Raw genomic sequence first — 131,419 nt, 5'->3', positions numbered from 1 at the left:
CAAAAAAAAGTCAGCACCTGGCTTGCTATGTTGGCCTTTATTTATTTTTAGATATTTATTTTTCTTATTTATTACTCTTGAGTTATGTTGTCTTTGGTTTACGAGGATAAGGGATGTTTCAATGTGAAATTTTACGCTGGATTGGGGATCTACTAGTCAAAGACAAAACATGTGACTTGAATACAGTTTACTGCCAAACTTACCACAATGTCCTTGCTGAAACAAATTGGGGTCGTTCAGGGCTAATACTTTAGCTTTTGTGTGAAAACATGTCAAAGGTTTATCAAAGCAGCCATATTGCCATATCGATAAAAAAAATTGAGTTTGATGAAACAAAGGGACTCTTTTCAACAGTAGTTATTACAGTTAGTTATTTTCTACAGAACAACTTAACAACTCTAGAATTTGTAAAGAAAGAAATAATATATTCTAAGGATTAGAGATATTTTGAAATACCTATTCAGATAGCCAAGTATTCATCATTTGATTGATTGTCCATTAGTTGTATGGCTGCCCCTGTTTTTTTATTTCGTTTTTTTTGTGTTATTCATTCAGGCACGGTACTATGCATCTTTTTCTATGCTTATGTTGGTCAGTATTTTATTTTATTCTGTCATGGTACTGTATGTACCAGTAAGTGTTGATTAGTTACAAAACAGAGCACTTTTATTTCTGATCAGATCACTGTGATTGGTGTTAGAGGTCATTTCAATGTGAAATTTGAGAAAGTAATAAAATCATTTATTGAGTATGGTGGGTTTCACGGCTGCTTCTGTTGTACTTGCAAAATCATGCGCTTTTCTTAAGAACGATTGAATAGTGCTTGTCCTTGACATTTTATCAAAGTACTTTTTGATTGTTTCATATTGGAGTACTGACAGGGCTTATCATTTCACAAACCCACACCAGAGTGTCCCTATGTCTCAATCCACACACTTGTGTCAGTCATTGCACAGTGCACAGAGGTCTTCAGTGCATAGTGTCGTGGGAAAATTTCAGCACTATGCACTGTGCCCTGGCTGGAAGCGACGGATGAGCATGGCATTAGCTCGCCAAAATATCGGTTGGCTACTGTTTACAATGCACAGCGTCTGGTGCTTGTATTTACACTTCATTCACTCCAAAGGACAACAATCACACAAACAATACTTGGGTTGGCATGAAAAGGTTGGTGTGCCATCAACATTACTTACAGAATTAGGAGACTGTTGACCAAACTCTTCTACTGAACTGAACGCCACGTTTCCTTCATTTCATTGTCAACATGGCTGCCGTTTAGTGCATGCAGCGTCCATCATTCAAGCACCCCCTTGTTAGGGGATCATCCTGGCACTTTTAGTGCACTGGCTCTACCGAAATTTTCAGCGTGAGCGCCCTAGGCACTGAAACACAGTGCCCGAAGTGCACAAATGCGTGGATTGAGACACAGGGTATGTCTTGCTATGTGTACTACCAAAACAGACAGTGTGAGTGCAACCATGGTACACTTTAGAGTAAATACCTCTTAGTACAGTAACAGGTGGAGCAACTTGCTTTATGGATTGAAGAGTCATTATTTATTTCAATGTTGCATGGAATAAATAGAATTGGATAACATGGCATTATACTAAATTACAATGTACATGTACCTGTATCCATGTTTTTGCAGCTGTTCACATCCACGTTTAGCAAAAGTAAAGAGGATAAAGACAAAGGCACAGCCATCAATGATTTCAAAACACTTTACTGTAATGAAATATTCACAAATGTTACTGCATATAATTAGTGCATGGTGTCAGAACAATGACACATACACACACGCACGCATACACAAACAAACTCTCATTCCCTCTCTCTCTCTCTCTCTCTCATTCTCTCTCTCTCCCACACACAGGCACTCACACAAATTAGTTTGGAGTGTTTACATGGATGCTGCATTGGCATTCCAACTGTTTCATTTGCCCAATGAGGCAAAAAAAAAATGCGTAGGTACGGAGAAATCATGCTTCCTGAATGGATGACTCTTGGTTACTATAATTCCTGCCATGCATTTGCAGAGAAACTCCCAACTGCATGTTAATCAGCAGAGTTTACATAACATGACATCACAACAGAAGAGTATCCTCTTTGGCTGTATAAAGAAGCACAAAGTCTCTGCCGCACAAACACACACATAACTAATAATTACTTCATTAACTGAACTTCAAATAAATAGCAAGTCATGTGGTGACTGGATACGGGGCACGTCAAAAAGATTCATGCCCAAATGATATGTGGGTTGTATTTACACCCAGTCTGTTTGTATCTCCCCTGCCTTTTAAACAGCCAGACTTCCTGTGGCTGCTCTAGCTGACGGTGGAGTATGATTCACTGGACAATGTCTGTCTTCTGGGAATGTTCAGAGGCCTTATAATAAAACACTATTGACAAGAACTATGCATCATCCCTCCTTCCCATCCCATCCCTTCCCTCCCTCCCTCTCTCTCTCTCTCTCTCTCTCTCTCTCTCTCTCTCTCTTCCATCCCTTTGACTCACTTGTTCCCTTTGTCTAAATATATACAGTATTACGTTGTGCACCCTTGAAATGATTCACGCTTTTCGTTTGCTACATTAACAATGTAAACGGATCGTCTGCACCACAGCATGGTCGCTGTGGTAAAGTGAGAGTGCAAAACAAGTCCCCACAACGATGCATTCACCACACTGATACTTTGACATCCACATCATCACACTGTCTGCGTGATGATTTCTGGACGGCCTTTGAAAATCTAACCATGACCTGGGAAATACAGTAATATTATCGAGCTTTAAGATTTTTTTCCTCATTTCAGAAACTTCTAATGTTTCAATGACTCATCACAAATCAGAGACTATAAGTATAGAACGATTGGGTTCATCCACTGTGGCCTTGTGTCAGTTGGGATTCTTGATAGCAAGCGACCAAAAGTGCCACAAAAATCTGGCAGTTGCAGCATCCAGGGAGTGCTGGAAAAATTGTTCTCTTGTTAAAGTTCCAGAACTCGGGAATGATTCCAAAATGATCTTCACCATCATCATCATTCACAATGACAATGAAAACATCAACAAACAACAAGAATAAAACTTTGGATTAAAAAAAAAATCAGTAGTGGTTGGTACACTTTGTGGAGATGATCACGATATCAGTCCCCAGTTTGACTCAAGAAGCACTTCTCAGCAGTGCATTTTCCAAACACAATTGGGAAAAAATAAGTCTTTTCTGAGAAGACATGGCTCTTCTTTTTCGTCCTCCTCTGGGCCATCATGATTCGTTGGGAGGTGCGTTGTAGAAGAGCTCTCGACAGAGCCTCGCCGTGTCCTCGGGGGAGTAGACGGTGAAACCGATGGTGCGCGGGTCTTCAAAGATCTCGTAGTCGTTTCCACCCTGAGGACAAACAGAACAGACTTGACAAGTCACTCACTGCACACAGCTGACGGCTGCAGCACTACAGCTAGCAAGTGGCGACACCAGGGCTTGACACTAACTTTTTCGCTTGCCTGCCATGTGGCTAGTGGTTTTCCTGAGCCACTAGCCATTCAGCTATTGGACTAGCCACATATTTGAAATGACGTTTTTTCTTTATCATGATGCTGTTCATCTAACCAAATAAGATGAGGTGTTAAAGCAATCAGATGAGTGCATATCTTTCTACATGGAAATAAATCAAACAAATAGAAACTGAGTAACTGAGCTTTTTCTTGAACTTAAATAGAAACAATTGATACACAAGGCGTAAAATGCAGAATATATGCTATTCTGATATGTCATACCATTGAATAAGCTACCTGCCAAATTGGCTAGTGGCACTATAATTGTTACAAGCCATAGCCAAGTTTTACCAGCATTTGGCAGGTGCCAGTGTCAAGCCCTGGGTGATACCTGATCTTTATATCATAACATACAGTGACACACAATACAAAAAAGACAATGTAGCCTCTTTGTGCATATGGCCCCGCCAGTGGGACTTTACACCCTTTACAGAAAAAACTCAACACAACAGTGCTAAGACATTGCAGAGAGCCGTAACCTCTTAGTACAGATAAGGTCGCAGGTGGGCCTATTCCCTATTTGCTGAAAATACTTTACTACATCATAGCAACATTGCTATGACATTAGCAAGAGCCTTAAGTAACAGATTGAGACATAGGCATTACAATTTTGGTGTCAGTAAGGTAATAACATAGGCTCTGCGCTCAGGGGTTAAGTATCAGATTAAGACTCGGTCATTACAATGTTCGTGACAGGAAGGTTACAACATAGGCTCTGCGCAAAGGGGTTACAGTACTACAGCTATACACAGCTATTTTAAATGACTAAGGAATACTGTGTTACATAACACAGCAGACACAGCACAGTTGCAGCAGTGCTGGAAGTTTGGACTCTGAAGAGCTGTTACCACAGGATATAGAAGTGTCCGGCAAGCAAACTCACATTACATAAACTCATCCTGCAGGAGCTGATTCTTGCTCTGCCGTGCATTATTTAGTAAGTGTTAATACAGCTTTGAAATAACTGTTAATATAATGTTTTACCTGCTGGCCTTTATGCCCCAAACTATGACATAAAGTATCTACTTGATAAACCCTTATATAGGCATACATGTTGCAGACATTGTGGAAAACAAACACACATTATCTCAACCCCCCCACGCACCCCACATCCACACAGAAATGTCCTTTTTTGGCCACAACTCTCCTGCCTTTGTGCAATGCTTTAATCTACCCCTGTTCCACAATCACTCACTCACCAGGTCTGTCTCGTTGCCAAAAAAGTAGATGGCATCCAGGCCCTCGTCCTCCAGAACCTGCAGACACAGCCGCTTGTCCCAGCCCTCAGGGAACACGTCGAAGCTGATAAGACCACCTGCAAGCACACACAGCCACAGCATGGGGGCGCTGTTTCATCAACTTCAACACGAGCTGACCTCACTTGTCTTGAACGAAGCAGCCGCAGCAGTTCAACAGTTTGCCACAACCACAAGCACCTTCATTCCTCGCTGTTGAATTACATAACATTCTAATTCACATGACATTGATCAAGAATACAGTTATTTTTTTAGTTATGCTTCATTATTATTATTTGTTGATTTTGTGTTTTAATTGTTATTTCTGGGCTTTCATTTCATCATGCATATTTAGTTCATGTTTGTACTGTACACATTTTAAAAAAAGGTTTGTAAGTAAGTGACGTGTTGGGACATGTATGTACGTATATCAGGTATGTGTCTTCTTACAGGAAAAGTCAGCCCAGCTGATGATTTTAGAGCACTGTACATTCTGGTAATTTTGTTTGACTCTTTTACATAGGGTACTCTGTAACTCAGAAGTAGAGTAGAGTAGAGTAATTTATTGATCCACGGGGGGAAATTAAGGTGTAAAGGTGTTGAGTGTATTATCTGACAACTTCTCTTGAATATTGTTGACATGAAAGCCCACCAGTGACTTCACATTCTTTAGAAGGAAGACAAAAAATAATGGCAAAATACCCAGCCCAGTCCACAGCAAAAAGAAAACCACACTGAAGCTGCTAACTAACTACCAAGTAAGCAAGCAAACAGACAAAAGAACAGGTGATTTGAGAATCCCCAGAAATAAATGACCTCTGGCCACCAACAGGTTTAAAATCGTCTCTGTTTTGCAACTGTTCAAACTATACCACAACTTAGAAAACAGATCGATTGTCCTGTTCTGCAGCAGGACAGACGCTGCAGCGACTTCTCCACTTGGCGAAGGCATTTGAGCAGAGTGGTGTGACTATCAGCCTGACAACACAGGCCTTTGATAAGCTCCATGGATGCTTTTGCACAAACAATGCACTCTCTTCGCAATGCCCAACACAGGGCAGCCTCAGTCTCCGGTAGGAAGTAAATCTATGTGCATTAGCAGTTGTGCAGAAACAACATGTGTGCATGTCATACAGCTACTGTTACTAGGGTCCCCACCTCTGACAAAAAAAACTGGACATTTCTACAATAATCATCATTTGTGTTTGTTAGCAATGGCTCCCGTAATTCAGTGTCCAGGAAAAACAATTTTTTTCCCCAAGGACAGACCGGGACAAAGAGGTTAAGAAGGGATAGGCGGCAATACTAACTACGACATCCTGCTGTTTGTTTTCATGCAGTCCTTGAGAGCCATCCACAATGACCACAATGACCAGTTGGAGTCACAAGTTGCAACACAGTTTCGTTTACCACAAAGTACAAGGCTGAGAGATTGAAGAGCAATTAAATCTGGTTAGGGTGGGACAGCGTTGTTTACTTCCATGAAGCCACCAGGGTCACCACCATGATTTAATTGCTGTCAATGGTCAATTTGCACGCTTCTTGGGAAGCATTGTTATACACGCCTCGCCCCTCCTCCTCTCTTCTCTTTACTCAACTACACTGCAGAAAGAAGGGCAAAAAAACAAAAGGAGCAAACTGCTTGACAAAGGCTGTAACTGATTGGCTGTTTGGAAGCCAATCAGATCGTCTCTGTACTTCACACGCCTCCTTGGCCCAGCCCTCTCCTTGCACGTGCTCCGACCACACCTCCTCCATCACAAAGCGCAAGGCGAAACGGCTAGGTCAATACGTGCAGCCCGGCATGTAATGCACACGCAGTCCTAGTATACAGCTTTGGGAAAAACATACCACTCTGCGGCATTCCACAAGCTGATATGAAGATGGAAAGGACAGGAGGTATAAAATGTGGTATCGATTCTGGCATCATGACAGCACACAGCACTGAAGTACACATCATAATAACACGCCGTGCTGTAAGGTTGATGATGTAAACACAGCATGGCATTACTTTTACAGCTTTGTGCATGCTTGTTGAACCATGTCATGCCTCTTTTCCACTGCTGGTTTTCTGGTAGGTTTACAGCTCTACACAGCACGACTCGGCCTCCACTTTTGCTGTTCAATTGAGCTGTGTCATGCCTATTCGAAAAGCAAAAAGTGGCGGCCGGGCCCGAGTCACACTTTGTCAGCAGTGGAAAAGAGGCATTGGTCGGAGTTTGGCAAATGTGACAATGACAGTCACCGCTGAGTTGATAAAAAAAGAAGAATATTAGTGGGCTATTTCTTGTTTTTCCCTCTCACCACTCTGCTGCATGTATCATTTGTATTATCTATGCCAAACAAAGTTGTTTATAAAGTACAAACCTTCTCTCAAGAAAATCACAGTTCTGCAATTGCTACCCTGACTGAAAACTGACTATGCAAACTGAAACCAGAAGCAGCATCAACTTGTCAACATGTCACTGCGTATCAGTCAACAGGGGCATCAGCGGTCATCGAATGTATTGGCCCATTACGTGGCTTCCTTATCATGAACAAACATTTCCTGCCCTACTGTTTACGTCTGACGGCTAATTGTGTCGTCACAGACACGAGATAAGGACACTCACTCCGGCAGGAAAAAACCACAGCATCCACCCCACTCCCACCGGGCTAATGTGTTGCTAGTCTCTATGGCGTACGTTTATAGATCATTAACTAAGCAAAACAAGTGTCTTCACATTGAGCAAACACCATGGCTCTCACGTACTCAAGAAAAACAAGCTTACTGCCTACTAGACAGACAGGTGAGAACAGCAGAGCAACGGCTGATGATGGCGTGTGTGTGAATGGCAATGATGAGTGATGTAACTGTCCCTAAGTGACACAGTGGGTAAGACATTCTAATAAAAGATTACTAACAGGCCTATAGCCTCACTCCTCCTCGTTGAGGAAACTGGACTGGCCCATTGGTTGAGGGGGAACAAAATAAAGTTATTGCAAGCAAGGTAGAGGTAAGCTTTGTTGGCGTCTTTGTGTTGATGGGCCTGTTCAGTCTTTACCGAAAAGACTCAACTACATCATAACAAAACTGCTATTACTGAGAGCCTTAAGTAACCGATTAAAACTTGGTTGTTACAATTTCGGTGATAATAATGTTATAAAACAGGCTCTACTCAAGGGGGGTAAAGTAGATGTGTGGTTGTGCTCAGAAGATGTGCCTAAACATGACCAGGCACTGAGTGTGAGCCAAACCACACTGGTGGTTCTTCTATTCTGAGAGAGAATTATTTCATCCATGGCTTTTCACATCATCAACTGAGCTTGCTCACCTCTGGTGAACCGTAGTCCTTTCCCGGCAAACTCCTGCTGAAGGGCCTGTACAAACTTCTCTCGAATCTTCTCCCTCTGTGCAGTAGGGAGTAAAATGGAAACAGCTTCAGTCAGTCAGATTTCTCGCACCCCAACATCCCTTTCATTTAATACTACGGCCCCTAGAGTATATTACACCCGAGATGCAGTCGAGAGTCTGCTAAGTGCTAAGTAGCCTCATAATATGCACTGTTCCACCCATGAAATGCAGTACTAGTCACAGAAAAGACTTAATTATCATAGCACTACACTAATAAGGTATTACACCGAATCTTTAGTTATATATTATGACTTGGTCATTGCCATTCTGGCAAATGTAGAGCAGGAAATTTGTCTTAAAAGTGTAATGGTTTTACTGTGATTGTTCCTGCGACACAACACATTCAGTTCAAATCAATGAGCCTGGGATATATTATTGTTTTTACCATGATTGATTTCCACTAAGGCCCCTGGGGGAAAATACTGTATCTGTGCAAAACATGATCGATTGTTACCTTGTCGATTTCTGAAAACTCGAGACGCTCCTCTGGAGTACAACTTCTTCCGATGGGTGAAATATTCAGCATTCCATTGCGGAATTCAATAAAAGTCCCCCTTTAAATACAACAAAAAATGTGGAAATGTCATGATTTTCTCTATAATGCCTCTGATGAGCACTTACTTCACAAACAGGGAGAGATATGTAAAGTTGCCTTACCTTACCTTACCTTAGAATATCATATTATCCAAATATTTATTTAATTTCTCAATATTTTACAGAATGCTATTGTCAACAGAAAATAAAGGATAGGTCCGCAACACAGATCAGTGCTGCCAAAAGTGTAGCGTCTTACTGCAGCTGGGGTCACCGGCGACCCTATTCACTTGCTGAAAATGCTTAACTATATCATAACAACGTTGCCATGACATTACAGGGAGCCATAGTGCTGTGCTAAGGGGTTAATGGCATGATGTGGGAGTGAAGAGACGGTGCACTGTACACACATTCTCTGTCTTTACTTTCTTTTTTAAATGTCTGCACCACCAACCTTTTCTTTGGAAGCTTGATGAGTCCCATGTAGCGGAGACAGAAATTGATGAGGTCCTGCAACAGCTCCTCTCCCAGCTGGTTCTGAATGGCCTGGAAGTGGAAGAGGGAGTAGAGAGAGAGAAGCAGCTTGAAATGGAGGCATAAAGCTGAGTAAACATCAGTAGGTTTAGTACTGGGGGGCAGGGAGAGTTAGTTACCACCAGCTGTGGCCCATTTGGCTAGGCCTAGGGACATTTCTTTAGACATGCAGACAGACTATGTCCTTATCTTGAAGTGATGATGTGACGTTAAAGTGCTTGTGTGTGTGTGTGTGTGTGTGTGTGTGTGTGTGTGTGTGTGTGTGTGTGTGTGTGTGTGTGTGTGTGTGTGTGTGTGTGTGTGTGTGTGTGTGTGTGTGTGTGTGTGTGAGAGAGAGAGAGATAATGTGCTATATATGTTTTGATTGATTGATTGATTGATTGAGTGTGTGTGTGTGTGTGTGTGTGTGTGTGTGTGTGTGTGTGTGTGTGTGTGTGTGTGTGTGTGTGTGTGTGTGCACGTGTGCGTGTGTGTGTGCTTGTACGTGTGCTTGTGAGTGTTATGCCAGGGCCATTAAGCTATTTTAGTTCACTGAGATGAGTTGGTCAAACTTGGCAAACTTGGCACGGATGGCTGTTACTCATAGACCTGAATAACCTTTGCCAAGCTGTGTACGGTCGGCTTCATTGAGGGAACACATTCGGGCGACCTTTCACCCAGTAACAGGATACGGGAGGCATGGTACAGACACACAGTACTGTACAGCATCACACCTAACTTTACTGACTGGTCATTGAATTACCTGTTTGGAGAGGAGCTTGCCGTCTTTGTATTGCACTGTCCCGTTCTCAGCAAACACGTAGTCGTACTTGTGGATTACTGCAAGACAAGAAAAAGAAAAAGGTCACAGTTTGTGAAAGTGAAACAAACATGTCATCAAATGTATGGATTCCTCCTGCAAGGAAGGTCACAGATTGTAAATGTGGAAAAAAACATGCAATCAAATGTATGGATTCCTGCAAGATCAAATATAAAAGGTCACAGATTGTGAAAGTGAAGCAAACAAGTAATCAAATGTATAGATTCTTGCAAGATAAAATAATAATAGATCACAAATTATAAAAGTGAGACAAACATATATGGATTATTGCATGGTGGAATAATCACTGCATGTCAGAATGAAACTTTGAGCCTCATCAGGCTTAACCCCTTAGCGCTGCGCAGAGCCTATGTTATAACCTTACTGTCACCAAAATTGTAATGGATATGTCTTAATATGTTACTTAAGGCTCCCAGTACTGTCATAGCAATGTTATTATGATGTAGATGAGTATTGTCAGCAAATAGTGAATAGGAACGCCGGCGACCCCATCTGCAGTCAGAGGCTACGCAGGGAAGCTTGACATAGACTTTTCCCCCTAGCTAGTGGTTTTCCTGAGTTACTAGCCATTTAGCCTTTCTACTGGACACGGCACTGCAGAGTGTCTGTCAGAGTGAAACTTCAGACCTTATCTGACCTAAGACTTTGACCGCTTCACCAGACCCAGAAATAACCTCCCTCACTTCGGGGACAGATCATTCTTGGACACGGTGACTGTTGGATTACATCAGGGTAGATTAGTCCAAGTGTAATAACACCTCCCTGACCCAGAATCCCTGTGAAGAAGACTCTCTCCTCTCTTCGCCTAGGTTTGCTAAGGATGACATGAGATACACAGTATAAAGACGGGATGTCAATATTTCAGAGTACCGTATTTCAGATGAACTCAAATGACTAACAGTGGAGTCCCAAGACAATCTAGAATTCTGCAGGTGGAAAGTGTGGTTTCATCTCTATAGCTCTGGATATGTACACACTATTAAGTGCAATTAACGCTGATTGACCAGAGTAAAATTAACACTATTTATGAGCGGGACCAAATGTTATCTGAAATGGAGTTTATTTTCGCTCTATTAAACTACTAAACACTGGTATTTCTACTGTGTAAGTGTTTGCATTCAAAATGGCCATCAGCGACAGCCAGTCCTGTCTCCACTGCCTGTTCCGCTGCATTCCACAGGTCTTTGTTGACTTGGTCAGACATGCTCCGCTTGTCTTTTCAAGGTCACTAGGTCACTAGCTCACACGACAGACGTGTGTTGGGGAATGCAGCAGGTACCTCAGAAAAGTTGTCCCATCAGCAAGTGATCTCAGTCAACGTGCCTCTGGGGCCAACAGACGTAAATAGACAACGCATGTTACCAGTCAGCAGAAGGTGCAGAGCTGGAGTCTGGTGGTTGTTAGCCATTTTGGCTGTCAAGTAAAGTTGTTATTGTGTCAAATGGCCCTTTTTTCCCTCTCAATCAGTGTGCAAACACTGAGGCTGGACCTGAGGCCACGCCTGTACCAAAATGTCTCCATTTCTGATATGACTTGCATTCTCCTGTAATGTATGCACTTTATTGCAAGACGAGGTTTATGAAGAGGCAATGTTATAAACTCATTGTCACCAAAATAGTAATCCTCATGTCTTCATCTGCAAGACTCTTGGCAGTATCATATCAATGTTGTTATGATGTAGTGAAGCTCTTTCAGCAAACTGTGAACAGGACTGCCGGCGATCCCATATGCATCAAAGGGCTACAGATTATGTAGTAACACCATTCTACGCCTCAAAGTTTCCTTGTGACCATGCAACAGGTGAAATATTGAAACCAATGGACTTATGGAAGTCGGCCTGGTGAGGGGAAGGACAGTGAATGCAGTTGAATGTAGAGACATGACACACGCACCTTCATCTCCGTCTCCCAGCTGCTCAGCAATCTTGCAGTAGTCTGACCCTCCCACCACGCCAATCTTCACCTTTTTCCGCAGAGACTGGAAAAAGTCATCCAGTTGCGGGTCGATCTTCTGCATGATGAAAACAAACAATGAAGATTAGAGTAGCAGAGTAGAATTCCTCTTAATCCTGAAGGAAATTGAGGTGCCTAGCATCCAACAAAAGCTTTTTGGAGCTTATTGGCAGTGTGCAGACCTACTGTGTGATACTTTTATCTGGCACCTGCAAAAAGTGTTTTTGGATGTGCTAACCTACCCAAAAAACTACCAGCTCAGGCATATTGCACACAGCTCTATACATGCAGACATTAACCACATGTAACACATTATAAACAATTTAAAAAAGCATAATGAATGGGATAATTGTAGGCCTAAGTTATTATCGGTCCTCAAACAAATTTCTTGCGTCATTGTGGTATAACCAGATAATAGCCTAAATGACACAAATCATAGCGCATGATTTATAATGACCCAGGGACATTGTTTCCTCCCTATAGGAACTGTGTTTTGCTTCCTGCGGACTGTTACTTAATTGTCACAAGTCCAATATGTCTCACTTCCGAATCTCCAGTCTAGTAATTTAATTATATCCGGACTTATGCAACTGCCTCTGGAAGTCTACGTTGAACACACCTGATGACTGATAAGCTACACTTTAAATTGCAGGTAACCTTTTGCAACACGTGGCTAGCTGCAGGGTGATTTGAGTTCGGAGAGATTTGACATTGGCAGTTTCATCTTGGTAATGATTCATACTTATTGGGAAACTCGGGTTCAAACGCAATTACTCTGCGACGTGTGGCTTTCAAGTAATCAAGGATAAGTTTGCGCAAACGTGAAATGGATTGAAAGGTGCAACAAGGAGCATGGCCACATGCATGTAGGCTTGTATTCACATAAAAGTATGATTAAATGTCACACGCCCCCTGCAATGTTCCTCCTTTCTGGAGTTCAGTGGAACTTAAGCAGTCGTTAACACATTATTTGGGTAGCCTACTTGCCTTTCAGCAAAAAGACACTCCAAGGGTGTGTCCAGACATGCTAAACTTTAGAAAACTGTAGACTACAAGGAAAGGCAATTTCAACTGCATTTGTAGACCCCAGCCCTCGCCAACCCAAGAGAACACCACGTTCTGGGTAATATTTGTAGCACAACAGCGATGTAGCCTACAAAAGATACACAACTAAGCAAAAACGTGCGTTTAAAATAACAACTCGCCAGAGTGCGTCAACCTATACAGCCTATACAACCATGCATTTAAGATTAAAATTGACACTGAGGTAAAGAACCAGCGTAAATAAATAAATAAATGTATGTGCCTGGCGAACAAATAAATAAATAATTGGGCATTAAGTAACAGTGGAGATATCAGAGGGAAATGCATGAAACGCGTCTTTTTGCGCATTTGGCGTGTGTTGTAACAGTTTGTTTTCGGCGTAGTTCTATAGTTATTAGACAACAGTCAGGTCAGTGTAAGAATTAAGACTATCAAGTAGTCAGGGCATCATCCTTGAAATAGTAGCCTATAGCTGTATGGCATTACGTAATATGGAAACATGTCATGCCAGCGACAATGCAACATTTACCAAAGCCTTGGACGCTATCCCACGCCTCGATGCAATATAGCAAACATAAAGTCTAGCACAAATTAAAAGGCAGTGAATTTGACTTGGTTGTAAATTGTCACTCAGACTGACCTGTCTTGCCGGTGTCAGTGTGCCATCCACATCAAATAGACACAAGATGTTCCTGTTCGTAGTAAAGCAATTCATTCCGTCCATTTTCAGGATTCCTGCTAGACTGATTTCACTCAGTTAAATAACGGCAAAATGTTGGATACGCCAAATAAAACAGAAAACAAATAAGTTAAACTGTATCTGACAAAACCTCGTATGCTATTCTCGATTGGCAAAATCCGTGCGTAACGTTAATCTCGAAATTATGACAACCAAGTCATTTAATTCCTATCTCCTTGTTTAAAATCTTGATGCGATGAAACATTAGATAGATCCAATGCCGGTTTTGTAGTGCTGAACTGCGTCCATTCACATTCTTTCGGCAAATGGGGCATTGCATGCAGGATGTCTTGCACTGCCGTCACAAGATGAAGGGAAACGACATCCAATCAAAAACGTTGTAGGGGATCACATGGACAAATGGGCTGTGTGAAATTTCGATTTCAACATCACTGAAGCCTTCATGTCACAACTAGAGTAGGCCCTAGTAGGCAGCATCCTGAGGACTGTGAAGGGGTAGCCAACTCAAAATAGCAAATGTGAAATGGTAGCCACATGTTTTTTAAAATACTTGTTTACTAGATAAACCAACACATAGGCATATTGGCCTAGTAGGCTATTTGACTTTTTAAAATATTATATTATATTATATTATATTATATTATATTATATTATATTATATTTATATTATATTATATTATATTAGGCTATATTATATTATATTATATTATATTATGAGAACATGTATTCAGACTGGCCATCACACTGATTAAAGTAAATGATAGAAGTCTGCAACACTGTTAATGCTCCTAGTAATTACTGGGAGCATTAACAGTGTTGCGGACTTCTATCATTTACTTCAGTTACTTTATTTTGTCCAGCACCTGTGCCACTGATGTGCGTGCATTCTCTGCCTTCATCACACTGATTAAACCAGATGGACATATGCAGGTCATTAGGGCAGCCATGGAACCTCAGCCCACGCACATTATAGTCTGACTTTTGAAATTGGGAAACTAGTGCAAAAAGCAACTATATGACAATTCATAACACATTCATGTGACAACGTTACATGTCTATTTACAGAGACCAAAGACTATTTGTGTGCAGAGATTATGAAGCTAAATGATGTAATTTGTTGTGCATTATGTAAAAGTTGTAAAAATAGCTGCAAGACAAGTCTTGTGCTACACTATGAGCTTTAAAGTCAAATAAATGTGTCATATAAATACACACACACACACACACACACACACACACACACACACACACACACACACACACACACACACACACACACACACACACACACACACACACACACTCGCAACACTAACACACAACACACACACACAACACAAGAACTGGAGTGCAGGAATGCTTGTGTATGATACTGACTAGCTTTCCAACGCCATTTATTCAGACCTGAGATGGAGTCAAAGCTGCTCTGTGTAGTGAGTAGCCAGCAGGTGGCGCCACAGCCCTTTCCCTCAGTCTGAAGCACTTTCATGCAGGTGGAATCGCGATCCATCAATGTTTCCCCATGTCAAGTGTTCTAGCCTTGCGAGGACGGGGAACACAACATCTATGGGAACACCACCGTAGATTGGATACTCCGCAGAGTTCACCAAAGAGCAGAGGTGTCAAAAGTAAAAGTTAAAAAAAGAAACAGAGTTTCCTTCCCACACAAGTAACTTATCTGAGTAAACAGTAGACCTGTGTAGGCCTACTCGTCTTACGATCAGCTAACTGTGCACTGGTTGGATCAACTTTGTGGTGGGTCCTTGATAGCTTTTCAGTGTTTTTCCAGTAACACAGTCTATCTATCCCTTTAGTTACAATGGAGTAAATGGTGTAACAGCTATGTAATGCCATGTGCTAGTGTTGTAATTACACCACAAAAGTACTTTTACTTTTACTTTTGACACCTCTTCCAAAGAGTATCCAATCACTGGGCATTTCACGTCCTAGCAAGGCTAGAACACTTAGCTTTGGGAAACTAATATTTGCTTAAAAAGTTGAACTACATCATAACTACATTGCTATGATGTCTGTCTACTGTGGTTCATGTCTCAATGTCGATGTCTTGATGTCTTCGTTCTGTCTTGCCCTTTCTATGTCTTGTTAAATGTCAGTCCTGTGTATGTCCATGTCTTTGCATGGGACAGAAGAGAAACACTTCAATTCAACTTCAATTTCCTTGTTTTACCCTTTGCATATGAAAAGATGACAATAAAGCTGACTTGACTTGATTTACAAATGGGGAGAGATAGCACTCTAGCTGTTCTCTTTAGTTTCTCTCATCTGCTGCCTGTCTCCTGAGCCCCTACAGTAGTATAGATGCTGTATGAGTCATCCGCTATCTCTGGTGTGTTTTGGCCCAGTTTATGTGCCTTTGACTTATTACTTATTACTTAACTGGAGCACCATTGAAAAAAAGCCAACAACAGGGATGAGTGGAGATCCTTTGTCCTTGCCCTATGTGCCACTAGACACAGCAAGGACCAAGTAAGGTCCAGGCTCTGTACTGTATGTGCCTTTGACTACACTCTTGTCCTGTTGCAAGTCCAAATGAGATTATCATGGCCATGACTACTACCTGACCATTGATAACCTGATCAACCGGACTGCCCTGGACTGTGCTGTACTGTAGGCTTATTGTGTCTTGTTCACTAACTTTGTTGTCTTCATGTCTCAGCCTAGGTTTTTCTCCTATATGTTAAATGTTTCAATGTTAAATGTTTAAATTCTTCAATACTTCATCATTTTATTATTACTTATTACTTGTTACAATGCCTTATTTTTTGCCTTATTTCGATAGGATAGTGAAGTAACGACAGGAAGCGAGTTGGGAGAGAGAGATGGGGAAGGGGCGGCAAAGGACCCAAGTCGGAATCGAACCCGTGACGGCCGCATAGTAGACGAGTGCCTGACCATTAAGCCACGGTAGGGCCCGTCCCTATGTGTTCTAACCCCACTGGATGAAATCCCTTGTACTGTACAACACGATCTACTCATTTGTCGCCTTGGCACAATTATTTCGCCTTTCGCAGTAGTCTGTGTGTGTTTCGCAGTAATGTATGATGCATTTGCTTTTCAGGGTGGAGAACATAGAAAGTACATAAAGAACAGAATAGGAGATATCATGAACAGTTGACTTGTGAGGTGAAATTGTATGTTGTGTGTAAATGCAACTCTTTGCAGCCTATATGTAGGCCTACATTAGATTGTAAATGTACACTCAGACTACAAAATAGAGTACGGACCTAATTGCATTTATAGTTCTTGAAATGAATGGGATTTACCACTTTCCACAGTAGATTAGTTAACGCTGTTATCAGCCACTTCCTCATTGGTGAAGGGGCTTCGGACAGATACCTATGATTAGGAACTTCCATGGAAATAGGCCTATATAAAACATGTAGGACTTTGCTGATAGGCTGCGTAAAATGGAGCATGTTGAAAATTGATACATTGAGATATTTCAAAACGTCATGCTGTATCATCTGCTTCTGTCTGCTATGCTTAGTGACAGTGAAGGGGATTTTTTTCACTTGTGCATACATGTTTTTTTTTGTTTATAAACACACTGTTGAAAGGAGGGGCAAGATACTGGCAGCCAACCATGTGAGCTAATTTTTTGACCAACAGCAGTTTCCAACAATCAGAAGTTGAGTTGTGCGCAGCCAGGGTCGCACAGCCATGGGAAAACAAAAATTTAGAACCCATGTATAGGAAGACCATCAATAGTGCCTTGCTGATGTACATTACCGGTGAGAAGTTTGGGGACAGCACCCGCCCCCTCCATATTTTTTGTGTCAGTGTTCAGAATTCTGGCGTCAGGGTGTCTGAGTCTGTGTCTGTGTCTGTGTCTGTACCAGTGACGTTTGTGGACATGCACAGGACTGCTGAGCACGTTGTTATTGTCACCTGTGATTGGCGCAGACTTTCGTGCACGAGCTGGACACGAGCTCATTTACATAGACTTCGCGCCAAAAACACCCTTATTAGGGGGTCGGACTTATGCCCTCCAGCGCAGAGTGACCAGACGAGGAATCTATGTAGGAGCACTGTTTGGCTAATTCAGGATTCAACTTTCTCTATCTCCGTTTCTTCTCTCTCTCTCTGTCTTTACTCTCACGGACGTCTCAGAATCCTAACGTCCACACTCTTTGACTCAATGTGTGCCGTGCGTCCTTGAGAATGTAAGTTGCTGTTATTGTGTTGTTACTGTGTTGTGTGTGTACTCGCGGTTGCTTGTTACATTGCAACATTGCGTCGGCAGCGCGAGTATGTGTTTACCGTTTCTGTGTTCCGTTGTGTCTCTGTTAATGTCATGTATAATAGCACTTACTGTTTCTCAATGTCCGCGGGTTTGTCAGAGTGCAGATTTGTGCAGTAATCTGTTACTGTGGCAGAGTAGTGGCTACATAGGTCCGTGCTCAGTCAAAGAGCTGCGTCACCGATTGTTCTCTGTGCGCTGTAGAAACGCAAGAGTGCAAGACCAGCTCTCTTAAAGGAGCCGCGCTCCTTTACCGTTACCTAACACACTCGCTGTGTTTTCATTGGGTTGAATTGTGTACTTTGCAGTAGGCATTTACACATTCATGTGTGGTTAAGGAAACCTGCTTTAGGCAGTTTCCCCTATTTTTCCCTTTCCTTTTCACTTGTATATATTTTGTATATATTGTTTTTCCATTTATTCATGAATGTTGTGCATTCGTGTTTATTGTGTTAATTATGATTATTATGTATATATGCTATTTACTTATGTCGTTTTGTATTTTGTATTTTCTTCTGTTTTAGTAAACCACGGTTTCACGGTTCATGGTTCAAGGCCTTCAAACTTGTGTGTGTGTCCTTTCTTTGGGGATTATCCATTTTTGTTCTTACCGGACAACCTGTGCAGTTTGCTATTTTTCCCTGGATCAGCCCATTATACAGTCCTTTTTTATATGTCATATTAGCACCATTTTTCACAAGGTCCTTCGAGCCGGATATAGCATTTTTGCACAGTAAAGATGGATAACCCTGATGGCAACCTCCGTCCTCGCCGAGAGCAGCACCAGCCTCGCCGCCTGGACGACTACTTGGTGGACCTGCCTCAGCGACGGCTGCCTCAGGATGACCCACACACACACACTGCTGACCAGTCTGACACGGAGGACAGCAGGCCCCGGGAGGTGACACACACGCCCCCTGCTGGACATACATCTCCTCCTACAGACAACACAGCTATTCTTCTTGCTGCTTTTCAAGACATGCGGCAGGAAACGAGGGAGGACACCAGGCAGATGAGGGAGGATACCAGGCAGCTACAGAGGGAAGTGCAGTTCCTGATGCAGCAGTATCGCGCCACTCCACCACGTTCGCCTGCCAGAGACATTCAGGTGCCTACAGTCACACCTGGAGCTCACTCACCAAGTGGAAACCGCAGTGCCGAAGGAGGTACACTCTTCATGGAGCTTCCTTTCCACCAGGCCACCTCGTCACCCCTGCGGCTGGACAGCACACACAGCCCTGCTCACCCGGCGAGCGCCACACGCCGTGCGCCGCAGCCAGAGCCACAGCTGCAAGACCAGCCACCTCTGCCCCGGCCACGCGTCGCCACCACCACAGCGGCTGCAGTGACATCCACCCCACACCAGAGGGCAGCTCTTCTACACCCATCGCCGCTCATTGCAGAGCTGTCAGAGCGTGTGCGGGGCATGAACCTGCCACGGGGTCACCAGTCCTCACCGCCCAACGTGGCCACTCCAGATTACTCCATGGCGTACAGCCCGCGGCACCCCCCAGCTGCCCCGCGACAACAGCCATCCTCCCACGCGTCTGCAGAGGCTCCGGAGCAGTACACGCTGCCACCACTGCCACGGCGGCTGCAGTCCCTGCCTCACCGAGAGACAACGTACCGTGGGCCCAAGATGAAGATCCCGCTCTTCACCGAGGACGACCCACGGCAGTTCAGCAGGATGCAGCTCGCTCTCGACAACGTCCTGCCTGATGACGCGACTGAGCGTTTTAAGTATCAGGTGCTGCTGGACCACCTGAAACTGGAGGAAGCTGCTCTGATAGCGGACGCCTACTGCCACAGCAGCTCCCCCTACACTGACACTATGGCTGCCCTCACCAAGCTCTTCGGCCAGCCCCGCAAGCTTGCGCTAAGGCAGATCAACATGCTGCTGGCGGAGCCCCCGGTGAAGAGCGGTGACCAGAGAGGCTTCAGGTACTTCGCCCTGAGGGTCCAGGCGTTGGTGGGGATGCTGGACAAGATGGGCACACAGGAGCAGCTGGAGCTACGTACGGGGTCACACGTGTCACGGCTGCTACCCAAGCTGCCACATGAGCTGCGTACTGCTTTCCGGCGGTACATTGACCCTGCCCGTGTGCCTGTCCCCACGCTGCGGGACTTCGCCGACTGGCTGGAGCACGAGGTCGGCGTGCAGATGGATGAGACCAACGAGCCGACGAAAGCAGCAGCAGCGAGTCAGCCAGACCGACAGCGAGGTGCCAGGGGGAAGCAGACCGCAGCCACCCGGTCCACCACGGTCCTGCTGGTGGACCCCCCAGCCAAGCCAGCTAAGCAGCCGCCAAAGCCATCTCCACCCACACAGCAGCCGACAGACCGACCCAAGAAGTTTTGCCCATACTGCAGCAGCCAGGAGCATTACTTCAACCAGTGCACTGCGTTTAAGAACATGTCACTTGAACTGTCTGTAGAGTGGGTGAAGGCTGGGAAGAGATGCTGGAGGTGTGGACGTGACCACTTGGCGGCCCAGTGCAACCTCAAGACCCGGTGTCCTAAGTGCAACCGCCTGCACCTAGAGATACTGCACGAGGTGAATGGTCAAATCCACAACAAGCCAGAGACTGCTACGCTGTCTTCAGCCAGCCAGCCAGCCAACTACTACCTCGACCCAGCGAGGAGAGGCAGCTGTGTGCTGCTGAAGATGGTAAAGGTGCACCTGCATTACGGGGGCAAGAAGATGGAGACCTACGCCATCCTCGACGACGGCTCCGAACGCACCATGCTCCTCCACCAAGCGGCGCAGCAGCTCGGCCTACAGGGACATAAGGAGGAGCTAGCCCTGCGCACCATCCGCCAGGACATCAGGACGGTGCCTGGCATGTCAGTGAGCTTCTCTGTGTCGTCTGCCAGTCACCCACAGAGGCAGTATAAGATACAGCGGGCATTCACATCGCCCGAGCTTGGACTGTCCCCCCACTCACACCCAGTTGAGGCTCTGAGAAAGACCTACCGCCATCTCAGAGGTCTGCCTCTCAGTTCCTTCACCCAAGTCCAGCCACTCCTCCTCATTGGCTCGGACTATCCAGACCTCCTTGTCCCCATCGAGCCGGTGCACGTAGGCCCTCCTGGCGGTCCTATGGCACTGAAGACACGGCTCGGATGGACATTGCAAGGCCCAGCTAAAGCCGTCAAGCACCGGTCCTCCACTACGACCTGCGCGTTCACCAGCACCATCAGCTGAGCTGCTACAGAACGTCTCCAAGCTGTGGCAGATGGATGTGCTGCCGTACAGGAACCAGAAGATCGTCACCCGGTCCAAGCAGGATGCAGCAGCTGTCAGGATGCTGGAGGAGAAGACCGTCAGAGTGCCAGTCGACGGCGTTCAGCGGTACGCCACCCCCCTGCTGTGGAAGACAGGCGGTCCACAGCTCAACGCACCCCTGGAGGCAGTCCTGGGCCATCTCCGTGGGACAGAGAAGCGGCTGTCACAGGACCCTCCCAAGGCAGAGTCATTCAGCCATGAAGTGAAGAAGCTGGTGGACGCAGGCTATGTCAACAGACTCACTTCAGCTGAAGTCCAGTCCAGTGATCATGCCTGGTACATCCCTCACCACATGGTCACCCACAACAACAAAGACCGCATCGTCTTTAACTGCTCATACTCCTACCAGGGCGGCAACCTGAATGAGCAGCTACATCCTGGACCCACACTCGGCTCCTCTCTGCTGGGGGTGCTACTCCGCTTTAGGCAGCATCCAGTCGCCGTGAGCAGTGACATTAAAGGGATGTTCCACCAGGTTCGTCTCCTGCCTGAGGACAAGCCCTACCTCCGCTTCATCTGGCGAGACCTGGACCGTAGCAGAGCCCCGACTGTCTACGAATGGCAAGTGCTGCCGTTCGGGACCACGTGCAGTCCCTGCTGCGCCACGTTCGCCCTCCAGAAGCACGTCCTGGATCACAGCAGCCAAGAAGAGGACACCCGACACACCGTGGAACACTGCTTCTATGTGGACAATTTGCTACAGAGTTTCCCCTCCACATCAGAAGCCAAGCAGCTGATCAGCAAGCTGCAACCTCTACTCCTCTCCGGTGGTTTCGAGCTACGGCAGTGGGCCACCAACCTGCCAGAGCTCATCCGCCACATGCCAGCTGAGATGCGGTCAGAGAGCAGTGAACTCTGGCTTTCCCATGACGCAGCTGACCCTCAGGAGAGGGCCCTGGGGCTGTTATGGCACTGCCTGTCTGACAGCCTCAGCTACCGCCTCCGCTCCACTGAGACTGCTGAGCCCACCATGCGGACCATCTACCGTGTCCTCGCCCGCCAGTACGACCCTCTGGGACTGCTCATCCCCTTCACCACCAGGGCCAAGATCCTCGTCCAGCGCCTGTGGGACAAGAAGAGGGACTGGGACGACCCACAGCTTCCAGAGGACATACTGCGAGCCTGGCACACATGGGAGACTGAGCTCCAACACCTCACCTCCATCTCCATTCCCCGATGCTACTCCACCCTGGGGACACAGGTCGCTGCACAGACCATCCACGTGTTCTCGGATGCATCGGAGAGAGCCTACGGGTCAGTGGCCTATCTGCGGACTGTGTACGAGGCCGGTGACATCCAAGTTGCCTTCCTGGCAGCCAGGTCCCGAGTGGCCCCAGTCAGACAGCAGTCCATCCCCAGACTGGAACTCTGTGCTGCACACACAGGGGCTCAGTTGGGCTCTGTCCTGAAGAAGGAGCTCTCCCTGGCCACCACCGGTGTCACCTACTGGACTGACTCATCCACGGTCCTCGATTGGCTCCAGTCCCAGTCCTGCCGCTACAAGGTGTTCGTCGGCACCAGGATCGCGGACATACAAGAGCTGACAGAGGACAGCACCTGGAGGTATGTTCCCACATCAGACAACCCAGCTGATGACATCACCAGAGGGCTGACCCTGTCTCAGCTCATCCCAGAGCATCGCTGGAGTAGCGGACCACCCTTCCTGTGGCAGGACGAGACATCATGGCCTATTCGCCCAGAGCCTCCACCTCAGACGGCCGACGACTCAGCTGAGCTGCGGAAGGCTCAGTTCTGCGGCCACATCACCGTGACCTCCGACCCCCCGCTGCCCGATGCAGGTAACTACAGCCTGTACCCGGAGCTCCTGGAGGCCACGGTCAGAGCCTGTCACGGGGCGGCCAAGCAGACAGGCTTCAGCGCAGAGGACTACAGGGAAGCAGAGATGGCGCTCTTCAGAGAGGTGCAGAGAGACTCCTTCCCAGATGACCTCGCCCTGCTATCAGCAGGGAAGCCAGTCTCCAGTGACAGCAGACTCCTCATGCTGTCTCCGGAGTACGACGTGCAGGCCCAACTGATCCGGGTAGGAGGTCGTCTGCGCAGATGTGACACCATCGATGAGGAGACACTGCACCCCATCCTACTAGACCCTAAGCACCCCGTCACGCGGCTCATCATCCGTGACTACGACTTCCGTCTGGCGCACCCCGGACCACAGCGAGTCTTTGCTGAGCTGCGCCGACGGTTCTGGATCCTGCGGGGGAGAGCAGCTGTCAAGAAGCATCAGCTCAACTGTCCTGAGTGTCTGAAGTGGCGCGGCAAGCCAGTGATCCCGAGAATGGCTGACCTACCACCATCCAGTCTGCGACTGCACAAGCCAGCCTTCTACTCCACTGGGATGGATTGTTTTGGTCCGTACCTCATCAAGATCGGCCGACGCACCGAGAAACGATGGGGTATCGTGTTCAAGTGCCTGACAATCCACGCCGTGCACCTCGACCTTCTGACCAGCATGGACACTGATGCGTTCCTGATGGCCCTGCGGCGCTTCATCGCGCGCCGAGGCAAGCCCCACGAGCTGCTCTCCGACCAGGGTACCAACTTCAGCGGTGGCCACTCTGAACTGCAGGAGACATTCCACGCTCTCAGCCCTGAACTGCAGTCCCACCTGACCAGTCAGCAGATTGACTTCAAGTTCAATCCCCCCCACGCTCCTCACTTTGGTGGTTCCTGGGAACGAGAGATCCGTTCCATCAAGTCTGCTCTTCACACCACACTCGGTGCACAGTCAGTCACTGAGGAGGTGCTGAGGACAGTCCTGATCGAGGTGGAAGGCATGATCAACTCCAAGCCACTGGGATACACCTCATCAGACATTGCGGACCCGGATCCCATCACTCCCAACATGCTGCTGATGGGGCGGCGTGACCCATCCATGCCACAGGTGGTCTACGCTGACTCCGAGATCCTGAGTCGGCGCAGGTGGAGACACTGCCAAGTCCTCGCGGACCAGTTCTGGGCCAAGTTCATCAGGGACTACTTCACTACACCACACTTCAGACACGCGCCAAGTGGCAGCGGGACAGAGAGGACCTCGCCGTCGACAGCATCGTGATGATCATCGACCCCCAGCTCCCACGTGCTCTGTGGCCTGTGGGCAAGGTCACTACTGTCATCCCTGGAGCAGATGGCAGAGTGAGGACAGCACAGGTGCAGGTCAAGGACCGGACCTACACCCGCCCAGTCTCACGCCTGGTGAGACTTCCAGCACTCCCGGAGGACTCTTCTGTCTGACGCCTCACATTCATGGACACAACTTTGTGCCAAAGTTGGGGGCGGCTGTTCAGAATTCTGGCGTCAGGGTGTCTGAGTCTGTGTCTGTGTCTGTGTCTGTACCAGTGACGTTTGTGGACATGCACAGGACTGCTGAGCACGTTGTTATTGTCACCTGTGATTGGCGCAGACTTTCGTGCACGAGCTGGACACGAGCTCATTTACATAGACTTCGCGCCAAAAACACCCTTATTAGGGGGTCGGACTTATGCCCTCCAGCGCAGAGTGACCAGACGAGGAATCTATGTAGGAGCACTGTTTGGCTAATTCAGGATTCAACTTTCTCTATCTCCGTTTCTTCTCTCTCTCTGTCTTTACTTTCACAGACGTCTCAGAATCCTAACGTCCACACTCTGTGACTCTATGTGTGCCGTGTGTCCTTGAGAATGTAAGTTGCTGTTATTGTGTTGTTACTGTGTTGTGTGTGTACTCGCGATTGTTTGTTACATTGTAACATTGCGTCGGCAGCGCGAGTATGTGTTTACCGTTTCTGTGTTCCGTTGTGTCTCTGTTAATGTCATGTATAATAGCACTTACTGTTTCTCAATGTCCGCGGGTTTGTCAGAGTGCAGATTTGTGCAGTAATCTGTTACTGTGGCAGAGTAGTGGCTACATAGGTCCGTGCTCAGTCAAAGAGCTGCGTCACCGATTGTTCTCTGTGCGCTGTAGAAACGCAAGAGTGCAAGACCAGCTCTCTTAAAGGAGCCGCGCTCCTTTACCGTTACCTAACACACTCGCTGTGTTTTCATTGGGTTGAATTGTGTACTTTGCAGTAGGCATTTACACATTCATGTGTGGTTAAGGAAACCTGCTTTAGGCAGTTTCCCCTATTTTTCCCTTTCCTTTTCACTTGTATATATTTGTATATATTGTTTTTCCATTTATTCATGAATGTTGTGCATTCGTGTGTATTGTGTTAATTATGATTATTATGTATATATGCTATTTACTTATGCCTTTTTGTATTTTCTATTTTATTCTATTTTAGTAAACCACGGTTTCACGGTTCTTGGTTCAAGGCCTTCAACTTGTGTGTGTGTCCTTTCTTTGGGGATTATCCATTTTTGTTCTAACCGGACAACCTGTGCAGTTTGCTATTTTTCCCTGGATCAGCCCATTATACAGTCCTTTTTTATATGTCATATTAGCACCATTTTTCACAGTCAGTTTAGCTTATTTCATTTCAATTTCAGTTCTAGTTTATTATCAGTTCATTAAACAATTTGATATTGTAAAAAGTAACTGTGGAAGGAATTAATAGACAATACATTAATAAATGATATTCGGCATTATTCAAAGGTACTCACATAGACCAAAATACCACAATGTATCCTTAACTTTTGACTAATCAAACTTTTGGCATTAATAATAGCCAGTTGTGGTTTTAGGCTAATTTACTCGCTGGTCCAGATGCTGTCCAGAATCTCCCACCCCACCGCACCCCTCAATGAGCTCTTTGAGGCCCATGCATACAAAAGTGGATGTTGAACCATACATTGCTAGATGTTATAAGTTGGTTAGATTTAATTTTTCAGTCCAGTTTGATGGGTAATCAAACCTTTTTTCTCCTTTAGCTGTTCAGTACAAGTTCCGAAAAAAAACTTTTGAACGGTAGTGAATATCTTATCAGCCATATGGCGTTGTTAATATTACATGGCCATTTCAACATCTTTATAATGTGTTTCCTGTATTTCACAGCCAGACTAATGACTCATTAACCCAATTGGGGTCCAGGAGAGGGTCCAAATTTCATGGAACCTTTATCAGTCTCTCAGGTGCTGTTTCCACATAGACTGCCATTTTAAAATGTGGATATATTTTTCTCCTGCTTAGGTGGAAACGCAACATGTGTATAAAAATAAAAGCTCCATTGTAGCAGGTTTGTGTTAGCCTCCTAAATTGGATATTTTTAAAGCAGGGTTTTCCAAATTATCCAAATTAAAAAATATCCAGCTACGTGGAAACAGCTCCTCACTTATAACTACTAGACACTGATGCAGTAACATGCATTGACTGGAAATATTTTGCATAACAATACGTTGAATTAGTGTCTGTCTAGTTGTCTTCTTCCTCACTAGCAGGTTTTGTAATTATACAACTTCCTGTTCACAAACGATATCATAGTCTATCACAATAAAATCCTTGTTCATGCAGGACCGATTTTGCCAGCTGCCGACCTATCAAATGTAGCCAAGGGTACCTTGTGACAAAATGAGGTCGGACCACCTGTACATCATTATTCAAATATATCTAGCCATATCCAATCCCATCTCGTTTCACTCGTTTCTCGTTTCCCATCTCGTTTTCCATTCAGCCTATTTCAGTGCTTTTCTTGCATTATTTCCTTCACTGAATGCAAATTCTACTTTTGTTACTGATCTACTAGCCCATTACACAAATTATTGATCGTCTTGCAGGTGTCAGTAGCTATGGGGATTGGCAACTATTTGACCTGTAATTATGTAAACTCACGTCACAGAACCATATGGCCATTGAAAACCATAAAGTGCGCTTTGCTTGCACACCATATTGTTACTGAGCTACTGTATAGTGGCACTAGGTGCAGGAGTGTTTAAAGAGGCACTGCCTTCCTGTCTCTCCCTTGACTAATGTGTCAACATGTTTATTTTGGCTTTTACAACTGCCACCGAGCCTGACAATTGCAGGCTGTTCTCGGCAAAACTACCCCATACATAGTCGATAATAATATAATGGCATAAAGTCCTGTGTGTGTGTGTGTGTGTGTGTGTGTGTGTGTGTGTGTGTGTGTGTGTGTGTGTGTGTGTGTGTGTGTGTGTGTGTGTGTGTGTGTGTGTGTGTGTGTGTGTGTCTGTGTCTGTGTCTGTGTCTGTGTCTGTCTGTCTGTGTCTGTCTGTCTGTCCATTTGTGTGGTAGGTGTTCAGTGTTGTAGATGTTGAATCGTCCTGATGCTGTCAGTGTTAGCTTGGGAGTGTTATTGTAGCTGAGGAAATTGGCGTCTTTATAAAGGAGGCCATGAGGCATCTGTATTATCACCCCCTCGTGACCTTTGCACACCTCTTCCTTCAGCCTCTTGATTGGCCAACGTGAGCTCAGAAAGCCAAACGTTTGTTTAGGGAACCCTGGTTGTAAACCATTTAGGTGTCCTTTAAAGATGTCTTCATTTTGATGCTTTTGAGTAGTGGTCTCCAAATGGTGGCTCGTGGGTCGTGGGCCGGATCCGGCCCGTTTGGGTAAATGAAAAAAATACGTATACCGTATGTGTGTTATCTGTGGCCATATACGGTTGGTCGATTTGTTCGCCCCCCCTCAGCCTCATTTGCGATACATAATTTGGCCCTTGGGGAAAAATAATTGTAGACCACTGCTTTTGAGGATGGATGAAACATTAGATAAAGGCCTGATTGGGGAAAGATATTCTCAAGAGAACACACCCTCAAAATATCTTTTTTGGATACAGATTTCCTAGTATGTTTTTGATGTGGTTTTGTTGTGCTTTTTGTGTTTTTATGTCTTATTGGCTTTAAAATTGTATTTTTCATGCACCAAAGGGGAAATGCAGTTACCGAGGCACCACTGATTAACAGTACACATAACAGTGTTAATTCAACACTCAGACAGTAGGACCAATAGAAGAGTGCCGAGTTGGTTCTATAAGTGTTAAAGTAAAGACTGCCGCGAATGTACTGCTTAGGAGCCTGGCGATGTGCTGCGAGTGCTGCTGCTGTCACTGTGTTGTCACTGCAGGTTGTTCATTAACATGAAGATAGCCTGAGCATTCAGGCCAGCCAGCCATCGCAGGCAGAGGAAGCAGCGTGGACACCTGTGACAGAGCTACAGTTGAGCGCTCCTGTCCTGATGTGGCCAAACCTTCTGTTTTTGTGGAAATCGTGGATCCCTCCTTTTCAGTCGGCCTGGAATATTACTCGTTGACCTTTTACCTGTCTGGGATATAATTCTCCAAAGCTATGATGACATAGTTTTTAGATTTTGAGCTTTTGGGGGAAATGCCAGAGCTTGGCGTCAAATCAGGATTTGCTTTTTGGAGTTTTTAAGTCTTAAATCCTGTGTAGGCTGTCTCACTTTTATTAAGAGTTTTGTAAAGTTTGGGTGAGATTTTTGAAAACGTCATGCTGTTTTTGAGAAGTGTCATCTGCCTCTGCCTGCTATGCTTAGTGACAGTGGAGTGTAATTTCCTGAAGAGATGCATGGAAAAGGAGCATGATCTGAACGTAGTGCTTTTGGAAGACGACTTTGCAGAGTGGAGTTTAAAGTATGTGCAAAAGGCTGTGGAATCCGCCATTGAAAAAGACGAGGCACTGAATGAAGCCCAAGGTATCGCGGTCATTATCAGTGTCATTATCAGTGTCATTATTACCTCTAAAGGTAATAATTCATCATTTTCATTATGTGTGCTATCATAATAACCTCTGAGCTGCTTTACTGGAAGGAAAGTAGGTCTTCTATACCACCTGCGTGAAGCTGCCTAAAGCCAATTTCTTGTTTACAAATTAACTTTTGATAAATCATCATTGTTGTTAGTGACTCTCATAATGGATGGAAGAGCTGCAGTATGTCTGTGTATTATAGGCTACCTCACTTCCCCTGCCTTTTAATTCTGACACCCTTGTACTTCTTTGGTCTATTAGGAATAAAATACAAGATACGGCCAAACTTCTCCGGCTTCTACACAACGTACTACAAGAGGAGAGGGTGCCACAGCAGCAGCTGTGAGGGGGTGGAGATGATGAAGGCACTGCATGTGAGAAAGCTCTTCTTAGTATGATGAAGGCACTGCATGTGAGAAAGCTCTTCTTAGTATGATGAAGGCACTGCATGTGAGAAAGCTCTTCTTAGTCCAATTCAGAAGGAACTAGAGATGGAAGTAGAAGTTAAAAAAAACAAAACCTGCCATAGTTTCTTTCCAAAACAAGTCACCTCACAGAGTGTACAGTTGCCATATGGGATGTTGTTACCCTATTAAATATGTACCTGATTATGTGCTGGCTGGTTCAAATGTGGGGGTTTTCTTTTTAGGTTTTTAGGTTTTTTCCAGTGACTACGTCTAGCCACCTCATTAGGCACAATGGCATAATTGGTGTAACCCACTGTATCATCAGGGGTGTAGTGGGTGCGGTACGCGGGGGTACGCGGATAAAAAATCGCGTACAACCACTTTAAAAATCCCCACTACACCACTGTGTATCATACTAGTGTTGGACTCACACCATTGTTGACCTACTTGTACTTTTACTTGGGTCACCGTAAGGAACACCCCACACAAACAAACCTGGGCACACAGTAAGAAATGCAGTGTTGATTCCCTGCTCAACACTGTCCAGAAAATATATGGTCCCAATCTATGTAGTGTTGATTCAACACTCTCAGTGCGACATGTGTATGTATTTGAAAGTTGAATTTAACACTGTTTTAGATATGTGACTTTGGAGTGTGAATTCAACACTTAAAGAGTTGAAACTACTAAAAACGATGGGACCTAGTGTTAAGTTAACAGTGCTATCCAGTGGTACAAATGAAAACATAGGGGTGTATGACAGCTGGCCTGCCTTAGTAACAGCTATTAATTGACAGTATTACTGGTGTGTTTTAGCAGTGTTTCTTAACTGGTTAGTTGGGACCCAAAAATGGCTTGCAGAGGGATCCTGGGTGGGTTGCGGAACTGTATGAAAAAATGAAAATTAACCCTTTATCGCCAGTGCCAAAATTGAGACAAGCTACGGTATTAGATGTAAATCATAAGTATATCATGGTTATATTTTTGCTATTAGAATAAATGGACTTGAGGAGTAATAAGTGATGCACCAAAAAATGGGTCACAATTGAATGGCTGGATAAATGTGGGTCCAAAAAACATTCCAGTTAAAGGGGTATGCCACTATTTTGGGGCTTATTACAGTTAAAATCGTTGGCTGGGGTTTATAAAAGTGGTAAAGTGTCTTATTTTTCATGTTAAGCGTTGTCTTGCTTTAAGACAAGTTAAAAGAGGGAATATGTCGCTAAGCTAGTGAAAGTCAATGTATCCGTGTAGCATTGTAGCATGCTACATGGATACATTGACTTTCACTAGCTTAACGACATATTCCCTCTTTTAACTTGTCTTAAAGCAAGACAACGCTTAACATGAAAAATAAGACACTTTACCACCTTTATAAACCCTGCCCAACGATTTTAACTGTAATAAGCCCCAAAATAGTGGCATACCCCTTTAAGAACCACCCACTGGTTTATATGGTACCCTTATGTTACTACCTGTATGCTGTAGAATCTTGCTACCATCCAGGTTATGGTACATGTGAATACAGTATGTCAGATTTTTTAAGACTGGCAGTTGTGTTATTCCCCCTTGTAACACCCATGCTACTGGAAAATCATTGCCCATATTTCATTTCCTTTGAACCAGGAGAATAATTCAGTTGGCTGTGCCATGCTGGGGCCCTCTTGCACATACGCTACCTATCAGCTGGCCAGGTAGGCCTATGGGTTTCTGAACACCCAACCCACCCACTCCTTATACTTTCCTCTTGTTTACCTTCTCCATGTTCACCTCACCAGACCAGGCCCTGCTTATCTGCACCTCATCTCACTGTCTATGTCTGTGCTTATGTCATTGTTGTCTTGCCACCAGCTTTTTACCCCCAACAGATACCATAGATTCAGGGCATCACACTGCTAATCATCTTGACTATTTGTAAAAATGCATAATAAGAGAAAAAAACCCAACAATCATCCCCTTAGTGATGCAAATACATATTAAAGGTACACTGTGCAGGAAATGGTCAAAATAGGTACTGCAACTGTGCTGCTCATTGAAACTGGGTTGCCTATTGCCAAATTTGATATTTTCATGAAAGTTTAGTAAGTAATAAACTAACATTTTCTAGTATGGCCCAAGTACAGTCATTTCTGCAGCTAAAGATGGCTATTTTTGGAAATTCAAAATGGCAGACCATGGAGAAGATCCCCCTTTTCATGTATGAAAAATGTAATTATTCCAGTCATAATGAATACTTAGAATTTGGTGGTGTTGATAAGTTTTAACGAAAAAGGATGAAACAGTGAATGAAACAGTAATGGGTAGCATGAATTCTGGAAATAAACAACTAAAAATCTTCCACAGTGTATCTTTAAGCATTAAGACTTCAATGTAGCATTTGCATTACATTTAGCAGACAATTTTATCTAAATATTTTTTAACAATTTTATCTAAGACATCTTTTATCTATTCCCTCAACACACTATCTGACACTAGACACACTAGACATAGACCCCCCCCCACACCCTTTGAGGCTATTCTCTCTCTCTCTCTCTCTCTCTCTCTCTCTCTCTCTCTCTCTCTCTCTCTCTCTCGCTCTCTCTCTCTCTCTCTCTTTCTCTCTCTCTCTCTCTCTCACACACACACACACACACACACACACACACACACACACACACACACACACACACACACACACACACACACACACACACACACACACACACACACACACACACACACACACACACGCTTTATGTCAACCTTATACAAATATTTGTATGTGTACATATGGCAAAGCGTACAAGACCTGGCCTCAGAGACACTTAAAAGCACCATTACTCATGAAAAGCCTAGCATGCAGTATTTACAGTGTGACGCTCCATACTAGCTTCTGAACTTCATTACTTCGTACAGTACTAATTACCTATATATTACTTTCTTCTTACATTACTTATACTTCTTATATTACTTGCATCTTACATTACTACTTGCTATTGGTGATATATGTAATCTGTAATTATCTGTAATGTACTGTAGTTGAAATGGATCAAACCACAAAAATATGACACAAAGAATTCTACTATGCCTAACATGGGAGAGGCAAGCACTGGCTGGAGCAGCTCAAGAGAAACACGATAGAGAACTCATAGTTTAGGTGATGTAAGATCTCTGTGTGATGAATGATGATCTGTATGTAAATGCAAAGCATTTTGAGTACACTTTGGAGCTGTGATACTGTGCTATGTACATATGTTTTGATTGATTGATTGATTGATTGATTGGTTGTTTGATTGATTGATTTTGATTGATTGATTTTGATTGGTTGATGTCAGCGGGCGTTTCTGTTTAGAACCTGATAAGACCTTGTGGTTTACATATAGTATTTTGCCCTGGAGACTATTGTACTGTATAAGACCCTGCTCCATGTGCTGTGTGTCCTCTGTATGTACCAATGAACGTTGCAATGGCAATTCAACACCTATGAGATTCAAAGTGTAACACTCACAGTCAGGGCCGCTGACAGCTTTTGCTGGGCCTGGGACAAAAACCATCTGAAAAGGCTCCCTCCTCAATACATACAATGTGTTGGGGTCCCAATTCTGGGTCTCTCCTTTCTCTGGGCCCGTGACAACTGACCCCTTTGCACAATGTCCCAAACAAACATACATGTTTTGGCACCAATAGACCAAGCTAGAGCAGGAGCCTCAAACCCAAATTCACTGTGGGCCAAACTCAACTACCGAAAGTATAACTTATGACTTTGACATTAAGTGACATTCGGGTATGGTAAAGACAGCTCTAACAATGTCAACTGATCATGACCATTTAACGTTAATGATATTGACATCATATTTGTTTATGACTTGTCCATGACTGTGTCATGACACTGTTTTTGGCATTTGTATGACGTCGGCAAGTAAAGTGTAACCCAAATTTCACACGCACTCCCATACTTGTATACTATTCTGTGTCGTCTTTGTGTATATGCCAGTGAGCAGGTCGGCTTCACCCTGACCATACCCATCATCTCGGCGGGCAGCTTCGGCCTGTCCTGTGACAACATTGTCAACCTGACGCGTTTGCTGCCCCCGGCGCGCAAGGTCTCACGCTTCTTCCTCAACTTCTGGAGATACACCGACGACAACGTCAAGACAAGCAAGTGGACCACGGCCTACGTCTACAAGAGGGAGAGCTACCACGACTACTCAGAAGACTGCTTCTGGTGTGGACCACACATACACATGCATGCACGCACACACATGGGCACACAGACACGCACACAGACACTTGCTCACACAGACACTCGCACACACAGACACAGACACAGACAGACAGACAGACAGGCAGACACACACACACACACACACACACACACACACACACACACACACACACACACACACACACACACACACACACACACACACACACACACACACACACACACACACACACACACACACACACACACACAAACACACAGTAAACACAAACACCCCAAATCAAACACATAGGGCTCCATAAAAGTCGGCTAACCTTCTTCTTCTTCTTCTTCTTCTTCTTCTTCTTCTTCTTCTTCTTCTTCTTCTTCTTCTTCTTCTTCTTCTTCTTCTTCTTCTTCTTCTTCTTCTTCTTCTTCTTCTTCTTCTTCTCCAGGTACATCAACGCCTTGGAAGCCCAAACAGAGGAGTTTGCCAAGAACATTGACAGAGTGATGGTGCGAAACCTGAGGGACCTTCATGAAGCCATGCGGAAAAGTGACAGACACAGCAACAGTGAGACTTACTCCCTTTTACTCTCTGATACCTTCTTAGGATAGTAAATATGAAATGAATAAATACTTACTTATGGCAATGCCTAATGCAATGGAATGGGCCTGGTCCAACAGGTGAATTAGATGTAACTTGGCACCATCTTGCGTTGGATGTGTGTGTGGGGGTGTCGTGCTCAAAAGCGACTGCCTTCCAGAAAACGACTGACTTCATGGACTGCCCCCCTGTAAACTCTGGGCAACAGAGGATCAGATGCATCAAATTCACTGTACATACACCTGCTGGCACCCTCCACTGTTGCCCCAGAAATTTTGTTGAGTATTGCCCTTTGCGATCCTGACTTACAGGGGGCAGTCACATTCTTGCAACCGCTTAGTTACAAGGCGTTGATTAAAAACACCCGATAATTGCAACAATTACACAGTCATGGCCGTAACTACCATTGAGGACACAGAGGTCATGTCCTCTGTATTTTATTTTTCAGAAATGTGAAATGTATCTATGATGAAAATACATTCAGTCTCTATACGCCAACTCCATTCATACCCAAGACAGTGATTAATGAAAACAAACTTAAAAGTTTGACTGAGGAGTTTGAAGCATTCTTACTGTAGGCCTACAGTACAGCACACAGTTTTTGACCTCTGTATTTGAAAATGTCTCGTTACGGCCCTGTATACAACCAAAGTTTATTTTAGAAAAGTTACTGGTGACGTCACCCACCCCCACCCCACCCCACCCAATGTTGACATGAAGTTGTCACTAATGAATGCAAGGACCAAAAAAGGCCTTGCTTTTCATGTTCACAATCCCCAACCAACAACTCCCCATCTGCTGTGCATTTTCTTCCTTTTATTCCCAGTATTCATTCTTTGTGGAACGCCAGATGACGTTGAGGAGGTGACAAAAGTAGCATTTCCCATACACCCCGACACTGTGTTCTTCCTGATCGACATTTACAAGTCAGTGCATACTACTTTCTTTGTGTTTTTAAAAAATCTGGATGGTAGACTGTTCATTTCTGAGGTCTAATAAATGTGTTTTTTTTCTTTGTCCATGTTGTGTAATTGTTAGTACTGAGTACTACAATAACACGCGGCATGAGCATATGAGGAATGCCCTGGTGCTCTCGCTGCCCTACAGGAACTACAGTGACGTGGACTGGTCGACCAACAGCAGCCTAGTCAGTCCTATTCCTTTATCTCGCTTTACTAGAATGACTTTCTTTGAAAAAAGCCTGTAAAACAAACAAACAAACAAATCAATAGATATCACAGTATGTCTGGGGAGTGCTGTGGTGCCGCTGATAGGCCTAAGCAGAGTAAGCAGAGTGCTTAGGGCCTCAGCCACTTTGCCCCCATTATTGGGGCCTGCTAAATTGAGATTGACTAAACAAATGTATTACCAGAGAGAGTAGAGAGAGAGAGGTTCCATTGGCTCATTGTTTCCGGGTTCTATTATTGCAAGGGGGAGGGGGGAAATCCCCCTTTAAGCAGACCTAGGCAGACCTAAGGACTGTTCTATTCAATTCTAGGAGCATTATGACACGCCCCTTTAGGCAGACCGGAACCTGGTCATGTTAGGTGCCCATAGAAACCTATTACATTGGCATATCTCTATATACTTAAAGAATCTCAGATATTACTGTATTATTATTTAATTGGTGGGGGGGGGGGACGGGGGCGGCTACTGACCAGTTATGCTTAGGGCATCCAAAACCTTAACAGTGGCCCAGTGTGGTGCAGTGTGTTGATGCACTATACCGTGCACCAGTGTTAATTTCGTCAACCATGACTATGACTAAAATATTTCGTCAATGCCCTTTTTTGATTTTCGTCATTTAGACTAAGACTAAGACTAAATTGGGAAGGCAATGACTAAAATATGACTAAGACTAAAATTGATTTTCGTCATTGTGACTAAGACTAAGACGAAATTTTAAAAAGCTAACGAAATTAACACCGGTGTTCAATAAAATTTAGAAAAAGAGAGCCAGTGTGTGAAGAAGGTTTATTCTGTACAGTCAATGATATATGTTCAGAAGAGAAGCAGTGTGTGGAGAAGTTCTATTATGGACAGTGTCGACTAAAATGACTAAAATGACTAAAAATTGACTAAGACTAAAATTGATTTTCGTCATTTAGACTAAGACTAAGACTAAATTGGGAAGGCAATGACTAAAATATGACTAAGACTAAAATTGATTTTCGTCATTGTGACTAAGACTATGACTAAATAAAAAAAAGCTGACAAAATTAACACTGCCGTGCACAAAGGCCAAGTTTCAAATCCAGCCTCATTTTTATTGCTGCACCATCCTGTTATTATAAACACAAAACAAAAGCCCCATAGTACTGTGTATACTGTAAAACAGAATGTTTTTTTTAATTTGGTATGGCTTTTGTATAGATGGATAAATGCAGTATTTTTACTCTCCTCTCTTAGGTGAATGACTACGTGGCCGGGTACCATGACGGTGTTCTGCTTTTTGGTCATGTGCTTAGAGAACACCATCTGAACCAGACCAAATTTTCGTCAAATTCCTCTTTCTACAACCCATTCAGGAATGTAGTTTTCGATGGTAAAAACCCCTTTGTATATGCAATTAATACATTCACACTTCAGAAGAATGCATTGCGCCATATGCCTGTGAGCCTATAGCCTATTAGCTGTGCATTGAGAGGTTTTGATGTAAGGCTCTGCCTGTGACCATGCTGTTTTTATACCACATCAAATGAAGATAATCAGATGACAGTGATGTTAGCAAGCTCACCACTTCTTTTTTTAAAATTATGTTGATACTAGCAATACAATGGAACAGGTTGTGGTAATTGCAAAGAATTCATAATTTGCCAACATCTGTACATGTTTGGGCTGCACAATTAATCGAAAAATAATCAAAATCGTGATAAAATAGTGAAATCGAACTCATGATTTTAATCGTGATTTAATCGTAGCAATAGTGACCTACTTTTGAGAGCGTCCTTGAAGCCAGAACATACTGACAGGCTGGTGTTTCTGGCCAGAAATCTGTCCACTTAAGTTTCATGCTATTGCCTTTACATAATTATTACAATTCATTTTATTTTGCTCATCCCGTATGTAATTCATTCTTGGTTATATTTCATCTTGTTATAATTTTCAAAAAAATCAGCAAAAATCAATAATCGTGATTAATAATCGTGATTATGATTTTGACCAAAATAATCGTGATTATGATTTTTTCCATAATCGTGCAGCCCTAGTACATGCCAACAATGACTAGGCCTAGGCTATATGAATTTCTCTGATTTAGCCAGATGACCTAACCGATGACTGTTAGTGTAGTTTTGTACTTTTTGAAATATTAAAGAGGACCATTATTACTGTGTAATGACCTGTGGGCAATCTCCTTTGAGCTCATGAGTACTCCAGTAAATCCTAAAAAGCAGAGACTGCACACGCATTAGTGACACAGGTGCTATACAAAACAAGATAACTTAAAGGAAATAATAAACGTCTAGTCTGCAACACTGTTCTGTGCTCCCAAATAGGCTATTAAACGGCACAACGTTCTGGACGCCCAGTCAGTTCATTACTGGCAAAGGACTGAGTGTCCCGAATGCAATTATTATTATATTATTATTATATTTCACTTAGCTGACGCTTTTATCCAAAGCGACTTACAGTTATTATTTTTCAGGGTATTGGTTACAGTCCCTGGGGTTAGGTGCCTTACTCAAGGGCACTTCAGCCATGGATGGAGGGAGAGGTCAGGTGGGATTCAAACCTGCAACCCCTAGATTGAAAGACCAAATCTCTAACCACTACACCACGGCTTTAATATTTGGGAGCATTGAACAGTGTTGCGGACATTTACTATTTCCTTACTCCAGTAATTCCCATGCCATGTCTTCTCTGTCAGGCCTGGGTGGTCGCTATGAGCTGGATGGGAATGGAGACAGAGAAGTCAACTTCACACTCATCTACACCTCCAGTGCTACCCATGAGGTGAGTCTGATTATTTCATCCAATTAACCCCTGAGCGCAGAGCCTCTGTTATAACCTTATTGTCACCAGAATGGTAATGACCTTAATTGGTTTCTTAACACTCCTGCATTGTTATAGCAATGTTGTTATAATGTAGTTGAGTGTTTTCAGCAAAGAGTACATATAGGCCCGTTGATGGGCCCATCTGCTGTAAGAGGCTACACACTCACAAGCTTAAGGCTCTTTTCCACTGCCAGTTTTCTGGTAGGCCTACAGCTCGACACAGCGTGACTCGGCTGCCACTTTTTGCTTTTCGATTGAGCACGACACTGCTCAATCAAAAGCAAAAAATGGCGGCAGAGTCACGCTGTGTCAAGCTCTAGGCCTACCAGAAAAGACAAATGCTCAATGGAATGGTCATATATTCAAAGTATTTTCTGAACTGTAGCGATGAGTGTGCTGTATTGTGTGTTGTTGTGTGATCTGTGTGTTGCATTTTTTCCATTCTCCACCCTCCAGTACAAAATTTTGTTTGAGTACAGTTCGTCCTCAAATCAGACCATACTAATGGAGTGCAATCCTGCTTTGGGCTGGCCCAAATCAACGCTACCGAATGATGAACCTGCAAATGGTACGTGCCTTTGATGGTTGATGAAACTGATAAGCTATTGATTTTGTTTGGTGGATTTATAATTATGTTTGATGAGGCTGATATAGTCAGTTGTTTTTTGGTGGATTGATAATTAGGCTTATTGTACGGTTTCTTTTTAGGTCTGGAGCCTCAAAGCGTTATCATGATTGTTCTTGGCCTATCTGTTGTGGTAGTAACTGCCATCGCTTTAATCTTCTACAGGTAAGCACAGTCTGCAGTTTATAGTTTGCATCTGAATTGACCACATTAGTGTTTAGTAAAGAAAGCAAACATCCAGTCACTGATGAAATGTCTGTATGTCTATGTGATTAAAAGTGGTGTCTAAAATGTTGATGTCAGATGTTGGAATCTGTGCCAACGGTGTACTGAGAAAAAAAAACCAAGCTGTGTCATATGTCATTCACATCACTCATTCACACGTTCATTCAAACACACACATAGGTACAATGTGTGTTTGTTGGGGGAGTATCCACTGTCCATCATAGTATTTGATGTACCCTACATCTGTCGTCCCTTGGCAGGCAGAGCAGAAGGCAGCGTCAGAAGGTGAAGAAATGGTCCCACATTCTTCCTGAGCTCATCAGCCAGCTGGATAACAAGGAGCGCAGCCTGGTCTCTCTCAGGGTGAATCCTTCATTCATGCTACTTTCTACCTTTTCATCCGCTGTAGAACTGAAAACTTCCTTCCACCTCATTTCAGATTTTTTCCCCTATGTGTTTGCATTGCTAGTTTAACAGTATAGCCATATTAAGCGTAGGAATGGAAGTCTATGGGACCAAACAAAACATCATCAAATGTGCTTATAGACCTTTTTAAAATTAAATAACATTTTGCAGAGCGTCTTGTAGAACACACCATTTTCTGTGTTATTCAGATTGACGAGGAACAGAAAGACAGTGGCTGTCAAATCCGTCGGGGTCGCTATGACAAGAAGGTGCAGTATCAATTCCACTATGCCTCATGGCAACCTTTTAAAATGTTTTCACTGCCGGCATAAAAATAATGTTGGATTATCTTGCACGTTGTTTTGCCTTCTCTAGCCTGTCATCCTGAAAGAGCTGAAGCACGTTGATGGGAACTTCAGCGAATCCCAAAGGATAGAGCTGAATTCGGTAATGCCCATTCATTCATTCATTCATTCATTCATTCATTCATTCATTCATTCATTCATTCATTCATTCATTCATTCATTCAAATTATCATTATTATTATTATCATTGTTGTAGTTGTTATATACATCGTCAGGCCTATATACAGTATACACGTGTCAGATGTTGTTTTTCATGAAAACACTGCGGTAAAATGACATCACAAGTCAATAAAGTATATTGCTTTTTGTGTTACCCTAAATTGGGCTAATAGCTTAGTATATGAAATATGGAATACACAAAAATCCTGATTTCGGATTTGTACAGTGTATAGTAATACTGTATAGAAGTTTATTCTTATTTTATTCTTTTTATTAAAAAATAAAAAAAATGGTAGCAGTTGTACATTTACCCGCTTTCTTGTTTATTTCAAATACTTATTATTATTTAAATGTTTGCCCAGAAAAGGAAAAAACTTGCTGCTGCAAATTCATTCATTCATTCATTCATTCATTCATTCATTCATTCATTCATTCATTCATTCATTCATTCAACCATCCATTCTGGCACTCATTGTTTGTGAGCACTCTCTCTTCCCTCTACTAAAACTGTGTTAGTGTGGTTACGCTAGATATCATGCAACAGCCTCTTATCAGCCAGAGTGTCAGGCAGAGGGCTGATAAGTGGCCTTGCCTCTGATTTATTCCACTTTAGTCAGAGGAGAAAGGTCAAACTGAGGCCTGAGATAAAACACAACACCTTTGTCAGACAACAACCTATCAAATAAATTACAATAACATTGCGGCATTATGGAAGATTGAGGATGTTACAATGGACATTTTTCAAAAACAAAGACGCAGAGGTCGCACCAATATATGTATTTGTCAGCACGCTAAAAGAAGAGAACACTATTTGGGTGAAACCTGCGCCAACCTTAATGAACTCCCATGGATAGGTTTGCCTGGATTTGAGATGTCAAACTCAGGCCCATGGGCCAAATCTGACCTGCAGTGTGATTTTATTTGGCCCATGAGATCCTTTTAAATGTCCCTTACAGTTGGCCCACATACACCATTAACATACCTGTATAATAACATGACTTCAACACAACAACAGGAATTGTGGGTAGGCCCAGGTCAGTGTAAAATCTCCCACTCATACACAACAGTATACGTGCAGGTGTAGATGCATAATTTTAGTCAATTTTTAAAACATATTTGTTTGTTTACATCCTCTAACTCTAACTGAATTCTTTATTCTTTCTCCCTTTCAGCTCCTGAGGGTTGACTATTACAACCTCACCAAGTTCTACGGCACGGTGAAGTTCGACAGCGGCGTGTTTGGGGTCTTTGAGTTCTGTGAGCGAGGCTCCCTGAGGGTAAGGGAAGTGGGATGAGTTTTATGATGCTTAAATAGTGTCATGGTGCTGGCAGCTTTGACAACTTTATGGCTTTCCGTAGGGTTTCTCGTAGCCTAGTCATTTTTTTACAATGGCATTTGTTAAGATTGTGATCAATTGCTGCGGAAACCCTAAATCCCACTAGTATTCAAAGAAGAGTGTGTGTGTTAAAAGTATTGTGCCCTTCTCTGTCTTGTAATGGTAACAGATCATTTGATCCCCTTTTCAGTGCGTTCTGAATGACAAGGTATCCTACCCTGAGGAGACCTTCATGGACTTGGAATTCAAAATTTCCGTCATGTATGACATAGCCAAGGTATTGTGTGTGTGTGTGTGTGTGTGTGTGTGTGTGTGTGTGTGTGTGTGTGTGTTGGGGGGGGGGCATAAGAAATATGCTGTGAATGAGTGTGTGTGTATGTGAGAGAGAGAGAGAGAGAGAGAGAGAGAGAGAGAGTGACAGAGACAGAGACAGAGACAGAGTGAAAGATTAAGAGAGAAAACCTTTTACAAGTTACACTGTGGTACGTATTAGATGGCTGTATATTTGACAATAAATGTACCGAATGGAGACACATTTCTGAGGAGATTCAAAATCATTCTAAAATGTATTTATGTTTCTTTTGCATGGTTGTGTGTCCACCTCACCCTAGGGCATGTCCTATCTCCATTCGAGCAATATTGGTGTGCATGGGCGTCTCAAATCTGCCAACTGTGTCCTTGACAACCGTATGGTAGTGAAGATCACCGACTTTGGCTGCAATACAATCCTAAGCCCTGGCAAAGGTACAGTAGTCATGCAATATTGACTGTTGCTCTACTAATCTGGTTATCTACTAAACATTAGTGTTTAGTCATTTTCGCCACACTTCACTCTCACACATGCTCGTACACACACACACACACACACACACACACACACACACACACACGCACACACACACGCACACACACACACACACACACACACACACACACACACACACACACACACACACACACACACACACACACACACACACACACACACACGCACACACACACACACACACACACCCTGTTAACCGCTCGATCCTCCTCCTCCTCCTCCTCCTCTTCAGACCTGTGGACGGCTCCTGAGCACCTGCGTAAGGAGGGTATCTCCCAGAAAGGAGATGTGTACAGCTTCGCCATCGTGGCCCACGAGATCCTGCTGAGGGAGAGACCGTTCTACACGGAGGCATGTTCAGATGATGCAGGTCAGATCAAGCAATAGATTAGAATTTAGATTACATTCGTCTTTGTCCAATAGGGTTATTCATTTGCACATCTAACCAGTTAATCCAAGTACATATTTTTTTGCTACTCATATATCACATACAGTAGCTTACATACAAGTATAAATACCACCAGCAGCTTGGTACTATGAAGACAAGGAGATGAGCAGGGTTTTAGTACAATATTGCCTCCTACTGGCTGTAATTGGGATTGCACAATAACCCAAATAATCAAAGTTTTCCGTTTGACTTTTGGTTGTTTTCATTTTAGTTATTCAGGTAATATGTGTGATAATTAATTAGCCGGACAATGCATAACTTTCAGGCAGTGGAATGAAAAGATTTTACTACCACAGTACTACACTAATACTAATAGTCTTTGGCAATACATTACAACTTGGTCATTGCCATTCTGACAAAAGCTCATTTATAATGTGGGCCTTGTCTTAAGATGTGCAGAGAATGTGCAAAAATCTGTTTTGTTATTGTACAGATAAGCTGATGAGGGTCCAGTATCCAAACGGACCGCAGTACTTCAGACCTGACCTCAACTTTGATACAGTTAACGAGACAGAAGTGGAGGTAAGACTAAGCAGTTCATTAAACATATTAACAAAATAGCAATACATGTTATTAAAAACACTACATTATAGCAACAGTAGTACAAGACCGTGTGTGTGTGTGTGTGTGTATGTGTGTATGTGTGTATGTGTGTGTGTGTGTGTGTGTGTGTGTGTGTGTGTGTGTTTGCGTGTGTGTATTCTCAATGCTTCTTCAACAGCTGTATGTGTTAATTAAAAACTGTTGGGATGAAGATCCAGAGAAGAGGCCTGACTTTAAGAAAATAGAGAGCTCATTCGCAAAGATCTTCAGGTAAGAACAAATCTCACTGCAGAATGCTATGGCCTGCTTCAAGCTCTTCAAGCCAGTACCACGGGGGCTCAGTGTACACAGTTCCGCCCATATAAAAACTTAACTACTGCATGAAACATTGCAACATTGCAGGCTGTGCCAATACACTCTTTGATAACATGGTAACATACAAAGCTTTTAAAACTGATACTGGCTTCATTTACAAGACGTTTATAATTAATAATTTAGAATTGAATAGTTCCATCCAGTTTACTTTGATCTTTCATTTAATTCCGAATTCATTAATTAAGAAGTGTTTACATGACGTTTTCAAAGCTTTATTCAGAGTTAAATGGTATCTTGTAAACGTAGCCATTGTTGCATTGTTATCAAAATTCTGGGAAAATAACTGGTATGATTGCATGTGTTTTGCGACGTACACACACTGCAGCAACATCCACAACCATGCCAACGAGAGCTACATGGACAACCTGATCCGCCGGCTGCAGATGTACTCCCGCAACCTGGAGCACCTAGTGGAGCAGAGGACGTCCCTGTACAAGGCCGAGAGGGACAGAGCCGACCGCCTCAACTTCATGCTGCTGCCGGGGTCAGTTGCGGTGGCCAATGGCATGCACAGACATTTTGGGGGGCAGGTGCTGAAGGGGGGTTGGAGGCATGTGGTTTCCTTACCGGGCTATAGAGGCTATATATCATATCCGGCCGTTATTGTCACATGCACTTGATCGGGAAGCATATCTAGATTATCACGTCAACATAGGCCACAGTACATCACAAAAGCTGTCAAAAAAGGACTTTCAAAAAAGGGTATTTTTTGTCCAGTAGGGCAAAGGGGCAGGTGCTTTAGCGCCACCTTGTCCCTATCTGTGCACACCAGTGACGGTGGCGGTGACAGTGACAGCAGTAGTTGTGGTGGTCAGGGAAGTCGACACGGGGGCAAAGGGGCCAGTTGTCCATGGCAGAGAGGGTGCCAAGAAATGACATAGTATGTAATGGGTGGGGGTCCTTTTAAATGTCGCTGTCCTGGGGCCAGCCAAAGCTGATAGTGAGCCTGGTGGCGGTAGTGGCACAGGACTGCTGCGACATCTCACACAGAATTACTAGTTTAGCAAGTTGCAATGATATGTTGTTCCACAAGCAGTATGTGACATCACATCCTCTCCCTGGTCATTGGGGTTTTGTTTATTGTTTCAAGTGAAAGTGAAAGCTCCAGTGGGAAATTCCCATTGTGATCGCAGCACAGCACAGCACACGGTGCACACAAACAACATTCACCCATGAAAGGGGACAGCACAACTGGCCATCCACTGATCCACTGAGTGTGGTACCACTATGGTGAGGGTACCTCAGCCATGTATGAGGATGGGATAGAGCACTGGTTACTCACTTCTCCCGGCCCACCTGGCAGCATTGGGAATCAAACCCGGGAACATTATAGACCAATATAGTGGCGAAGATTGTTTTACTGCATATGCTCTTATTATGCCATATCTTTGTCTGCCATGTAACGGCATGTGACATTATTTACTTGTACTGTTGGTTAGGGTCAGGATTAGGTATTGACAGTTTACAGTAAGAACATAAGAGACAGATAAGGCTCTTTTCCACTGCTGGTTTCCTGGTAGGCCTACAGCCCGACACAGCGTGACTTGTGTGTGTCGTGCCCAATCGAAAAGCAAAAAGTGGCGGCTGAGTTGCGCTGTATTGAGCTGTAGGCCTACCAGAAAAACGTCAGTGGAAAAGAGCCTATAGATAAGTTACAGATAGTACAGACAGGGCCGCTGACAGCATTTTCCAGGCCCAAGACAAAATCAACTAAAAGGGCCCCCTCCCCAATATATATAATGTAATTAGGACTCAATTCTGGGCCCCCTTTCTCCCTAGGCCCGGGGCAATAGACCCCTTTGTCCCCCCTGTCGTCTTCCCTGAGTACAGATAGATACATGTAGTAGATATGAAGAAATCGTGAAATAAATATGCTTATAGACCAATATAGTGGTGAAGATTGTTTAGTGCATAGTCTCATATAATGCCATATATGTGTCTGCCATGTAACGGCATGTGACAGTGGCTACATTTTAATTTAATTCAGAATTAACTCAACGTCATGTAAATGTACCCATTATTTACTTTCACTGTACCACAGGTTTAGGTTACAGGATACATGTAGATATGAAGAAACCATGAAATAAATGAATATGGTTATAAACTGTCTATAGGCCTACAGTATATACTGTAAATATATGCTATGGTGCCATACCTGTGTCCGCTGTTGTGCAGGCCAGTGGTGCGCGCCCTGAAGGAGTCGGGCCACGTGGAGCCGGAGCTGTTTGACGAGGTCACCATCTACTTCAGCGACATCGTGGGCTTCACCACGCTCTGCCACTACAGCACGCCCATGGAGGTGGTGGACATGCTCAACGACATCTACAAGAACTTTGACAGCATCCTGGATGATCACGATGTTTACAAGGTAGGCCAGGAGAAAGAGAGAGAGAATTGTTTTTTTGTGAACTGTGTGAAAACACTTAAATTGCCTGCGGCAATGATATAATAATGAACTTGAGTCCACTTGCAAACTGGACTGCCCACTGAGAAATATACATATAGAAATGTACACCTGGAATTTAAAATAGTAAATGCACTTGAAGTTTTGCTTATTTACTCACAGTTCTGTAGTATTATTCGTTTGCTATCAATACAACTACAGGTCTGTGAATTATAGCATGTAAGATGCAATATTGAGACTATGCCCACTTCAGATCTCCTAACTTCTTAATCACTATTTCTGTGACTGTGTCTATCTCTCTGACAGTTGTACACACTTGTAATCGTTGTTATCAGTTTTATAATGTCTAGTCTACTCACCATAAGCAGAAATGCTTTCTATTTAGGCACTTCCTTTTTACCACTCTGCATGAGTTCATAGTTCCTCAACCCCTTGGGGGACAGCACACTATTCCGACATAGCGCTATTCCGACATATGGTTAGGGTTAGGGTTAGGGTAACTGCATGCACTCTCCCTAAAAAGCACAAACGTGGGAAACGTGCCGGTATCACGAGAATAGACAATCAATGTCGGAATAGCGCCATGTAACCCAACCTAGCCAGCATGTCATCTCTGTCTCCATGGCACAGGTGGAGACCATAGGAGATGCGTACATGGTGGCGTCAGGGCTGCCCAAGCGCAACGGGAACAGGCATGCGGTGGACATCGCCCACATGGCCCTGGACATCCTGGCCTTCATGGCCACCTTCAGGCTGCGCCACCTGCCCGGCCTGCCCCTCTGGATACGCATTGGGATCCACTCAGGTGCGTCCCACTCCCCCCCACAGCCCTAGGCAATGTACCACATCACTGAAAGTGTATGCATACTGTACAATAATTGTATAGACCTCCATACAATATTTTTTTTTCTTGCATATGCAAATATAATGCTTGCACAAAGTGCATGTGCAAGGTGAAGTAGTGTATGTACAGTGTATAAACTTTTAGTGATGATGTAAGACCTATTTCTGATATGTACAGCTCCAGGCCACTTTATTAGAATAGCATGAAAAAGTTGATTTATTTCCATAATTCCATCAATAATGTTAAACTGTCATGGATTATAGATTCATGGCCCAGTTTTTTAACTATTCCAATCATTAAATTGTTTATTTTTTTTACATATTTTGGTCTTCCAGCTCAAAAAACCCATGAATTGGGGAATTCGCATTATTAGAATATTGTAATAAAATCACAATTTTCCTCATCAAAATTCGTTGCACATCAGTGCACATCAAATCAGTTGAAATTTGGTACTTTCTACTTAACACGCAATATTCAATACTTGGTTAGGACTCTCTCTGTCTTAATAACGGCCATGATGCGTTTAACATTGAAGTCAATGGCAGAAACAGTGCTTCTTAGGAGAAGAAGCCCTGCACAGTAGTACAGTAACTGTTGCACAGCTATCCCTATTTCTAACTGTCATCCTTTTCTTTCATCCTTTGTCTTGGTTTAGTGTCTATCCTTATGATAAACCATCAAAATATATGTGTAAGTGTAAGTTTACATGTAAGTGTTTCATATTTTATTTTCTTTGTTTTGTCAGGCCCCTGTGCAGCTGGAGTTGTTGGGAATAAAATGCCACGATACTGCCTCTTTGGGGACACAGTCAACACCGCCTCACGCATGGAGTCCACAGGACTACGTAAGACAATTGAACTCGATTACGCCCCTGTTCATGATTATCGTTACTTTTGCTTTTAAATCGCTTTTACAAACGATGTATGCTGATGATGACTACCTGCATATACCCAGCCCTCAGAATCCACGTCAGCCAGTCCACTGTCAACATCCTGCAGAGGACAGACTGCAAGTTTGAGTACGTGGAGCGAGGAGAGACCTACCTGAAGGTGAGATCCTGTACTGAGATGATGTTATAACTAGGGATGTACCGAATCCAACATTCAGTTTCGGATTTGGCCGGATTCTGCCTTGTTGATAGGGATCGGTTTTGGTTTTGAGTACGATTCATTACTTAGTTTTGGATTCTGCCAAATCTTAAGCAGTGGATTCTGTAACTATTCGGCAGAACCTTAAAAATCTGCATTTGGTACATTCCTGACAGAGGATGAACACAAGGATCAATGTTCTCATGCGATGTGACTGAACACAGTCCTGCTGTATTTGACAGTGATTTGAGCATGTAAACTTGCAGTTGAGTACAAATGAGTTTGGTGTTTATACTGTATGAAGGAGTTACAGTAATGTATTGGTCAGGCCATATCAATTAGGATATTCATCAAGGGGAATGCACTCTGTCTCAAATGTTCTTTCGTCACAATAACAGCACAATGAAGCATACTGCATTTTCAAGTGCTGCTGATTCTAATTGTAACTGTCATTTTAACTGATTGCAGGGGAAAGGTAAAGAGATGACCTACTGGCTCACAGGAGTAACGGGACAGAAGTACGACCTCCCAAAACCACCCACAGAGTAAGACCACCACTCACACCCCCATGCTCTCATTACTCACAATGTCATTGAGAGAGTGGCACTGGCTCACTAGTTCATGGTCCAAATGCCCAATTTTACTAATTGCCTAATTTCACTCTTCCCCTGGCTACCCTCTGGGGACACTTACGTAGGTTATACGGTTAACTGTGGCAGCCCCCTCCACCCTCTTCTGAGCAGAACAGAAACCTGTCCGATGGAGAGCTGCATATGAAAGTAGAGGGGTGATGGTTTAGAACAGGCCTATTCACAAGAAAAGCATGTGTATTGCAGTATCAAAATTGCAATGTAGTACATTGCTATAGCTGGGGGCCACAGCTGGGCTGCGTGTGGAGCGTGGGCCACCAATTGAATAGGCCCAGTTTAGAGTTTCTGGTGGTGGTTAACCATTGAGGGGACATGATGGTGTGATGGATGGGGTTATGTGATGGTTAGCATAAGGCTGTATAGTTCTGTACTGAGGAGGGGAAGTTCTAAAATCTATTGAAGCCCGAGGCAAAATAATATGCAACTTCCCCTGTGAAAACTATATTGAATATATTGTCATTTTATTTAGAGTGTGGTATAGCTAACTGTAATTCAGAGTGCAGGGCATTGCCTGGGTAGCCTACTTCTTGGCTACACCTCTGCATGAACAGTAACTCAGTCGGCCCTGCCGTGGCCAACCGGTAGGGTACTCGTCTCCCATGTGGCTGACCCGGGTTCAGTTTCTGGTCCGGGTCCTTTGCCGACCTCTCCCCATCTCTCTCCCCATTCGCTTCCTGTCCACCTCTCAAACTGTCATATCATCAATAAAATCATAAAAGACCAACAAAAATATCTTTTAAAAAAAAGAACAGTAACTCAGCCTTTTTGCCTTTCCCCCTCTCTCTCAGGGAGAACTTCCAGCAGCTGCAGCAGGACCTGGCTAAGATGATCCGCCTGGGCCTGGAGTCGAGCACAATGGCCCGGCGCGGCAAGACGCTCTCCACCCGCATACGGAGGCGCGAGGGACAAGGCAGCCAGGGGAGCCAGGGCCTGCTCGAGTACTTCCACCTCGCCGACCCCAACACATACCTGTAGCCACGGGCCGCGGAAGCACACTTTCATACATTGACGAAGCCCACTGTGGTCTGCATCAGTGGCCTCCGTTTATTTTTACCCAAGGGCCAAATTTTGTAGCTGAGGGCCAAACAAACCACCCGACTGTATGGCCACAGATAGCATACATATATGATTTAATTTGTTCCAACCTCATGGTAGGCCACATGTTTGCCATGCCTGGGCCGGATCTGGCCCGTTGGCCGTCATTTTGAGACCACTAGTAGATTATGCAAAGCATCTGAAACTCCTCTGTGCACTCTTTTTTGCCACTTGGGGGTGAATGCGTTCTGCTTCAACCAACAACTAGGCTACTGCTGGTAGTTTTGGCTTCTACCAAGCCCTGTTAGCCTGGACCCATCCATGATTCCTGTGACGCTCCAAAAAGATGTGTCTATAAGCCTATCTATGGAATCCGATAGCACAATTGAGACGGGACATGTGAGGTTAATGCAATGGCAGATGTGAGATAGCTCCTCTCAGTGGGGTTTCAGTTTCTCCCACTATGCATACGTTATTGGAATGAGTCAACATTTACCTGTAATTTTGAACAGTTTTTTTTTTTTTACTATTACTGAAAAACTATTCTAAGTGTTCCTTTGCACTCAACATGTTTCACTGTATCTACCTGTCTGAAGAGTTATGACCAGCTGGTTCAGCCATTTTGGCAGGACTTTTCACTTTCTGAACCCCTAATATCCAACTTCAATGACATGGATGCTGGTTGCCTCTCTGTCTGCAGCACCAGCCTGAATAGTGTAGTTTCACTGAGTTCATGTGTTGATTTGAGAGTCAGGGTATTCCGATGTGCTGCTGTAATGTTGTGTTGTGTTGTGTTGCTGATGTTAAAGGGGTATGCCACTATTTTGGGGCTTAATACAGTTAAAATCGTTGGCTGGGGTTTATAAAGGTGGTAAAGTGTCTTATTTTTCATGTTAAGTGTTGTCTTGCTTCAAGACAAGTTAAAAGAGGGAATATGTCGCTAAGCTAGTGAAAGTCAAAGGGTCCGTGTAGCAATGCTTAACATGAAAAATAAGACACTTTACCACCTTTATAAACCCCAGCCAACGATTTCAACGGTATTAAGCCCCAAAATAGTGGCATACCTCTTTAATGTTTTATACTGTGTGAGCTTTCTCAGTGAATGGGTGATGATGCCATGTGCTGCTGTGTACCTTGATGTTTGCGTACATGTGTTTAAACGAGTATGGTTAAAGTCACTAAAACTACAGCACTTTAGGAGCAGGGTCATTTCAGGTGAAATCAGACATTTTGGGGCCCAACAGGCTCTGATTTTAGTTCAATTTAGTGTGCCTTTTCAATGGCAAGGTGGAACCCCAGAACTGCTTTTGCATGGATCTGGCAGCAAATTGGTTCTTGAGTCATTCATTGCAGAGATAATTTGAATCATGAGATGAAATGAGCACCCCACCAGACATGAGTACCCCAAATAAACACTCTGCCCAAATTATCACTAACAAACAACATCAAAACTAGGATGACATACTCAAGGATGAAGGTATACTGTTCTACTCTCTTACTTAATAATAAAATAAAATATTTTTTTACATGGAGCCTTTCAGATCAGTCACCCAAGGTCACATCAGAAACAAAAAAATTAAAAATAAAAAGTGCTAGTACAATTATAAAATAAAATAAAATCAGACGATAGATGGAGAGAACAAAGAATGTAAGTCCATTTTGAATAGGAAGGTCTTCAACACACTTTTGAATCTTGAAACGAGTGAGGTGGTAGGGTGTTCCATAATTTATGAAGAAAATATAAAACATGTTTAGCCTCCCATTGTTGTCAGTGAGATCTTTGGTTGGACCAATAGTCCTGCATTGGATGAGCGTACTAGAGCGTGAACTCTGTTGGTTGGGCCCCAAAGTGTCTAATTTCACGTGAAATGACCCAGCAATGGTCTCTCGATACAATTTAGTTGATGAGAAATGTAATTCTTTTCCAGGCATGTTGTGTAGCAGACCTATACATTTTAAGGAAGAATATTTAATGCCTTGGGCAGATGTCTTGCCTGTAATTGCCAAATATATACTGTATATAAGTATTTACCAGAATTTATATATACTTCCATAGTGAGAGGTTAGGTCGTGTTACTATTTAGTTATTTCAGTCTATTCAAACAATAAGCTCATCAGACATAGGGAATTTAATTGTAATACAACAGTCAAGTAAATGTAAGTTAATTGCCTTTGTTCCTAACATATACATCTAAGTCATATCTATCATTGCCAATATTTGTATTATGTTTTCCATTTTGTATTTATGTATTTGTAACTTACATTAATAAACACATCTCTATGTCATAATAAACAGTAAATGAAATGGTGTTTATTGATCCATTGTTGCGAATGTACAACCACAAAATTGCATATTGCATACAGACACGTATGTCACACACGGTACGCACGACATCTCCAATTCGAAAGGTAACTGAACTCAGTAATATGACACATAATCTTAGTCATGTTTACATGAAGGATACACCTCAGCCTTTCAGTAAGGCTTCAGTTTTCTCTTAAACTTACTCACATGTCTCTACTCAGCGTGCAAACCCATTATACTACACCACGTGCCACACCAACATGACCAACCAGGGGTGTAAAATTCACAACCTCATGGACACAAGTACAACCCTGCCTGCCTTAAGGATTTGATTCATTTCACACAAGTAAGGACCAGTAAATGCCCAAATGTCCATCGTTCTTGTTCCGTGTGACTTTCTAAAGCTCTTTAATTTAAAGTACTACCTTTACACCAAACAGAAGTCCCTGAAAAAGTCCTCTCTGGTGGCTGAAAAAGTGCATGCAAAGCAAAGATGAAAGGCTGTGGGTCAGGTTTGGTGAGATCATGAATCGCTACACAGTTTTGAATCTCCCTTTCCTGTCCACCCACCCCACATACACACCAACTCAAACCATACACCTATAACCATTCTTCCACATCAGTCCATGAGCCAAGCCTTTGGTGAGTTGCCACCAGTGCTGTCGGTAAAAAGTAAAAGTACGGTAAAAACCCTGCCATCTAACGTTCATCTAACCAGCTGAAAATCAGCTGATCACAATGAGCCCTCAAAACAGGTAGATTAGGGTCAGCTACAACAGGCATCACACGCATTAAATGAAAAATGTCACCGCGATTTTACTCTTTCACAGCTTTGGTTGCCAACCCACACCAGTGCTCCCTGTTTCTCTCACACACACGTACGCACACGCACACACACATGCACGCACACACACACATGCATGCACGTGCGTGCGCGCACACGTGCGTGCACACAAACACACACACACACACACAAACACACACGCACACACACACACACACACACGTACACACACACACACACACACACACACACACACACACCCTCAGTAGGCAGCATACTGCACAGTCTTGGTGGTCACCAGGGCAGCGCCCCCCAGCTCGGTGGCAGGAAGTGGGATGCCCCCCTCAATTCGGCTGTTTCCGTTGCACACGTGGTGTGAGGAGGAGGAGGTGGAGGAGGAGGAGGGGGAGGAGGTGGTGTTGCTGCAGTAGCCACTGAGTCCCACATTACAGGTGTCTTCCTCCCTGCTACTACGCCCCACCTCCGTGGCCCTGTGCTGATAGCTGCTACTGCTGTGGGTGGGGGACGGGCGGTGGTAGTGGTGGTGGTAAAGGTGGTGCGGGTGGTGGTGCCCGTTGGCAGGGAGGCCTGCTGGAGAAGGAAGTCCCTCTGGTACTGGTGGGGTGGCAGCAAGGGCAGCAGGATGTGAGGCATCAGTGCCCTGGGCCTCCTTGTCATCTGCAATAGAATACGGAGACTCTATTGTCATACCAGCATGAAATGTGTCTCTGGTGTGACTGTATAAAAACATGTATGGACATGAAACTCATTCCATTGCACACAACATAAATACATAACCTACATAGATCATTATCCCAGTAAGACACTGCACTGTCATGTAGAGGTAGTGTAGTGGTGTAGTGCTAAGTAAAGTTTTTTTCAGGGAGTATGACAGCGCTCCACTGGTGGAACGTTGTGCATTAAGGAGCTGCATCTACCGTGGTGCTAACGGTAGGGAACTCGTCTACTGCGTGGCCGACCCTGGTCCGATTCCCACCCGGGCCCTTTACCGATCCTTCCCGGTCTCTCTCACCCAACTCATTTCCTGTCACAACCTTTCCTGTCCTGTCGTATAAAAAAACTAAAAATAAAGGCTTGAAAAGCCACCAAAAATTACTTTAAAAAAATAAGGGGCTACATGTCTCCTCCCTCTTGTCACCCTTCCCAGCATACACATCATATACAAGGCAAACCATTCCCAGACACTTTTTCCAGCTTCTCCATTGCTTGTTGACCATGGAGATAGTGTTTGGTATCGATGAATGTTCGATATGTTTTTCCTTGCAATGCGTAGTACTGTATGTTGTCCCGATGGCATCGACAGCTACACTTACCGGAACATTGGATTTGTCACAAATCCCACACACTGCACAATAGACTTAATGGTACAGACACAGAACACAAATAACCGCATCTTCACATTTATACAACACATGAGCTTTTGGAAATGAAATAGTGTTTTAGGGGCTTTTCAAGCCTTTATTTCTAGTTTTATAAGACTGGACTGTGAAGGTGGTGACAGGAAGCGAGTTGGGAGAGAGAGACGGGGAAGGGTCGGCAAAGGACCCGGTCCGGAATCGAACCTGGGTCGGCTGCGTAGTAGACGCAGAGACGTTCTTAATGCTTAAATTTAGAACAGAGAATCTTTGGTAGACGTTAGCGGCGCCATAGTAGGTCCAACATTCTAAAACTTTGCTGACAACTCTACCCCAGTGTTTCCCAACCACTGTGCCGCGGCACACTAGTGTGCCGTGAGAGATTGTCAGGTGTGCCGTGGAAAATTCTTGTTTTCAAAAAAAAAAAAGAAAAGAAAAAAAAACGAATTCATTATTATCAGCAAATAATGCCTAGGCCTATGTCATAAGTGTCTGCTGTTGACTGGCGTCCTAATCATGTAATAATTCCTTATCACTAGGTGGCAGCAGGTAGCGAATTGCATTGTAGTAGCTGTCAAATGAAGGCAAATGCCGTGAGCTCGAGTCAATACAAAGAGAGTTTGGATTTAGGACTACCGGTACTTGTACGTGGGATGCAACGGCACCGATTCCATTGTGCTTGGTATGTAAACGAAACACCCTTCACAAAACAAGAGTGCAGACTATTTTGTTGGCCTGCGTAAGAAAACAGAGAACCAAGCAACATTTATGAGGGAAAAAAGGCAAACGACAGAACCCTTAAAGCTAGGTACCACGTAGCTGAACTTAGCTAAATCAAAAAAGTCACACAGTGGTGGTAGAGACGCTAATATTACCTGCCTGCAAAGCCATTGTGAATGGCAAGCTTGGACCTGAAATAAATAGCCAAAGTCCCTCTCTCAAATAACACAATTTCCAGACATTGATGACATGTCTGCTGACATCGAAAGTTTGGTTTTGGAAAAGATCCGTATCCGTGAGAAATTTGCGTTGCAACTTGACGAGGCTGATATTAGTGGACATGCGCAACTCCTGGCCAATGTGCGTTTTGTGGATGGAGACGCAATCAGAGAAAACGTTCTATTTGGCAAGGCATTGAACAGAGATTGATAGGCCTATTAAACATGCATATTCATATTGTAACAGTGAAATCTTTCCTAACATTGCTGCTGTCAGAATAAGCATTATTTTCTGTATTCCTGCAAATAGAATGCCTTTGGACAGAATAACAATTTGTAAATAATACGCCTAGGCCTACTTTGAAGTTTAGCTTCCTTAAGAATTGGACATATTAAGTGCACTTTTTATTTGAAAGAGGACATTTAAAAGGTGATAAAAAAACGTGTTCATTTGATTGCTATTCAAGACACTTTTATAAGAATGACTAGGCCTATATTGTTAGGCGGCTACTATAATTTGTTTTCATTATTTCATAATTTTTGGTTGGTGGTGTGCCGCGAGATTTTTTGAGGGGAAAAAGTGTGCCCTGGCTCAAAAAAGGTTGGGAAACACTGCTCTACACTACAGTACTGATGTCCATTCTCCATAGCCTTTGCCTAACTAGTGAACAGTGGTGTTGTGTGTGTTCGTGTCCTTGTCAGTGCTTACCCTGTCTTGTGTAACTGGAATGCAGCGCGTGTGTCCTAACTAGAGCACAAGAGACAAGGGGACATGTGGGGACAATCCCTCCTCCGCAGGACAGGACATCTTTGTAAATAACACCACAATCGAGATATCTCTCTTTCTCTCTCTCTCTCTCTCTCTCTCTCTCTGACATTTGGACGATGTTTAGAATAGACTTCTTATTTATTTTTTAAGGCCACCTGCTTTTGGGTGGAGTGTGGTTTTAACTGCATAATGTAAAATGTATCTTTGTAAATAAAGGATTTTATACATTCAAATTCTCTCTCTCTCTCTCTCTCTCTCTCTCTCTCTCTCTCTCACACACACACACACACACACGCACGCACGCACACACACACACAAGCACACACGCAAACGAGCATGCATGCACGCACACATGCAAGCACGCACACAAACATGCACACACGCACACATGCAAGCACGCACACAAACATGCACACACGCACACAAGTACTGTATGCACACACGCACGGACACACACAAGCACACACTCACCATGTGCTGCATGAAACTAACGGATGTATGCAAGCTCTGCAAAAAAAGCCATGTGGTTGAGGACGTCCCTCAGGACCCCCATGAGAGACAACAGAAACTCCAGAGATGTGTATGAGGGAGGGGCTGCCATGACTAGCGTATGGAAATGGCCTCTCAGGGGAGGGGGAGAGGGGGGCGCGTTTCCTGAAGTTTTAAATTACATGTCATACTGAGAAAGTGAGTGACAGACTAACAAAATCACAGAGAGAGGATCAAGATAGGGAATAAGACTGACAATACAGGAACAGGGAAAGAAAGAAAGAAAGAAAGAAAGAAAGAAAGAAAGAAAGAAAGAAAGAAAGAAAGAAAGAACAGTAACACACTGTACATACATAAGAGAATGAGAGAACAAGACAACAAAAAAGAAACATTTACACAGTAAGACAGTGATGATTAATATGACCAACACCGACCAATACGATCATAGATCAATACATTTCTGACAAATGCCTCAAACACCAAGCTACTGGTTACATGAGGGGCTGCTGCATCTTCTGCCAGGCCCAGGACAAAGTCAACCCCCCCAAATACATACAATGGGACGATAATGAGAGCCCAATTCTGGGCCTCCTCTCTCCCTGAACCCTGGACAACTGACTCCTTTGTCCTCCCCTCTCACCTGTTTTGGGGGAATGGCTGGGCAGTCTTCGCCAAACGAAGAGCAGCAGTATCACCAGGATGAATCCACTCATGGCCACGGCCACACAGACCCACACGGACACCGTGATGGCAGCAGGGATGGCTTCGGTTGGTGCGACAGTAGCGGGCTGGAGAACAGGCGGGATACCTGTGTGGAGCACACATGCAAATATACTACAGTGGCCCACTCACATCAAGATATTGCTAAAAAAGCATGATAATCACATAATTGTGAATATAACACATAACTCCATCCGCGAGGATCTCCTGCCGAGCTTTAATTGGTCACTGCCTTTTTGTAGGTGTGTACACTACATGACTCTACATGTGGCTGTCCATCAGGTCCATTGGAAACCGTTTTGTGTGGTTGTGGTTTGTCTGGTATGTCCATTGACTACTAGGTTGATATTGAGCTCAGACTTTACATGTGTATCATGTCCTCTTGATGTAGCTCATGATTTCCAGCGTACATACATACGCGCTATCACCTATGATAATGCTTCCTAAAGAGCCTTGAACATACAGTACAGGTAACAGCTCCAGTCATTACAAATCAGCTTCCAGTTACTTCATGACCGCATCAGGGCACGCAATTACTGTATGTAGCTGATGTGATCCCCTGCTGTGTGCTGTCACAGCACAGTTAAGAACACGGTACTGAGAAGAAAGCTCCCACACACTGTTCACATTTGCAAGGTTTACTGCAACCTTTTTCAAGCAATTCAACAGTACACATGGTTACAAACATAGAACACGGTACTGACAGCACTCACCCGAGAAGGGCTTTGGTGGTAGCAGCTTGCGTGGATGGACACAGTTCAAGGTGAGGGAATCCCACTTGCTGCCAGCCGGGCATCGTTTCTGGGCCATGGTGGGCGCTCACTGCTCAGCTGCGCCCAGCAACTCTGGTTGCAGGTACTCCTCCGCACTGGCTCTACCTTGTTATCTGTGTCTGCTGAAGCAACCTGACTAGCGTTAAATAAGAGAAGGAAAGACTGAGTGATAGAATAAGAAAGGAAAGAAAGAGAGAGGAGGGGTGTGAGGTTGATGGAGAGAGGAGGAGAGGAGGGGGAGGGGGTTGCAGGCCTGTTTCACTTCTCTTTCTTTTCTATGAGAGGAGCATATGAATCATCTACAGTGGTCCCCTGAGAGATGTAGAAGAAACCGATGTCCCTCACGCTTGATGCAGCAGTCCATAATGATGCAGTAGTCTTACTACTTGTAGAAGCTTTGGTGGACTGATGAAGCAAACCTCAACATGTGAAGCAAACCCCAACATGTGAAGCAAACCCCAACAGAAAACAAACATCTGCAATTACTGTAATTATAAAGAAAAAGCAATATGATAAAAGCTATGCATCATCAGTAGATCATAACAAAGGCTACGAAGGCCTCAATCTCTTCTCCCATAATAAACGTGGAACGGATTCATTTATGGCTTTGTCAGCCATGGCCTAATGGTTATGGAATTCGTCTTTGAATAAAAAAGTTGCTGGCATGAATTCCATCCTTAGCTCCATCCATGGCTTAAGTGTAGTTGGTGTATGGACTGTAACCAATACACTGTACGAAATTATTGTAAGTAGCTTTGGACAAAGGTTATGTTGTGTTACCGATTGTGGTCCTGTGTTATTTATGTTCTTGTAACGGTTTGATTTCTACATGGAGATGCCACTATAAATAAAGGCAAGGCAAGGCAAGGCAAGGCAAGTTTATTTATATAGCGCATTTCATACACAGGTGCAACTCAATGTGCTTCACAAAGTTAACAAATGTAAATGAAAGGAAACAGGGAAGAAAGAAGGAAATGAATTAGAGTCAAAAAGCATTTAAAAACATTAAGATAAAACATAAGGTAAAAATAATAATAAAATAAAATAAAATAAAACAAATTAAATAAAAAATAAAAATAATAAGAATAAGTAATTTAAGCTAGGGGAAAGCATCTGAGAACAGCTTTGTCTTGAGTCTAGATTTAAAGCTATCAATAGTGGGTGCATTTTTTATGTCATCTGGAAGCTGGTTCCAAAGCTTTGAAGCATAGAAGCTAAAGGCTGCCTCTCCACACTTTGTTTTGACTTTTGGAATCACCAGCAAATTCTTCTCCGTTGACCTTAGTGACCTAGTTGGTGCATACAGCTGAAACATATCCAGTAGATATGTGGGTCCAATTCCATTTAGTGATTTAAACACAAGTAGCATAGCCTTAAAATCAATTCTGTAGCTTACTGGGAGCCAATGCAGCGATCTTAAAATTGGAGTAATGTGGTCGAACTTCCTTGTCTTTGTAAGAACCCTTGCAGCTGCGTTTTGTACAAGTTGAAGCTGTTTAATGGTTTTATTGGGGAGGCCAGTAAAAAGACTGTTACAGTAATCAACTTTACTAGAAATAAAGGCATGTATTAGCTTCTCCAGATCATGTTTAGACATCAGGCCCCTAAATTTAGAGACGTTTTTTATGTGATAAAATGCAGACTTAGTAATAGCTTTCATGTGATTGTTGAAGTTTAGGTCACTGTCAATGAGGACCCCAAGATTTTTAACTGTTTCCCTTGCTTTCAGTCCCTTCGTTTCAAGGATAGTAGCAATCTTTTGTCTCTCCTCTCTTTTCCCAAATATAATTACTTCAGTTTTATCTGTGTTCAGCTGGAGGAAATTGTGAGACATCCATTTGTTAATTTGGTCCATGCAATGATAGAGTGATTCAAGGGGGGTATAGTCATTTGGGGACATAGATAAGTAGAGCTGGGTATCATCCGCATAGCTATGGTAATTTATGGAGTTATTCTCGATAATGTGTCCCAGTGGCAACATATACAGATTGAACAGTAGTGGTCCCAGAATGGAGCCCTGGGGGACCCCACAATCCAGAGACATTGGTGATGAAGTATGTCTTCCAATGGCGACAAAAAAACTTCTTTGTTGTAAGTACGATTTTAACCAGTCGATCACTATGCCCGTAAAGCCAACCCAGTGTTCCAGTCTATGTAGTAGTATAGAATGATTAACTGTATCGAAAGCAGCACTCAAATCAAGAAGTACCAAGACGGATGATTTGCCAGCATCAGAATTCAATCTTATGTCATTCATAACTTTAATAAGAGCTGTTTCAGTGCTGTGGTAGGCACGGAAACCTGATTGAAACTTATCAAAATAGCTATTAGACATTAGAAAAGCAGTTAATTGGTTAAAAACAATTTTCTCTATTATTTTACCCATGAATGGTAGATTGGATATGGGCCTATAGTTGTTTAGTACCAGTGCATCCAGGTTGTTCTTTTTCAGTAAGGGTTTCACAACTGCTTCTTTCAGACAGCCTGGGAATATGCCTGTTTGTAGTGAGGTGTTGATGATCTGAAGTACATCTGATGATATTAGATTTAAGATGGATTTGAAGAAGGCTGTTGGTAAAATATCTAAGTCAGATGTAGAGGAGCTAAGACTTTGTACCGTTCTATTAAGAATGTCCACATCAACTAAATGAAAATTTCTCATGAGGTTAGGATTTAACTTCACCATAGCAAGCTGGTCTGAATCTTGGGTCGGTTGCACATGTGTGAGTATGTTTGCACGTATTTTTTCAATCTTTCCTTTGAAAAAGGATGCGAACTCATTGCATTTGCTGACTGAGAGGAACTCAGAGGGCATTAGATTTGGGGGCCTTGCTAGCTTTTCCACAGTGCCAAACAGGACACGTGCATTATTAATATTTCTGTTAATTATGTCAGAGAAAAAAGATTGTCTAGCTTTAGAAATTTCTTGGTTGTATTTCGAGAGTGTGTGTTTATAGATTTGGTAGTGGACTTCAAGTTTGGATTTACGCCACTGTCTTAAAGACATTTTTAACCTCATAGAATATTTTGTTCAAAAAAACTTCTTTTAATCTCTTCAAAATGTAATCTGTCTACGTGTTATCAGTACAGTTCATACGACCAGGGTTTGCCAAGTCCTTTACCCTCCTGCATCTGACATCTGCTTCAGAGTGCATATCAGTTTGGATTGCTCCACTGCATACACTACTGTAACTGTGTGGGTGGCAGCTGTGATTAACACTTGGTTGTTTTTCTCAAGGCCAGTTCTCAGCTATGACAGAGATGCTGACTCATTCATTCAGGAAGGATGACTATCATTACAAACAGACCAAAAACGACTATGATTTTTTTTCTAATTAGATTTCATTAAGCCCAAATCAGCATAGTATCCTAGCATCTTATACAAATGTATTCATGTCAGTATACCAGGAACCCAGAACTGTAGCCTTGTATACCACCTTATAATAATTTTATAATAATAATTATACTTCCATTATTATCATTGTTATTTTAACTATTGAGTTTTCTTTTGCCTTTTCCTCCCTTTATGTTTTGACTGATACATGTTTTTGAGTGTCTCTTCTGGACAAGACACTCAAGCAAATGCACCTGGTCTGTCCCCATCAAATAGATGAATTTAATTTAACATCATTAATTAACTTTAAGTAAGCATAATTTTCATGTAACGCTCTACTCGATCAAACAGTCAGCCAGTCAGTGTGGCAGCACCTCTGCCATCTTTTGGGCTTTTGTAGTGTGCTACAGTGAATTCAGTATTGGGGTCCTTCAAGACCTATAATTACCAGACACCACACTGCCATTCAAAGCCAGTACCAGAACCAATTATGGAACCACACAGGCACAACACAACGTGTATCGCAAAACAAGTAGTCTCAACATTGGCTTCGCTAACACATTGAGGTCAGGTTTCTTTATTGACGGTCACTGGAATATGACGGAATGGTTCATTAGCAACAGAAATACATTGTAGGCTAGATTTACAGAACAGGGCTCTGCAGTCATGGCCACTGAGACACAACTGAATGACTGATTAGTAACAGGCAGCATGGTATCCGGGGGCTTCGTGGACAACGCTTGCTTACGCACAAAAATCTATGCAAGTAACTTGTCATGTTGTATTATTTCTATGGTCATGGAAATGTTTGGATGCACTAAGACTGACTTAACATGAAAAAGTGTGTACTATCTACTAAATGTACATGTGTACTAAATTTCACGTGAAATTGGATGTACCACATGAATTAGCATGAAAACCTGTTAATGCATGGACTGATACATTTGACATCTTAGGTAAATAAGTATCGTTTCAGATTTTCACAATAGTAAATCTATGGAAGGCACCAGACCCCTGATCTGTTGGAAGTTCATGAAAACTAGAACATGGACTGGAAACTCAATGGGATCTATTGAGGCCGATTTGAACGCAAAAGCAGGCCCTACTCCGCATCAAAAGGCTTTCGATTAAGGGTTCAAAGCGTGAAAAGGTTTGTCCATTCATTTTTTTGTTTATTTTAAACAAGCATAAAACAAAGAAAGTGCAATTTATTTCAAGTGATAGCCTCACATATAAAACCTTGAGTTCCCTTAGCGATCCAAGAATCTTATTATTCACCCTGAGAGCACAAAACAGTATCTGAGAACACATTCATTGATGTCTGCTGTTCAAAGAAAATGAATCTTTCCACCATCAGCATAAAAGTGATGAATGTCACCCGTATAGAACAAGGAACCCTTCTGTCCATCACATTCAGCAACATCTCTAAAAGACAGGAGTAATGATCCATGATTGGCAAAAACAACCCACACTATTGCACTGTGGCTTCTCACGAAAGGTGACATCAATTAGTCCCAGACGAAACATGCTCACACAAGCATATTCACTCAATTTAAGCGTTTGAAAGAATTCACCTCAAATATTTCCCTCACATTTTCTGTATGGCTTTGGAAATATGATTTGTCTCCTGTAAAAATGCACTGGTCCACCCACATACACAACCAGGTTGGGTTGATCAGGGCGTGAAGAGCACAGGCTGCATGGTGACGAAGGTGAAGTTGTAGACGTGGGGCAGGCCCTGGTGCGCTGTGCTGTTGAAGCGCTCCCAGGAGAACGGGGGGAGGCCACCCTGCGTGGTGGGGCCGTTCAGCGCCTCCGCTATGAACTTACGCGCCCTGCCGAAGTCAGTCACCTGGAAGAAGAGATAAACAGGAAATGGGTGAGGTGCGCCAAGATGGCCGTGGTGGTGGTGATGTCGGCCTGATTTTTGGCTCAAACCCACCCTCGCGGCAACCAGTCGAGGGTTACTCCCCAGGAGAATTGCAAGCGATTGTTGGAAAAGTTTACTTTGTCATGTTCAATGTCGTCACACAGTAGGTTTTTACATTAAAAGGGACACTGCAGGAAATGGTCAAATAAGGTACTGCAACTATGCTGCTCATTGAAACTGCCTATTGCCAAATGTGATCTTTACATGAAAATTTACTAGGTAATAAACAAATATTTTCTAGTATGGTCCAAGTAGAGTCATTTTTGCAGAAAAAAATGGCTGTTTTTGGAAATTCAAAATGGTGGACCATGGAGAAGATCCCCTTTTTCATGCATGAAAAGTGCCATTTTTCCAGTCATAATGAATACTTAGAATTGGTGGTGGTAAGTATTCATGAAAAAGGTAACATAAATGAATGGGCACATGCATTCTGGAAATAAACAACAAAAAAACTCAGTGTCCCTTTAACATTTACGTCTCGAAATAGAATGTTGAGCTGTATGTGCATTTGAGATTGTCGTGTCAGATTCTCTTTATATGTGATGCTTCACATGACCTGACGTTAAACCCGAAACGATTTTAAAAGTTGTGTAGCTTGAGCCCAGCCAATGAGGAAGAACAAGCTCAGAGCAAAAGAAAGGAGAAGGGATATAGTAAAAGTGGGTGTGGTAAGCTGAAATGAAAGCCACGCCAGGCTGTTCTCGAGGTGCCTGCCGACATGCCTGCTCGAACAATGCCTCAAGTGTTTTTACCTTCTCTCAACCCCATGCCTTCAATGCTCTTCATCCCAGAGTGCCAGCAGCCGCTGCACAAGTGATAACGTCTATTGAAGTATGTTGTGAAATAAGAGTTGCCTGGTGCCCGTTCATGTGAAAGGAAAAGGGGAAGGAAAAGGCCATTATTCCCATGGTGCACTTGCCTTGGTGTCGTAGCAGCCCCCTGGCGAGGGCTTCTCCTCCTTCAAGTCGTTGCGGCAGCAGATGGTCTTGCATGGATTGCCCTGAGAGTAAGGGTCATTTTTGTAGTCTGGAGAAAAACAAACAAACAAAACAAACAAAAACATTTAAAGTGCACGTCATTACCCTTGTGAGCTTGCTTGCAGACGAGCATGAATCAGACATCTTTGTAGAGAATATATAAAAAGCACTGGCTAATAAAAACCTGTGGACATGTCATTCATATACAAATTACGTGTCTGTGGAAAGGTGACTTTGTATCAGGCCCAAAAAGTTAGTGCGGTAAGATGAATGTCTCACCAATTAAGGGAAGTATAAAAATCCCAAAAGAGAACAAAACTTGCATAGCTTAGAGCTTGTGAAACGAGTCATGGAAAAGAGAACAGAGAATAAAAGGTTTAAAAATCACAAGACAGCAGGACAGGTTGAAAAATGGGGAAGCCTCAGTACATAAAAAAGGGAAACTGAAGCAATCTAGGAGGCAAGTAGACAACATGAACAAGCCAGCAATTATATTAACAAACTAGACATGCACTCAGAGAAGGCAGACCTCCGCCAAGGCAAATGTTTGATAAAACATTTGACTATGCCACACCCTATTTTTATTTTAAGTCTGTAGCGAAGGGGAGTAGAGTTGCCCAGCTGGGACTCGAACCCAGACCTTCTGGAGTAGTAAACCGGGGCTCTGACCGCTACACCAAAGAGCCAGGCTCGTTGGCATGTTAGTCAGAACACACCCACAACCCTAGTGATGGTCACTCCATCACACTGCCTTCCCCTTCGGGAAGCGCACCCGTGCGCTTCACACACTCATGGTGTACCTCACGCAACTGCCCATCATGCTTCTCCCATCCAGTGTGCCCCGTCATCAATGCTTCACCCATCACTGGGGTACCTCACACCAGGGTCACCAATCCTGGGGGTCCCTCACATGGAATTACGGCTCACACACCATGGGTACGCTTCCGATGGCCTCACGGTAGCCATCCCACTTCTGACACCATTTGTAGCGAAGGGGAGTAGAGTTGCCCAGCTGGGACTCAAACCCAGACCTTCTGGGGTAGTAAACCAGGGCTCTGACCGCTACACCAAAGAGCCAGGCTCCATAAATGCTTTAAACAGCTTCTAAACATAATCATTTAAACATGATATAAATATAAAGTCAGTAGAAAATACATCTGCTGTGGTTTGACTAAGCAAACACAAAACCTTCAGCCTAACTACATATGTTAAAATATTAATCCGGCCCACTTCCTGGAAACCGGAGGTTGACAGGACACTTAAACGAACTCAGAGCGCTTAAGACTCTTTTAGACAATGAGGAATTCACCATGTGCTTGGTAAGTTAAAAAGTTTGCTCTTCAAGAAATCTTTTTAAACCGTTTTACTTAAATCTAAATAAACTCAACATTACAAATAAAGAATGACCTGTGTGATTATTTCAATTGAAACCAAACAGAATGATTGAATGCTTTTAAACTGTAAGGGTTGAAACAATGGATGATGAAGCTATAGCATTTTACAAACTCACTGCAGCTTTGGATTTTAAATGTGCACACTCAACTACAGGAGAGTAATAACTGAAACGTTTGATGAATGAAATGTACAAAGTATAATGCTCAACCGAAGACACAAAATATATTAAGTAAATGGCATGCAAGCAAACAATTCTCCTTAGAGCAACTCTGAATGTCCATGGGGTCTTTACCATTTAGCAGCACCTGGCTGCAGTGACGGCGCATGGTTGCCCCGTCACAAAGTCTTTCTGCCTCCTTTTTGTGTACCGTAGTTAGAAATGTCAAAATTCGCACTGTCCCGCAATTCAATTTGCGGTCACTAGGGGCGTTTAGATTTCTGGGCTAGCAATGACGAAGACAAACAAACAAACAGCCAGACAGACAGACAAACGCGACCGACCACATAACATCCTTGGCGGAGGTAACTACAGACACTTCATTGATCTTCTGGGGGGGGAAGGACAATGTGTTGGGTACCATTGTATCTCATGATGTACTTCAGCGAGTCCAGGTCGTTCACGTTGCCATGGTCACGGCGGAAGATCTTGGCACGAGGGCAGAGGTCATAGGAGAAGTCATCCCCGTGTTTCTCCCTCATCTCCGGGTAGCCGCTGCGCTTGTAGATCTCGGCATGGAAGGGAACGTTATAGGAGGGCCAGTGACCTGCAAAAAGAAATAAATCAGGACCATTCAGTAACACAAAATGACATGGTGACAGCCTGTATACAGGTTTAGCCATAGATATGCACAGTACCGCTGATTTAAAAACAAAAAATATGAATGGTACAGTATGAACTTTTTATTTAAAAGATTATTTTTACATCACCTTAAGGATGTAATGAGATATCATGTGATTTCTCCCAATCAAGTCTTTGAATGCAAGCAATGCCCACACACTGAGCAGTCCTGTGGTTTGAGGTTCATTGTGCAAGAACAGCAGCATTTCTCAATCGGCCACTTGATCTGAAGTGGTGGATTGTGTGTGTCTGAGATTTTGCGGTGTGGTTCAGCCCCTCACCACTGCATAAGGATAGGGTTGGTTAGGGTACAGTGTGCGGTGTGTGTGTGTGTGTGTTTTAACTGTGTGGTTCAGCCCCTCACCACTGCGTAAGTCTGAGGCCTAGTGTTTGTGTGTGCGTGTGCGTGCGTGCGTGCGGTGTATCCCCTCACCTCTGTATAAGGATAGCGTGGGTTAGGGTATACAGTAGTGTGTGTGTGTGGTGCAGCCCCTCAACTCTGCGTAGGGCCGAGGTCTGGTGTGTGTGTGTGTGTGTGTGTGTGTGTGGTGCAGCCCCTGACCTCTGCGCAGGGCGGGGGTCTGGTCGGAGTACTCCACCAGGCCAGGGATCTGCTCCACCACCGTCAGGGCCCCGTCCTTTAGCTCCTTCCCCAGACTCACCCTGCTCATGTCCACCACCATGTACTGGTTATTGTACGTTCCTATTAGAGACAGAGGCAGAGACAGAGAGAGAGACAGAGAGAGAGACACACAGAGAGAGAGAGAGACAGAGAGAGACACAGAGAGAGACATAGAGAGAGAGACACAGAGAGAGAGAGAGAGAGAGAGAGAGAGAGAGAGAGAGAGAGAGAGAGAGAGAGAGAGAGAGAGAGAGAGAGAGAGGAAACCAGACAGAGGGTGAAAAAGCCTGTGTTTGTGTATGTGACAGTTGAGGCCGGGCTACAGTTAATCAATGCCAATATTCTGGCAAGAATCATGCTGCGGCCTACTACAGAAGACGTAAATAAAGTCACACACACACACACGTTTAATCAGAGAGAGTACTTCCATCCCTCACCCGAGTTAAACTTAGAGAAGGTCTCTGCCCACTCCTCCCCCGTGCGCGCCAAGTTGTGGGCCAGCCGCACCCTCTGCCAGGCGAACAAGCTATCTGGCTTTATCAGGGAGAACAGAGAGGAGTTGAAGACGGAGTTGGTGGTCTGAGTCATCATCAGGCCACTGCCCAGGAGGTAGAAGTCGTCCAGGGAGACCAGGAAACCTCAAGGGTGGAAGTGAGACAGACAGACAGAGGAAGAGAAAGAGGCAGGTGTACTTGTTAAGTTAGTGGTTCAATACAGGGCAATATGTGAATGTACGGGCAATTCATGTGCCGTTTGTAGACACAGACAGAAAAAGAGGCGTCTGTGATAATGTTTGACTATTTGACCTAGAATTGGCAAAAGAGGCTGTCGACAGACAGATCACCATGACTACTAGAGTAGCCAAGTAGAGTTGAGTTACTCTATTGATTTGGAAAATAAAGAAGGCGTGAAGCAGCCTACCAAATACATTACAGGACAGTGACAATGCGTGCACACATCTGCATACATAAGAATGAACTTAAATGTAAAAAAAAAACATGCTAAAAAAAAAAGTACTGTCTGTCCCTTCACCAACCAGGGTAGCTGCTGAAGGACATCTTGCCCGTGGCTGCTGAAGACTCATGGATGTTGAAGTCCCAGTGCTTGTAGATGCGCATGGTGGCAGCATAGGTGTACCAGCTGGAGTGGGCAAACAGGAGATCCTCAAAGCCTGGCAGCATCTGAGCGAGGCAAGGTGAAGCAAGGAAGGACAGTGGGTTATGAAACAATAATGAAAATCCATAATTTTAGTCACTAAACTTACAAAGTGTATATTTCTCAACATGTAAAAGGGAAGTCACTTGAGCTCTAGCCTTCTTGGTGCTTCCAGTCCAGGATGGTAGATAATGGAAAGTAAACTGGTCCACTTCAGAAAGACTAGGCCAGGGATGACTGTATATTTCTCAAGTCATTTATCTAAGGTGCCCATCTAACGTGACACTTCATTAATAGGAAAGTGTTCGATGTGTGTGGACTCATGCTTTGAAAAAAAATGTCAGCACTGCTGGCAGCAGCTGACAATACTGACCACCAATGTGATTAGCTTCAATCTATTAACATCCCACGTTCCCTACTATCTAGACATAGATGCAACCAGGGGTCTAAATTAACTTGAGCCAACTGGGATAATGCTGTTGAAAATTCAATTTGGCTGGTAGAAAAGAAAGCTGGGGCTACTAGCAATTTTTGTTTATGGCAAGTGTGTGTTTGACTAGTGTGATTAACATCTACAAGCCAAATTTGGCTAGTGATGAAAAAAGTTAATGTAATATAGCCCCCGGATGCAACCACATGGCATACTGTTCCCTCCTAGTGAAGACCTTGATGAGGGCGGAGCAGTGGCCCATGGGGGGCTCGCGGTAGTGCTCCAGGGAGGGCCGAGCTCCAGGTATCAGGGCTGGGATGAGATCCAGCAGGTCTCCCACTCCATTCAGGAACTGCACAGCAAACAGGGACAACGGCTGTGGAGGAAGGGAGGCAGAGGATGAATGGATTGTTGCAACTATGCTGTTCAGTGAAACTGTGCCGTCTACTGCCAAATTTGACCTTTTCATGAATGTGAATAGTAATGAGTTCTCATTAGTAATGACTCCAATACTAATTAATGCTAATAGTTACTAGTATGACTAAAGTAAATGTAGCCTACGTTCAGCTAAAAATGCCCATTTCTGGAAATTCAAAATGGCGGACCATGGAGAACTATGATATACATGTCATTTGTACTTAATTCCACAATTTTGTGATGATCTTACCATTTGAAATACTCATACTATGCACAATGGTACATAGTAATGTTACAACAATGTTACAACAAACAGCAAGGATAGGGTTGCCTTGCCTACAAGGTCCTCCTGTCACTCACAGTTCTCCCCTGAGTTTTAGCCCAGTGGGCCACCCCAGCTTGAAGACCATCCACCTGAGCCACCAAGAACCCCACATGGCGCCAAAATGGACTTTCCTTGTTCAGTTTCACCTGCTGCCTGGTCCAGTTGTCTTGCTTACTGGAACATAAAGTTTAGTCGGCCACTGTAGTCAAAAAGAAACTTTTCTTTTGTCAAGAAGATTTTTTTTCTTACAAGTACATAAGGATGGCAGACTCACTTCATGAAATCCTTCACCAACTTCAGTGTTTTCGAGTCCCCGATCAGCTGGGGGTACATGTTGTGGTAGTTATCATAAATCTGACTGGAGAAAAGAAGGGAAGTAGTTAACTCAGAGATTCTAAGAGTAGGCTAATCCAGCCTCTCTGGTTAACCTGCGGTTTTGCTCACAATGCAGATTTCAAGACTGACAAAGGGCACAATTGTGAAGACGTCATATGCTTACTCCGCTGTCAGGAAACCTTCCAAGTATCCTGCAAGAAAGTAGGTGACCTCATCCAGAGTCGGCTCCAGCGCACATCTCTTGGTGGGGCGTAGGTAAACAACGGTGGGGCACTGCCATTTATCAAGTTTGAGTCAAGTTCACCTATAGAACTGGCGGCAGTCACGTTTAGTTCAACCTACCCACTGCACAGGCTGATCGCGCTACTACTGTGGAAAACACTTCCTCCTCCCTACCAGTAAGTACACCAATATGTCTGCAAGCAAGATTGTTTAGTGCAAGGTGGAAACCACATTCAGCACAGACGCGATATGTGTCCAGGATTACACTGTACTTTTATAGGCCGTCAAGATACACCACATGGCAATTCACAGCAACAGGGGACGCTGATAACCCCAAGCGATACGAGCATTTTGGACAAAAACGCTATTTGATTTTGAGCTCTGCTTCTCAGCGTTCCTTTCACTACACCACTCCAAAATATAGATCCAAATGGTTGCGTTGTAATAGGCTACCGCTTACAGCAACAATTTACTAGCCTAGAAATCTAGACGCCCCTAGCGACCGCAAATTGAATTTGCTCCCGGGGGCAGTCTAGCGGACCCCGGTCGTTTTGCGAGGCTGAAAGTTATCCGATGACAGGGCCAATCAAATCGCGAGGGGGGCCGGGCTACCTAGTAAACAGGAAACTTTCTAAGAAGAAGCATGGTGTCCGTCCGTGCTACGTACAGCACGAAAGTGTTTACTTAATTTAAAAAGCCTGGATGATAATACATTTCGTGCCATGGATTGATGTAATAATACACCATGAACTTATGGGGCACAAATAGACCTCAACACATTACCATTTGATCATTCGATGTTTTAAACTAGCTCGGTAAGCTAAGTTGAGCATTTTACAGAACCAGATAGTCACACGTTATTATCAGACCACTACTGTAGGTGTAGAATGAAATTGCTGCCCCAATTTCTAACAAGACACATGCCATTAAAAACGAGACATTTGGGAGCTTTGGAAGTCTTTGAGTAGCTTACTAAATAGATGGGAATGACACCGAGTCTACCAAGCTAGTGGCTAGCTAACCTGTCGTCAACAACACAGACCTAGGTATCCAGGTTAGGGTTAGTCTTAGAAAAAAAAAAACTAGGGTTAGAAACAAAAAACTAACATCAAAAAGATAACTAGCTCCGTTATATGGCGGTGGGATCGATAGTCAGTGGGAGCGAGCTGACCGGGGAGCGTCCTGCGTTGGGAGCGACAATCCGGGAAAGTTATGGGTAGCTGGCTAGCTAACGCCGAACATGCCATGTTGACAACAATCATAAATATAACCATTTAACAAGCCCCAAATTGCTCGACATTTTGCTGATTGATCAAGGAGGGTCATGTGGTTGAAAACGAGGCATTTTTGAACTGTATAAGTGAAAACACGATTTATTAGGAAACTTGTTTGTGGCTGTGGTCATCACACGAATTCACTGCTACGACGGCTGGAAGTTGCCGCTTCAACTACAAAGAGGCCCTCGCTAGTGGCTAGCTAACCTGTCGTCAATAGCAGAGCTAGGTATCCAGCCTTGTATTATATGCCTGCCCCAAATTCTAATAAGATCCATGTCATTAAAAACGAGACATTTGGGAGCTTTGAAAGTCTGTAAGTCGCTTACTAAATAGATGGGAATGACACCTGGTCTACCGACCTAGCGGCTAGCCATGTATTAGTTATGGGTATACAGCTGGCTAGCTAACACCGAACATGCTATGTTGACAACAATCATAAATATAACCATTTAACAAGCCCCAAATTGCTCGACATTTCGCTGATTGATCAAGGAGGGCCATGTGGTTGAAAACGATGCATTTTTGAACTGTATAAGTGAAAACACGATTTATTAGGAAACTTGTTTGTGGCTGTGGTCATCACACGAATTCACTGCTACGACGGCTCGAAATTGCCGCTTCAACTACAAAGGGGCGTGTCGCGTGTACGAGACAGCTGTGACGTTACACAGAAGTGTGTGGGGATTGGTTGTTTGCCATCCAATTGCGTGACGTTGAGTGCTGAAGCAACCGTTTATCCCGCCCACACTGCTGCCCAGCTCTCCTAGACCCTGGTACAGCTTTTTGCTGTACGGGTCTGGCTGCGCTAGGCTAACAATTTACACTATGCATTCAACAACGGAATAACACTCCACTGGGATTATCATTCTGGTAGCCTGTGAAATAGCTAATGAAGCCAGACGTGGACATGCTGTGGACCATGGACAGCTACCACCTCCGGTAGAAAAGACTAGAACCTAGAGTAGACAGTCAGAAAATAGGCACGGCATGGTGCGTCATTCGCAGACATCCCGATCTTCCAAAGAGCCGTCAAACTATCCCATTCATCCTCACTAAGCGTCATACCACTGACACCAATATTGGACCCAGGCTAAATGTAGGTGGCATGGACGCTGAAATATTCTACAGTAGTTTGTCTCGAGGATGGACATTTCAAAGAATGTCAGACGAGACGAACCTAAAACCGTGTAGTCTATTAATACAGCGTTTGATTTTTTTTTTAACTATGCGTCGTTAGGACAGCAAACAACATTATCAATTGGGCGCACTGGCGAAGTGAACACAAAGACGCAAGACCAAAATCCAGGAACCCACTGCCCCTGTGTTCTGTTGCCAAAATCACTCGTGATGAATTGTTCATCTTTGAGACATGTACCCATTGCTATGTAGTCATTCAAAACATTCTCACTAGTTGCAGGTTAAGCTTACGCCTGAAATGTGAAGTGAAACACTGTAAAACACATACATTGTGCAACCGATCTATTTTTCAACAACTCATCTTGACAACCTGCCTACTCCGCTGTCGTTTTGACATTTAAATAGCCTTGAGGGAGTTTTTTCAAACTCTTCATAGAGGAAAGTAAACGCAAAACGTGATGAGCATGGGCACAGAGTTTAATGTGCACAAAATCTTTTAAAAAGAATAGAGCTACTACATCTGATAAGCGCACCGATGGGTAGCCAAATTTCAAAGCCAAACTTCAAAGCATGAGGGGCTAGTAGTGACAACAATCGCACAGGCAAAATCAAATAGACCCAAGTCAAGATGCCGCGGCGGGCAAATTTAACAATCAAATTTCCTTACCTTAAAATGCTGTCTTACAGTGCTTCTCGCAATTATTCACACCGTTTGACATATCCAACCCAGCTAGCAAACTGCTAACATTATTTTGCTTGTTGTCTCCATTCCACCTCCAGCAGGCTATATGACAATGTCATCATGACATTTTTGCATTACCCACATCCAGAAATATGTCATACGTGGATGGGTTATTTATGTTGTTTTAACTATTAGGACATTATAACAAATCAATATGTATTATTATCATTATTATTTTACTGTTGAGGGAGATATCGCGCGCTAGTAGGATGGGTGACGTACACAACGCTACGGTGTGCCTTTGAGGACAAACTGCTTGCTTTACCCACAGATTGTCACATGCCGATGTCATTAGTGCCAGATGACTTAAATGCAAGCAAAACCAAAATATATGTTCCCCATTTTAATTGTATTGCTGTTACTTTGTGTAATTTAAAAAGGATATTAAAATTAAACAGTCAAAATGCAATGGTTTAAAGTATGTTATATTTTTTTTTTTGTCCTGTGTTGGGTGCTGGGGCACCAGTGGCCACTAGGGGGGGCACTGCCTACAAATGCCCCCCCATAGCGCCGACGCTGACCTCATCCGTTTCTGTTGTTATTCCATAACCTGCTCGTAGCTCAAGAACTCCCCAACCGGTGGTTGACAGACTATCGTTGAAAAACCCATACGCGTCGCCCTCTTTCTCCAGCACTCCATCTTTCAATACGACAGATTTGTATGTAGCATCCCAGTACGCGGTAGCCAGTCGTACTTCTAATTGTGAAAAGTAGAAAGGCGTGAGACTTGTGAGTTGTAAGCAACTACATAGCGGTTGTTGTTTTCTTGTAAAGTGTAGAGACGGAGACGCGTGTGCTTAATGCTTTCATCGCTACTGTAGCAGGTAAACAAATGTCGCACAGACAAATCCATGTAGTCTATCACTTTACAAGGAAACAAAGACGCCGTGTGCAAATTATCGCTACTGTAACAGGCAAACAAATGTCGCAAACAAATCTTTACTTACGTTTCGATTGAACACAAGCTACAGCTAAACTTGCAAACGCCAGGGCAATTAATAGTTTCTCATTCAACCGCATGTCTTCCACTTGGATGATTCAGCACACGACACGTTCCAAGTCTTCGTCTGTGTGTGTGGTGGTGGTGGTGGTCAAAAAGTTGAACCTATCCTGTTTTCAAACAAGGAGAAATGAAACTCGTTCCACATGATAGCAGGGAATGGTGCTTATTGGTTGAGCCGGTGAAGTGGGCATTCCACTTGGTTACCAGACATTTGTGGGAATACTTTCGATGTATTTTACGCAGTAATTGAAAGTCCCCACCACTATTTGAGGCGAGGCTGGACTCATAAAAACAGTTGATCTAACCTGCACTGATCAAATTATGTCTGCCATAATCAAAATGTTTCACCCCAGATGGGACTCGAACCCACAATCCCTGGCTTAGGAGGCCAGTGCCTTATCCATTAGGCCACTGGGGCGGGGATAGACGGTATGGGGGCCGTGCCTTATTTAAACCAATAGAATCCGACTGGGCGTGGTTTAGCTGTTCTGCACATAGCATGCAGTAGTCAAATGTTTATCTATAAATAAGGCAATGGAATGAAGGCTCTGTTAACTTGAAGCATTATTCATTATAATAATATCTTGTAGTAGCAGAGAACAAAGCAATATAATCTGCATTATGACAACAACAGTCTAGAGATACTTAATTCATTAATTTATTTTAGGATTTGATTATCCACTGACCTGTATATTGTTATACACGTTACTGTTATTATCCTTTCACATTTTTCATTAATTTTCTTTAGTATCATTAGAAACATTACTGTTTAGTTTGTATTGAATTGATTATCATTATCACTATCCTTAATATTATTTGTTATTATTATCATCATCATTGAACTGGTTGTAGGCCTACAGAATGTTGAGCAGTTATGGTTGTTGTTTTTAAGTGCTTTATACACAACTGCATTTACCGACACAAATTTGTCTCCGGATTATCAAAGAAGATTTATGGGAGTACAACACATTTCTTTTTTAGATTGTTTTAATGATGCACACATATAAATCAAACATCCACTGGCACTCTAATTTGATTGACCTACGTCAAAGAAACCGCGAACCAAACACTGACAAAACTCAAATGACATCAAGAAAACCACACAAGCTGGAAAGATAACATGGAAATCTGACGTATGAAAACTAATAATCCCATCACAGCGAGGGTGTTTTCTTGTGTCGCTTACGCAAAGAGACAAAGGTGGTTTAAGAAAAAATGAGAAGAGTGGAAAAAAATGATCAGTGTAAGACAAATAAATAAGTTAAATAGGTCCCTTGATTATCAGTGAGCAGTCCAGTTACAAACATGACTGCCCAACATGCTCTGCTCTGGACAGGAGGGAGGGTGCAACATTTGAAGAGTTTTGTTGCAAAATGACACAAGTGCCATTGTTTGACTTTTGTATTTTATTATTGGAAAGGTCTGTTCAGACATCCTAGCATCTTATGTGTGAATTCTTGCCATTCACATACTGACAACATACTTTTAAACCAATATAAAATGCATGTTGCAATGCAACGCACAGTACAAAAATGTCAATGTCCCGAAATGTTCCAAAATGCACATTTTGCAACGAAACTCTTCATTTGTACCCCAAGGCAATGGCCCTTTACAGAACAACCACCCTAATAATACACACTTGTGGAAACGATGCCATTCATTTGGCATCATTTTGAAAATAACAATTTCTACATCCCAGTGTTGCGCCCCCCCCCCCCCCCTTTTTTTTTCAGGCACAGATGAGACTTTAACTAAAATATGATGTATAAGAACAACAACAAAAAACCCTCACTGTAAGCTTGCTCCATATAAGTCTTAGCTGGTGGTCAGAACAATCAGAAATGTGATTTAAATATTTCATGGACTTTGGAAAATTCTGCTGTAACAATTTTTTGGTATTGTAATGTTTTTTTGACGGCTGCAGTTGTGGCCTCCCCCAACAGTACCACTGGGATAGCATAAGCATTATGTAGATATCTGACCATGCCTTTAGCTTGATCCAAAAACTTGATGCTTCAGCATCAGGGGGGAAAAGTAGTTAATATGATCAGATATGATAATATGATATGATCTGACAGGGGATGAGACCGTACCTCCAAGGAAAGAGAAAGCTGAAGTCTTGTTTTTAAACATAATAAATATTATATATTATTATATATAATAAAATTAATAACACATACAGTATGTATTTTTGAACACCTTTTTGATTTACACAATCTATATCACAAGTGTTTAGAGGGAGTGGTGCAAAAGGCACCCCAATACCATCTGATGGAGGCAACCGTCTGCTCATTTGGAGTTCAGTGTAATAAAAGGCCAGTAGTGTTTGGTCAGAACCGTATATAAAGGCTCTGTGTTTGGTGTACCACTGAGGACACCTAGTGGTATGTTTAGAGATTGCAGGCGCTGCCAAGCACCTGAGTGCAAGATGACAGATGGTTGAGGAGAGAAAGAAAAGACTTACATAACTGAAAAAACGTTTGGAAATCAAGATGTTTTTAAGGAATTTACCTTAAAAAGAAATACGATTGCCGAATTGAAGAATTCCGGCAACGTGAAAATGGCTGAAGATGAAGATCGATGATACTATTGTCTGAGCTGGATCTGGAAATAGGAGCCAAGGTCCAACATCAAATGTTAATCACACCAGGTCTATGTAAACCTTAATGGAATGCCATAATTTAAAACTTCAAAATCATGATTGATGATGATAAATATGCTAGACAAAAAACACAAGGTGAAGAACAGAAGTTGGGAATGAGGTGTGGGCGATGGTTGATACCTTTGTATGTAACCAAATGAACTCTCATTCATTCCTTCATTTTCTTTGCATCCATTCATCCATACTTCCATTAATTGATCCATCCATCCATCCATCCTTCCTTTATTCATTCATCGTCTATCAGCTTCTCTGCCCCGTTCTCTGTTTGCGAGGCGTTGTTCTTGTCTGTGGCTGCCTCCTCCTCTTCCTCCTCCTCGTCCTCATCTGTGTAGGCCTGCGTCTGGCTGCCATAGTTGATCATGGTGCGTGACAAGTCCACCTCGATGGGGAAGACGTCGGCCTCCTTCAGAACAGCGTAGCACTCGTCATAGTAGCGCGACATGCCCGACACAAAGCGCTGAAGCTGGAACACAATGTCTTGGACTGAAACACAAAAGAGAAGGGCAGTCAGTACGCGTTGTGACATGCAGGGAATACCTTTTTAACCCATTTCATCCTGGACACACATATACACTACATTCAGGCATTTTATTAAAAATGTGGGTATGTTAGAGCTGAATGAACACATTCTAATGCAAAATGAGGGTCCAAGATTTTAAATGCAACTTATTTCATATTTGTATGTGTTTCGGAGCATGAGATATTTAGGATTTAATAGGTAGAGGGCACCCTTTCCCAAAAAGGGCTTAGGTTAAAATGGGTTAAAGTATTTTGGGGGGCTTTTGGCCTTTACGTATTCTTGACAGGACAGTTAAGGACAGACAGGAAATGAGTGGGGGGAGAGAAAGAGAGAGAGAGAGAGAGACGGCGAGGGATCGGAATCAAACCAGGGAAGCAACATAAATTGAAAGAGTACGGTAGTCTGACAACACACTAGTTCAAAGCTGAAGGTTGTGGGTAGAATCAACTGTTGACATTCAAACTGCCCAAATACCTAAATTCAATTTTTCACTCCTGGTCACAGATAGGGTGTTGTGATTTGAGGACAGATTTGATGGCCCAGTTACGAGTTTTTCCTATGGTGTGCAGACCAACATTTTCTGCTGCTATGGTTTGTCAAGTTTACTTGGCTAGCCTTAAAGCAGAGAAAGGATGATTCCCAGCAGTGACGTCAGAACAAGCAATGGAATAAGAATGACACAAAACGTTGCGTTAAAACGCACCATGTTTCTGGTCTAGCAGCTCTATCTTCTCCAGCACGTCCTTCCTCATCTTGGCAAAGCGTGCTCGTGCCTCCTGTCGGCAGCGCAGGACCAGCCGGTACTCATAGTTCCCTGTGCTCACTCTGTACAGGGGCTCCCCCAGGGCCTGGCAGGGGGAAGACAAGACACACAGACAGACAGACAGAGAAAAAAGAAGTTAGGAGATGTACTGTATGTAGCAATGGCCTCCCAATTTTAACCAGTTCATGTAACCTTATTATAGTGTTGGCACAAAAGATTTGGTTGAACTCCAGGCACCCTTTCAAAAGTTATAGCGTTAACAAACATCTGTGGCAGACAAATGGATGCACAGGACAACCGAAGAACAGCGTCTCTCTGGCCCAAGGCCTAACGGCGGGCAAATGCATTCCAGTAATGACTCTGCACTACTTTTGTGTAATGGCATCCAGCCCCTAAGTCTGAACGTGTTGTAACCAGGTAAAAAATTGTACAGAGACATTACAAAATACAAAAAATGCTTACAATACAGCTGTACTCCTCGTCGTCCATTTCCTTCACTTTCAGGCAATATGACTGGAGAGAAAGATGGAAAAAAATGAGTGTAGACTATGAAGACCAATAAACTTTTTACACATTTATTAAACACATTTATTCACAGTACTATGTTATTTAGGCATATACAGTATGTCAATGTTTCTTGCTAATTGTATCTGTAGTTTTCTCACCAGGTATTCAAACTTGACGTCCAGGTATTTGCGAATGGTCAGCTTGGTGTCAGGGATGGCCTTATGCAGGTAGGTGTTCAGATCATGCAGCATCTACATGAGGAGGTAGAACCAGAATGAAATGAACAAGAAGAGATTCACATCAATCACAAGTTATATGTAAATAGGTGTGACTAATACGTTTTTGATGACCCCACTTGCAACTACTTTTAATGGTAGCGAAGGGGAGTAGAACTGTCCTGCCAGGAATCAAACGCGGACCTTTTGGGATACAAAATGGGGGCTCTGGCCACTACACCAAACAAGACAGTCAGAACACAGCCACAACACTGGTGATGGTCTTTCACATTTATCATCACATCATAGTGATTAATACAACTCCACTAATGTTGCTAAAATAAATGTTTAATTTTTCACAATTATTTAATATATGTCCCCATCAAACAATAAAAAAAGAAAAGAATGATGAGCCGATAAAATGAACGCTAACCGGTTTGATGGTCTTTAGCAGCTGGATGCCGTATTTCTCGATGTTCCGGTGTGCCTCAGCAAACTTAACGAACGCCTCACTGGCAGCAGCTTGGGGCTCCCTCACTCCGATCACAGAGAAGACATCCCCGAACGCTGAAGTCCCCATGTTGGGAAGGAAGGACAACAATTAGCATATTCACATCACCAACACATGTGGGTAAATCATGCACTTGGTTTGGTTGCTAATTGTATAGATGTAGAGATCTATGACTCTTAATTTAATTTGTAGACAACATAGGTAGGCAGTGCATCACAAAAGTGAGCAGTTTGTACTTTGCCTTTGTACTATTCACTAGTTTACTGCCACACATGCTTGACAACAATTTATCTTGGTCTCATCAGAGACAAACAGACGGAAGAACATGGATTGCTGGAATGTCCCATGGTCTGATGACACCAAGATGAAAACAATAGTTTTAGATGGTGTCAACAATGTGTGGCAGTAAACAAGTGAGTAGTACAAAGAAGAGTGTGTCCTGCTTACAGTCAAGCTTGGTAGTGGGACTGACATGGTTTGGGGCTACATGAATGTTGTCAACATTGGGAAGTTCACCAAAAGAAACATGCATGTCAACATGCAAGGTGACTACTGAAACAGATCATGACCCTCTTTATGCACTTTTTTACATAGGGGTACACTCACTTTTGTTGCAAGAAGATAATCTGTACAATACTTTTCATTGTATCAAAATGAAATTTCTTTAGTGCTGTCCAATGAAAATATATAGTTAAAATATGCAGAAATGCAAAGTGTGTACTCACTTTTATGATGCACTGTAATAATAACAAGGAATTCTATTCTATGCCCCACAGTGTGCATCAAATCCTATAACAAGATTGTATTCCAACATATGCTAATTGTGGGGCAAGAGATTTTTTTTTTAACTGGTTATGCCCAGTAAAGGAAATAGCACTTGCAACGAATCCATATCCCTGTCCAACGTCACATTCACAGACACACAGAAATATTACTACATCTGCCTGCCTTTGAGACCCGCACAGACACACGAAACATACTGTAGCTGGGCAGAGGCTATAGAAGTATAGCAATACAAGACCACACACATGTTGCAAACACCTACCTCTGTGTGTCTGAGAGAGCTCAAAGAAGGCTCTGAGTAGTCTCTTGGTGTGTTCCATCAGTCCTGTGCAGGAGAGAGAGGTAAAGGGATGGCAAAATGGTACTGTTAATCACACAGCTTCATATTAAATCCATTTTGAACATTATTCATGTGGTAACAGGTTCACTATAATACTGCATCTTCCAAGTCTGGACAATGGTAAAAAACAATGGAAAAAAACCTTTGTAGAGCTCAGCAGTTTTTTCAAGCTCCTCCAGTCTCTTCACCAGTCCATCTGTAACAATTGCAAACACGCAAGACATGTCTCTTTCAAAATGTTTCACAAAGTAAGTGGTGCAATATATCCAGTATATAATGCATTAACACCCCACTCTAAACTGAATTCATACACAAGTCTTCCGGACTCATCTAAATGTATACACACACACAACATCCACAACAGATCAGGGCTGTGTTTCTCAAAAGTGTAATTGTTAACAACTTCGGTAGCAAATGGCAAAGTAACTCATGTAGCAACTATGCCCCGAGAAATGGCAACTCCAGCTGGGCTCTCACCGTTGCACAGGATGGCTCTGCTGAGGCCCAGGGCGTCCGCTGTTCCTGAACTCATGTTCTCCACAAGACGGTGCTTCACCTTCTTCAACACTGAAGGAAAGACACGGAAAACACATCAGTGCAATAATGCAACTTAGCAGCCTTTGATAATCACTCAACACCTCCCCCACCACCCCATCCCCACAATCGCTTTTCACAGTTTTCAATAACAGCTGCATACTACATATTACTACATACATATCTATAAAGAGTGCCGTATTCCGATTTAGCATTGACAATTGAGAAAAGGAGAAAAAAAGCTTCAATTTGTTGAGAATTATTGTGGGCTTTTGGGAAAATGAAGTGGACTTACCGATGTCAAGAGACTTCCCCTGCTTTGGATCGGCTTGCAGTTTATTATAGTGAATTATGACTTCACCCTTTTAGAACAGAAAAAACACAATATTATCAGCCTCAATGGACTAGGCAGATAGCAATGAAAGACAGACAATGACATGTTATGGGCCGTGACTACTTCAGTATGTTTGGAAGTGCCCAGAAAGAGCTGCCCTAGCCCCAGGCCAGACTCTTGACACAATGTGTATGTGTCTCTACTTTCCAAAAAAACCCCAACTAACCCTTCTTTGCATCTGTACTTGTTGTTCTGTATGTTTCCTGTGCACTTTGTATCTGCTAGTGATGTTGGCTTTTATCATGTCCTCGTTTGTAAGTCATTTTGGTTATAAAGCGTCTGCCAAATGCAATGTAATGTAAGAGTCCTTGGCCGTACCTGCACAGCCTGGATCATTTTCGCCACCTCCACTTTGGTCTTCCCCTTCACTGTTTTACCGTTGACACCAGTGATCTCATCACCAGCAGCTAAGGTCCCATCGATCGCGGCAGGTGTATTGTCAAAAACCTGGGAGGGAATAGAAGATAACATTTCACAATCACTGGTTACTTTCTGTAGACACACAAAAATGCACGCAAATGATTTTCTATTCAAGGACAGAACCCATCTTGCTCACACACGCGCACGCACACACACACACACACACACACACACACACACACACGAAGTAACAGTTCAGCAGAAACATTTGGTTCTCTCAGTTATTACCTGTACAATGTAAAGACAGGGGCAGTACTGTGCTCCCCCTCCAATGCTTATCCCAATTAGGTTTTGACCATCCTTCTGTAACGTAACTGTTCCAGGAACAGTTGGGATCCCACTTCAAGAGAAAGATCAGAAATCACATAGGCCGCGTATTTGTATTTGCCATATAACCTAAATATATCACCTTATTTCTTTACTGTGATATTCATGCATTTACATAACAGTTTATGCATCTATTTAGTACCTACAGTATTCGTTAAATAATTAATACAAATGCCCGCAGATTATAACTTACAGTTTGTCCTCCTCCAACTCATAGTCCAGATCAGTAAACATGGTCAAGTCAGACCTTCAATGAATGCGACCTGTGGCAGACAACACAATTAATTACATTATAAATAAAACACTGGTGATCACAGACACAGGCAGCTCCCAGAAAAGAGAAAGTGACTCCTCACTCCAAACATTCAGAAGAGAAAGTGTCACCACGAGAACGTCGCTCGTTCCTATAAAACCACCTAATTTTAAAACTGGAGCTCGTCTAATAATGTGAGTACACTTCCTTGAATCGTGAACAGTTCATGGTTGCAGTGCATTTAAACAGCTGGACCGTGACAGTGGTACACGCAGAAAGACTCTCTTACTACACCAGACTGTAACTACCTTCATGTCTGTAAGAAATACAAATAATTTGAATGCGTTTCATTCTAAATAGCACAGAATGTCTGTAGGCCATCCAATGAAGTGGCAGGTGCACAGTCTCGAATTGGTTTGGCTAATGTTAGCTAGCTAACCAAGAAATGCACATCACAAAACGGAGAGGAAATTCTTTGGTGTACCTGGACCGGTCGCTTCAGCAGCGTGCGTGTATATGTGCTGTCTTCATACAAAGTCGTATACTGTCCTTTCCAACTTCAGAAATTTTACAGAGATCGCATATTATAAACTAAGCTACAATATAATTTCTCTGAGGCTACCTGCAAACACGGGCCTTCTCCTCCCCCCTCCTTCCTTGCTTGGAGGAGTTTGACGTCAGCCAACATCCTGACAAGTTGCTGCCACCTGCTGCATTGTTCTATTATTGCAATGTGCCATTGATGGCACTAGCTATCACATAACAACAATAATAACAATAATGATGATGGGTTAATGTGCATATTATTGTTATTTATTATTATTATTATTATTATTATTATTATTATTATTATTATTATTATTAGGCTATTATTATTATTAATGATAACGATTGTGCATACCCACATGGTGTCAGGGAGGGCATTTCACAGAGAGGAGTAGGGTTTTAACACTCTATTCCACCACTGGAATGCTGCAATAGTCACTGACAAAAACTTAACATAGTACTACACCACTATGACAGTGCAGGGCCTTTAGTAGGCTACATTACTTGGTCGTTGTCATTTTGGTACAGCTAATTTATAACAGTGCGTGTACCTTAAGGGATTAATGTGACTCTGGGTATGTGAAAGACGGACCAGAGGGACGATATTAACTTTTTGCCGTGTGAGAAGATTAACCTCCTTTTCATTCTGAGATGAGAAGCAGTTGAGTGAGAGAGGAGAGTTTTCTTTCATGTTGTAACGAACTGCCAAGACCTATGGGAGGTTTCACATATCTTGTGTCTATCCAAAGTTGCACCTGTAACTCTGCACACTCTTATAATTGTGAATGTAGAGCAAAGGCTTTGAAGGGAAAAGTGTGGGTGGTGTAGGCTACATGTAAGATTCAGACGGAGACCCAAATGCAGATCAGAGTGGTGGCATTTATTTTGGCAACGAATAGTCACAGATGAAGATCAATAAAACTGGCAGTCCAGAAACTCAAAAAGCCTCTTCATTGTAGAAAGTAATTTTCCAATCCAAGGTGACATGGCAACACATCGCATCGAGGGCAAATGATGTATCTTACAAAGATCTTTTTTCTTGTTGTTCGTTTGTTTTAGTAAATGACTGGACCATGCCTGAAAATACATTTATTCTTACTGATCATTTCCATCATCACATTTAGATCTGAAAATATTTTTTTTCAAGATTTTGGCTCCCATGTTGATGACCTCAGGATGCCTTTAATTCACCTTCAAGGTCAAACTGAAAATTCCTTCACCTGCCTACACATATAGGCTACACTAAATGATAGTTTATGTTGTCCGGCGGTAACACTGATAGTTTCACACTTTTATCGTCTTTTGACAATTTTTCAGCACGGCTGCCCACAGCTTCAGTCAGACGACCAGTGGCATGATGGCATTGGGGGATGGGGAATCTAGCGCTGGTATCAATCGTATCATCCACTTGTGTCATCCTGTTATCCTGTGGCATCGATCATTTCTGCAGTGTGATGCAATACTGGATATTGCCACAGTGTAAGTCATCCATGACACAGAGTGTTTCCCGTAAGTGCATTGTCCATTCAAAGTAAACAGCTGGTTTGGACTACTTCCACAGCCTATCCAGAGAGGTTAAGTGTCAGCTGGCATGGTCTATTACTGAATATCAGCCCTGCTCTGTTCTGGGATGGTTTCAAAAGATTGGGAAACCTTCTGAGGGACTCAATACAACATAGTTGTCATATATGTGAAATTAATGATACATAATACAGTAATCATATCAACGTTGTAGTATTTAGTAATCTCACAGAATCCCTGAAACTGGCACCTTGCATGGCAGCCTTCACAATGTGTGTGGGTGGTTGACGTTTAAGGGCGTAACGCAAAAAAAAGAAAAAAAAAAGTTTTTCCAATTCCTGAAAAAAATGATAGAAAAAAAAGAAAAAAAAAAGAAAAAAATAAATCCGTGGAATTTCGCCTTATTTTTGCCATTTTTGGGAAAATGTGTCCTGCATCAACACATTGCATAGGCATGTCACACCGCAGGAAAATGAAGTTACACCACAGGAAATTCACTGCATTATGGCCATTTTATTCCTTTTGTATACATGACTGACATCTGAGCTCATGCTAACTTGATAATGATATTGTGTTTAATCTTAATATGTGTTTTCATTTATAAAAAAAAAACCTTTTTTCCTTCTATAAGAGCAGTCACACCACAGGACACCATAAAATGAACCTAAGCATTGCGTGACAGAAACATTACAATATGAAGACATATTAAGAGGTTAATAGTCACCTTAAACTTCCACAGCACTCTCAAATAACTGAGGTACTGACTGGTTAGGAGCCAGTCTTTAAGACCCTTGTAGTTGGCCTTGCAGCTGCCCATTCACAGACATTGACATACATAATAATAATACTTTAGTTTTATATAGCGCCTTTCAAAACACCCAAGGTCGCTTCACCGAGTGGTGTGTAGGAAAGTGTGAGTGTGTGCGCGCGTCAGTGTGTGAGCGTGTGTATGAATGCATGTAAGTGAAAGTGCTTGTGGAACTAGCAGCCATAAGCCTCCAGGAAGAGTGTCTTAAGGTGTTGCTTAAACATGGCCAGTGAAGGGGCATTCTGGATGTGGTCGGGCAGATTGATCCAAAGAATAGGAGCAGCAACATGGAAGGCTCTGTCACTGGTGGCCTTGAGCCTGGTACGAGGGACGATCAGCTGGCCCTTGGAAGAGGACCGCAGGGATCTTGAGGGGTCATAGGGGTGAAGGAGGTCTGTGAGGTAGTGGGGTGATACATGTCACCTGTTGGAGTAATGTACATAAGTTATCCACTTTGACTAACTCTTGGCCCAGGCTTTAAGTCAGGGCATATATGTGTACGTATATTATGAATGTGTCATTGTTTTTCCTCTGTGCCTGCAGGCCAGAGAGAGAGAGAGAGAGAGAGCAGGATGTTCTTCAACTGTAGCAAACGCTCTCCGATTAGGGAGAAGAGAAAGACAAGGTCACATTCAGTCTGTTTCAACTAAATAACAAGATATTCTGCTAAGAAATATGCTACTGTGTAAACTGGTTTCAACTGGCTTAGCTAATTACCCCTCCCCTTAGACCAGTTGAAACCACAATTGTAACTAGGGCTATCCTTCAATAAAATGTAAGGAGAAAGGAGACTGTTTTCAGAGTGAGCTAGGACATTGTAACTGAAAGCAGTCTCCTGCTCACCCTCCTTGCAAGTTTTAAATGTAAACTCAAAGTCTCTGTGTCTCTTCTGTACAGGTTGTTAGAGATAAATGTTGGTTGCTTAAACCTAACATCACCCCACTGGGCGCAATTTGTGTTACGAAATTGAACTTGTAGTTAATATTACTGTCTTGAGTTTTTTCACATTCACATATCTTAATATAAAGTTAATATTTATGCAATCATGCCAAATGCTTCATACATTATTCAAAATGTTGTTGGTTAATTTATATAGGCCTATATATTATATTCCAGGTTTCATTACTGTTACAGTCACACCGCAGGATCTTTGACATATAGTAAACCTTTACATAAATCTTAACAAAAATGTTTTTTTCTCATCTAAGAATAATATGAAACACAATGTACCACATCTTCTTTATTGACATTTGTTTTTAAGAGGAAAAATATCAGTTTGTAGGTTTTTAACCAATGTTACGAAAAAACAAGGCGTCACGTCTCCCACCCGTGTGTGTGTGTGTGTGTGTGTGTGTGTGTGTGTGTGTGTGTGTGTGTGTGTGTGTGTGTGTGTGTGTGTGTGTGTGTGTGTGTGTGTGTGTGTGTGTGTGTGTGTGTGTGTGTGTGTGTGTGTGTGTGTGTGTATGTCTGTGTGTGTAAATCCGAAGCATTTTGAGTCCACTTTCACAGATGTGATGTTGTGCTGCTATATCAATACATTTTGGTTAATTGACTGGTTGATTGATTGATTGATTGATTGATTGATTGATTGATTGATTGATTGATTGATTGATTGATTGATTGATTGATTGAAGGACAAACTGAACCCTCTCATCCTCAATCCTTCATGGAGGAGCCCAACATACCAGGTAGCATGTTGTTTTGCGAGTTTTGGACTTGATTAACCCATTGACGCCTAAAGCACCTGCAACAAGTCCGACAGGCGGACAGCAGATGCGTCCGTCTATGCCAGTGGTTCTCAACCTTTTTTACTCAGCTCTGCCGCCGTATGGACACAAGAGGGAATCACAATTCAGAAACGCATCACGGAGGGACGGACCAACGGACGGACCAAAGGACGGACCAAAGGACGGACCAAAGGACGGACCAACGGACGGACAAAGCCTCTTATAGAGATGCGTGAGACGCATCTAAAAAACGCCTGCTGAATGCCTAAGCCCTTTTTAAGAAAAGTTGCCCTCAGCTAATCAAAACCTAAATATCTCAGTCTCTGATGCACATAAGAACATGAAATAAGTTGCATTTTAAACCCAAAGATCATCATCTTGCATTAGAATGTGTTCAAGAGGCTGAATGCAGCGCATATGTCTCTCCAGGCACCAAACGTCAAACAACATATATGAGTCATTAGACTAAAATTGGTTATACAAAAATGACTGGGTCACTGAACAGACCTACTGTCATCTCTCCAACAAACAAAAAAACACATGGTCTCTTTGACTTGGACACTACCCTCACTCCCGCCTGCTCATTTTTGGCACTACTGCTTGGCACAGAGCGACTGTAGACTGAACCTTGATCAAATCCAAAGTGCCTGGGCATTCCAAAATCTCATTCACGTCTTTGTCATCCGCCAGACAGTTACATGAGTGATTCTACGATTCGCCAACGCTTTTGGCAAAAGCAAAATGTCAATTATCAGTATTTATTTTCAACTTAATGACTTAGATGTTTACATAGTGTATATATTTGAGTTTCCAAACAATCAAATTGCCAAGCTTAATCTTAAATCATTTCATAAATACTCTAATGAAAGCGAACATTTGCTTGATTATTTTGTCAACAGTGTTATGGACAAATACTATGTCATTTCAAACATATATAAAAATACTACAGAGTTGAAACAACATACATTTGAAAGTGCTTATGTCCCTTAGCAATAATGTTATCATTAATCTTTGCTGATATAGAAAATGTGATTGTTGAGCTTCATAAGTAGGATTTTATGATTCACTGTGATACAGACTGACACATTTTTCATTATAAATCCCATAATGTCTGATTTGAATTTAGTCACCCTCCTTACTCAAGACTTCCTTCTCCAGAGATAATCCCTAGTGTCTGTTCATAGGATTTTTCCACCACTTAAGGGATCAATAGCACAAAAACACTTTCAAAACAGTCAACCGTGTTACTTAACTGTGTTACGGTCAACAGTGCAGGGGAACAAGTCGTCATTTTTTTAGGAGAAAGAACAGAGCAAACAAACCCATCTCCCTAGAACACAAATTATTTTGTTTGTTTGTCTGTCAATATGGAGATAAATTGGCAAAAACATACTCCTCCTCAACTGTCATAGCTAATTGTTACACCATTGACGGTAACACGGCCTTACATTTCAGCCATTTTTATGGTGTTGTGCCAACTGAGGACCTCAGAAGTTCCACCACAACACCTTAATCAATTCATGTATTTGTATGCTTTATCTGTGTTTTTCTACATGTGATTTCTAATTCAGATTCTTATGAATATGTTGATAACACAGTTGACAGGCAATTTTCCCGCTATGAGAACATGAAAAAGAATGGATTAAATTATGGAAGGATGGAGCTCAAAACTTAACAAAAAGTCTTCCCATATCTTGCCAAAGAGGTTATGACATCACGTGATGTTATTTGTAAGGCCTAAGACCAAACCATTACTGATTTATGGAGGGGGTTTCAGACCGTGACATGGTTAACAGTTTTCATGGACACACACAAAATGGCAAATTTCATGTATAATGGAAAGGACAGTGGTCTTTCTGACAGTTTTGTCATATTGTGATGATTACAGTGAATCAACATTGCAATCGTCTTGGGCAAAACAAGTTTCTTTACATGCTAATATGAAGACTGAATCTGACATTTGGAAAACAGGACGGCATGAAAACGCCCAAAACCAGTATTAAATATTCATTCTTGCTGAGGGAAATAATGCCATGTCTACACTTTCTGTATTATATGAAAGATAAATGTGTGCTAATGTCCAAAACATCATTGGATGCAGTTAATAGTTAGTGGAATTGGCAAATAAAATCCATGGACTTAAAAGCGCAGACGAATCGTAGAATCACTCACATGTATACTTCTCCGATTAGTCAGCCTGTTCACAGCCATTGTTTAGTTAATTCAGTGCCAAGTGAGTTTTGTCAGATATTTCACAATCATGTCCAGCTGACTGGTATAAATCTGACCAGCAGCTGTTACAGCCAACCACATTAATCTGCAGTCACAGCTGACCAATAGACTGGAGCTACAGTAGCCATGGGCATCAGAACAGCAAGTTTCATTCTGTTCTCTCTCCTGGGAGTAACCATCACTCATGGTACAGTATCGCTTCACTCTCTCTCAAATATGTTCCATATTAGTTATACCAGTCAATCCGGAAAATATTCACAGCACTTCACTTTTTTCACATTTTATTATCTTACAGCCTTATTCCAAATGCTACAAATGAATCTCTGTTGTCAAAATCCTGCACGAATTATTCCATTATGACCATGTGAAAAACAAGTTGTCTTGACAGTTTTGAACATTTCTAAAAAATAAAAAACAAAGAATTCATATTTACAAAAGTATTCACAGCCTTTGCTTAATACTTTGTAGAACCACCTTTGGCAGCAATTACATTCATTTTTTCATTTCGAAATGAAAAGGGATTAAAAGGGAGGTCATCTGTGTGTGTTTCAACCTTTCAGTACATTGAAATTGTATATTTTGAGTCTGCACCTGGCTAAAATAGATGGGTGTGAGTTTTGAATGAAATCCTATGGAGAGTATCATGATCTCCTTCTGTAGTCACAGTGCATGCTGACATGCATGCTTCTTTAGGTGTAATTCAGATTTCCAATGTTGACGGCATCCATACATCACCAAACCATGTCAGTCCCACAACCATGCTTGCCAATGCTTTTGTGTAAAACTCACTTGTTTACCACCATGCATGCTTGACGCCATCTAAAGCAAATTTGTTTATCTTGGTCTCAAGAGAGATGAACAGACCAAGGATATGGATCATTGGAAACATGTTGTGTGGTTTGATGAGACCAAGATAAACAAATTTGCTTTAGATGGTGTTAAGCATGTGTGGTGGTAAACAAGTGAATTTTACCAAATAAGTGCATCATCTGGCTAGTCAAGCACGGTAGTGGGACTGACATCGTTTGGGGATGTATGAATGCCGTCAACATTGGAAATCTGAATTACACCTAAAGAAGCATGCATGTCAACATGCACTGTGACTACAGAAGCAGATCATGATACTCTCCATGGGATTTCATTCAGAACTCACCCATCTATTTTAGCCAGGTGCAGACTCAAAATGTACAATTTCAATGTACTGAAAGGTTGAAACACACACAGATGACCTCCCTTTTAATCCCTTTTCATTTCGAAATGAAAAAATGAATGTAGTTGCTGCCAAAGGTGGTTCTACAAAGTATTAAGCAAAGGCTGTGAATACTTTTGTAAATATGATTTCTTTGTTTTTTATTTTTTTAGAAATTTTCGAAACTGTCAAGACAATTTGCTTTTCACAGAGTCATAATGGAATAATTTGTGCAGGATTTTGACAACAGAGATTCATTTGTAGCATTTGGAATAAGGCTGTAAGATAATAAAATGTGAAAAAAGTGAAGCGCTGTGAATACTTTCCGGATTGACTATTGGTGCTATTGAATATCAGGCAGGCACACGTGTTGAGACTTTACCACAAAAAGTTAAAATCTAAGCAAAATCTTGTGTTTATGTGATAAGCCTTTATTTTCACGGCATGTTCAGTAGTCTATAGATTAATTAAGTATTTAAAAAAAGTAACTCAGATGATAACAGAATAACCATTTTGTTATATTTTACTGACACTGCAAAGCGATAGTGCCCTGTTTGGTTACACTAAACCTAAGATTTAAGCTCCTTTAAACTTGCCTGTCACTTATCTGTGCACTGGCATCACCCTCTATTGCGAATGTAGGCCTGTGTTACATCTTGTGTGTTCACTGTTTTTAAAAATGTATTACATTATTACATTGCATTTGGCAGACGCTTTATAACCAAAGCGACTTTCAGAAGAGGACATAATCAAGCCAACATCACAAGCAAATACAAAGTGCACAGGAGATATACAGAACAACAAGTGCAATTACAAAGAGGGGTTAATGTATATTTTGATTAGGTGAACCATTGCAGTGCGGTGGCGTGTTTACTGAGTCGGAAGGGGAGTTCTTCAGCCCTGACTACCCTGCTCCCTACCCCAACCATGCCAACTGCACCTGGACCATCCAGAGCACAGGGAACCGGATCATAGAGCTCACCTTCCCCTTCATGGAGTAAGTCGGCACACACAGACACACAGACACACAGACACACACACACACACACACACACACACACACACACACACACACACACACACACACACACACACACACACACACACACACACACACACACACACACACACACACACACACACACACACACACACACTTGCACACACACACAAACACACACACACACGTACACATGTATAATTTAGAGTGATTAACAGATGATTAACAGATCTTTGCTGTAATGTGATAAAGGAAAGCAGACCAATGAACCTGTGTACTGTACAGTATGTTTGTTCCGCTATGCCCACATGCCATGTCTTTCACAGTAAATCACACCACATTGAAATTCGCAAATTCTTTTTTAAAAATCCAAACTGATTTATAAACAAACAAGGACATAATCAATAGCATACAATTCAGGAGTACGGGTATACAGGCCAGGGCAGCACTAGAGCTGGGTGCAGAGGCAAATGAGACACCATGAGAGAAAAAGTTTCACTCTCACACTTGCATTGTGTGTTTCAGGGTGGAGCACAAGAACTGGGATGCGGACTGTACATTTGATTCCATCAGTGTGTACGATGGATCCATGTCAGACAACCGACTGCTTGCGAAGGTCTGTGGTGATGAACCACGCTCCTTCAACTCCACCCGAAATGAGCTGACCGTGCACTTTAGCAGTGACGCCACCTTTCCAGAGAAAGGCTTCCATGCCAAATGGAGCTTTACAGGTAAATTTCATATGAGAAGAGAGTTCAAATTGAAGCTGTTTTAGTCAATTATGTAGGTATGTACAGTAGTCTATGTTTACTCAGACCAAGTTGTTGATTCCTTTTAGTTCTATTTTGTCAGGAAATAGTTCAAACCATCTCCAGACATTCAATTTGCGTTTAAGTAGCCTCATAATGCTACTGACGGCACATTTTACGTAAATGTGACCCATATTGCACTTTCTCCCGTTCCTCTTTGAAATTCATTGATGATTTAATATAGATACAAAATTCTTGCCTTTATGACATTTCAGTTTCTTTTTTTTGTTTTTGTTTGTTTTACAGATGTTCCGTCTCTGTCAGGTAAATTGTTTTCTTGACTAATAATGGCCACAAATCACTGCATACTACATCTTTAGTTTGTTATTAAATATTTGTTCTTTTTTTCATCCCCTGAGAAGAATATCCAGTTGTAGGTAAGAAACATTTCATTCCCCGTCTCCTCCCTAAGCTGCGTTTAGAACCACTGTGATATTGTGATACAATTCTCAGTGTTCAATCTCTCTGTATCTCCTCTTTGCCAGATAAAGTGACACCAGGTGTAGAGCCCACAGGTAAGATAAAATAGAGTGTGCTGATAGCACTGTCGCCATTTCATATTTAAATACTGTCAGTTTAAAGTTGCAAAAATTGTCACTCTCAAACTTGTTATTATTAAACCAGTGTCATAGACATGATTCAGCCTATTCAGATTGATAGACTAAGAGTCAATATCACCAACCAAGAAAGCCACATCTAGCTTTTCATGTCCACTTCAACATCTGCAGATATCGAGTGTGGTGGTGATTTGACTGAAGCCGAAGGTAAATTCTCCAGTCCCAACTACCCAAAACGGTACCCCAACAGTGCCAATTGCACCTGGTCCATCAGGAGCACAGGGAACCGCATCATCGCCCTGACAATTCCTACCTTGAGGTAAGCACATCATTGATCTTGAAGCTCAATTGTTTTCAATTGTTATATACACTATAGCAGGGGTATTCAATTAAATGTCCACGAGGGCCAGTTTTCCAAATTCCTCCCAGTTAAGGGGCCGAACTATACGTATGTATTATGGTTGCCGACTGTCAATGAAAAAGATATGGGAGACTTCAATGAAGTGGAGGGTCTGGGGGTCTTACCCCCGAAAGTTTTGCATTGCTTAGATGTCATTTCCTGCATTTTAACGTCCCGTGTCCCGTTTCAGCACAATAAAGGAACCCATACTTTTATCTCTAAAGTCCAAAAAACGATTCTGTATTTCAAGGGGCTTGTGGGGGGCCAGAACTTTGCCATCCAAGGGCCGCATCTGTCCCCAGGGCCGCCATTTGAATAGCCCTGCACTATAAGATGTAATACCAGTGATGTAAGTGTCATGTTGAATGTCAGCAACTGAAGTAATTGCTATGGTACCCTGGTAGTTGCCTGATTATCATAGACTTGCAATCGAGATTCGCCGCCGAAGGTGTTGCGTCACTAGGAGGGCGCAGTCTGGCTACCCTGGTAGGCCCCTACAGCAGTCTATAGGTGGGCCATAAGGTCAGTGTGCATTTCCTCTGCATGACGGACAAGACAACCACCACAGGCTGCCACCACATGGTCAGCCGAGTGGAGTTCCTGTGCCTGACTTTTCTGTGTGTGTTTAAAAATAGTTTGTATGACTCACGACTTTTCATTGTGACTGGTATACCCATTTAGCCTGGCTATCAAGACCTTAAAGCTCACGAGAGCAGTTTAGTCAGTCTAAGCTGAAATGCAAGTTGATTTTTCAAATGACTGTGGACAGGGCCGCTGACAGCTTTGACCGGGCACAGGACAAAGTCATCTGAAAGGGCGCCCTAGCCCATTACATACAATGTAATGAGGATCCAATTCTGGGCCCCCTCTCTCCCTGGGCCTGGGGCAACTTTCCCCAGTTTAGCCTGTCCAAGCTGATATGCAAGTTGATTTCTCAAATGGCTGTGGACAGAGCCGCTGAAAGCTTTGGTCGGACCCGGGACAAAGTTGTCTTAAAGGGCCCCCCAGCCCAATACATTCAATGTAATGATGACCCAATTCTGGGCCCCCTCTCTCCCTGGGCCTGGGGCAACTTTCCCCTTTGAGATGATGATGCAACATATAAATAGCATATAAATGGCATAATATAGCCTAACTAACTACCTAAAACACATTAGCCACAATAAATTACCGATTCCTCTTCCCTCCTGTTCGCAGACTTGAGGCTGACTGGCTCCCTGCTCAGTGCAGGTTTGACTCGGTTAGTGTGTACGATGGTCCCGCCTCTGACAAGCGACTGCTCGGCAGACTCTGTGGCACACAGACTGGCAACTATAAATCTACGAGGAACGAGCTGACTGTAGTCTTCTCCTCTGACTCCAGTACCACTCAGAAGGGCTTCACAGCAGAGTACAGCTTCATTGGTATGTACACTGTACAAGAGAGAGAGAGAGAGAGAGAGAGAGAGAGAGAGAGAGAGAGAGAGAGAGAGAGAGAGAGAGAGAGAGAGAGAGAGAGAGAGAGAGAGAGAGAGAGAGAGAGAGAGAGAGAGAGAGAGAGAGAGAGAGAGAGAGAGAGAGAGAGAGAATGTGCATACATCTCCTGAATGCAGGTGCTTGACCAAAAACTTTAAACTGAAAAGAAATAATGATAAAGGTCGTCAAACGTTTGCCAAAAGTTTTGCGTTTTAGATATGTTGTCCGTCAAGTTACACTCCAGATAAAATACAGATGTCCATCTGTGACTTCTGGTGAACTATGACTGAAGTCAGGGCTGTTGACAGCTTTGGCCAGGCCCGGGACAAAATCAATTAAGTCAATACATACAGTATAATGTAATGAGGACCCAATTTTGGGCCCCCTTTCTCCCTGGGACGGGGCCAATTGACCCCCATTAGGGATAACTAACCCCTCCTTGATGTTAATCATTAAATCCTCGAATCATTTAGTTCTTGAATCTTTGAAATGTACAGCTGGCTGTCACTGTGTATCGAATACATACTTATGTATAATTATAATTCTGTCAGTGTTTTAAATACCACACAGATTAAAATTTGAATTTATTTTTTTACATTTTAATATATGCCCTTGACCTGGATAATGGTCATTAACAGAAGTAAGTTGTATGAAAGCATATGGAGCTTTTTAACAAAGTGTAGAAATTCATTATGAAAGAAATTCAGTTCATGTGTCATGTGTGGTCTGTTCTTTTACCTTACAGATGTTCCCAGTTTATCAGGTACGTTTTGTCACATCTCCAATATAGTTTCATTAAGAGTTACACAAACACAAATTGATAATAGGCTCAAAAGGTTGTGATAAGTAACCTACATCTCTCTCTCTTCCCATCACAGAATATCCAGCTATAGGTAAATAGGAGTTTTGATTAACACTACACCTCAAGCGTTTGTATGTATTTATACCTACATTGTAAAATTGAGTTATTAAAGTGTGTGTGTGTGTGTTTTGTATGTATGCTAGAGCTCATACAGAGATGGTAGGTGTGGATGCATTGCAGATGTAGGCCCTGATTATTTGGGAGGAACATACAAGGCATTGTTTTGCATTACATTGCTGCCACTTGGTGGTAGCAATAAATATTGCATTGATAGCACACAAACCTCCGGAAATGCTGGCCAAATTCAACATGTAGATGTATGGCTCACTCTACACTTGACAGTTGCCTACCCGACAGTAGCCTATCATTTTTTGAATCACCCCATTTCCGAAATCCTGACCAAAAACTGGGACATGGGTTAATTTACATACGTATTGTTTTCAACATCTTAACATATTTCCATGAACATCCTAAAAGTTACTTTTGTATGGTTGGTCTGCTGATGTTTCATAACTTGTTGAATATAACCACATACTTCCAGAATGTTAAAATTGGCCAGAATTCTCCTTTAAACCAAAAATTTAAACCCATCTTTTTTGCAACTTTTTGGTTTTACAGTTCCTACTGAGGCCCCAACGGGTAAAGTACATTTACAAAATATTTGGTCATATGATAATCACATAATACAGATAATACAGTTTCATAGCTAAGTTTAAAATAAAAAGGAGGTAGTAAATAAATGTGAAGTAGTCACTAACAGTATATGAAGAGTTCAGATGCAAAACCCCCTAACTCCATTTCTGAAGACCTGCACTTCTATATTTTTAAAGAACCCTGTTGCTGGTTTGGTTTACAATCATGTACTTGATAATACATATAAATAGTTATATTACATAAATAAAATAAAAAATATGCAATTTTGATAGCTTTGTATTAAATAAAAATGAATTAAGATTATTTTCTGAAAAGGCACTTAGGGGGTTTTGCATCTGAACTCTTCATATGTAAAACCATAATAATACTGTGAAAAGATCAACCTTTAATCTGTTTGTGTCTATTCGTTGACAGAATCGGTGACGGAAGACATAGATCCCATAGGTAAATTAAAATACAATATGTATTTAAATTAAAATACACTCACAATAGAAATGTAACAAATAGAAATGCTGTCTATTTTTTTTTTTTGCATTTCTGGTGAACACTGTATTGACATCCGCAGATATCAAGTGTGGTGGCGAGTTGGCTGAAACTGAAGGCAATTTCTTCAGTCCCAACTACCCAAAGTATTATCCCAATAAAGCCAAATGCACCTGGTCCATCAAGAGCACAGGGAACAGCATAATCGCCCTGACAATTCCTACCTTGAGGTAGGCACATCATTGATCTTGGAGTTAATTTTATACAAATGAAGTGTAAACACCATAAACGTACCAGTGGAAATTTTATGTTGAATATCTGCTATTGAAGTCGTTGCTCCTCAATCTGACCTCTCGGTGAATACTGAAAGGTGTTTTATTATTGCATGGCATATCTGGTGACTATCCCCCAAACAATTTGTGCAGGCACAAGACAGACAGAGAGACAGGCGAACAGACATGCAGGCAGACAGACAGGCAGACAGGCATACAAGCAGACAGACAGACAGACAGACAGATGCGCGCACACACATGCACACGCACGCACGCACGCACACGCACACGCACACACACACACACACACAGAGCCGCTGATAGCTTCGGCCAGGCCCGGGACAAAATCATCTGGATGGCCCCCCTTCTCAATAGTACATACAATGCAGATGATTGATTCAATTCTGGGGCCCCCTCTCTCCCTGGGCCCGGGACAACTGGCCCATTTGTCCCCCCATGTCAGCTTCCCTGCACACACACACACACACACACACACACACACACACACACACACACACACACACACACACACACACACACACACACACACACACACACACACACACACACAAGCAGAAAACACATGTAGCATAACACAATGTTTTAAAAGACTGGAGTGTTATAATCACTATGCTACAGTGTAAGCAAGTTCCTATCCCCTTCTGTTTCTAGACTCGAGGCTGACTGGCTTCCAGACTGCAGGTTTGACTCGGTTAGTGTGTACGATGGTCCCGCCTCTGACAAACGACTGCTTGGCAGACTCTGTGGCACACAGACTGGCACCTTTAATTCCACGAGGAACGAGCTGACTGTAGTCTTCTCCAGTGACTCTAGTGGCACCTTCACTGGCTTCAAAGCAGAGTACAGCTTCATTGGTACGTATGCACTGCAAAGGCAATAAAGTGTCCATAGCTGAGCAGCTATTTGTCACTTCTGTTTGAATATGGCCGAAATACAGCATTCTTGGTATTGACACAGTGTTTTTGAACAGATAGGTGATGGTTAAAATGGTTAAAAGCCATTAAAACCGGAATGAAGACAGACTGTCCAATGTCCCCGATTTTGGTTCTGTTTCATTACCACACTATTTTAAACAGGAATTGTTGTGTTTTACAATTCACAATGAGGTATAAATGAATTTCAAAAGTGTCATTATGCTCACTGAGATGAGTTCACTAAAATCTCACCTTGACCATGTTCATTTTGATTAACAATACATGCTTTAAGTCTTAATGTGTGAAACTAGGAAGCTGTCTGAAAATCAGCAAATGGAAGGATAGATGAAGAATCCCGTCCATATCTGTCTTTTTAATACTCTGTCGCTTTGCTTTACAGATGTTCCCAGTTTATCAGGTACGCTTTAGATTTCCAACATACATGTACATTGTCATGAAAAAAGATATTTGGCTTAGAAGGCTTAGAGGCTTGACACTAACTGGTCTGACATCTTTCTCCCATGACAGAATATCCACCTATAGGTAAAGTATTACAGGTCTTTTATAATCTCAGCACCACACCGTCTTCACTGCATGTTAAAATAGATTTGTTATGTTGAGTTACTGTTATGCTGTGTGTGTTTGCATGTACTGTATGTAAGAGGCACCTTATGTAGGATTGTACTACAAGAGAATGTGCAGGACAAAGGGTTAATATTCAGACAGAGTGACATGAAATATGAAAGAGTGCATGAGCTGGACAGAACATACTAAGTATGTTTTTTTGTATTGCCACTATGCAGTGGTAGCGATACATACAGTATTTTGTTGCAAGTACACAAACCTTCATTACATCCAATGTTTTGCTGCTCGTCTGAATTTCAGTGCAAACTGACAATAAAGTATCATCGTATCGTATCGTATCGTATCGTCCTATGTGTCCCATTCATCTTTGGTGACCTTTTACTGTACAGCTCCGAAGAAGGACCCAACAGGTGAATATACGTACACTATATACACCACAGTATATTTACAATGTATTTTGTTCTATAATCATTACTGTATATATAGCATCCATATTTTGTCAGCCACTGTTTTCATTTACACTCTGAATCTCAGGTACAAATTGTGGGGGTCTGCTTGTGGAGCCCAAGGGTGAATTCTTCAGCCCCAACTACACTGCAGCCGGCTACCCGAAGAACGCTCGCTGCACCTGGACCATCCAGAGCCCAGGGGACAAGGCCATAGAACTGAACTTCCCCTTCATGGAGTAAGTCAGCAATGGACCCATGGACACACACATGCACGCGCCCGTGCACACACACACACATACAAAAATACACACACATGCACACGCACACACATTCACACACTCACACTCTCCCACATACAGACACACAGACAGACAGACAGACAGACAGACAGACAGACAGACAGACACACACACACACACACACACACACACACACACAAACACACACACATCATCATCACCATCATTATCATCATCAACACCATTATCATTGCCATCATGCTAATCAAATGTCAGTTTTGTGTCATTCATTTACAATCCATCCTCCTATTCACTTGTGTGTCCCCTTGCAGAGTAGAGTCCCGTCACTGGGACCCAAAGTGTTCCTTTGACTCCATCAGTGTGTATGATGGCCCACTGGAAAACGATCATCTGCTGGCCAGGCTGTGTGATAACCAAAATCCATCTGTCAAGTCCACCACAAATGAGATGACAGTTATCTTCGTCAGTGACTCCTCCATCTCTAGAAAGGGGTTTCATGCTGAATACAGTTTTATTGGTACGTTGGGAAACCAGATTTGTACACTTTCATGCTTAAACACACAGTAAAATGTTTCATTACAAGGTAAGTGTCCATAAAATATCTTAGACAAAGCTGTTTGTATGTTATGTTTTCTGTTTGTTCATTTTAATATCCGAAAAGTTGTAAGTCAGAGATAACAATTATTCTGTCCTTCTTTTGTTTTGCAGATATGGCATAATTACCCACCTAAGCATGAATTTAAAATCTGCACCAGCAACAACCCTTTGGAGCATCCCTACCTTGGATCTCTGGCCTGAATATCAACCCCACAAATGCCAAATCCAAAACTTACATGAACCACTTTAGGACTACTATCATTTTTACATTAAAATACAGTTTTGTTCATATTTATGTTTTGCCTGCTTGATTTTCTCTCGGTGTATGCCTTACTGTATATTCTACTGAGCACTCAAGCCACAGCGTAGCTCCAAATCCACTCTGGAAACAGCCTACACCCTTACACAGCTTACACATTTCACTGTAATTCAGAACTTAATGTTTCATTTTGCTGAAAAACTTCATGAAGATGTCAATGCCATTTTCCTGCTGGACTTCACACTACCAAAGTTATGAAAAGTTGGTTCAATTGACTATGGTGTTTCTGTACTTGACTGGTGTTAAGGCAGGGGTGGGGAACCTATATTTTGAGGGCCGTTTGCGGCCCTTGATGCCGTTTTATCTGGCCCCCGATATCATTTTAAAGTTATGCAGTTTCACATGAAACACGACATATTTTGTGAAGGAAACTTAGAAAATACATTTGCAATACAGTTAAGTTATATTCAGGGGACATAGAAATGGTGGGTTCTGTTTTAAAGCTAGCTGCCTTCAATAAAGGCCTAAAGTGCAGGAACAAATCGTGGTTTGTGTTCGTAATACGGCCCTCGGAGGACTTTAGCGGCCCTCGGATGAATTTGAAGGGGCCCATCGAATGAAAAAGGTTCCCCACCCCTGTGTTAAGGAAATTAATTAAGACTAATTCATTTGACAATGAGACGACGACAAGTTCGATCAAAGTGTAATGGTTTTTGCGAAAGGGAAAGAGTATAAGTTTGCCGAGAACTTGCTCTTTCAGCTTTCAGAATACTCTCTCGTCTCCCCCTTCAACGATGGCCGTGTTTATTAAAAGATGGGGATGGAAATTCACAGAAATCACATTGTTTCTTATCAGAGGCAAAATACAAATGTAGCATCCTAATCACATAGTTCCCTGGAGACATTATCTAGGCCAAGGGAGCAGAGTGTAATACAAAGGGAACAGGCAGTGTGGAATAAAGAAACAATATAAGCAAAGTCTTTGCTACAGATCATAATTATTTCTACACTGGCCAGCAAATTCACCTGATTAGAACATCATAGAGAATACGTGAGGTATTAAAAAGAAGATGAGAGACACCAGACACAACAATGAAAATGACCACAAAGCTGCAATTAAACCTGGGCATCATGAGCACCTGAGCAGTGGCCACAGGCTGGTCACCCTCATGCCATGCCACATCGACACAGTTATTTATGACAAAAGGAGGCCCAATAACACATTAAAATAAATGTAAGAAGCCAAATATTTTTTGCTTAAAACTACCTTTATTATTAATTCACTATCATTTTCTGGGACTCTGAATTTACAGCTTTCATCCTTTGTGAGCCACAATCATCAAATGTCAAGGAATAGGCCCTTAAGGTTTAAAACCAGTTCACTCAATATGAAACAAATCTATAGAAAGGTGTGCACTTTCTGAAATGAGTGATAAAATTGTCATGAACATTTTCATGATATTATAATTACTTTGTATATGACCAGCACCTGTGCATGCAAAGCCTTTTTAGTGTGAAGGCCATGTAGAATTGAAAGGGCAAAACATTATACCGTCTATAGGGCAAAGTGAGTTGCTGCTGGTTAAAATGTCACTTTAAAATCAGCAAGGAAGAGGGTAGAGTAGAGTATCATTTATTTAATCCTGAGGGAAATTAAGGTGTCCAGTATCATACCTAGGCCTACATAAATACAGAAGAAGACACAAAGACATTACACACAACATTGCACATTATTCACCATACATACTGTATATTCACAGGGTCAGATCTGCCTATCCCACTTACAAACATAAACCCACACAACACACCCACACCCCCCCCCCCCACACACACACACACACAAACACACACACACACACACACACACACACACACACTCACACACGTGGTGTACTGTTTAGTGTGAAAAACAAACAGTGCAACATAGTGGCCAGGCTACAGCAGAATTGTAGTCCTGGTTGTTCGGGTGACAGCTGTCAATAACAGTTTACGGGTGTTGAGGGGTGGAGTTGGCGTGTCAGCAGTCTCCATATATGAAAATCAAGTGCAAACAGTGTGCTAGTGGGGGATGGTTGATTATGCAGTGCAGTATTCAATGATGATCTCTGGGTGTCCTTCTGTGTGGTGTTGTACAGCTGGGTGAAGGACTTCCGTAGCCTCTGTCTTGCCTGGGATGGCATGGAATCTGTAGCTGAACAAACTTCTCTGATTGTCGAAGACTGGGTGCAGGGGGTGGATGTTGTCCATAGAGTCACGTTTGCTCAGTGTTCTCTTCTCAGCACTGGTAGTGAGGGCCTCCAGCAGTTGCAAACAACAGACCCAGCTTTCCTCGCCAGCCTGTCAAGGCGTCCAGCATCTCTCTTCCTGATGCTCCCACCCCAGCATGCCACAGCCTCAGGAGTCTGTTGCACGCATTGAAGGATCTCAGCTTCCTCTGGAAGTAGAGCCTGCTCTGGCCCTTCTTGTAGAGTTTAAAATATGTATTACGTTCATTATTTCTAACTGTTTAAATCAACGCTTGAGATTTTCTTTTACTTAAGACATGTAAAAGTTTTATCTTTTACCTTATATGTTTCGACGGTATTACTTCCGTCTTCATCAGAGGAATGCAGCAGACCCACATTGTGATTTTCTTTTACTTAAGACACTACTTGATACAACTTAATTGGAACACTTATCTGTCTGATCATGAAAAGGCCTTTTGTGCCTGTGCATATCCATGGGCCAATATTTAGCCAAAGTCCACTTTTTCCCATTTTCTTTACTTTGTTACTGTTGGTGGTATTGCCAGTGCTTTTCATAACCACTGTAGCCTACTGACTTGACTTTAGGGATACATGTTGCAAGGATACATGTTAAGGATTTAAGGATACATGTTGCAAGGATACATGCTACATGCAGCCTCTTTGCAACATGTGGTGGCCAAGGCAATCCTCATGTAAAGATACAAAATAACCCTTTACACAAGCTTCTTTTCCATAATTTTGAAGCAAATCATCTTTTTGGTGACAGGGGAGTCTATTAAACAAGTAATTGAAATGAACTACTTCAGAAAATAGGCTACTACAATACAATGTATTGAGGGGAAAGGCTATCACGGAGCGCCTGGAAGGGTTGGAATAAGCAGCATGTTTCGGCATCCTGTGTACTTGATTCAAGAAACCAACACACTACAAAAGCTGCAATTATTACTCTATTGTAAGCCACAACACAGATATAGCACAGTAAGTCAAATAAGCAGTAGGCGTACATTAAGTATCAATTCGCTGATTATTCAGTTCAAGCGCGAAGCCATCTAACAAATTTCGTCTTAGGGCCTTTCCCATTACTAATCTCTACCCCTACCCCTGCGCCTTTCCCATGCCCTTCGTGCATTCCAACGAAGCTGTAAGGTGCAGGGCTTGAAACGCAACCGCTACGAATTGGGATACCCCTTCGACAATCATGGAATGACACTGACAGCTGTCACTAATTCCATGCATTAGGTTGACGTTAATAGCGATTGTTTTCATGTACGTTTCACAGAGAAAAGGGCCATCACACATTAGGACAATAGGTGCATTCGACATGTGTCAACGCATGCATGCGCATTTAGACAGCAATGCACCCTGGATGGAAAATTCTGCATGACGGTTAGATTTCCTGTCAAACTTCGAAATTTCGTCGACGTTGCGTTGACGAGGTGACATGTCACATGGTGTAAAACTATCGCGGGATGAATGCAGCTGCAGTCAGATCTTGCAACCTCTGCAGTTGCTTATCCCCTTCAACGCTCGTCGGCGGACTGCCTCCGAGGTCACGCGCCCATGAACTGGTTGGTCAACAACTCACTCACGTGTGTATATGGGTCTTGTCTCACACCTCTACACAAGTTTGCCCAGGTCCCCACTTCAGCTCCTCCTCACTGCCTGTCCCCCCACTCCTCACACGTGGTGTGTTAGTAGAGCAAACTGGTGCGAGCTCATCGTCTCGTTCATATTTGTGGCCGACTTTAAATGCGCTGTATTTAATAACACCCACATCGTGACAACAAGTTCTCGCTCACGTGCTTCCGTCAACGTTGGTCGACAGCAACAAAGTCGTATGGGCTTAGTGCTAAGCTTAGTGCAATGAAATAATTGTTACCACTTTAAAACCGTCAATTGCGGCGAAAATACTTAAATGTGTGTGCTGTTGTGGGTGCCATGGCTTGCCGCCAATTTTTAAACGAATTCGCAATGCATCCAGGGAAACCTTTCGTAGCCCTCCGTCGTGGAGTCTGGTGTTGGAAAATCTACGCGCAGAGGGGTGGGAAGCCCTTTTCCTTACCCCTACCCATCTGTCTGAACGTGAATCAGGATGCCACTACGCCTACACCTGGACGCGCAAAATGGAGGCAAAGGGGATCGGCGTAGAGCTAAGGGGCGTAATGGGATTCACCCATAGTGTCAGGCGAGTGCAGCCTGCGAGCTAAACCTCTCCCCCTTAAGGGCGGGTTATGCTTCCTGCCAGTGCCACAGAGTGCGTTTTAATATGTGACCTTGCCTCCTCCACTTGCCTCCTCCACTCGCTTCTCGTCATGATGACATCACTGACAACAGCATTATATTTCAATATCTTGCAAAAGCTCAATTGTAAAGTCTTTTTCTCATTTGAAATTGGGATGGTGAATGAAAAACAGTCCCTCAAAAGTTGTTGTGGCGAGGCTGACAGCTGGGAAACTTTATCGTTTTCTCCACGGAGGAGGGGCCAGGAGGAGGGACGAGGAGACAAGCACAAGTGGAGGAGGCAAGGTCACATATTGGGATGCACCCACAGAGTGAGCTTGTCGCAGCCATGATGCAGTTAATTTTGGTTTATGTCCTGTTTTGAAGCACGGTCTGCTCGATGTCATTCCACGTTCAAACTGCCTTCAATACAAAGAGTAACCTAGACTTGTCAGTTGTTTTTTAGCTTCACAGACTCGACGACAATGAAAATGAAACATTAAATCTTTATATCATGTGCATGTTTGATCGCACTGGCAGCCACCGTGGTAGTTTGGAACAAAGAAGTGGCTCATTTGTCGAGGACGAAGCGGAATGTTTCCTCGACCTCGGAAACACTGTTCAACTGTCCAAATAACTTATGCGTTGTAACTTGCAAGCGCACGTGTTGTCTTTGGTTCGTGTAAATAACAACTTATTTAATGAAGAGCTCACAGTCCGTAGACCGACGAAGGTTAGAACAAGGAAGTAGCGCTTGTTCTCGACTCGAGGACAGAGCAGGCTGGTCGAGAGGACCAATCACAGCGGCTCTTGCTGCCTTCACGCCGTCGCTGTCTGCATCACTCCCTGCGTCGAGACACAATTTTGGGGAGGTGCCCCAGAGTACCTGCGTGATGGGGGGGCTTCACTCCGTTAACTGCGCGGCTCACTGCATCACGACGCAGGGACGCTGATCTTGAGGCATAAACCACCCTTCACACAACGAATACGACGTGCAGATTAATACACTCCAACAACGTTATTGTCGCCTGCTTTATTGTTTTGCTGTGCTTTCCGCATGTTACTAGTGAGTAACGTTTCTTCTTATTTCAATTAGTCTCGCAAGTCGCAGACTGTTTCCCCTCGAAAACTAATTATGTACAGTAGAGCTTGTCACGTGACACATTACAACCAATCACAATGGCGAATCTCTGAGTCTGCCAATCGGATTCAGTTTCACTTTCTAGGCGAGTACATCTATGGCCTTAGTACACCCACAGACATAGATTAACCTAGACTGGCAATGCCCCTCAAAATGTTCGGATTTCTCAGAGCCTCAGAATCGTAGTCCGCCATCTTGGTGAAGACTCCCGTAATTACGTAATGACGTCACAAATATCCACAAACCTGCATAAGCGGCAACGAAAACAGTCGGCTTCAGGGTTGCCATATGATACTGATTATGTTTGCCCATTTTTACCCACAGACCTCCTTCCTCAACGGGAAACCGCCCGATCTGGCAAGACCGCTCAGCTTCTGGCTCTCTAATAAAACGTTTGGTGGTAGTGAGGGTAATTTCATTCCTGGAGTGAGAATTTAGACGTTACGACTTGTCAAAATCTTACAAAAAATGATTGAAACCCACTTTGATAACGTTGTAATCACCGTTTGAAATCGTATGCATTCCTATGGCTCACAGCTGCGATAGTCTTCACTAGGCGGAGCTATGTCTGTGGGAGGAGCCCACAGGGCGCGAAAAAAGCAAAGATGGCTGCGCCCAGTCAATCCGAAAAGCTGCCACTGGCTAGAACCGCCCATTGCCAGTCTAGGTTAATCTAGGTCTGTGAGTACACCAACCCCCCCAAAACAATTGACACAAAAGGTTTTTCAACAGATTTCAATACATCCAGGTGTCCTTACTAACATACTGAAAATCTAGGAAAATCTAACTTCAGGAAAGGTGTCATTTTCAAGATCAAAATAAAGGTTACTACATGATAATTACATATTAGTTAACTTCAAAACACCTATTACCTTTATATTGGAAACCCAGAAATATTGTGTTTGTGGAAATTAAATGAAATGTTTTTGTCAGCAATATATACATGTCAACATTGCCAGATTTTAACTTCCTTATATTGTTCAACTTCACTATGTCATGCTATTTGCATGAATTAACATGTTTTCAGGATCTGTTTGGTTGGAGTGCTGTTAGGGAGGATAAAGACACTACTGCTATAATAATATCCATGTGCTGTTTGTCAAGTTAGTCAGGACACATCAGTGATGATTCATTGTGTCACTGGGTGTTTTGGGTCTTTCAGCAGCTGAACTGAACTGACAGGAGCCACTCTACTTGTGTAAGTAGAGGGCAAGATAAAATGGTTGCCACTGGAGGGAAGACAGTGTCCTGGAAGGAACATATGGCTTTAGCATAGTTTTCAGGTAAGCCAGAGTAGGGCCTACTGTAGCTTTGTAGGTGTAACGGAGTGGACATTGAATTATTATTTACCAAAATAATAATTAGTAAGTTGGATCGATAAATCGCGACTACGCCACTAGAGAGAGATGTTTTCCCTTTAGAAAATGAATACAAAGCACACAGGTTCGTAAAAGGATGGCAGAGACAGGATTCATGGACAGTTAGCTGTCTTTTTATTATTCTTTGTATAAAAAGGTATAAATATGGACTCTTTGGTCAACCAATGGGCACGACTGGGTGCAACACTTAACAAATAACGACAGACATGGAGGAGACTTGACTTGACTGTTCTTAGAATAAAGACATCACGTGGTCATACCATACTCCATGACAAGATCCCACCCCTTATCTCTACTAACATACCACGGCACAGCAAATAGTTTCACTTCGTTATGTAGCACAGCAACCCACACGAGTAATAAAGTAAGCAATACACCACAGAGCACGGCAAACCAAATAATTAGGGATAGGGTCGTCCCAGCACCCGGGTGGGTAGACAGCGCGATAAATAAAATAAAAGAACCAAACAAAAACAGACAATCAGGGAAACAAACAAAATACAGGACAAGGGAACTCTCACTTCCTCGGCTCCAAAATAAACAACAAAAGAACACGTTCACTTCACACACATCCACTCACTCGATCAGTCACGCAACCCCAGCACACCTGCACTGTATTCACAGATCAGCGCCACAAGCGCACAGTCTTTAACTGGAAACAAAGCAGCGGCTCGCTGCAGCAGACGGCCCACGTAGGGAGATCATCTGCTGGTTACCTGCACACAACAATTTAACAGGCAGGACATCAGTACACATATAGGCGCTCCATAATCAATAGCAATGGGACAGGTTGGCAACATACCATGGGCAGCGAAGCACAATTACGCCCCAGCAGCAACAGGGGGGAAGGACCCGAAACGACACCCAGCGCAGTACCTGGCAAGGTAATGACAGCCAATGAGATGCATGTACGTTAAGGTAGCCTATTTTATGACCTAGGGATGACGGTACATACCAGGAAACATGCCAACTGCACGACTAGTCAGCAGTCTAAAAGGAGGCTCGGCAGTAGTCCGATCACTCAGCCACACAGAAGCGTTGAGACCCGCCACAAAGATTGCCAAATCCCCGTGGCGCGTCGTTGCCCATGGGCTCGTACCTCTCTAGCGACACACTGAATACAGTGGCACACAAACAATCAAATCGGCCGCCTCACCTGTCGCGCCAGGTAGCGTTTTTAAAAGATACCCAGCCAGGTATCACCAATTAGTGCTGCACCAATCCCCTGCTGTCACAGCAGACTGCCGCTGCGACTTAAAGCTGCATACCCTCATTATGCCACATAGGCAAGGGTCAGGGCCTTGTATTCAATTTGGGCGTGAAAAAGAGGAGTGCATGCAGTGACATTTGCAAAGGTATTATTGCACAAGCTGGAAGACCAGTCAGGAGAGAGTTGCAGTAGTTGAGGTCAGATGGACAGTAGGCCTACCAGAAGTGGAGTCATTTAGGTCAGGCACAGTCTGATTGTATGTAAGTTACTGAGAAGCGACATGACTGGGAAACTGAGGCTATGTGGTCAGAGGATGATAGATGGTCATCAATAATGACACCTAGGTTTCTTGTGGCCTTCTTTGAGGCAACAGCAGAGTCCATATTGAGTTTGATATCATGGCAGCTTGAATCTTTGCCTGGGATCACCAGCAGTGCTCAACTGCATTCCATCATACTTGTGATAGTTCAGAGAGGCAAGCGGTAAGGTGTGCGTAGACCATGGAGTCATATGTCACAAATTACAGATATGACTGTGCTTCATCAGTGTAACAGTAGTATGAGAATCTGTGAGAACAGATGACATGACCCAGTGACGTGGTGTACATGGCAAATAGGAGCCCCAGTACCAGCCCTTACAACCCTGTGGAGAGGCTATGAGTTGAAGACAGCTGACCTTGCCATGATACATGCTAAGAATGATAGAATCATATTATAGAGTATCTGGAAGGACTTTGAGAAACATAAAACTCAATTATTTTAATCTAAGAGATGTGTTAAAAAAACATGTTTTGAAAAAAAATGCTAGCTGGCGTGTCTGCACAAAGATCTTTAGATTTACTACAAAACAAAACGAGATGTCCATACTCTCTTCTGAAGATATCTTGTGGCTTACTAGAAACAAAATAAAATGTCATTTTGAGTCTGGCTTTTTCAGATTTTCAGTTTTTGCATTTTTAAATTTAGTGCATATTTAATTAAGATAGTCTAATTACCATATTAAAACATACCATTTCAGAGAACTTGTAATACATTTTTTTTCTCACAAATATGTGTGTAATCATCGGTTTAAATTTCATGGTGATATCAGCAAGCTACATTTTTTGGCCTATTCACCTGGAGTGTCTCTTGGCCCTTATAATAAGCCTATAGCAGCCATGTTGAAAATAACTAATTTCCCAAAGTCAGATTTTACTAGATTTTTAGTATGTCATTTAGGAGGTCCAATAGTAATAGAATCCATGAAAAAAACTTTTGTATCAATTTTTTGGGGTTACTAAATGTACTCGCCTAAAAAAAGGCATCTGGGTGCTGTGTCTGCAGCTTGGCCACTGTCGCGTGGATGACGTCACACGCAGTGTCTGGTAGAGCCTGCCGCGCCCCGCGGTGGTATGTAGGCAACGAGAATAATGGCGTGTGTGAATTCTCTTGGCAAATAGAACGGGCACAAGCTCACAGCCAGTAGTTCTAAATCCTTACTGCAAAAAGTCTCCTTCACAGTCATTTGTCAGGGGTTACACAACCTCTCGTTGATGTAGACAACCAGTCCACCACCCTTTTCTTCCCCGCTAGTTGTGTTTAGCGGTCTAGTCTTACCGTACATAAACCCGTTAGATCAACTTCAGCATTTGGAATGTTGTTCAGCCATGTTTCAGTCAGGCATAACAGACTGGCATCCTGGGAGGGGCCTACTGCCTCTGTTTCTTAACCAAAGCAACCAGTTTGTTCATTTTGTTTGCAAGAGCGTTCACATTTCCCATTTACTCACCTGCAATAAGCTGAGCTATTATCAATTTATGGCATGGGTGTGCCCAGTATGGGGCAATACAGTAGGTCTACGTTTCCTCATTACATTTGCAGGATGAAAAACAATAAGACAGTTTAGCCTTGAAGAAAAAGAGGAAGAAAACTAAAAGCTTGAAGAATTGGAAAATGTCAACCCTTTAATTTTAAACATTAGTCAAGATTGACTAATTAGGCCTAATGGAGGATAGGTTGCTCAATCTGTCACTATTATTTGATCTGTCTTGTGAGAAAGAGGCTGTGAGACTTGAAACCAAGTGAATTCATCCTGAGACTAACCTGGAGTGTGCATTCTTCCTAGAAACAAACAAGGGAAATGAAATCTGAATGATTTCATGACAATCAAATGACAATCAAAATCATCTGGGACTAGGCTTTGACAAACTATGGGAAACGGTAAGACCTGAGTGTTGATATTTTCTAAAACCAAAGTACACTTAATAATGTTGAGTAGCTTCTTAAAACATGCAGACATAACGTCTGAGCTAAAATAAAATAGCAAAGTTCAAGGTTAGCTTTCTATGACAAATGTGGTCAATAACGCTTATGTAGCCTATGTGGATGCATTTATTTGTAGGATGCAATATGTATTTATTTGTAGGATATAACAACATTGCTTTTCATTTTCCAGCTAGTGTATTTATAGCTCATAGCTCGTTTTGAAAGCGTACATTATCCCCACTGTGAGATATGGTAGTAGATTGCTGATGCATAATATCCACCACCATTTCATAGTAGATGGTACAAACGTTCACCATAGGCCTTGCTGGGTTTTTTTCTTCTTCAAATGTTCATAGTTGACTTTGAAAAAGTTCAATGTCTATCTCACTACACCATGGGCATAATCCAAAAGGACAGAAAACCTCTCTTCCAATAACAATCAATCCTAAATTTACAATGGTCTTTAGTTGTTTGAACATATCAGCGAATCATGGAGGGCTTTAGCACCACCACAGTGATCTTAGATTAGATTATTTTAGATCAATTTACTGTATTAGTACCCAAAGGTAGATTTGGTTTGCAGATAAGTGATCTCCACTCATACCTTAGGAGGGTAAGGCACTGACATATAATACAGTGGGTCAGGGGCCCTGGTTTTCAAAGGGGTGTATGTACTGTACACCAAATTCTACAACACGCCAATGGCAGTGGAAAAGAGGCATTACAGTTGATTACAAGGCTCAGTCCGCTGACACCTCCACCAACTCTCCCCCCCCCCCCCCCCCCCCCCCCCCCCCCCCCCCCCCCCCCCGCCCCCCCCCCCCCCCCCCCTCCGCCGACACACCCACACACACACCAAAAGTCTTGTTTGCTGTAGCAGTATTGTGTGTCAGCCCGGGCATGATGAGGCAGGTTCAGATAATTTTCACACAGTGGCAGACAAATTGTCTTGGATCTGGTAGCTAATTGAAAATGTGCCATTACAAAGGGAATCATATACGTAGCATGTATGTGGTAATTCGGATCTATCAACATTTGCAACTGTACTGTTAGACTACTTGTTGTTAATACTCTATTTTTTACGGTTTCTTGTAGGTTCAATTAAGCCTAGGGCACCAGGTAGGCTATGATCAATAATTCTCTGTATTTTAATTTGTAGCGTACCATAAAGAACCAAATGTGAAAATGCCATTAAATAAAGGAGAAATACCAAGCCACGGTACAGTACAAGCAGAAATGGACATAGCAGACAAAATGTCCAGAGTTTACTTACTTAGAAACTCAGGTGCACATAGAGATTCCCAACTACCTTAAAGGAGAATTCCGGCCAGTTTGGATTCATATCCCATCTTGGGTGAACCGAGGGAAAAGGATGAAAGGGAAAACCGCGAGAAATTTTCATGCCTGCTGCGCAAAGTTGTTCAAATGCGCTGTTTTCGGTTAAAGCCTGGCTCGTCGGGCACGTATTTGACCTGTTTTAAAGCTCCTAGCGTGCATTAAAACCCTTTTGAACGCTTTGGCCGTGGTGTGTGTACCCATACAAGTCGATCTAGTGGTTCACAGTTCCATTAGGTAGCACAGGCANGATACAAGAGGAGTTTTCAAAAGTGGCGCATTTTCACACTTGGTCCCTTTCAGCCATTTAAGCAAAATCAGGCCTGTAACTCAGCCTTTTCTTTCAAATCTCAGTAGATGATCACACACATCTATACGTATTAGCCTTACAGTACACTTTGACCTTGTCTCCTAAATAGATGGAAAGAAATATGTAATGTTATTCGACGAAGATGAAGAGGGAGTCAGAGGTATGTGTGTGTGTGTGTGTGTGTGTGTGTGTGTGTGTGTGTGTGTGTGTGTGTGTGTGTGTGTGTGTGTGTGTGTACACACGCCTCAAGATTTAGTGTCTAGAGAAATTGTGTTAGTGGCCACATTAATGAAGTAATTGTAACTAATTACGTGACTATTAAAGTAGCACACTAGAGACGTCAGCATAAAATACTCTTTGGTTAGTAGTGACATGTTTACCTATAAAATAGAATACACAAAGTGCCTGCAGCCTTAAAAATTAAGAGGAGCCTCTCATCCAATGAAACTCTTTTAATGCTCTTTCTCTCTCCTTTCAACAGGTTATCCACTATTTGAAGAATTAAACATTGTAATAATCGGATGCCATGGTGCTGGGAAAAACACTGTTGGAAATTACATTCTTGGGGGGGAAAAAAATAGTTGGTGGTCCAGATCCAAAAAGGCTACAAGCAAAAGAAATGGTAGGACAGTGAATGTTTACAGGGTGCCTGGCTGGAAGGGTGACTTGGACCAAAGCAAAAAGAATGTGCGAAAAGAAATGATAAAGACTTTATGGCATGAATGCAAGCATGGTCTACATGCAGTTGTCTTTGTTATCAATATGAAGAACTTTCAGAAAAAATCTGAATTCTCAGAAAAAACAATCATGACCATAGAAAAGATGTTCACGGAGACAGTATGGAATCATATGATATTGGTATTTACAGAAACAAATGAGAGTGAAAAAGAACTTCTATCCCAAATACAGTCAGACCATACCCTTAACACTCTCGTGACTAAATGTCCAACACGATGTTTGACCAGTAGTTCCACATATGATATCATAGATTTGCTTGAGGTGTTAATAGCACAGAAAGAACAAATATGTTTTTTAAAGAGGGAAAACAGGGTAGTGGAAGAACATGCAAAATCAAAACTGATAGACAGGTGTGTTAAGAAGATTAAACGTCTTGATAATGAAAAACTTTGTTTTGAAGGACTACTTGTGGAGTCATTGGAAAAAACAATGCTTGAGAGGACCATAGCAATGATAGATTGTGACATAAATAAACTGAAAGACATAATGCAGAAAAAAATAAATGAGAATGTGGGTGAAAATGTGTCACAACGCCAAAATTCTAGCCCTGTACTACACCCACCAATGGGTGGAAGGAAAGAAGAAGCATCAATGGAATTGGCCGAAATCTCATCAACTAATAGTAAGAAAATATTGCATCCTTATAACTGTTACTATATGCTAATTAGGCTACATTCAGATCTCTAGGTAGCCAACCAGCCACCCTTGTAACAAATGTTACTGTTGTATATTAGCTCTTATTAGTGCTTTATTGTCACACGTTATACCTATCTGTTTGTAAATAAATGAAGGGGAAGATTGTATGACCTTGCAAAATTACACAATTTCTAATATGATTTTATTTCCTCAAAACAGCTTTTCAAGAAACATTGTATGAAATCTTTGATGCCCTCAAAGATGATGAATTTAAAAGACTGTGTGGATTCCTTCGTGACCAAGGGATACCTCCCACTAAACTCACAGATAGAACAGATGTGCCCGACTTAATGGTACAGAAATGGCCATTTCAGTCCAAGTGTAGCAGCATCATGAAAAATCTGCTGACGAAAATCCATCGCAATGACCTGGCTGAAAAGCTTAAATGACAGAAGGTACTACCCCTCCAGGATCCTTATTTAAAGCTCACATTGTCCTTCTTCATTAATTCTGTGGTAAACTAAATTGCAATACACCTAGTGAAAGCTTTCATCCAAAACAACTTCACAGTTATTACAACTAATGGTTACTGTCCCTGGAGCATTGTGCGTTTAACTGTCTTGCTCAAGGGTACCTTAGCCAGAGGAGAAGTAAGGGTGGGATTTACACAAAAATAGCTGTAACATGGCAGTGGACCACAACTTAACTTGCAAAGGCATCGCACCTCAATGCACAATGCACTGGTATGACATATGCCTTTAGCCTACATGATGTCAGTCTGCAAATAGAAATAGAGATACATACAACAGATACATAAGATACACTTAAAACATAATACAATCATGTCCACATATAGGGTTTAAAGTGACACTNTCCCATTTTTGGAAATNAGCTTATTTTACATTTCCCCTAGAGTTAAATAAGAGGGGTTTACCGTTCTCTCTCTTTCAACCATTCTCTGAGTATGGCAGTGCAAAGTTTACATCCATGCTAGCAGTTACCCTTGAGTCCTATGAGACCAGTTGGCGGCTAACTGGTCTCATAGGACTCAATGTTAACTGCTAGCTTGGAGGGAAAATTTGCACTGCCATAACCAGAAAACTCTATTATCTAACTCAAGGGGAGGTGTAATATGAGCTTATTTGTAATCTAAGCTAATCACCTTTAGGTTAAGGTGGTGATAGTATGGATCCAGTAAACTGGCTCCAGAGCAGTGGAAACATATCCTCATTAGCAATTTCATTCCATCTTAATTCTCTCCTGGTTTGTCACTATGTTTCTTTCTGATTTCAGGTCGACAAGACCACTCGATCATTCATCCATGAAGTCTTGATTTTTTTTTCTTTCAGTCATATCTGTGGATACAGACGTTCAATGGGAAAGCTTAGATGACTCAAGCTATGCAGAAACATGCCATTGGCATTTTGGACACAGGGATGTCCCCCTGACCAGTCTGTGCAGCTAAATGTTCACTATTGGACAACAGGCAATTGCAAGTGTGTTTCTAACAGAGGACAATCTTGCAATTTGACCTTATTCATGTCAGCCATGTGTGACCCTAGTAGAGGATATCAACTTACGGGATCGTCTCAGACCAACAATTGCACAAAGGACACACGTTTGCACCTCAGCGAGCAGAAGGCAAATATTCCGAATCTTCAGAACTCAATAATGGGCATACGGCACACCACAGGTGAACACTGGATGAACACTGACTCGCACTGGTGAACACTGGCTCGCACGCTGGGCCTGTGTGGCTAGTTTTGTAGCTAGCATGATCGGATGGAGTGTTAAGAGACTGATTCTGTGTCGCTGTGGATTTACCTGGCCTTGTACCTGGCTTGTGCAGATATGTTTTAGGACTTACTGATTTTATGTATTGCTTGGAGCTTACGTGGCAATTAGCTGACGTCATGACTGGTCTTTTTAAAAACCACCCTGCCTACATCCTCTGTAAAGACGCTGAAGAAGGCTTAGGCCGAAACGTCTGTCTGTCTGCCATGCTAACCCAGTATTAAAACTGCAAGAAATTGATCCGGGAGTGCGGCTTTTTTACTATACATTGCTTGGAGCTTTTCCATCATAGTGCAAGGGGAGGAGAGTAAGTCAGGAGAAGGCTCAGAGGACTGGGCTCGACTGTCTACAGCAGACATCTGCTTGCAGATGACTGGAGGTAGATGTGTGTCCGAGACATACACCTGGATCCATCATTAGCTCTCATATACCCCGACTGTCACATTATTTATGGGGATATAGCATCCTTAATAGTGTTTGAGATAACTATGTCCAAATTATAATGAACATTTTAAAAAAATCTAATTTTATTCAACATGCATTGATTCCTGAGTTAATTTTGTCGTTTTTTTGTCATTTGTGATTACACAGTATACAGTGCTTAATATAACTGTGTTTCAGTTTAACCCATGATCAGGGGATGGGGCAGAGTGTTAGTCATTCAATTCCTCCACCACCACCTGCATTTTTGTTTGTACCATAACTTTTGAATGGGTGGACAGTTTTTTTTTAACTGAATCTTTTGTACTATCACTATATTTTACTAACCTTTGGGAGCCTAGTTTGGGAGTTCTACCTGTTTTCATTCCTGCCTTCATACATTTATTCCTTCATTTATACAATTATATAATAAGCTGAAGTAGTTATTTAACTAGACGCTTAACAAATAGCAGTAAAAAGAAAGAGGAAAAAAATGAACAGACGCAACTGTAGTTAATATAGTTTATTTTATTTCAAAAAAAGTTTCAAACTAAAAAGGTTCTGTAAAAATGCATATTCATAGTTAATATCCCTCCCCTGCCCGTCATAGTGAGTTTACAGTCCTCCCTCAACACTTGTAATATATAATATATTGTTTGTTTGTTCATTTTCTCTCACAGACAAACTTGGAATGTGCAGAGAGACGTCTGTTTCTGCTAAGGATTAAGGTGTGTCGAGTCGCCTAGCAGTGCCTGCGACGACCACAGCACTATGAACACGAGAGGGAGAGAAACAGACAAACAAACACACACACGAGGCTACATGATTATCATCACAAAATAAATCTCTTTGGCTTTAACCCCCCCGGCCCCTCACCTCAGATTTAGTCATGGTATACCAAGCCCCACCCACCCACACCCACACCCACACAAGGAAGTCTTCCTCAACGCTACGCAATGTGAAGTGGTCAGTACTGTCAGTTCAAATGTGCATGGCATCCACAAGATGCCATTTTGGCATCATATGCCTTCTGTGGTATAATGTAGATGTGAATATTCAGAAGTACTTTGCTGTTTGCCTGTCTACTGGTACATACAGTATGTGTGTGTGTGTGTGTTACTTTCAATAAAGTGGCTTTGCCTGTGCTTAGACTAAACACACTCCACGACCTAAACACAAGCTCTGGCCACAGCGTTTTCAAATATTGTTCTTTGAAGTTCTGGAACCTCATTAATAAATGTTGTGTATGCCCAGAAGAATACATATACTGTCTACGAAAAACTTCTGGGTTTATAACAAAGTGAGCTTGATGGGGGAAAAGGTGAAGAAAGAGAATAAATTGAAATATAATGTGAATTCAAAAAGTATTACATATCACAACATTGTTTGGCTGAAGTCCATACTTAAAAGTAACAAAAACATTATTCAGTATAAAAAAGTCAAACATACTGAGTGTCTACTAAAACATAGTTCGTTGATGGCTATCTCAAACGTAACAAATAAAATAACATATTTGATAATAAAGGAAAATGAATGTGGATAGACCTATATGCTTTATCAATATAACCAAAGCAGTCAGTGTTTTGTTAATGAATCATCATATGACCTTAATGCATGTCGTGACATTTACTGTTATATTTCTTGAATACTAGTAGGTATCAGTTAGCCTAGTCTGCTGTACACCAGATGTTAGAGTGAATTGAAGCCAAGTGGTGCACAGATTTTGCACTTGTGGAGGATGCTGCAAGTTTAACACTTGGAAGAAAGCAAATTTTCCCAGACCAAGATCTACTGGCCAATGGAGATAAGAGGCCGATTGTGATCACATCTGGATGCAAGTGCTTCCTTTGTCTATGACTGAATAATAATACTGGTCATTTCACACTTGATATATAGACAACTGTGGTTGTAGAATGATCCACACAAGTGCTTGCAGAGAGATTGGTATGGAACGAATGCACACACACACACACACACGTCACATGGCTTTATAACAGATATCACAAGTAATGCTTTTTTGTGCACACAAAAATCTGAAAGTCATGTGTGTGCTGTTTTAACATAAACTTGTGCAAAGTCTTATAAATGAACAAGACCCCTGGTGATGTGAGTGGAAGGCCTGCATATGCCAAATGAAGCGCAAACACATCAAGGTCTGTTGATTGGATTAGTGGGTTATGGGGGTCATCTCTCCGATCGCTAATTTCAATCCCCCGCTGTTTGTTTTTACGTGTTTATTCCGACTGGCTTTGCAAAATCATGACCTTTCCCCTTCATAGGTAAAATGCCTCCATAGGTTGCCTCGGAGGAGCAAGATGTTGTGTCCAACATGCAGTAAGAGACTAAAAAAATATCCCTCCCCCCCAGAAAACAGACACAGGAATTCTGCAAGGAAATAGCTAACACACTGCATCTAAAAGGTGGTGAAGCTTGGCCACCCGTAACATCAAAGTTTAAAACAAAGCAACTTGACCATTTTGTCTCTTTTTTTTCTTTTAAGGAACACTGAATCAACTTTGTTTTTTTGTTTTGTTTGTATACAACATTTTGTCAACAACAGACAGCTCGAGACAGCCCAACCCTGTTAGATGGGTTCTTCCCTTTGTGATGTCTCTGTTTTGCTTCATGTCCGGCCACTGCCACAGTAGGTCATCCTCTCTTCTCCATCTTGTGCCTGGAGAATACAACACACCATAGAGGAAATCAAGATCTGACACTGAGGGTTTGCAGCACATTTAATCAGATAAAGAAGGAGATGAGAGAAGGATATGTTCTGAAGTCTACACTCACCGGCCACTTCATGAGGAACACCTCTCTAATGCTGGGTTGGACCCCCTTTTGCCTTCAGAACTGCCTGAACTGCCTGCAACAATACTCGGGTAGGCTGTGGCATTCCAACAAAGATAAATTGGTACTAATTGGCCCAAATTGTGCTAAGAAAATATCCTTATGCCATTATATCCCCAGCCTGAAACGTTGATGTAAGGCAGGGTTGACCCATGTTTTCATGTTGTTGACGCCAAATTCTGACCATTCCACCTGAATGTTGCTCATCAGAACATGCAACATTTTTTCCGATCTTCTAGTCTCGTTTACGGTGAGCCTGTCTAAATTGTTGCCTCATTTTCCTGTTCTTAGCTGACAGGAGTGGCACCAAATGTGGCTTTCTGCTGCTATAGCCCATTTGCCTAAAGATTTGATGTGCTGTGTAATTAGAGATTCTCTTATGCATACCTCTGTTGTAATGAGTAGTTATTTGACTTAAATATTGCCTTTTTATCAGCTCAAACCAGTCTGGCCACTTTCCTCTGACCGCCGCCATCAACAAGGCATTTTCGCCCACAGAATCGCTGCTCACTGCATTTTTTTCCCCGTACCATTCTTTGTAAACCCTACAGATGGTTGCGTGTGAAAATCCCAGTAGATCAGTATTTTCTGAAATACTTAAATCAAGCCCTTTTGGCTTGACAGCCATGCCATGTTCAACTCAAAGTCATTTAAATAACATTTCTTCCCCATTATGATGCTCGGTTTGAACTGCATCAGATCATCTCGACCATGTCTACATGCACAAATGCATTGAGTTGCCACCATGTGATTGGGTGATCAGAAATTTGCCCGAATGTGCAGTTGTAACAGGTGTTCCTAATGTAGTGGCCGGTGAGTGTATGTGAATATGTGAATACTGGCTGCCTCACTCAGGTCAAATTTGTGTCTGTGCTGTGCATAATGTGTGTCTGTGTGCTAAGGCTGTAACGATACACCCAACCCACGATTCGGTTTGTATTACGATATATGACCCACGGTTCGATATGCCCCACGATTTTATTATTTTTAAAGGGAAAAAAAATAAGAAAATAAATTATAGGCTATATTTATATATAGGCCTAGGCCTACGCTTTCTTTTTGCATTTACCTGCCTACATTAATTTTGTAGGTCTACTAAATGATGTTGCAGATATAGGCCTACCACTGCAACCTGTTCCCCAGGTGTTCACATCAAAGCACAGCACAGAGAAATAAGGGATATTAATTCAACAAGGAAAAATAGGCTTATTACTAATAGGCTTAGATCATAATCATGCTGAGATGCTGACCATGTGTGAGAGACAGAGATGGAGAGAGAAGGGTCAGGGTTCCAGTATAGGTAGCCTATAACAACTGTCTCACATTATCAAACATTATCCAATTAATAGGCCTATCCAAACATTAGGCTAACTGAAAACAACACTGGTCATATTTCATCAGGAAACATGTTGTATTAAGTTACTTACAGAAATGCAACACTTAATTTTGATGTTTAATATTTTTGTAACTGTTTTGATCGTGCAGCAGCGCGCACACGTTTATACAAACAAAACTCGAAATGAACCTCAGTTATGTTCTCAGTATGCAACACGCACGTTGTCCTTTGTTTGGTTTTGTGATTTGACATTTTGTCAAGAGCGGGAATAGATGCAGTGGCTGAAATGGAGCATGTTTTCGCTAGGCAGGCGGTCAATGTGGGGAGGAAATAATGCTGCCTAATATCCACAGCGACCTAAACGTTCGCCCGACTTCAGACACTCCCTTATGAGCGTATAGAGCTCTAGCGATTTAAAATTTGGTCAGGCGGAGCATCTCGCTCTCTCGCTCTCTTTCTCTCTCTCTCTCCGCTCAACGTCTATCTCCATTCTCCACTCAACATGGCTACATCGGCGCATGCATGAATCAAAAACATCTTCACACGTTTGATAAAGCCTTCTTGGTCTGTTGTTCATTTCTGTGCTTTACCTTCCGACGTTTGCCGAAGTTTTTTGTCTCGCGGAGGTTGCTGTGGGCGGCAATGAATAACAACCAGCCTGGTTAGGCGGAACATTTTACAGGAGAGAGGGGAGAAGTGTTACTCGCTCATGTGCGACCCATTTCTAATTGTCTTTGAGCGCATATGCAAGCATTAAGCGCATATGCAAGCATTTGCCTGTATCCTGCTGTTTTCTAGACTGAGGGGTAACAACTTTAAAAGGGCGCATCGCGATTCTGCGAGGAAGGTTCGCGATAGGGGTTCGTGGGTCTGCGTACCGCGATCCCTCGGTTCGATGCAATATCGTTACAGCCTTACTGTGTGCGCATGCGTGCATGCGTGTACTATACAGGCCTGTTTCTTTTGTGTACTTTGTAGGTAGTTACTGTAAATGTACACTGTATTGTAGTGTGTGTGTGTGTGTGTGTGATGCCTGCAGTCGATGCTTTAGTTTCTCACTATTATGTAGATAACCTATGAGTACCCTTCATTCAGAGGAGAAGAGCAGTGGTGTGTTTATTCATACATGTATGCATGTGCGTGTGTGTAATGCACATGATGCTTCACCTTAGTGTTAGAGAGGCTCGGGGTAGCCCTGTCGTGGGTCGTAGCCCATGTCTGGGATGTAGGCCTCGTGCAGCTCGGCGTCCAGGGGGAGGCCGTCCATGGGGATGTCAGCGTAGCCGTACGGGGGGTAGGCCCCATCCAGCTCTGGGGGGACACACGGAAAGAAGAGAAGGGGAATCAAACACAGCCAGGGAACGGTAGTGTGCAGGGACCTAAATTCACTTTTTTCACCACCAGCCAAAATGGTTATAGTAGATGTAAATCTTACTAGCCAAACACACACTCTCTAATAGGTCAAAGTGGCTAGTATTTGGTGTTTCCTACCAGCCAAACTGAAATTTAGTCAGCATTTGGCCAGTTGGCTGGTGTTAATTTAGAGCCCTGGTAGTATACAGACACACATGTAGAGGAATCATCACACATAGAGCAACAAAACAAGACATAGGCTATTTCAAAAGATGAATCAATGCAAGGCGAAACTATAGGGTAGAGAAAAGTTACTGAATACAAAGATTATGTAAAGTTAACATGGTAGGCAGAAACATTTAGGCATTGGTGTCTTTGAGCCAGCATCCTAGAATAGCCACAGCACAGGGTTGTGTCATTCTATTATATTCTAATAGGAGGAATTAGCTAGCCTGACAAGTAGGGCTGTAACGATACACTCAACTCACGATTCGGTTCGTATCACGATTTTTGACCTACGGTTCGATACACTCTGCGATTTCTGAGATGTATCTCATTTGAAGCTTGGAAGTATTATCACATTGAATCTTATGGTTCTTTTCTGGACTGAAAGATAACACAACAAAAAAGGGCGTATCGCGATATTGCCTACTTACATCACGATACAGTAGCGTGACTCTGAGTATCACGATTTCTCGGTTCGATCCAATTTCGTTACAGCCCTACTGACAAGTCATGTATGCTGTTTGTTCATCTTCTCTCTTGCATCTTACTGCAGCCTCAGAGGTGCCGGTAGAGGCTGTGCTAAATACCATGCTTCTCCTAGTGGACAAAGTGAACACACTATGGGGCACTGTGGCAGCACTGTTTGGGTCAGCTTAAGGCCTCCGTCCCCCCCCCCTCCTGCGCCCCACTCTGTACTCTGTACTTCTATAGCACCTTTACACATGCAGATGTGTCTATTTACCTTGCTAGGCATAGTATGCAGTATGTGGAGGATGTTGTGAGTTTAGTTAGGCCTATTTCTTCTGTGTAATTTGTAGGGAGTTACTGTAAATGTATACTGTATAGTAGTGTGTGTGCGTGTGTGTGTGTGTGTGTGTGTGTGTGTGTGTGTGTGTGTGTGTGTGTGTGTGTGTGTGTGTGTGTGTGTGTGTGTGTGTGTGTGTGTGTGTGTGTGTGTGTGTGTGTGTGTGAGAGAGAGAGAGAGAGAGAGAGAGAGAGAGAGAGAGAGAGAGAGAGAGATGGAGAGAGAGAGAGCAGTGAACACACACATATAGTTGAATTACACCTGCTGCCACATGCATTGCTGTACATATTCAACATACAGCGAGTTGAGGGAGAGAGAGAGAGAGAGAGAGAGAGAGAGAGAGAGAGAGAGAGAGAGAGAGAGAGAGAGAGAGAGAGGGGAGAGAGAGAGAGAGAGAGAGAGAGAGAGAGAGAGAGAGAGTGTGTGTGTGTCCCCTAGTCATTGTGTGACTGCCTCCTGTAATGATCCCCCTCTGGTGTAAACATAGTGCTCTGTCACTCCTGTCACCGCGGACAGACAGGAAACCAATGGAGCAGCACTCCCATTAAATCAACCCACACTCCTCTCTTCTCTTCCTCTCTCCTCTCTCTTTCTTCCCTTCTTTCACTCTATTACACTGTCATTCGACTTTCCCTTTTTCTCATTAACAAGTGCTATCGCTGTCCCCGTATTGCTCTTACTTTCTCGATTTGACATTTTAAACATCACTTTCTCTCCATCCATGTCACATTTTTTTCAATTTTAATCAATATTTCTGAAGCATTTGGTGTCCTTTCTACTTGTATTTCTCCTTTCTTGTTTTTTTAATTTACCCTGGTGGACATATTACTGCCCACATGCTTACTCAGCATATTCTAAAGTGAAATGAGAGGAAAACACCTTCGTTCATATTCATAGGGATGTATTGATTATGGCTCAAGGGAGCATTGGTCACTCTCTGCCTCTCTTCTCTTCTCTTCTCTTCTCTTCTCTTCTCTTCTCTTCTCTTCTCTTCTCTTCTCTTCTCTTCGCTTCTCTTCCTCTCTGTCTCTCTCTCCTTTATCTCTCTCTCGGCTCCTTTACCCCTCTCTCTCTTCACTTCCCAGACATTATGCATGCCATTGCCCATACGCCAACGTGCAGGCACGCACACGCAGGCATGCACGCAGGCACGCACGTAGGCACGCAGGCACGCAGGCAGGCAGGCACGCAGACACACACAAAAACACACACACACAAACACACACACACACACACACACACACACACACACACACACACACACACACACACACACACACACACACACACACACACACACACACACACACACACACACACACACACACACACACACAAACACAAAGTACACCTCAAGTTATTGTGACACAGCATTGAGATCTCCATGTTCCTTTTCGTTGCTATAATTAATATCTACTTTGTCTCCTTTAAGCAAACTACTGGTACTTGAAAAACAAACTAATGGAAATTGTATTGTCCTTGGCAGTGATGCAGTGGAGGACATAGCGGTAAACGCGACAAACGAAAGATTTCGGGTCTCATGGGACAACTTTTCTTTGTCCTCACAGAAGTGCATTGTGACTTACTGTCACTTTCTCTAACACTGAGAGGTACTCATTTGGTCTTTCAGAGGGACTGCAATGCATTCCAAAGTCCCATGTATACCTGTGCTGGTAATGTGTGAAATAGGGGTATTCCACCGAGTAGCCTTATGTGCTCCGACTGAAAATGTAGGCTTCTTCTCTGTGGCCACTCTTGCATCATGGAAGGGAATGAGGCACGAAAGGCAGCAGCCAACATTGCATCATCAAACAAAAAACCCAATGACCAAGAACTTTTTCAAATAAGGATGAACTTGAGGAATATTCGGGAGTTTTTAAGACAAACAGTAGAATAGAATAAAGTAGAATAAAGTGCAAAAATAATAGTGTTCAGAGCACAAAATATTAACTAACTGCTCATGACTTGCAAAAAACACAACCAATAAAAGAGTGAAAATTATTGTACTTTTGAAACAAAATCTAAGTGTTATTAAGACCTTGAAGTAAAGAGCATGACTTACCATCTGTCATGTATGCAGCCTCCAGTGGGACAGCTGTGTGGGCCTATGGAGAAGAAAGAGGATGGTTTAGTCAGAGAACCAGAAAACCACACTGACTACTTATTACTTACTATCCCACTGTCTGACCTGAATGACTGCTGTCAAGCATGGATCTAGTCATTGATTCACTAATTGTTCGCTTGGTGATTTACCCTTGCGTGTGTGTGTGTGTGTGTGTGTGTGTGTGTGTGTGTGTGTGTGTGTGTGTGTGTGTGTGTGTGTGTGTGTGTGCGCGCGGTAGCACTGCTGTCATCTTGTCATGAAAGTTAAGGTGTGCTAAAAATAACATTATCCCATCGTGAAATTACATTTCTCTTTATTGAGAGACCAACAGTGAGCCACATTCATCGCTGCAACCTACTAAGTCACACGGCGTAGCAAGCCTCGGTGGCTGCTCCCCTGGGAGCTCGATTTTAAACCCCCCGCATGCGGTGCACCCACACTCAGACGGTATAATTAAATATTGATTCAAATCACCCGCCGCAAGTAATCAAATGCCGAAACGTTTTGTGTTCTTGATATTCTGTGGGCACAGGAGTGATGCCTTGCAGCCCAAACGCCTTGTCAAACCATGTTTTTTTCCACCCCCACAAACTGCCATCAATTCTCAACATAGTGCATATGCAAATGTCATTTTGTGAAAACCTGATGCCTTTCCAGCTATATTTATTAGCCAATCTTGGTAAAAGAGATCGTTTGAAAAAAATGTAAACATCTCATTAGTTATTCCTTGCTGAATGCTTTATTTTGATTGGCTGGCGGGCATGTTTGACTCTGGTGCTGACCGTGGTGCTGAAATAGCCTGAGGTGATGTGTGGCGGGTACTGTACGGTGTACGCAGTGCTTCCCAAACTTTCCCAAATTATTTCAGTAACCTATCCCCATTACATTTTCCAACACCATTTTTCCCCCTTTAACAGTGCTGAAGTTAGAGGTCAAATTGAAAGGGAAAGTACATACATTTATTCATGTACAAATGAATACTGTTACTAACCAACTTATGGAATAGTTGTATGCGTATATTCAGCCTGTGGTGCCCACAGCCGCCCTCTATGGATGAGGGGCAGTGAATGCACGAGGCTATAGGCGAGGGCACCATGGGGAGGATGTGACTAAACTGAGATAGCTACAGTATGCACTGAGTGGCTGTACACTGCAGAGCACACAGGGCTCGTTAGAATCTTCCAGAATGGACAGACAGACAAATATCTGCCAATCTGCCAATCATCTTGTGTGTGTGTGTGTGTGTGTGTGTGTGTGTGTGTGTGTGTGTGTGTGTGTGTGTGTGTGTGTGTGTGTGTGTGTGTGTGTGTGTGTGTGTGTGTGTGTGTGTGTGTGTGTGTGTGTGTGTGTGTGTGGTTTTTTGTGTGTGTGTGTGTGTGTGTGTGTGTGTGTGTGTGTGTGTGTGTGTGTGTGTGTGTGTGTGTGTGTACTTGTGCGCATTTTGGAGTTTGTGCTTAAGTACCTTTTAGCTTCGTGAGAACAGTATGCTCATGTACTGTATGTGAGGTCAGAAAAGTTTTCCCTGATGTGAATCAGAGTTCTTCCCGCCATGAGTGCTCTGAAACAGCAGGGGGCGCTGCTGGAGCGGGACTGCACCGCTCTGCACTGCTGCACTGCACTACACTACTCTACTCACCAGCTCCCAGGCGGCAGGGTCGTGCTTGAAGAGCGAGTGCGTCAGCTCCACGGACACCCTCTTCCTGTAGTCGGAGCTCTTGTCCTCCGAGATGCGGAACAGGACGGCGGCCGCGTAGGTGGCTGTGGAGGGGGAGAGAAATGGGAAGAGGAGAGGAGAAGACCGGTGTAAAAATCTGTATTTTTCTTAGTATGGTTTGGTCTGTATGGAGTTGTACATTGTCAATGTGTGTGTGTGTGGGGGGGGTGTAGGACATTGGTAGGAGGTGCGTATGCGTATATACAGTAGCAGCTTGCACATAATTGTCCAATGTCTTATTCCTTAAGTTAGTGCTTTTCAACCTTTTTTGAGCCAAGGCACATCTTTTTTTGAGGACAAAATGCCAAGGCACGCCACCAATTGCAAATGTTGACTGAAAATAAAAACCTATTGCCTATATTAACAATGTACAGTCATTCTATACTTTCTCATGGACACTAGATGATCTGTCATGGCACACATGACACACTAGTGTTCCCAGGCACAGTGGTTGAAAGTGTCTGCGATGGATGGCCATGCCAAAAGAGTTCACTGCATTATACTGAGAGACAGTGCGAAAGAAGAGAGTGTGCGAGAGAGAGAGAGAGAGAGAGAGAGAGAGAGAGAGAGAGAGAGAGAGAGAGAGAGAGAGAGAGAGAGAGAGAGAGAGAGAGAGAGAGAGAGAGAGAGAGAGAAGGAGGAAAGGTAGGCCATTGTAAAAAAAAAGAAAAAAGACAGTTGACAGGTAGAGGGAGTACAAGGGAACAAGGGAGATGATGGCAGCAAGAGTGGGAGTATGCGACAGCCAGGTAAAAAAAACACAAGATAGAGAGAGAGAGAGAGAGAGAGAGAGAGAGAGAGAGAGAGAGAGAGAGAGAGAGAGAGAGAGAGAGAGAGAGTACATAATTGCAAGTCACAGAAGGGTGTTAATTGGAATTTACAGAAGCAATTAAGCCCCCCTTCACATCAAAGACAAAGACATGGATAAGGGAGGTACGGATGAGTGTGAGTGTGTGTGTGTGCGTGTGTGGGCGGTCCTCTGTGATTCGCCATTCTCTCTGATATGCAACATTTGAAGGTTTATCTCCAGGGCAACAAGCTGAGGGGGAAACACCAATTAAGGTGATTAAGCAGATCAGGAGGGAAACAGGAAGTGAATGTGAACCGCTGTTTGGTGGCCTCCTTCGTGCAGCAATCAATTACAGGCTGACAAAACACATGCGTACATTACTTCACGGCCACGCACGCACACACGCACACACACACGCACGCACACGCACACGCACACGCACACGCACACACACATACACACCACCCCGCATCAATTATAGATGGTTATAGTTGGTTATGTGGGCATGGTGCAAAAAGATGATTGATAATTGATGATCATAGGCTTTATGGAGCAATAAAATGATTAATAAAGTGACGATCGTTTAGTTTATGGGGCAATAGAATGACTGGAAAGGCTGTGATTAGGGTTTACTGGAGCAATAACTGTGTGGATAAATTCAAGGACCGGATGTGCGATAAAAAAGATGGGCCAATGGAACAGATGGAGAGATGATGGATGGATGGATGGATGGATGGATGGACAGAGTTCTCGTTACATAGACAGTTAAAGTGCTCAGCGATATCCTCCTTTGTGGAATTGAGATGCAATCATTGTATGAATAAGGAAGTATAGCACTGATTCTTGAGAATGTGGCTAAAACAGGTTTAAAAAAAGATGTTCATATTCAAAATATAAAGATATATTATTGTAGACTAAGGTCTTGGCTGTGGAGCAATGAATCAAATTAACCTCCCCATATTTTACTCTATTTCATAAAATAGGCCATTCCTTGTTTTTGTCAACACTGGTTGTATTAAAGTGAAGAATTGTTTTAATAATTCAAAAGAATTGTAGATACATATTGTAAGCATATTCTTAAAACATGTCAAAACACGTAAAACAGCTTCTGTAGTTTTTTGTCACCTCTGTCAGATGTCACCACCGTCAGTTTTTTTTTCTTGCCTGATGGTGTTGAGAAAAAGATTCCAAATGCGCCTCAGTGGAGGCAAGAGTATAAATTTGGATCACAATGATTATTAATATGTCTTATAATGTTTCATTAACCACCATAATGCAGTCAAATATGGAACAAGCTGACAAGCTATGGAACAAATCCTGACAGGGGGGCGTTGCAAGGTTTATGATGATGTCCAGGGGGGCGTTTGTTCAAAAGGATAGGATGAGCCTTTATTGTCTCTTTAGAGAGAAATTTGGTTTGGGCACAGACAGTCTGAGTGTTTACACAAACAACACATATCAACACATTATACAAAAAAAAACAATTAACATGCAAGACTGGACCCAAAAACATGTAAAAGAAGTTGAGAACCACTGCTGTATGTAAATGGCTCACCGATGCCCTCGTTGGTGGAGTGCAGGAGTTCCATGAGGGGTGCGGAGGCTCCCTCGGCGTCGATCATCTCTGCTGACTGCTTATCCAGGGCCAGCTCACACAGCACTCCTGCTGCCACACGCTTCACATTCTCCACATACGAGTACAGCAGCTGAGGAGAGACCAGAGAGAGAGAGAGAGAGAGAGAGAGACCAGAGAGAGAGAGAGAGAGAGAGAGAGAGAGAGAGAGAGAGAGAGAGAGAGCAGTGAACACACACATACAGTTGAATAAAACCTGCTGCCACTTGCTTCAAATACTCAACATACGATGAGCTGAGGATGAAGACTATAGAAGGAGAGAGAGAGAGAGAGAGAGAGAGAGAGAGAGAGAGAGAGAGAGAGAGAGAGAGAGAGAGAGAGAGAGAGAGAATAGGCCTACAGAGATCTTTGCTGTTGATTTAATACTCTTCTAGTTGGCCATACACAGTAATGTGCAGTTAACACAAACAATACACTCAGAAGCTCACACCAGACGCCTCCTACTCTGTTCTTAACAATGTAAATATGTGAGTGAGAAATCTGATGAGAGTGGCAGAGTGAGACGTACAGGGATACCCCACCCCCAGGTGAAATCCCTAGGGTTGGATAAGTAAATAGAAGCAACTCAAAACATTTTCTGAATCTGACTGCATGGAATTTTGAAATGGCTACAGCATAAAAATACAGCAATTCATGTAGGCCCTATGTTGAGCAAAGCTTATGTCCGCCCTGTTAGCTCAGCTTAGCATAGTTGTTGTATTCTTATGTAGCCGTTTCAAAATTCCATGCTGCTAGATCGAGACAATGGCAGGATTGCCTGGAAAGGGCTTCTGCTCTCTAATCAAACTCTATCGACAGTGGGAAGTGGCTTCATTTTACCTGGAGGTGTGGTATCCCTTTAAAACACCCACGTATCCACGCATGCACGCACTCATGCACACACTTGACCCGGGCATGGCAGCAAAACATCCTCAGCCATATGTTTCACATATGACCACAAGAGCAGAGAGAGCAAGAGAGAGAGAGAGAGAGCAAGAGAGAAAGAACAGAAAAAGAGAAAGGCAGGGAGAGACAGATACAATAAGAGGGGGGGAGGGGGGTGCGCATATGTGTATGCAAAGACAGGGAAAAATACACCTTCCACCTTTCCCATGAGTGCTATCTGCTGAGAGGACAACTATTCTAGAACAGTGCCTACTGTACACTCTGCATATTCCTGCAGGACCCTAATGCAATCTCTCTCTCTCTCTCTCTCTCTCTCTCTCTCTCTCTCTCTCTCTCTCTCTCTCTCTCTCTCTCTCTCTCACACACACACACACACACACACACACACACACACACACACACACACACTCACAAAACACACACACACACACACACACACACACACACACACACACACACACACACACACACACACACACAGACTCATGCACATGCAAACACACACACACACGGGCACACGCACGCACGCACACACACACACACACACACACACACACACACACACACACACACACACACACACACACACACACACACACACACACACACACACACACACACACACACACACACACACACACACACACACACACACACACACACACACACACACAGTGATGCTCAAAAAAGTGCTCAAATCTCCAGCCTCTCTCCCTCATTATATACTGTACATAGACAGATTCAAATACACTATATACTGCACAAAGTCAGAGAATGAGACATGAGAATTGAGTCGAACCAAAAGAGAAAGGCTTACTACAACAACAGTGTGAGTGTATTGTGGGGTACCTGTACAAAGAGAGGGATGGTCTGCATGCTGGCGATCTCTCCTCTGTTGATGGGGTCTCTGGCCAGGATGTGCAGCGCCCCTGTGCAGCCCTCCACGATCTCCTCCATGCGCACTCCATCCTGAGGACACACACGCACGCACGCAGGCAGGCAGGCAGGCAGGTAGGTACACACACGCACGCACCCGCGCGCACGCACACACACACACACACACACACACACACACACACACACACACACACACACACACACACACACACACACACACACACACACACACACACACACACACACACACACACACACACACACACACACACAGAGTTCATTTCTTTACCAATGAAGCACTCCTATACGCTCAACTAAAATGAAACAGGAAAGACCTCACCCTGTGGTCTATGAGTTTGGCCAGCACCCTGAATGTATTTTTGATGGACATCGAGTGAAATCCTGCTCCTGGAAACACGCCGGTTCTATTGACTGCCATTACAGTTCAACTATAAAATATAACATTGATAGTGGTGGTCATGCATAATAAAGAAAAACATTTGTGAATGGGTAGCATCAATTCTGGATATAAACTACTAAAAAAATACATATTCTTCCTTTGTTAGAAAGAGTAACTAAGAAAAATCATAATTACTGGTACATTAAAGGGCCCCAATGTGTTTCCCCCCTAACTATCCCCTTTTTTCCTATCGCAGTACAGGCATTTTTGCCTCATTTATGCCCAAAAAACATGAAAATAAACGCACACGCACACACACACGCAAACACACACACACACACACACACACACACACACACACACACACACACACACACACACACACACACACACACACACACACACACACACACACACACACACACACACACGCACACACACACGCAAACACACACACACACACACACAGTGGTGAGGTGATTGAAGCAATACTCTTGGCAGTGCACTCAAACTTATATTCATCTTTTCAATTCCTCAATCGTCTCCTTCCCAAAGGCACACGACCACGAGTTGGTAAGTTGTTAGAGTTTCTTTTAGAAAGTTTCTCTTCTCTACTTTCTAATTCTACTCTTTCTTTCCCTTTCTGTACTTTCTACTCTCTTCTTTCTTGTTTGTGCGTGCAGGTTGTTACCCAAGTACTTCTCTAGCTGTCTGCAAGAGCAGAAATACCCACATCCATCCATCCATCCATCCATCCGTCCGCCCAGGGCCGCTGACAGCTTCGCCTGGGCCCAGGACAAAGCCATCTGAAAGGGCCCCCCTTCGTTTACATACAATGTAACTGGGATTCGATTTTGGGCTCCCCATCTCCCTGGGCCCGGGACAGTGTACCCCTGTGTCCCCCCTGTCGCCTGCCCTGCGTCCGTCCAGTGTTGCGGTATACGGTAATCCGAAGACTTTGAGCCCGCGTACCGAAAAACACACAGAATCCCCAAAGCCTCTGCGTAATTGTCTGGCCGTTCTGATTCCATATGGCCCCCGACGTGCCTTTGAGTTGCTTTGTATTGCTTCCGCTTGTTTGAGGTTGCAAGCAGCGTCCTCTGGGCTTTTGCTCACCATGCGCACGCACGCACACGCACACGCACACGCA

At 42.9% G+C, this 131,419-nt stretch overlaps 7 protein-coding genes and 1 non-coding gene across 8 annotated transcripts in view; 2 read left to right on the top strand and 6 right to left on the bottom strand.

Annotated features, from left to right (window-relative positions):
* Positions 1-1,530: 1,530 nt before the first annotated feature.
* LOC134468417 (phosphomannomutase 1) lies at positions 1,531-14,056 on the bottom strand. Its single transcript, XM_063222340.1, has 8 exons — positions 13,700-14,056; positions 11,956-12,073; positions 9,986-10,062; positions 9,164-9,255; positions 8,630-8,729; positions 8,096-8,171; positions 4,746-4,861; positions 1,531-3,382 (listed from the first exon to the last, which is right to left on the bottom strand). The coding sequence occupies exons 1-8, from the start codon at positions 13,781-13,783 to the stop codon at positions 3,260-3,262; spliced, it is 786 nt and encodes a 261-aa protein (XP_063078410.1). The 5' UTR covers positions 13,784-14,056; the 3' UTR covers positions 1,531-3,259.
* Positions 14,057-24,378: 10,322 nt separating this feature from the next.
* On the top strand, positions 24,379-49,823 carry gucy2ca (guanylate cyclase 2Ca). Its single transcript, XM_063211662.1, has 29 exons — positions 24,379-24,519; positions 24,983-24,985; positions 28,779-28,911; positions 29,226-29,338; positions 30,998-31,065; positions 33,345-33,575; positions 34,010-34,128; positions 34,988-35,087; positions 35,200-35,308; positions 36,571-36,706; positions 38,030-38,115; positions 38,614-38,725; positions 38,866-38,947; positions 39,268-39,370; positions 39,622-39,681; positions 39,788-39,859; positions 41,109-41,213; positions 41,464-41,550; positions 41,885-42,017; positions 42,332-42,469; positions 42,981-43,069; positions 43,269-43,360; positions 43,791-43,949; positions 45,641-45,833; positions 46,500-46,674; positions 47,459-47,557; positions 47,668-47,762; positions 48,270-48,346; positions 49,240-49,823. The coding sequence occupies exons 1-29, from the start codon at positions 24,379-24,381 to the stop codon at positions 49,424-49,426; spliced, it is 3,297 nt and encodes a 1,098-aa protein (XP_063067732.1). The 3' UTR covers positions 49,427-49,823.
* A 3,014-nt stretch (positions 49,824-52,837) lies between these two features.
* On the bottom strand, positions 52,838-57,830 carry LOC134459328 (alpha-2C adrenergic receptor-like). The gene is made up of 3 exons (XM_063211652.1): positions 57,581-57,830; positions 56,788-56,955; positions 52,838-53,253 (listed from the first exon to the last, which is right to left on the bottom strand). The coding sequence occupies exons 1-3, from the start codon at positions 57,675-57,677 to the stop codon at positions 52,838-52,840; spliced, it is 681 nt and encodes a 226-aa protein (XP_063067722.1). The 5' UTR covers positions 57,678-57,830.
* Positions 57,831-62,164: 4,334 nt separating this feature from the next.
* Positions 62,165-74,142, bottom strand: plbd1a (phospholipase B domain containing 1a). The gene is made up of 12 exons (XM_063222322.1): positions 73,725-74,142; positions 73,299-73,474; positions 69,563-69,609; positions 69,338-69,421; positions 69,099-69,237; positions 68,557-68,697; positions 67,773-67,917; positions 67,174-67,374; positions 66,677-66,817; positions 65,855-66,040; positions 63,824-63,930; positions 62,165-62,826 (listed from the first exon to the last, which is right to left on the bottom strand). Exons 1-12 carry the CDS (start codon positions 73,795-73,797, stop codon positions 62,650-62,652), a joined length of 1,617 nt encoding a protein of 538 aa, XP_063078392.1. The 5' UTR covers positions 73,798-74,142; the 3' UTR covers positions 62,165-62,649.
* On the bottom strand, positions 74,126-74,198 carry trnar-ccu (transfer RNA arginine (anticodon CCU)). Its single transcript has one exon. It is a non-coding gene; the product is annotated as a tRNA-Arg (tRNA).
* Positions 74,199-74,749: 551 nt separating this feature from the next.
* pick1 (protein interacting with prkca 1) lies at positions 74,750-82,662 on the bottom strand. Its single transcript, XM_063222312.1, has 13 exons — positions 82,494-82,662; positions 81,950-82,019; positions 81,658-81,769; positions 81,328-81,456; positions 80,911-80,977; positions 80,559-80,648; positions 80,224-80,277; positions 80,004-80,066; positions 78,881-79,014; positions 78,391-78,483; positions 78,188-78,238; positions 77,666-77,810; positions 74,750-76,925 (listed from the first exon to the last, which is right to left on the bottom strand). Exons 2-13 carry the CDS (start codon positions 81,988-81,990, stop codon positions 76,669-76,671), a joined length of 1,236 nt encoding a protein of 411 aa, XP_063078382.1. The 5' UTR covers positions 81,991-82,019; positions 82,494-82,662; the 3' UTR covers positions 74,750-76,668.
* Positions 82,663-88,796: 6,134 nt separating this feature from the next.
* LOC134468376 (deleted in malignant brain tumors 1 protein-like) lies at positions 88,797-99,640 on the top strand. The gene is made up of 20 exons (XM_063222301.1): positions 88,797-89,030; positions 90,876-91,029; positions 91,558-91,763; positions 92,088-92,105; positions 92,204-92,218; positions 92,327-92,356; positions 92,570-92,717; positions 93,996-94,201; positions 94,998-95,015; positions 95,131-95,145; positions 95,733-95,753; positions 96,183-96,212; positions 96,334-96,481; positions 97,196-97,398; positions 97,859-97,876; positions 97,987-98,001; positions 98,433-98,453; positions 98,578-98,728; positions 99,064-99,269; positions 99,461-99,640. The coding sequence occupies exons 1-20, from the start codon at positions 88,970-88,972 to the stop codon at positions 99,469-99,471; spliced, it is 1,695 nt and encodes a 564-aa protein (XP_063078371.1). The 5' UTR covers positions 88,797-88,969; the 3' UTR covers positions 99,472-99,640.
* A 16,155-nt stretch (positions 99,641-115,795) lies between these two features.
* LOC134468349 (junction plakoglobin-like) overlaps positions 115,796-131,419 on the bottom strand; it is a 142,541-nt gene continuing 126,917 nt past the window's right edge. Inside the window, exons 11-16 of the mRNA XM_063222286.1 lie at positions 129,822-129,941; positions 128,010-128,160; positions 125,587-125,708; positions 123,909-123,951; positions 120,631-120,774; positions 115,796-117,954 (exon numbers count right to left, since the gene is read on the bottom strand). Coding sequence (XP_063078356.1) covers positions 120,638-120,774; positions 123,909-123,951; positions 125,587-125,708; positions 128,010-128,160; positions 129,822-129,941 — 573 coding nt within the window. The 3' untranslated portion in view covers positions 115,796-117,954; positions 120,631-120,637. The remainder of the gene's footprint in view (positions 117,955-120,630; positions 120,775-123,908; positions 123,952-125,586; positions 125,709-128,009; positions 128,161-129,821; positions 129,942-131,419) is intronic.

The sequence above is a fragment of the Engraulis encrasicolus genome, chromosome 2, assembly GCF_034702125.1.
Source record: "Engraulis encrasicolus isolate BLACKSEA-1 chromosome 2, IST_EnEncr_1.0, whole genome shotgun sequence".
NCBI lineage: Eukaryota > Metazoa > Chordata > Actinopteri > Clupeiformes > Engraulidae > Engraulis > Engraulis encrasicolus.
This window is presented reverse-complemented; position numbering and strand designations above follow the sequence as displayed.

Bases quoted from the DNA above. Each gene is read 5' to 3' on its own strand.
- LOC134468417 (XM_063222340.1), bottom strand. From the start codon at position 13,783: ATGGACGGAATGAATTGCTTTACTACGAACAGGAACATCTTGTGTCTA. The intron at 12,074-13,699 runs GTCAGTCTGAGT...TTCATCATGCAG, and splicing joins CACTGACACCGGCAAGACAG to AAGATCGACCCGCAACTGGA. The intron at 10,063-11,955 runs GTGCGTGTGTCA...CTTGTCTTGCAG, and splicing joins GCTGGGAGACGGAGATGAAG to TAATCCACAAGTACGACTAC.
- gucy2ca (XM_063211662.1), top strand. From the start codon at position 24,379: ATGATCATCGACCCCCAGCTCCCACGTGCTCTGTGGCCTGTGGGCAAG. The intron at 38,116-38,613 runs GTGAGTCTGATT...TCCACCCTCCAG, and splicing joins CCTCCAGTGCTACCCATGAG to TACAAAATTTTGTTTGAGTA. The intron at 46,675-47,458 runs GTGCGTCCCACT...TTGTTTTGTCAG, and splicing joins ACGCATTGGGATCCACTCAG to GCCCCTGTGCAGCTGGAGTT.
- LOC134459328 (XM_063211652.1), bottom strand. From the start codon at position 57,677: ATGGCCCAGAAACGATGCCCGGCTGGCAGCAAGTGGGATTCCCTCACC. The intron at 56,956-57,580 runs GTGAGTGCTGTC...TGCTCCACACAG, and splicing joins ACCACCAAAGCCCTTCTCGG to GTATCCCGCCTGTTCTCCAG. The intron at 53,254-56,787 runs GTGAGAGGGGAG...ATTCTATTGCAG, and splicing joins CAGCCATTCCCCCAAAACAG to ATGACAAGGAGGCCCAGGGC.
- plbd1a (XM_063222322.1), bottom strand. From the start codon at position 73,797: ATGCGGTTGAATGAGAAACTATTAATTGCCCTGGCGTTTGCAAGTTTA. The intron at 66,041-66,676 runs GTCAGGGGCTGC...TTCTTTTTGCAG, and splicing joins GACCCCCGCCCTGCGCAGAG to GTCACTGGCCCTCCTATAAC. The intron at 62,827-63,823 runs GCAAGTGCACCA...CTCTTCTTCCAG, and splicing joins GGGGCTGCTACGACACCAAG to GTGACTGACTTCGGCAGGGC.
- pick1 (XM_063222312.1), bottom strand. From the start codon at position 81,990: ATGTTTACTGATCTGGACTATGAGTTGGAGGAGGACAAACT. The intron at 80,978-81,327 runs GTACGGCCAAGG...CTGTTCTAAAAG, and splicing joins AAATGATCCAGGCTGTGCAG to GGTGAAGTCATAATTCACTA. The intron at 80,278-80,558 runs GTGAGAGCCCAG...CAATTGTTACAG, and splicing joins CAGAGCCATCCTGTGCAACG to ATGGACTGGTGAAGAGACTG.
- LOC134468376 (XM_063222301.1), top strand. From the start codon at position 88,970: ATGGGCATCAGAACAGCAAGTTTCATTCTGTTCTCTCTCCTGGGAGTA. The intron at 89,031-90,875 runs GTACAGTATCGC...TATTTTGATTAG, and splicing joins GGGAGTAACCATCACTCATG to GTGAACCATTGCAGTGCGGT. The intron at 92,718-93,995 runs GTAAGCACATCA...TCCTGTTCGCAG, and splicing joins CTGACAATTCCTACCTTGAG to ACTTGAGGCTGACTGGCTCC.